This window comes from Callorhinchus milii, unplaced genomic scaffold (genome assembly GCF_018977255.1).
Source record: "Callorhinchus milii isolate IMCB2004 unplaced genomic scaffold, IMCB_Cmil_1.0 Scaffold4, whole genome shotgun sequence".
NCBI lineage: Eukaryota > Metazoa > Chordata > Chondrichthyes > Chimaeriformes > Callorhinchidae > Callorhinchus > Callorhinchus milii.
Window position 1 is genome coordinate 76412065 of NW_024704745.1, and position 120846 is coordinate 76532910.

At 43.9% G+C, this 120846-nt stretch overlaps 1 protein-coding gene across 1 annotated transcript; it reads left to right on the forward strand.

Annotated features, from left to right (window-relative positions):
• Positions 1-33307: 33307 nt before the first annotated feature.
• mgat4a (alpha-1,3-mannosyl-glycoprotein 4-beta-N-acetylglucosaminyltransferase A) lies at positions 33308-118129 on the forward strand. The gene is made up of 15 exons (XM_007891146.2): positions 33308-33465; positions 73748-73915; positions 75670-75810; positions 80207-80340; positions 82476-82522; positions 84896-85009; positions 86574-86649; positions 91111-91225; positions 94375-94505; positions 99090-99197; positions 99915-100108; positions 110001-110079; positions 114028-114103; positions 115305-115417; positions 117122-118129. The coding sequence occupies exons 1-15, from the start codon at positions 33372-33374 to the stop codon at positions 117146-117148; spliced, it is 1617 nt and encodes a 538-aa protein (XP_007889337.1). The 5' UTR covers positions 33308-33371; the 3' UTR covers positions 117149-118129.
• The last annotated feature ends 2717 nt before the right edge of the window (positions 118130-120846 follow it).

The following is a 120846-nucleotide window of genomic DNA, read 5'->3' on the forward strand; positions in this document are numbered from 1 at the left end:
AGTGTGCAACCTCCTTGCTGAGGGGGGAGATGGGGGGAATGGGGAGGGCGGAAAGAAGAACACTGACTCCTCTGACTGATTCAAACGTCCCTATTCTGATCCCTTGGATCCAAGGCCGATGCCCTTGACCGCTGCCTCTCCACACACTGTGTTGAGCTCAGCCGGTGCCACAAACATTCTCTTCCCATCAGTTCACAGGCCACTTCTGTCAACGCTGCGAGTAAGTGAAGATCTGCTTTCCCCGGACTCCCCCAATGATGGCTGGACTGGTCTGCCATTAGCGGTGCTTTGGAGCACTGCAGACCTGCCTAGCCCAGGAACCAGACAATAATAATAATAATTCTTACATTTGATTTAGCGCCTGATCACGTCGTTGAGACGTCTCAAAGCGCTTCACAGATGTAAAGTTGACTGTGTATTTATGTGGGCAAAGCTCAGGAGCCAATTGAACACAGCAGTGACCTACAAACAGTCGTGGATTGACTACTGAGATCACTACAGACCAGCGATTGAATTCTGATATTCCATTACCAAGGTACGGCATCTTGGAACCACCTCACCTCCAATGAGACCTTGTTTTACCTGAACCCTCTTTTTCTCCTCCTCCTACCTACCCCCCCCACCACCCTTTTAACTGGAGGAAAACCCCGCTCAGCAGCCTGGCAGATTATTACATCTGCCTCTCACTGACCGTAAGCCGATTGGCAGAAGGTTAGAATTCCTGTTGTGAACTCCCAGAGATGGGTAACTAGATTTGCAGAGGAAACCTCTCTGATGGAGTGACTGAAAGTGCAATACACATGGCCTGAAATTCCACCCAGCCTTCGGCTGCCAGACCATCAGCGGTTTTGGGTCATTTTAGAATCGTGCCAAATAGTGGCCAATTCTTAAAAGATTTGGGATTTTTCAGGAGGAGAGTAAAATAAAAATAGCCGCTTCCAATTTAAAGAGGGATTTAGGACTATTGCACAATTCTGTGTGATCTTAAACATTAAGACCAAGTGGTCCTGCAGGCTAAGACCAGGAGAAATTTGGGGCCACTGATGGTGACCATACAGAAACCATGTCACGTTAGTTTCTTGTGCCAGTTTATTACAAGTTTCTTTACGCTCATGTTAAGATGCAGCACTTTCTTGTTTGCTATTAACGTGCTCCTGGGGAGTCAGAGAGAGAGAGAGAGACTCAGACACACACGCATGCATGCGCATGAGATATCTCTAACGTCAGTCCCTTTAGTCAAAAACATTTCCACTTTCCGAGTACAATCCATTCACAAAACTCTTTACATGTCCTGGAATCCCATGTTTTGAATCCGTGTGTGTGTGTTTAAAAAAAATATATATTTGTATAGTTGGTATCGTTTTGCTAATTTTTTGTAATGATTCATCATTCTGTATTATACTGTAGTTCGGAGACAAAAAAACAAATTCATATACAGATTAAAGCTGGGAACTGTGTATCCATTAACTTCCTAAGAGAAATGTGCTGACCATTGATGTATCTGCCCTCTCTTTAGGTTTCACTTGGCGTTTTTTTTAACACCTCTTCCAGTACAATATACATTTATACAGTGCCTCTCCAGTTGGAAGGATGTCATAGAATCCTACAGCACAGAAGGAGGCCATTCGGCCCATCGTGCCTGTACTGGCTCTTTGAAAGAGCTGCCCGATCAGTCTCACTGCCCCGCTCTTTCCCCATAGCCGTGCGATTTTGTTTCTTTGAAGGAGTCATAAAGTGCTTGGCGTCGCTGGATAGACACCTGAGCCAGGTGGGGAGGGGAAAGTTGACTGAAGTACACAGAGGTACATTTTGAGATGTGCCTTGAACCAGGGGAATCCATGCTTAATTTGAATCTGTACAGATTGTATTCCTACTGTGGAGAATAACAGCGGGGTCTATGAAGAGCTTTGTTTTAACGAATCCTACAAGGAGAAATTGTCGGCCACTATTTTCTTGTTTATGATAGTCCATCGCCCTGTCGCCTTTTTAAGTATTTGCAGTCATTTTAATTGCGCTTCATGTTTTCTTCCGATCATTTTGCGGTGTTCACACGTAACAAGAACTTTGGTGGGTTAAACGCTCATCTGCCAAGCCAGTTTCTTGCACTATTGTGGAGGGGGAGAAAGCCCAGTGGAATCAGTCGGTCAGGGGTCTCGGGAGGAACAACTCTGAGACCTTGAGGACGTGCACTTTGTGAAAATAAAAGTGCCAATAGGTGTAGCTCGAGTTAATAAATTGTTGCCTTCTGAGGTAGTTTCATGGCAATCTTCCTAAGATTGCAACGTTTAAACATTTTGTCAGTTCCAGAGCAAACTGTGATCACCAAAACATGGTGAGATCATTGTATAGTGATTTCCCGCTGCCTTACTCATGTTCTGTATCACTTGTTGCCATCTGTATGTTGTCAATGATTTATTTCTGCGTGTGCGTGCGTGTGCGCATGCGGGTGTGTATATATGTGTATATACATGTATATCCTTAGTCATGTATGTACAGCATTCTATTAAATCATATACCATGTTGCACATGTTTACACAGATTGACTTTGTTTTGAGTAATAGAGTAACTGAGTGATGGGTCGAGTTATCTCACTGGTATTTGTTCCTCAAACAGCTGAATGACCAGTTTTATTTGGGGGAGTTGTTGGAGAGGATTCTAGGAGAAACTTTTCTTTCCGATTAGTGCCATGGGATCTTTAACATCCATCTTGACAGGCAGACGGACCTTGGATTAAAATCTTATCCGATGGGGGCAATTCCATCCTCGCAGTGCACCCCCGCTTGATTTGAGAGGCGAGAGGGACACTGCTCTTGACGAGAGGCGAGAGTGCTTCCAACTGTGCCAGGCTGACACTTTTAACTTTGCTGCAAAATATGGATCTCTGAGGAGCGTCCATCAACGCCTAATCCTCAGAGATACATTTCTTGCAGAGAAATTAAAAGTGTCAGCCCGGCTCAGAGCACTCTCACCTCTCGTCAAGAGCAGTGACTCTTTGCATTAGACAAACACAGCCGCTGGTTTGCGATGTCCCACAAACAGGCATGAGGTGAGTGTCCTGTGTATGGGATGATTTGCCAGGGATGGCTGTTGGAGCCGAGTTGTCAAACTAGAATTAGAGAAGCGTGTGTCAGGGAAAGGGTATACAAGAGCGCGGGGAAAGAGCAGAAAAGAGTGGCACTTCCTGCACCCCTACCAAGCCAGCCCTTCCCTTTGCTCACCGAGCATCAACTTGCTTCACATTCCCCGCCCTATCCACCCCACCATCAGCGGTTGGGTTTTTAGCCATTCCACTCAAAAGTTCCTCCAATTCGACCCCTTCCTCCCTTCTTTCAAGGCACGTCTCAATACTTACCTCGTTGACCTCGCTTTCAGTCATCTTTCCTCTCCCCACCCCCTTGGCTTCCACTCCCAGCTTGGGTGCCCATTGTGAGTCCCAATGTGAAAGACGCTCTTTAGAAGTGTAAGTTAAATTGTGGGGTACAATTAGGGCAGATAGCTCCTTGGAGAAACAAATGACTGATGCAATGAAATGGGCCAAATGGCTTCCTCCATACAATGTATGTGTCATACATTTCCATGGTTAATCTGGAAGATAGTTGGCCAGAACACAGGGAGAGAAGAAAACATGGAACAGGGAAAGACCATTTGGCGCATTGAACCCAAACCCTCGCCCACATTCTTTCTGGACATTGTTGTAATCGTCACCCACCCCCCCATACACACACACGCACACGCTCTTCTATTGCAGAAAAGTACTGTTCAGATGTCTTCCTGAATCCCCTTATCAACCTGACCTATATATATCTATATATGTATAATTGACTCAAAGCCTAGAATCGGTGTAAGCAAACAGAGATCATATCACATCCAATTTCATGATATGAACTGTTGATATTGCTAATGTGCACACACACAATAGAAAAGGATTTGTAGTTGGTGTCCCAAAGCGATTAAGTTTATAAACTATGATATATTCTTACAGCCTTACAGCTCTACTTGTCAAACCTGGCCTCCTCCCTATAGACAAAAAACAGTAGAGTTTTTATTCAACTTCAGCCTCAATAAGACCCGTTAAGGTAACTCCATTTTTGCACCTTTGAAGTTTCGATAAGACTTTTGTTAGGTCAGAGTATCAATGGGGATGGAGCAAAGGCGGGTAAATGAAGTTGAGGTATAGATCAGCCACAATCTAATAGAATAGCAGAGTAGGCTTGAGGGGATGAATAGCCTACTCCTGTTCCTATGTTCCACTGATGTGTTGGAGAAGGCTCAGAGAAAAATGACATGTTTCATTTAGTTGCCTGGATATTTTTTATTGTGGAATTGTAGAATTATCAGCAACCATGGTAGAGCACCCCATTAAAAGGAAGCCAGACCAGGAGCTGAGAAGCACATGGGCAGAGAAAAAATTGGGATGGACTGGCTATAGGAGAAATAGGGCAATTTCCTGAGTGCCCCTGAGCTTGGCTCCTGATAGTTACCACCCCAGCGCCCTCCGTCCAGGTGAGTGACAGCTCAGGCCAGTCAATCATCACCCAGGGCCTGCCTTCATGGAGACTGACAGCTATGGTAGCCAATCACTGCCAGGATCTTGCCCTCGGCACCCCATCCATTTTACCAGCAAATCTCGAGCCCTTTCAGGGAGTCAGTTGACTACAGGACACTAAATAAAAAGAACCAAATCTTCCGAAGAAGAGCTGAATGATAGCGGGTAGGTTCTATGACTAATAATAATAATAATCATCCTTGGATTTGATAGCGCCTTATCATGTTGTCAAGACATGTCAAAGCGCTTCTCCGAAAATTACAATAAAATACAAAATGACATTTATATACCGCCTTTCATTGTCAGGAGGACGTCCCAAGGCGTTGGACAGTCAGGGATTTGGACCTAAATATTATTAACTAGCGCCTTATCATGTCATTGAGATGTCTCAAACTGCTTCACAGAATATTCTGTCAAGTGGATTATCTGTGTATTTGCGCACAGCATGTATCCTACAAACAGCCATGAAGTGAATGACCAATTTTATTTGGGGGATTGGTGGCCAGGAGAAATTCCCTTCTCTTTTCAAATACACAGCTGCCTAGGGGTCCTTAACATTCATCTGAACATGTAGATGGAAACTTGGTTTAACATCTCATCTTGAAGATAAATGTTGTTCATGGGGTGTGACAACTCTTGCTCGGAGCTGCTGGGATCAAAGGAAGTACCACATCAGGGAAGCTCAACAGTCATGTGAGTTAAATGAAAGAACTTCACAGCAATCTGACGGACTATTTTTTCAGGAAAAAGAAGTATGTGGATGTGGGCTCTATAATGTTGAAAGGCCTTTGCTCATTCCCTGCTGTAAATGTAAATGATTGCTATACAAATGTAATTTTGGTGCTGTTGTTGTTGCTTTGCCTCTTGAGCTGATGGGAAAGAAATGGGATGGCCTTGGTATTCGGTGGAATTTGCCTGCCATACCGTTGGTGGTTCTGCTGAGCTCGGTGATTTACCAATGTCTCAACACTGACACTTGCAAGCAAGTCATGGTACTGCAGTTGTTTGCCATGGCTACAAATGTACATTAATTTACCATGATAGCTAATAGGACCAATCGTCGAGTAATGGACACTGTTTTTAACTCTTTTTTGGACTGTGTGTGCAGCTGGCATTTTTTTTGAAACAGCCAGGGGCCTGACCGACATGGAAACCCGTCACCTTGCTTAAGGGTACCCAAAACCTAAGAGTTATCATTATACAGGTTCCCCAGTCCTATGGAATCTTTCTTTGAGAACAAAATGTGCAGAGAACTACCATCGTGGAGTCCTGTAGCTCAGTGGTTAGAGCACTCGCTTTGCAAGCGAGAGACCTGAGTTCAATTCCAGGCAGAGGGCGAAACCTTGGGCAAGTTTCCTTACTCCACACAGAGCCTAATAATAATCCCTCCAAAACCAAAAACAATAATAAATTGGTCATTTTCAATCTACGACTGTTTGTGGGACATTGCTGTGTGCAATTGGCTTCCGCGTTCGCCCACAAATATACAGTCAATTCACTTTACAGTGTGTTCTGTGAAGCGCTTTGGGACGTCCTCCCGACGTGAAAAGCGCTATATCAAATGCAAGGATTATTATTATTATTATCAATAACAATTTACGTTTATATATAGTGCCTTTCGTGTCCAGAGGATATCTTAAAGTGCTTCATGAAACTAAATATTTTGCCAATAAAATACAGTCAATCCACTTCACAGTATATCCTGTGAAGCGCTTTGAGACGTCTCAACGACAGGATAAGATGCTGTATCAAATGCAAGCATTATTATTATTATAAATGGGAGCCTGAGCTGAGGGATGGGAGCTGAGGAATGGAGAGGAAAGATGACTGAAAGCAATTCAGACTGAGTTCAAGAATTTTCCACAATTCTGTTTGATTTTTAATTTTTAAGATAAAAAGGTCTTGCGGGCTCGGTGGAATTTGGATGAGACTTTAATCCAAAAGATCACATTACGAAGGATATCAGGGCCTTGGAGAGGGTGCAGATGAGATTTACAAGAATGACACCAAGAAGGAAGGACTATAATTATGTGGAGAGACTAGAGAGATTGGGATTATTCTACTTAGAGCAGAGAAAGCTGAGGAGAGATTTAGTAGAGATCTTCAAAATTATGAGGGATTTTGATCGAGTGGATAGGGAGAAACTGTTTCCTCTGGCGGGTGGATCAGTCACCAGAGGACACAGATTTAAGATAAGTGGCAAAAGAACCAGAGGGGAGATGAGAATTTTTTACCGTAGTAAAAAAAAAGACACGAGTTAATTACGGTCTGGAATGGGCTGCCTGAAAGGATGGTGGAAGCAGATTCTATAATAGCTTGCACAGTTACTTAAAAAGGAAACAATTGTAGGGAGTGGGATTAGTTGGTAGCTCTTTCAAAGAACCGGCACAGGCAAGATAGGCAGAATGGCCTTTCTCTATGCTGTAGGATTCTATGATTCTAGTCCCGTCTGACTGTCAGGTGGACGTTAAAGATCCCGTGGATTACCCGAAAAGAGAAGAGAGTTTTTCCCAGTTGTCCCGGCCAACAATCCGCCAGATAAAATTGATCATTCACATCATGGTTGACTGTGGGACATTGCTGTGAACAAATTGGTTGCCAGCTGAATATTGTTATTATTATTATGATTATCATTATTAAAATACGCTCATGGTGATATCTCCAATTCTATTCATGTTGAAGAGTAAACGTGAGGTAGATCCAAATTGAAATGAGGGGTGTTGATAAAAAGAAAATCACAGCAAGAATATAAAGGTAATGGAGTACTGATGTTCCATTCAGTGGGAAAATGTACCCTGAGCAAAGAGATCTTTTTCTTTGGTGCTTAAGAGCATCCAAACCGAGCTGAGAATTCCATGCCTCCCGCCTACACATGGGAATCCCAGAGACAGGTTGTTGGTTACGGAGTGCGCACTCTCTCTCTGGAGGAAAGCATGGCAAGGCATGATAAGCTGTGAGTTTCGTAACATCTTGCTGCAACATTCGAAATCTGAAACAAAGATATTTGTGGATCCAATTAATCGTGACAGGAGCCATCAAACTGTCAAACGTTGTAAAATCACTGGCAAGATTAGCAGTGTTCAAAATGCGTCAACAGGCATTTAACTCTTCGACTCCCGCCCCCTCCCTCACCACCACCGCTGCTTATTTTTCAAGCCACATTGAGGTGAGGAGATTGTGCTGTTGACCTCACTGGGGTGCCTTGCGTCGTATAAGCAATTTGCAGATATTCTTCCCTGTTACTTGCAAATTTTACTTCAAGCAATTTAAGTGCTAGCGAGACCTCATGTAAGACTGAGATCAATCATGGGTAATGAGTCTGTGTTTGTGTGTGTGAAAGCACGGTATATTTGTGATTCATTGTCATCTTTTATTATTTATAAATGTAAATATTTCATACATGCCGAGGCAGAAATTGGAATAATCCTAAGAGAGAGAGAGAGTGTGTGGAGAGGAGAGAGCAAAGGTCTACGTAGAATGGGAGCATTAACACAGAGCTCCAACAGGAATTAACAAGCTATATGTTATTTATTACTTATTACTTCACTGCAATCTTAGACCAGAGCCATTCTTTTTGACCCACCCCACCCGCAACTCGGAATGAATGTTCACAACATCAAAACAATGCCAGCTCTGGTGGGAATCAAAAAGCAATCGAGGTCTAATCAATCTCTGTCACGTCAGGATTTGGATCACATACAATCCAAGCAGACCCTCCAATGCAGTGCTGGGGGTGTGCTGCATTGTCAGAGGTGCCATCCTTTGATGAGACAAACTCAGGGTTCAGGTGGACGTTAAAGATCCCACAGTTCGAAAAGTGAAGGCAGTTACTCCCGGTGTCTTGGCCAAGAATCCGCCAAATAAAATTGGTCATTCACTTCATGGCCGAGCTGTTTGTGGGACATTGCTGTGCATAAATTGGCTGCCACACTCGCCCACAAAATATATACAGTCACATCACTTTACAGTAATAACAATCCTTGCATTTGATATAGCGCTTTTTATATCTTTTCGACATCTTAAAGCGCTTCACAGAATAGACTGTAAAGTGAATTGACTGTATATTTGTGGGCGAAATGCAGCAGCCAATTGCGCACAGCAATGTCCCACAAACAGTCGTGGATTGAAAGTGACCAATTTATTATTGTTTTGTTTTGGAGGGATTATTATTAGGCTCTGTGTGGAGTAAGGAAACTTGCCCAAGGTTTCGCCCTCTGCCTGGAATTGAACCCAGGTCTCTCGCTTGCAAAGCGAGTGCTCTAACCACTGAGCTACAGGTCTCCACAGTATGACCTATGAAGTGCTTTGGGATATCCTACTGACATGAAAGATGCTAATCAAATATAAGGATGATTGTTATTATTATGTTATTACAGTTTGAATCACACCGTAGAAGTGGTTTCTAAGTGGTTTTCAGTGATGGGTCAGCCAGACCAACAACACTGCCACGTTACATATGAATGGATGTTGCTTTTCCTAGTGTGTTTGAGCTTCCTAAATAACTACTTCCTGCAGGAGGTTGACATTTTATTTACCGGGTATTTTGTTAAGCCATTTCTGAATAGCCTTGTTTACAGTCCAATTTACACCAATCATTGTAGAATCATTATAGTTTTATACTGTCCGCATTTAATTCGTATATCATATTTCCTAATCTTCTCTAATTTCTAGTTTCTTTTCTTACATTGTAATCACTTGGGATAGCCACAGCAATAATACTACATAGAATCATAGAACTATACAGCACAGAAGGAGGCCATTCGGCCCACTGTGTCTTTGCCGACTCTTTGAAAAGAGCCATCCAAATCAATCCTATTCCCCGCACTCTCCCCATAGACCTGCAAATTTGTCCTCCCCAAATAATTATCTACATATACCATTTAGTTATTTTATATATGAAAATATCTGGTTTCTTACAGATTACTGTTTTATCTGTATGTACTTGTGAGTCTCAGTTTATTGTGATGTTATTTTTTGATATCACTTTTGCTGCTTGATGTTCATTACCAGTTGGCCTTTACATCAATATCAAAGGATTTACAAATTGTCCAGTGAATATATTCAGCCACATGTTATGTCATATCAGATACTCTGATTGTGTTTGGGCTGGACGTGATGATAATTATTAATATTAACATAAGGCGCTATATCAAATGCAGAGATTATTATTATTATTGCAGATGAAAGACTCCAGAACCTCTCTACACTCGCAACCATAACCTCCAAATTACTGGACAAAGCAGTGGCTAAACAACAATAAATTGCATTTATATAGCGTCTTTCACGTTGGGAGGATGTCCCAAGGCGCTGGACAGTGAAGGATTTGGACGGGCAGGTTGGTAACGTTTTAGTAGTCACAGAGATAGAGAAGAGCAAACCCTTGGAAGGCTTTAAAGATGAGGATGAGGATCTTGGACTTTGGGGGATGGAGAGCCAGTGAAGTCAGATCATTGTTATGATGATTCTTGCATTTGATACGATATCTATAACATCAACCCAACTCAACAGGTAATTGCTGTCAACTGTAGTAACAGTGTATTTGTAGGCAAATGCAGCAACAATCTGCATACTATATGCTCCCACAAGAAGCCATGAACTGAATGATTAGTTTATCTGGAAGATTGTTGCCTTGGGCACTAGGAAGCACTCCCTGAGTGCTTTGAAGAGTCTTTTGGGATTGTTAACATCCCCCTAAGCAGGCAGGTTGGACCTCAGTTAAATGTTTCATCTGAAGGATGGCAGCCCTGTCACTTCAGTGGTCTCCTCACACTGTAAAGCAGTGTCAAGTTAGATTGTGAGTTGAAAGTCTCTACATCTGCTACACAATTATATGCAACTCACTGGCACAGCGCACAGTGGAGTCTGAATGCTTCGTATAACCCAGTAACAGCCAGATGGGTTATCATTCTTCTTCTTGAAAGATACCAAACCAACAGCTGACAACTACACAGTGTCAATGTGCATCGCATGAATGGCACATCAGCTGAAGGTCATAAACAAATAAATGTCATTGTACATTTCACACCATCATAATTGGTGACATTTCTCTACATCGCTCATGTGCATCCAAGCAACTGCCAGACTCAACGTTGTGAGACATCTTGCCCTAGTTACAACTGTCACCTTTGTGCCACACAGTACAATTTATATTTATATATATTTAGCGCTTCTCACATCGAGACAACATCTCAAAGTGCTTTACCCAACTGGCTGGGTACCCAAGCTTTGTGTGTGTGTGTGTGTGTTGTGTCTTTCACCCACAAAATAACACAGTCTATCCACTTTACAGTATATTCTGCGAAGCGCTCTGAGACGTCTCGATGGCGTGATGAGACGCTCTATCAATGCAAGGATTATATTATATAAATTGCAAAAAAAGAACGATTATAGATGGCATGAAGAGAATATTGCTTTGGATTCCTGCTGCATTGCACACATTATGATGGGACTCCACAACTCACATACATTATTTGTGCTTAGGAATTAAATTAGATCATCCTATCAGATGCAAAATAATCCCATCCGAAGCATTAGAACAAAATCACTTTAGCTCGCTCACCAACCTAATGAGATTGCAGAGATTGCATGGTCTGGTCTTCTGATAGGGCAGCCGTTATTTAGCAATACAAATGTGCATCTCAATCTTGTCCTGTGTATCAGATTGGGTCAGTTGGTAGCAATCTCGCCTGTGAGACAGAAGGTTGTGGGTTCAAGACCTACGTTGGGACTTTGAACACACTGCATTGTGTCCTTCAAATCGTATGTTAAACCAATGTCCTGTCTCAGCGAGGTAGAGTGAAACATTAGGCACATTTCCTTACTCCACACGCCTCTGTTCACCTTACAGTAAGTAGGAAGCTGGTTGTTAGTCGAATGGCGGATCGCTTTTCCGCATAGTAATTATCGCTTCAAAAATGAATAAAATAAAAAATAAAAATAATTTGGTCACTCAATCCATGACTCTTTGTGTGACACTGCTGAGCGCAATTTGCTACCCACATTTCACCCACAAAATAAACAGCCAATTCATTTTACAGTATATTCTGTGAAGCGCTTTGAGGCGTCTCGAAGCCATGATGAGGCGCTATATCAAATGCAAGTATTATTATTAGGTTAATGTTAAAGATCCTATAAAGCACCATATACATTTCCAAAGATCTGCAGTCTCATTCTTCCTCTTTAGTTGAGTATGTGGTGCATCTCAACACTGAGTTGTAGCAAGATCTGCCGTCATGAATCAAGAACTAAACTGTTGCCAATTCCGGGCGGTTTATTTGCCAGAGAGAACTTTATTTTGTTGAGCTTTGCTTCCCTCACATGGTGCCAGTGCCTTAACCTTGGGGCAGTAAATATTGAGGCCAATTTAATTCACTCTGCCTAATATAGAGCAATGTTTGGGAATGGAATTGGGTCATGTAAAGAGCATCCATCTGGGACGTCAGTTGCAAGGTATGTGCTTCCTAGTCTGAACAATCCCAAGTTGAATATGAACAACAACATTTATATAATAATAATAATTTGATATAGTACTTTATCACATTGTTGAGTGAATAATAATAATAATCCTTGCATTTGATACAGCGCCTTATCACGTCTTTGAGACATTTCAAAGTGGTTCACAGGATATACTGTAAAGTGAATTGACTGTATATTTTGTTGGTGAAATGCAGCAGCCAATTGCGCACAGCAGTGTCCTACAAACAGTCGTTGATTGAAGTGACCAAAGTGGAAACACCACGTGCTCCAAATTCCTCATAATCTTATTTTTAGTCCATTGCCTTGCAATTTAACATCGTGCATATTTTGGGGGAAAACATCAGTCTTTGTATATTTAGATATGTATTTATGTGGCGCCCTTTTAAAAAGAATAATGCCCTTCATGCAGGGAGCATCTCAGAGCACTGCCGTGGAGTGGGAGGTAGTACGATTAATAAAGCTTAGAAGAAGAGAGTGGTAAGAACTGGATTGAAGCAATTTCCTGTAAGAAATAATGCGAGACAAAGCTCTTAGCACTGGGAGATGTAACCCTCTTAAACAGCAACTTTCGTGATTTTGAAAGTAGAATCCCTGACTCACAACTGTCAGCCCCATTCATCTTTATCGCATCAGATCAATATACTTCAGGTTGTGTCATGACATTGAACGAGAAGACATAGATTTAGAGTTGTAAGGGGCAATTTCAGGACAGATGTCTGGGTGTTTTTCTTCACACAGAGAATAATCAATAACTGGAACAGCTTACCAGGAAATGGGGTAAAGGCCAGGACACCAGACTCATTTGGAGTTCTGTAACTTAGTGGTTAAAGCACTCGCCTCGCAGGTGAGAGGACCCAGGTTTGATTCCTGGACAGGGCAAAACCTTAGGCACGTTTTCTTACTCCATATGCCTCTGCCTGTCTAGCACAAGTAGGAACCCAGTTGTTAGTCGATTGGCGGATCGTTTTCCGGGGGTAATAATACCTTAAAAAAATGTGGTCACTCAATCCACGACTGTTTGTGGGAAACTGCTGTGTGCAATTGACTACCATGTTTCGTCCACAAAATATACACTCAGTATGTTCTGTGAAGCGCTTTGAGTCGTCTTGAGGAGGTAATAAGGCACTATATCAAATGCAAGGATTATTATTATTTATAAAGCCCATGATGCTGCGATAGGGGGACAATTGGGTGGATGTTCTGGAGGGATGAGATCAGATGGGCTAAAGGGCCTTCTTGATCCTGACCAATCTTGTGATCTTGCACTTTATAATAATAATAATCCTTGCATTTAATATAGCGTTTTATCACTTGGGAAGATGACTGAATCGGTTCCAAGAATTTACTGTAAAGTGTAGTGACTGTAGTGTTGTTCCTGACATAAAAGGTGCTGTATAACTGTAAATTGTATTGTGATAATATAAGTCTGTGTTCCTTCCACTTTCTTAACATGTTTTTCATAACTTGTCCTCAAATCCCTTCATGCCCTGGCACCTCCCTATGTCTCCAACCTGCTTACTCTGCAACCCACTACCCGTTGCCTCTGCTCGACTGGCTCTGGCCTCTTGCTTGTCCCCTGTGCCCTCTGTTCCACCATCAGTGGCCGAGATTTCAGCCACTAAAACTCTGGAATACTCTCCCTCAATCCCTCTGCCTTGCCCCCTCCTTCCACATCTTCAGGTCACGCCTGAGACCTTTCTCTTCGCCTGGGACCTGCAAGCATAGTGTGAAGTGTTGCCTCCTGCAGCATCATAACTGTGGGTGTTAATCTTTCACACTTTTCACTCAATTTATGCGAGGTGGTAATCTGATTTACCGCATGTTTACTATGAAGCCTACATATTCTAATTCAATAACCTAAGCGGAAGATAAATAATGATTATAATGTGATGATTCCTTAATAGGATTGTTTCCTTGAGTGAGCAGTGAGTGCAATTTGCATAATTACACGTACCTTCCCCTAAGTTATTTATGTTTGTATAACCGAAGGGGACATTTTCAAGGGCAAAATCTGTGGAGGAATCGCTTCACGACCCCCAAAAAAGCCTAAAGAAAAGTACCGTAACTCAGTGCAGTGATGTACTCTACATTACAGGCATTCAATCCTGACTGTCTGTATTCCATGACAGATATTCCAAGGCAGCAAGTTAACTGCAACCTTGGAACTCCTTGGAATATTTGACCCTTTATCTTTCACCCATTCCTGCGCACAAATTGGCAGCCACTTTTGCCTCCAAAAAAACAGTCATCACGCTTTACAATATATTCTATGTAGTGCTTTGAGATATTCTTATGCCATGAAAGGTGCTACATTCAATGTAAGGATTATTACTAACATTTTCTTGAATTCTGAACAGTCTAGCTCCTCTGAAAGAAATTAATTGATCAACAACAAGTGTATTGAATGAAGGACACGAGGGAGGTGAATCTAGAGGGGTAGAGAAGAGGTGATAGGAAGGGTGGAGGCACATATGGAGTATATACAAATATACATATCGCACAGACTTGGGCCTCGAGGTCTGTTTCCATGCTGTGACATTCTGTGCAAATCATATTAATATAGTGCCTTTTATGTGAGGAGGAAGTCTCAAAAGGCATCACACAATTGGTTGGAAGGGGGATGGAGAAGAAGCTGTGAAGGGTGGGGGAAAAGTGGCTGAATTAAGGATAAAGAGGTAAATGATTGTTGCAGGAGTCTATTCTTTTAACAACTATTTTAAATCGGTGCCCTTGGGTTACCGACCCACCCGCCAGTGGAAATAGTTTCTCCTTGTTCAACCTAACGAATCCCCTCATAATTTTGAAAATTTCTATTAAGTCTCTTAATCTTGTCTGCTCCAAGGAGAATAACCTTCGCCTCTCTAACCCCTCCTGATAACTGAAGTCCCTCATTCCTGGTACCATCCTGGTAAATCTCCTTTTCACCCTCTCCAATGCCTTCTAAAGTGTGGGGCCCAAAACTGAACACAGTCTCCAGCTGAGGCCTAACCAGTGTTTTATAAAGGTTTATCATAACTTTGGGACGTCCTCCCGACGTGAAAAGCGCTATATCAAATGCAAGGATTATTATTATTATTATAACTTCCTAGAGGGGTATTCTATGCCCATATTTATAAAGCCGAGTATCCCGTATGCTTTTTAAACAGCTCTATCTACCTGTCCTGCCACTTTCAAAGATGTACTTATATGAAGCCTCAGGTCTCTTTGTCTTTGTCCCTTCAGCCCCTTTAAGATTGTACCATCAGCTAATATGGCCTCTCCTCATTCTTCCTCCCAAAATGTGTCACTTTGCATTTCTCAACATTGAACTTCATCTGCCACGTGTCGGCCCATTTACCAGTCTGTCTATGTCCATTTGCAGTCAGCTACTATCCTCCTCACTGTTTACTACTTTTCCTAACTTAGTATCATGTGCAAACTTAAAAATTGTACTCCTTATACCCAAGTCCAGGTTATTTATATAGATCAAGCACATTAGTGGTCCCAATACTGATCTCTGTACCACTGCACACTTCCTCCAGTAAGAAAAAAAACTCTTCACCACTTCTCTCTGCTTTCTGCCTCCCAGCCAGTTCTGTATCCTTGCTGCTGCTGTCCCTTTAATACCATGGGCTTCTATTTTGCTTATATGTCTCTTATGTGGCACTTTATTAAACATCTTTTGAAAATCCGTATAACTACATCAACTGCACCTCCTTCATCCACCCTTTCCGTTACTTCATCGAAAAACTCTATCAGGTTTGTTAGGCATGGTTTGCCTTTAACAAATCCGTGTTGGCTGTCCTTTATTAACCCATATTTTCTAACTGAAAAGTTATTTTGTCCCGGATTATAGCCTCTAGAAATTTCCCCACTATTGACATTAGGCTGACTGGCATCTAGTTCCTGGGTTTATCCTCCTGCCCCTTTTTGTACAGGGGAGTAATATTTGCAACCCCCCCAGTCCTTTGGCACCACCCCAGTGTCCAAGGAGGATTGAAAGATTGTGGCCATAGCCTCCGTTATTTCCACCCTTACTTCCCTCAGTAACCTTGGATGTATCCTGTCCAGCCCGGGTGACTTATCTACCTTGAGCACCAACAACCTTTTTAGTACCTCCTCTCGGTTTATTCTTATCTTATCCAATTTCTCTAACCTCTCTTCCGATACTGTAGCATTGGCTGCATCCTCTTCTTTTGTGAAGACAGATGCAAAGTACTCATTCAGTACGTCAGCCACGCCCTCTGCCTCCACAAGAAGATTTCCTCTAATTGGACCCATCCAATCTGACATTTATCATAAGCCTCCTTTTCCTGTTTTATTTCAATCTCTTTCCCTCTCTTATTTCCTTTTTCAGTTCTCCTCTGTACTTTCTATATCCTATTTGATTATCTTCTGTATTTTGGACCTGACATTCATCATAAACCTCCTTTTTCTGTTTTATTTTAATCCCATGATGGAGGAATGCTGAGAGGGGAGGGGAGGGAAAGATATGTTTGGTTGGTTGGATCACGCTGGAGGTTCTGGAAGTGGTGGAGAATTATTTGTTGGATGTTAAGGCTGGTGGGGTGGAAGGTGAGGACTAGGGGGACCCGATCACGGTTCTGGGAAGAGGGGGAGGGTGTGAGGGCAGAGCTGCGGGAAATAGGGTGGATACGGTTGAGGGGCCAGTGGATGGGAATCCTCGGTTGAGGAAAAAGGAAGACATTTCAGCATCAGCATCCAAGGCTGCACTCTCCACCTCTCAAAGCCAGTCAGGAATCTCTGTGTTCTGTTCGATCCTGAGCTGTCCTTTCTCCCTCATATCTGCGCCACAACTGGCACCGCCTTCCATCACCTCCGGAACATCGCCAGACTACGGCACTACCTCACCCCTCACGCTGCTAAAACTCTGGTCCACGCCTTTATCACCTCAAGGCTGGACTATGGGAACTCTCTCCTCGCCGGCCTTCCCGGCCCTCCCTCCACACTGCAGATCATTCAGCTCGTGTACTGTCCCGCACCAGGCTTCGGGACCACATCACTCCCACCCTCGCTCGCCTTCACTGGCTCCCCATCCCCCAGAGGATCGAATTCAAGATCCTCATCCTCACCTACAAGGCCATTCACGGCCTTGCTCCCTCCTACCTCTCTGACCTACTATCCCCCTACCTACCTGCCCATACCCTCCGTTCCTCTGGCTCCGGTCTGCTTCACATCCCCTGCCCCAACCGCCCTACCAGCGTTGGCCGGGCCTTCAGCCTCTCAGCCACTAGGCTCTGGAACTCTATCCCCCAGTGCCTTCGCCGCTTCCTCCCTTTCCTCCTTCAAAGCCGGTCTCAAGACCTTTCTCTTTGACTTGCCTTCAGCCTCTCGACTCTCTACACCCTCCTCACTCCCTCCCTCCCTTCCCTCCCCTCACCCTGACCATTTCCCCCCAATGCTCGGGTCCTGATCCAACTGTCCAGCGCCTTGGGATGTCCTCCCGACGTGAAAGGCGCTCTATAAATGGAATCTTGTTGTTGTTGTTGTTGTTGTAAGTTGGCATCATCAGAGCAGATGCGGAGGAGGAACTGGGAAAAGGGAATGGAGTCTTTACAGGAGGCGGGGTGGGAGGAGGTGTAGTTCAGGTAACTGTGGGAGTTGGTGGGCTTGTGAAAGATATCTGTTGATAATCTATGCCCCAAGATGGAAATTATGAATTTGAGGAAGGGAAGAGTCTGAGATGGATCATGTGAATGTTATGGAGGGGTGGAAGGTGGAAGCGAAATTGGTGAATTTTTCCAGCTCACTGCGAGATCAGGAAGCAGCCCCAACACAGTCATTAAAGTATCCGAGGAACAGGTCAAGGAGCAGACCTGAGTAGGCCTGGAACAAAGAGTGTTCCAGGTGTCCAACAAACAGGCAAAACCACATCACCACATTATCTGCCACATCATCTGGGTCCAAGACACACCTTTTCTGTCTCTGGTTTGTCAGTTTTGTTGCAATTCCCCCCCACCCGTTCCCACCCCCACCTCGTTTTACATTATTAACACCTCTTTAACCTATCATCCCCTGTCCTTTACCCCAATTTCTCCTTTGTCTTCCTTGTCCTGCCTCCCCCTCTCTTTTAGTCCTTAAAAACCTCTCCCTCCCAACATGCCCCGGTTCTGACGATGGGTCATGGACCCAAAACATTGACTCATTTTCCCTTCTCCATAGATACTGCCTGACCTGCTGAGTGTTCCCAACGACTTCTATTTTTGTTTCAGATTTCCAGCAACTACAATATTTTGCATTTGCTTCAATTAAGTAACCTACTTATAACCACATTATTGATGCCTTTCAGCATTCTAAAGAGCTAGATCATGGGTCCTTTGAATTCTCTTTCCCCTAATGGGAAGAAGCCCGAATCAATCAACCTGCCACCAGATATTAGTCCTATCCCACTGTATTGTGGGTCAGCCTGGTGGAGCTCTTGCCTCTGAGTCAGGAGGGTGTGTAGGTTCAAGCATCAGGACTTGGAACTTACATATTCCAGTCTGACACTCCAATGCAGGAATGAGGGTGTACTGCATTGTTAGAGATGCCACACTTTGGGTGAAATGTTTAACCGAGATTCAGTCTGTCTATCCCGGGTCTCCTGGCCAACAATCTCCCTAAATAAAGTTGCTCACTCACTTCATGGCTGTTTGTGGGACACTGTTGTGCGCAGATTGGCTGCCAGGTTTGTCCACAAGATAGACAGTTAGCTCCACTTTACAGTACAACAACAACTTGCGTTTATACAGCGCCTCTCACACAGAGTAGCATTCCAGAGCGCTTTGTTGTGAAAAGATATTGAAGCAATCTATGAGTTATTGATCCAAACTAATCTTGAGATCCTGTGAGGAAGGTGCACAGTATATCTTGGGTAGTGCCTTCTCGTGTGAAAGGCATTAAATAAATGGCAAAATATTGTATTATTCTTATTCCCTACTCGTTCATTTATGCACCATGTTTCCTCATAATAGTTTAGGTTTCTTTCATAGCTCATGCTGTCGATTGATACCATAAATTCACTCTTTACTCTCTTTGTAGACAAGATAATGAAACCGAGCTGTGACTAACTCCTGACCTTCAATCCCTTTTCACAAAAGATATTGATCCAGTTCTTCTTAGAGGCATAAATTCACCTAGAAATAATTACCTTATCCAGGAACCCATTTATTGCCCTCTGAGAAAAAAAAGATCTTCGAACCTCTAGTTTCACTCTGGGCTTGTAAACTTTACATTATATCATCCCGTCCAATATTCATGTCTTGAACTCTGGGACACAATCCGGCCTGAGGGTCGCTATATACATGCAAGTTGTTGTTGTTGTTGTTATCAATCACACAGAGGATACAGTTCAAAATCTTGGTCCTCACCTTCAAAGCCCTCCATGGTTTTGCTCCCCCCTACCTCTGCGACCTCCTAACCCCCTACCTTCCAGCCCGCTCCTTCCACTCAGCGGTCTCTAGCCTGCTTCACGTCCCCCGCCTCGCCTACCCCACCATTGGCAGGCGGGCCTTTTGCCACTCTGCCCCCACTCTCTGGAACTCCATCCCGTATTCCCTTGACTCCTTCAAGACCCATCTCAAGACCCTCCTCTTCAACTGTGCTTTCGATCACCCTGTTCCCCCCCTGCCCTCCATCCTCCCCAATCCCGATCCCCAGCTTGGGTCTGAAACACTGACTGTCTAGCAGCTTGGGATGTCCTCCTGAAGTGAAAGGTGCTATACAAATGTAATTTTGTTGTCATTGTTGTTGTTGTTGAACTCACATATAGTCTAAGCTGAGACTCCAGTGCAGTGGTGAGGGGGTGTTACACTGTTGGAGTAAGCCATATTGTCTGTTCAGGTGGATATTAAAGACAGTGGTGGTTGCTGACCTTTTTGACAAGGGAGGCAATCTATGAGTTTGCCTAACTAGGCTAACTTGTTAAAAAGACAATTTCGCCCATGCACAATGTCTTGGCCTCTCACCTACTGGTTTTGCTCCTTCATCGGTCTCACCCAATTCACTCTGCTCCTACTCGTTGCCCCTTATATCCCATCCAACTTGGGCTCCCACACCATCTCTGTATAAAGGAGGTTGGGTATCCCCAGTTCTGGACCTCTGTTTGTTCACATTCACTTCACTGTACGCACCTCAGATTTTCTACCTCTCAACCTTTATTTTTCACCTTAACCTTTCTCTCAATTCACCTACAAAGTAAAATTGGGAGCAGGGGTTCTTCCTATTTGGCTCCTGTTTACACCAATGAATTGGGTGGTCCTAGCTGGACAAGCAACGGGAAGGCTTGCCAGACAGCAATATCAATGGCAAGCTATGCAGTTTTAGCTGGTCAAACATCAGCAGTTATCCCAACGCACATTCTGGATTTCCATGCTTTTGGCTCTTGCCAGTCTGCGGCTAACACTCTCCGAAATTTGTGCCTTCTTCATCCAAACTGATCCTGTGAGGAGGGTGCAACCCTCTGGGAAGAGAGAGTGCATTCCATTCGACACACGGAAGTGTTCTTGTGTAAAAGGCCTTGTGTGTAATAATAATCCTTGCATTTGATATAGCACCTTAGCAAAGTGCTTCGCAGAATATACAGTAAAGTAACTTGACTGAGTATTTTGTGGGCGATAGGTACAATGAGTTTGGTTTGGATACTCTTAAACATGATGTTGGGTTTCCGTATTTATACGCAGTGGAACAAAAAAATAGAAAGTAAAATTTATCTCAGTATTTGTGAGTATTACAGATTCCCTGGAATGCATTCCAGCTGCTTCATCTTGGCTTTAAATAATCAGCCAAATCTAAATTTAATTGACATGCTTTATGCATGTCTCAGTCAACTGGCTTTTCAACCAGGTTTTTTGCCTAATCCGTCTGTTGAAGTCTCGTTTATTCTGATTACTTTTTACCCAAATCTCTCTGCCAATCTCTCTGCCGTGCTTCCTGCTTAACAAATTCCTCCGCTAATAACTCTGTTCAACTCCTTTCATGTTGAAATGTCGAATCCGTGTTAAATGTTAATGGTTGTCAGACCTCAATCGATTATGTGCATGTGTATTATACATTAGTGCCCCATTACATACATATATATATATTGAAATGACAAGCGTAAGTTCCTGTTTCTCTGTCATTCCACATAGATAATAATGTAAGTCTATATGCATAATAGATATCGAGATGAGGCACAACTTGTGTGCGAGTCTGGCTCAGTTGGTAGCATTCGCTTCTCGAACTCAGAAGGCTGAGGAATTAACATCAGGACTTTGATATCATTGAGGCCGACACTCCAATACAGTGCTTGGGATGCACTGCATTGTCGCTGGTGCTGTCCTTTGTATGAGATGGTAAACTAAGGTCCCATCTTCCAGTGTCCTGGCCAACAATTGCCCCAATAAAATCGATCACTTACTTCATGGCTGTTTGTGGGACATTGGTGTATGTAAACCGGCTGCTGCGTTCGCCTAAAAGTACACAGTCACTGCACTCTCAGGTCCTGATCCACACTCGGGTCCTGATCCCCGACTGTTTGGTGCCTTGGGACGTCCTCCCGACGTAAAAAGCGCCTACAAACGTAATTTTGTTGTTGTTGTTGTAACACTGTTTCCTTTTCCTGTGCCCTTCGTTCACTGAGCAAATAGAAATAAACAATATTCTGACCAAAATGCATTTGATTAATATATCCAAAGTATATTGAATATGGTGTCAACTTTAATGTTTCAGGCTTTTAATAAATGATTTGTTTTACCCAAAGTGCTGAAGATGGACTAAATGGATTTGATAAAGAGGATTCTGTAATGTAATCCTATCGGTCAAACCATGGTGCAAAACAAATAATGTCACAAAAATTAAGTCTTTCAATTTGTTTTGACTGCTGTCCTGGTGATACCTTGTGGAATAAAAATCACTTTACCTACATTATTAAGATTGAATGTTGAATCCTTGGTATCAAATACAAGGATTATTATCAATCCTGACTGTTCATGAATCAACGTTAGCCGAGCATTGACTCAACTATTTTGTTTCCATTAATCCAATACATCGCTGAATTGAATTGAAACATTGAGAGGTTATGGCTGTTACACAGCGGGGATGTGGGTGTGGTTGATTGTCTTCGGGGATGAGAAGCTATTTGCATGGGTCTTTTGGAGGTTCGCAGTGCTCTAGGTATCCTGCGCGAAGGACGCTATGTAAATGCAAGTTGTTGTTGTTGTTGTCATTGTTGTTGCCTGTGGTCAGTGGAAGGATTGCAACACAATCTCCTTCCTGTTATTCATTACGTTATTGCTTGCAGGCCACATCTTGCAGGATGTCACCCAAGTTGTTGTTGTTATCTTCTCATTAACATTAATCTAACCAGCACGAACTGCGAGCTCTGCTCAGGGGTGCCCTGGAGCCGGTAACAAACATGCAAAGTTACCTTCCTCCTGATACCTTGTTCATCTTTCTCCTTGAATGATTCCAATCCAATGGGCTGTCCACTTTGCCACTTAGCTCATTTATAGCTTACTAGCTTACTACCTATTACAGCTACGATTGCAATCAAAGGATCCAATATGGAATGTAGATTTCAGTGATACCACTGACAAACATTTAACATGCCATAAACACTGTATGTACACACACCTCAAGCAAAGCTGCCATACATGTGTGATGAGCTTGTTTAGGTCATAGCTCATCAACCATAGGAGATCCCCCCCAACAAAATATGCCCATGACACTCCCCCATGCGAGACCTTTCCAATGAGGGATAAATCATGTCTCATCGTCAATCGGTTGTTGTGTTATTGGCAGACAGACACACGTGCGATGTGTGAGCTGTGCTGGGATCTCTCTCTCTCGGCTCCTGGTGCTTAGTCCAAATGTGAAAGGTGCTAAATCAAATGCAAGTAATATTATTATTTTATTGTAACTTCTCTTTTCACCTCTTAGACATTGTTGCTCCTGTATATATCAGCTAGTGCAGGGGAAGTGCAAGCTAGGAACATTAAGTCAGATTGTAAAAGTTTTTACAAATACATTAAGAGGAATAGGCTAGTGAGGGTAAATGTAGGCCCACTTCAGTCAGAGACGGGAGAAGTTGTAATGGGGGATAAGGAAATGGCAGAGTCCCTAAATGGGTACTTTGCATCTGTCTTCACCCGAGAAGACGCAACAAGTCTGACATCAATAGGAATGCACCAAGGGGATAAGGACAGGGAGCAACTTAGGGAAATTTTCATTAGTAGAGAATTGGTGCTGGGAAACTGTTAGCACTAAAAAGTGACAAATCCCCTGGTCCGGATGGCTTGCATCCCAGGGTTTTAAAAGAGGAGCTTATGAGATAGTGGAGGCCTTATGTCTAATCTTCCAAAATTCCTTGGATTCTGGAACAGTCCCCATGGATTGGAAGATCGCAAATGTCACACCACTATTTAAAAAAGGTGGAAAGGAAAAAATGGGGAACTATAGGCAGTTAGTCTCACATCAGTGATAGGAAAAATTTTAGAATCGTTGATTAAGGATGTGCTAGTTAGGGGAGCACAATATAATTAGGCCAAGTCAACATGGCTTTACAAAAGGGAAGTCACGTTTGATAAATCTCATAGAATTGTTTGAGGATATTTCGAGTAAACTAGATAAAGGTGAATCAGTGGATGTGGTTCATTTGGACTTCCAGAAGGCATTGGATAAGGTGCCGCATAAAATGTTAGTCCAAAAGATAGGGGCCCATGGAATTGGGGGGAGCATATTAACGTGGATTGGGGAATGGTTAACGGGTAGGAAACAAAGAGTAGGGATAAACGGGTCCTTTTCAGATTGGTGGGATGTGACTAGTGGAGTGCCACAAGGATCAGTCCTTGGGCCTCAGCTATTTACCATCTACATCAACGATCTAGATGAGGACATCAAAGTTAATATATCTAAATTTGCAGATGACACAAAACTAGGAGGAAGTGTCAACACAGAGGATGACATTAAAAAAATGCAGTGCGACATAGATGGGTGATTGGGCAGGTAGGTGGCAGATGAAGTATAATGTAGGGAAGTGCGAAGTCATCCCCCTCGGTAGCAAAAACAGTAGAGCGGGTTATTTTTTAGAAGGGGAGAGATTGGAACGTGTTAGCGTCCAGAGGGACTTGGGTGTCCTTGTACACCAATCACAGAAAGTTAGTCTGCAGGTGCAGCAAACAGTTAGGAAGGCGAACGGTATGTTAGCATTCATTATGAAAGGATCAGAGTATAAGAGTAGGGAAGTCTTGCTGCAACTGTATAGGGCCCTGGTGAGACCACACCTGGAATACTGTGTGCAGTTTTGGTCTCCTTATTTAAGGAAGGATGTACTTGCCTTGGAGGGGGTGCAGCGTAGATTTACTCGGTTAGTACCAGGGATGAAGGGGGTGAGTTACGAGGATAGGCTGACCAATTTGGGCCTATATTCTCTAGAATATAGAAGAATTAGAGGGGATCTTATAGAAACCTATAAGATCATCAAAGGGCATGATAGAGTAGATAGTGGGAGATTGTTTCCCCTGGTTGGAGAAACTAAAACCAGGGGTCACAACCTTAAAATCAGAGGCAGCCCTTTGCACTGAGTTGAGGAAGAACTTCTTCACTCAAAGGGCAGTGAATATATGGCACTCACTACCCCAAAGGGCTGTTGACGCTCAGTCCTTGAACATATTCAAGACTGAGATAGATAGATTTCTTATTGCGAAAGGGATTAAGGGATATGGGGATAAGGCAGGGTCAGGTTATTAGCTGGAGTTAGATTAGAAGATCAGCCATGATTGAATGGCGGGGCAGGCTTGAAGGTCCGAATAGCGTACTCCTGCTCCTACATGTTATGTTGTTATGTTATGTTAAACTTCTAACCTAAGGGTTGGCCCAATGACTCATTTGTCTCTTTGTAACCATAAGGTTAGACACGATCAAAAAGAAAGGTCTTTAAGTGGAATTTGAAAGTAGGGATGAAGGGGGGCAAGGTGGAGGGATTGAGGGAGAGAGTTCCAAAGTTTCGGGGAAAAGTGGCTGAAGGCACGGCCAGCGATGGTGGAGCAGAGGAAACGAGGGACAAACAGCAGGCCCGAGCCAACATCAAATGAATAGCCTGCATTTGACAACAGAGCAGTAACATAAAAGAACTTTGCACTTGAATACTGTACTTTCAGAAACAACCTTCCATTCAGAGTAATTGGGGCACAAGAGGGCAGCAAACCTTCATAATTCCCAGCCCGTTATGAGATTCCCATGTGTAATTACAGTCCTAATATAATACTCTTTGGTGGGGAATTAAGCACTGTGATGTGCGCTCAGTATTGAGCATTAGGCAGCTGAGGTGTACTGTGCAATTGGCTGCCGTGTTTCACCCACAAAATATACAGTCAATTCACTTTACAGTATATTCTGTGAAGCGCTTTGAGACATCTCGAAGACGTAATAAGGCGCTATATCAAATGCAAGGATTATTATTATCATTATTATAGCATTGGCTACTATACGCATACTTTCCTTTAAAATATTCCTTAATCTAAATCCAGGAAAGACACACTGATATTTTTAGTTTCAACCCACCCTTAACACCACTTTGAGTGAAATTACCAATTTGGCATGAGTCAGTGAGATCATGGCTATGAATATCATCGAGATTAGGTGACTATTACCTGGTTTGAAATGCTAAGGAAATTTGATAATGTTGCCTTATGTGCTGAACCCATATTTCTCTATTCACTGCTTGGCTTGAAATCTTGAATGCCATTCTGAAGTTATCAGTGATAAGTTATCCATCGCAATGAAAAGGCAAAAAGGAGAAGGATTTTTGTTCCTTCCTAGGCTGTCTGCTTCTATAGCTGAGCGAAGAGACTGGCACAATAGTCTTGTGCTAGAGTTATTCTTAAACTGGTTGTTAGGAGATCACAAGAGAGATACAGAAGAAAAAATTACATTTGATGTTATCCTTCCAGAACACTAATCTTACCTACTTTCAATTGCAGCAACAATCTTAATTTGTTTCACAAATTAATCCAGTGGTCCTGCCTTAACCACCCTTTATTTTTCTAATTAAATTTATTTTTTTGTAGTTAATTAGTTTTCCCTCCTTCCCCAGATAAGGTGGCTGAAGGCCTTCCTCTTCGACGATGCCTACGGTCACCTCCTCACTCCCCCAGCTCGGCGTCATGCTCCCCTACTATCATGTGCTCTGGGATGTTACCCTGTGTGAGGGGTGCTATATAATAATAATAATAATAATGATCCTTGCATTTGATATAGCGCTTTTCACGTCGGGAGGACGTCCCAAAGCGCTTCACAGAACACACTGTAAAGTGAATTGACTGTATATTTGTGGGCGAACGCGGCAGCCAATTGCGCACAGCAATGTCCCACAAACAGTCGTAGATTGAAAATGACCAATTTATTATTGTTTTTGGTTTTGGAGGGATTATTATTAGGCTCTGTGTGGAGTAAGGAAACTTGGCCAAGGTTTCGCCCTCTGCCTGGAATTGAACTCAGGTCTCTCGCTTGCAAAGCGAGTGCTCTAACCACTGACCTACAGGACTCCACAAATATAAAGGCAAGTTGTTGTTGTGCCCTTCCAGCTGTTGATGGTGTGATGGGAAGAAGGCAAGGTGGATTTCTGGAAGCCTGAGATCAATAGTAATCCTTGTATTTGATATAGAGCCTTATCACGTCATTGAGACGTCCCAAAGACTTCACAGAATAACGCAATAGCTAATTGCGCATAATATTGCCCCACAAACAGTTATGGATTGAGTGGCCACATTATTTGGAGGGCAAAAAAAATAAGCCAAGGGGACTACGTTTGTACTATAATTATCCTTGATCACCTTGGCACATCTAAAACTTATGATACAGGTTATTCATGACTGCCTTGGCACATCTAAAACCTTTCTGGGGGTACTTTCTCCCAATACAGCACAAATTTATATTTATATAGAGCGTAGGAACAGCCAAGATGGCTAGAACTGAAAACGTATTTCTTCACACAGAGGGTTCTGAAGATATGGAATGCTTTGGTTCAGAAAGATGCAGAGGTGGTTTCCGTAGAGATATTTAAAAGAGAGACAGATAATGTGGTTCAGTATTAAAGGTTGGGCCAAAATGATGGGCTGAATGGCCTCACTCTCTTCCTGTCTTTCTACATTTCTGAGTCCTTTGTTGTTGAGGATACTGTAAATCAGCCACTTGGAATTGAATCAGCCACTCCTTGTAATGAGAAGCACTGGGTTCTTGCTTTGTGTTTTCCCTTTGGAAACGCTGATAGTATCATCATCCATGGTTGCACACTCAACCTTGCTATAATAATAATAATAATAATAATCCTTGCATTTGATATAGCGCTTTTCACGTCGGGAGGACGTCTCAAAGCGCTTCACAGAATAGACTGTAAAGTGAATTGACCGTATATTTGTGGGCGAAACGCGGCAGCCAATTGCGCACAGCAATGTCCCACAAACAGTCATGGATTGAAAATGACCAATTTATTATTGGTTTTGGTTTTGGAGGGATTATTATTAGGCTCTGTGTGGAGTAAGGAAACTTGCCCAAGGTTTCGCCCTGACAGGAATTGAACTCAGGTGTCTCGCTTGCAAAGCGAGTGCTCTAACCACTGAGCTACAGGAGCTAATCCAGTATGGAATCTTGGGGGTGTCTTGTTCGACCCTCAAATATCCTTTCTACCCCCCATTCGCACCAGGACCCGTTCTGCCTTCCCCCACCTTCGCAACGTCGCCCGGCTCTGACACTGTCTCACACCACAGACCGCCGAAACCCTCATACATGCCTTCATTACATCGAGGCTCGACTACGTAAACTCACTGCTTGTCGACCTCCCCAACTCCTCCCTCCACAGGATGCAGATCATCCAGAACTCTGCAGCCCGTGTCCTCTCCCGCACTAGGCTCCTTTACCCTATCACCCCCATCTTTGTCCAACCCCACTGGCTTCCCATCACACAGAGGATACAGTTCAAGATCCTGGTCCTCACCTTCAAAGCCCTCCACGGTCTTGCTCCCCCCTACCTCTCCAACCTCCTAATCCCCTACCATCCTGTTCGCTCCCTCCGCTCAGCGGGCTCTGGCCTGCTTCACGTCCCCCGCCTTGCTTGCCCCACTATCGGTGGGCCGGGCCTTCCGCCACTCTGCCCCCACCCTCTGGAACTCCATCCCACAGTCCCTCCACCTCGTCCCCTCCCTCACCACATTCAAGACCCACCTCAAGACCCTCCTTTTAGACCGTGCTATTGATCTCCCTGCTTCCCCCCTGCCCTCCCCACTCCACCACCCTGACCCTCAGCTCAGGTCCGTAACTCTGTCTGTCCAGCGCTTTGGAACTTCCTCCCAACATGAAAGGCGCTATACACATGTAATGTTGTTGTTATTCATTCAGGGTTATTGATAAGACATTACTATGGTCAAACTATTGAGCTTGTGAAGCACTGGGGGAGGGGGAATTGGATCTTACAGATGCCGTAACAAAAAGAAGGTTGTTGTATCTGAATCTGGGAACTCACTGGTAAGGCGGTGTAGAGGAGAGAAACCGGGTGATCCTCAGTGTTACATGAATATCTCCTTATTCCTCTGACTGCTTCTCCTCATTTGAGAACCTCACACTCTACCATCCCTCCTTTCTCTCACTCAAAATTCTCCTGGTTTACCACACCCCCCAAAAGCCCCTTCCTCTCTGATATCTCCGCTCTCCTCTTCTCCCTGTCCCTCTGTTCGGAACGCCTGCTCATAATGGGTGACTTCAACCTCCACCTAAACTTCCCTTGCACCACATCCTCAGATTTCACTGCTCTTCTCTCCTCCCTGAACCTCACCCTTCACATCAACTCTGACCCACAACCATGGCCACCCTCTCGACCTCGTCATCCCACATAGCCTCGACATTTCCGACCTGTGCATCACGGACAAGGCCATCTCGGATAATTCCTCATCTCCTTCTCCTCTCGCATCTCTCTCTCCTCCATCAAGCCCTCAACCATACTTTTCCGCCCATGGAAAAGTCTTCCCCCCCAAGACCCTCACAAAGGCCCTCTCATCCTCAGACCTCCTATCCCTCTGGCCATCCACCCACAGCGTTCCTGAAGCAGCTCTCAAGCTGCTCCATGATTGCTTCTCCTCCACCTTCAACTCCCTCATCCTCCTGAAATCCAGGACCGTCTCCAAACCCTAAAATCCCAAACTCGGCTGCTCGAGCGCAAGTGGCAGGAAACCAACCTCACAGTTGATCACCAGCTGTGGCTCGAGCGTCTTCACTCCTACCGCCGCTCCCTGTCGGAAGCAAAAACTGCGCACTACTCAAATATCATACTGGAGGCCAACAATAACTCCAAAATCCTATTCTCCACGACCCGCCACCTCCTCCGTGCGTCCCCTCAAACACCCTCAATCATCACATCTAATGCCAAGTACGAAGAGGTCATGGACCTCTTTAAATCTAAAATTGACAACATCTGCCTGGGAGCTTCATCCCTCTGCCCCATATCTCCTACCACCACCCCCATTCCATCACCCTCACTCAGCCTGCCCTCAGCTCCTACCACAGCCCCCATCCTACATTCATTTTCCCTCATCTCTCCTTCTTCCCTCTCATCCACCATCACTCATTGGCTCCCGCCAACGTCTTCAGTCCTACAGTTCTGACCTCCTCAACCTCCCCAACCTGTCCTTAAAACTCTCTTTACACCTCCATCAAGTTCGATCCCCAGTTATCCTTCCTCCCCCAGATCCGCTCCCTGACCAGCACTGATTTCTTCCACCTCTGCCACATTGCCCGTCTCTGACAATACCTCACCTTAAAAGCTGCTGAAACCCTTGTCCGTGGCCTTGTCACCTCTCGGCTCGACTTCTCTAATGCCCTCCTCGTCGGTCTCCCCTCCTCCACTATTCACAAAATTCATTCAAAACTCCGCTGCCTGCATTCTCACCCGCATCAAACTTTTAAGACGGGATGCTGGACTCATTTAAAAAGCAGCTTGATACTGTGATGGCGGGTTTGGGGGGTGGGTAAGATGGGTGTTCTGGAAGGATAAGATCGAATGCACTGAAGGCCTTCTTCATCCAGACCAAACTTGTGTTTTTTTTGATGAAAACTGTTATCGACTCCATCATATTTGAGATTTTGGGCAGACAATCTCTCTCCCCCACCAGCCCTTTCTCATCCAGAAGGTTCCAGAATGCATAATACGTCACCGCCACATCATAAAAAAGGTTTCGGGCTGCTTAACTGATTCGGCAGCAACGGCTCTCCCTAATTCCAGTCACATTTTCGTTCAAAGATTCAGTTCCCTGTCCAGCCCAGGGGAAAGCTTGCCAAAGAGTTTCCCCCACGTCCTGGCCACAATCCCGCAGATAAAATTCAGCACTGATTTCATGGCTGTTTGTGGGGCATTTGCTGTGTGCAAATTAGCTGCCATGTTCACCTACAAAGTATACAGTCACTCCACTTTATGATAATTTCTGCAAACTTTGAGACATCCTGATAAGGTTATTATATCCAATTCGAGGATTATTAATATTACTACAACAACAAATTACATTTGTATTATATTATTTAAAGGAGCCCTTGACCTCGCACAAACTAGCAAGTGAGGTACGAAAAGGGTGGTGGTGTTTGTGTATGTGAGTTGAGGGATGGGGGTGGGAGAGAGAGAAAATGACACGAACATCACAGCTGGTAAGTGAAAAGCACACTGCTTCTGCTTTGATGGCGGTAATGGAGTAGAGAGGAACTAAAAGTACTGACGTGTGAAACTTAAGAATTGTTTACCCAGTTCGCATGACAATAACAACAACTTGCATTTATTTCGCAACCTTCACACGGGGGTAGCGTCCTGGAGCGCTTGACAGAGGTGGAGTCTGGCAGCGAGCCAGGGGGAGACACCCTGTGTGGAACCTGCTGAGGGTGGCCAAGGATGTCGACATTACCCGGAACAGACAGAATCAAGTGTGGGTTCAGTCTGAGGCAGGGAATGTGTACACCTCATTGCACATCGCAGACAGTTGCAGGGAAAGGGTAGTTGAGGCCAAGAGACTGGACTCATTTGATGCTGTGAATAATAATGATAATAATCCTTGCATTTGATACAGCGCCTTTGTGGAGTCCTGTAGCTCAGTGGTTAGAGCACTCGCTTTGCAAGTGAGAGACCTGAGTTCAATTCCAGGCAGAGGGCGAAACCTTGGGCAAGTTTCCTTACTCCACACAGAGCCTAATAATAATCCCTCCAAAACCAAAACAATAATAAATTGGTCATTTTCAATCCACGACTGTCTGTGGGACATTGCTGTGCGCAATTGGCTGCCGCGTTCGCCCACAAATATACAGTCAATTCACTTTACAGTGTGTTCTGTGAAGCGCTTTGGGACGTCCTCCCGACGTGAAAAGCGCTATATCAAATGCAAGGATTATTATTATTATTATTATTATTATTTCGCTGGGAATCGAACCCAGGTCCTCTCGCTTGCGAGGCGAGTGCTCTAACTGCTGAGCTGGAGGACTCCAGTGGGAGGACTGTAGGGTGGGTATTCTGGGGGGTGAGATCAGACGGGGCAACGAAGGGCTTTCCTTGATCCCAACCGATCTTGTGACTGACAGCGACGGGTTTATAGAATCTGTTGTCTTAGGGCGAGAGGAGGGAAGGGGACGGGTAAAGGAAACATAAGAGCTGTCGGAGGGAGAGGGGCGGAGGGGAGTGAGGGAACAAGGAGGGGGGGGGAAGGGAGAGAGAGAAAGGGGGGAGCGAAGGAATTAAGGAAGAAAGAGGGGAGAGGAGAGGGAGAGGAGGAGCGAGGAAAGACGAGCGGGGAGGAGAGGGAGAAAGGAGCGAGCGGAGGAGTGATGGAAAAAAAGAGGGGGGAGGAGAGGGGGGAAGGGCGAGAAAAAAGAATGGAGAGAAGTCCGGGGGGAAAAAAGGGGGAGGGGGAGAGGAGCGAGGGGGGAAAAAGAGGGGGTTGGGGGGGGGTGGGGGGGGGGGTAAGAGGGAAGAGGGGGGAAAGGGAGTGGAAGAGAGGAATGAGGGGAGGAGTGAGGAGGAGAGGAGGAGGAGAGGAGGAGGAGGAGGGGAAAGAAGCCATAGGATTGGACGGACCGCGGACTGACCAATAGCAGCGCGGCAGGTAAGGCAGGCAGCGCTGTGATTGGCCGAGGCGCTGCTGATGGACGGCTCCGATTGGCTGAGCTCCAGATGGAGCGAAGGACATGATTTTGCGCTGTTTCTTACCCCTTTTTTGGGGCTAATTTACCCACATCCCCCCCTCCCCCCCCTCCCCCCTGTGGGGACAGGGGTCGAGCAGCTTATTTTGGACTCATTTCCCCCCCCCCCCACCCCCCCCCAGGAGGAGAGAGAGAGAGAGAGAGAAGGAGAAAGAGAGAGAGAGATATTTTTTTTCTAATGTTTTTTTGGTGCCTCGTCCTTGTCGACCACAGACGCGGCTGTTTTAGGTGATTGGTGGCTGTGGGGGGGAGTGGGGGGAGTGGTTTTTGCGAGAGGAAGCGAGAAGCGAACACACACTCTGACTGAGTCAGACACAGAGAGAGAGAGACACACACACACACAGACACACACAGAGACTGAGAGAGAGACAGAGATACACAGAGAGAGAGAGAGACCCACAGACACACACAGACGGAGAGACCCACAGACACACACAGAGAGACACAGACACAGAAGAGACAGAGAGAGAGAGAGAGAGACAGACACACAGACAGAGACACACAGACAGACACAGAGAGACACAGACACAGAAGAGAGAGAGAGAGAGACAGACACACAGACAGAGACACACAGACAGACACAGAGAGACAGAGATACAGACAGAGAGAGAGAGACAGACACACAGACAGACACAGAGAGACAGATACAGAGAGAGAGACAGACAGACACACACACACAGACACACAGACAGAGACACACACACACAGACAGAGACAGAGACACACAGACAGACAGTGAGAGAAAAGAAGCAGAAAAACAAAACCAGAAAAAAAATCCACACACCAGACAGGAGTCTTTTTTTTGGGGGGGGGTTTGGGTGAGAATCATTTCTACCCAAGTGACAGAGGGGATTTATCTTTTATTTGGCAATTTTTTTTTGTGGGGGGTAACCAAACTACATACACCCACACACACCCACACACACACACACTGAGTGGGTGAGCAAGTCAGTGAGTTGGGAAGCTTCTCCCCCCCCCCCCCCCCCCACACACACACACACCCCCACACCCCACACCCCCTCACACACATCCCCCCCATCACACACACCCCCCACACCCCACCCCCTCACACACATCCCCCCCATCACACACACCCCCCCCCCACCACCCGAAGGCTCCTTTTTTGCTATGAGAGAGACGGTGGGACTGTGGCTGTTCGGTTGGCAATGAGATGAGGCTCAGACATGGGACGGCGGCCACCGCGTTAGCCTTTGTCACCTCCTTCCTCAGCCTGTCCTGGTACACGGCCTGGCAAAATGGAAAAGGTACAGTGGCTTCGGCTCATTTTTTTTCTTCTTATGCAGTACTCGGTGATCGAGAGCGATCACAACAACCCTTGCGTTTGATCCGCCGCCCTATCGCACCGTCGGGACGCCTCGAAGCTCTTCCGCAGGCCACGCGGTCAACGTGGCGTTGACCGTATTTTAATGGTGTAATACTAATAATCCCGGCGTTTGACACAGCGCCCGATTGCATCTTCGAGACGTCTCGAAGCGCTTCGCAGGATACGCTGTAAAGTGAATGGACTGCGTATTTTGTGGGCGAAACGCAGCAGCCAATTGCGCACGGCAGTTGCGGGTGAAGTTTGTGGCAATTTTGTGGGCAAAATGATGTTGTTATTTATAAAAAAAAAGCCTTCCCTGCCAATGGATTTTTGCAGCTAAAATGGTCCAGTTTTAAAGGTGCAGTTACCAAGCTACGTTGCTCTTACCGTTTTTTTTTCACTTGTGGATGTATCAGTAGGATGTGCATTAAAAATGAAATGCACGTAGGTCTGTCATTTTCGAAGAGTAAAAAGAAAGTAGAACTAGCTGATGGATGGTCTCCTGGGTTTCCCGTTTTTACTATCGGTCAGTCTGAGTTTCAGGGACAGTCTGAACGAGTTGGGGATGGAGAGCGTTACATACAGTCTGTCACTGTACTGGTCTGGTCCTGTTTTCCGTGGTGTTCGACATTTACCCTCTAAAGGTTCCCATTTCTGATGACTGGTTTTACACCGGGACCCGAGATGAGGAACATTACCATCATTACCGCTGCTGGAAGTTCTCGTGTAAAATAAAATCTTGAAATGTAACTGTTTTAACAGATAGCACAGCAGCTTCAGGATTGAATTGCCATGTGGGCTTCGGTCCTTTATTGGAACTGTGATCTTAAACGTAATAGTGGTAACAGTGACATTTGGCGTTGACACCTCCTGGCTGTAGTTAAAGACTAACCCGGTGAACTGGACAATCTGCTCTCAATGCTGCTGCCTATAAAGGAGGTCTGATACCTGCCCTCAACGTGGTGCTGTTAGGCAGGTGTCCCTTACGCTCTCAATGGTACAGTATACCATCCTGTGGATGCAGCGGTGACAAGTGCCAGATTTCTGTAGCTGCCCTCGTTGGCTCGCTTTCCGAGTGTATTTAGTTCCAGCCTTCTGTAAGCACAACAAAGTGTCTTATTTTTTGGGAGTCAGCCAGGTGTTGACCCATGTGGAAACCCATCACCGTGCTTAACAGGATCCGAACCAAACTTCCATGCGTCCCACCTACACATGGAAATGCCAGAGACTGATTACTGGAATGGGATGCGCGCTCTCTCCCTGGAGGGACGCATCCTGTTTCCCCAATTCCGGAAAGTATTAGGCGAAGGTTGGCAAGAGCCAAGGCTTGGGGGACCCCAGAGTGTGTGTTGGGATGACTGTTGGGAGTCTCACAAGCTATAACTTTATAGCTTGCGATTAACGTTGCTGTCTGGCAAGCCATCCCGCTGCTTGTCCAGCTACATACATACAAGCACGGTGAGAAGTGGGTGGAAGGTGAACACGTCTGAGCAAGTCTTTAGAGGGTCAAACTGAACGCAACTACTTAACCCAGAAGGAAATCAATTCAGTTCACAGTATATTCTGTGAAGCGCTTTGAGACGTCTCGAAGCCGTGAAAAGCGCTACATCAAATGCAAGGATTATTATTATTGCAGTCAATACAGGCGTACATAGGTCGACATACCTGTTTCCTATCCTTGTTACATTGACAAAAAAAAGTAACCATACCTAGCGTTCAGAGTTGTCGGTACGGAATTGCAACCTTGGAAGAGGGTGAATTTTAATAAGAAATTAATTGCCTGTATAATTGCACCAACTGTTGCAAGCGGAAATCTGTTTTCCACCCTTGGTGCAAACAGGGAGCCTTGTCTAGATGACAGCACGTGTTCTGACGTTAGGGAAAAACGGTCCTGGACATAGGGATTAGGGGATATGGGGATAGGGCAGGTAATTAGAGTTAGGTCAGAAGATCAGCCATGATCTTATCGAATGGCGGGGCAGGGCTCGAGGGGCCGAATGGCCTACTCCTGCTCCTAATTCTTATGTTCTACTAATAATAATAATACGCCTTGTGTTTGGTATAGCGCCATATCATGTCGCTGAGACGTCTCAAAGCGCTTCACAGAATATATTGTAAAGCGAATTCACTGTGTATCATGTGGGCGAAATGCGGCAGCCAACTGCACACGACAGTGTCCCACAAACGGTCGCGGATTGAATTTAAACGTGAACTTAAAGCACGTGAACCGCTGCTCACGCTCAATGGTGTCTGTCCGCTGGTGGCAATTTGTTTTATTAATTGAAAACCCAACACGCTGCCCCTCATAACACCTTGTGTTCTTCTGGAGGGAATTATTGGGTTTGTCTGTTTTTGTTTTTATTGTCTGTTTGACTATGATGAGATAAGTAACTAAAAAGGAGTCAGCTACAGGGGTATGAGGGGGAAAAGGGAAGGTAAGTGGGACTGAAAGGATTGCTCTCGACTCGAGGGAGTGGGCACAGACACGGTCGGCTGAATGGCCTCCTTCTGTGCTGTAAATTTCAATGCATTTAAGCTTCTAGGATTTTACGTTGGTTGCAGTGAGATGCCAGAGCTGAGCACTGTAACATCTCGTGTGCCTGACTCCGCTCCGAAGCAATGTGCCTCAATCCCAGTAAAAAAAAAAGGTGTCTTTATTTTGATGACACATATTTCTGTGCTTGCCCAAGCAAGTGCAAAAGCAAGGAAGGATGAAGTGCAGCAGATTGGGAGGGAGGGAAATTAAAAGATCATGGCGAAGAGAGTCAAAAAAAAAAGGGTGGTATATTTGGTCTCTGTTCCTCCTGGGGCTACGGTGGGGCAAATGTAACCTCCTGATTGCACTGTAGTGATGCTCGCTGAAAAGTGCATGTATGTGGGTGTCAAGGGCATTTATATAATAATAATAATATACTTCGATAATTAATAATGTAATACACATTATAATATACTCTGTGAAGCGCTTTGAGACGCCTATAATGATGCGAAAGGCACTATATCAAAATGCAAGGATTACTATTATCATTATTATTATTAATCCTTACATTTGGTTTTAGCGCATTTTACGTCCGGACATCGTCCCAAAGCGCTTCACAGGATATCCCGTAAAGCGGAGTGACTGTCAGTTTTGAGTGAGAATGTGGCAGCCAGTTTGCGCACAGCAACATCCCACAAACAGCCACGAAGTGAGTGACCAATTTTATTTGGGGGATTTGTTGGCCAGGACACCGGGTGAAACTCCCATCTTTTTTCGAATAGCGCAACTATTTGGTGTCCACCTTGACGAGGTACGAGAGGGTGACTGGCACCCGCATCTCCCTGAGTCGCCTCCTTGAGGGGAGACCATTTACAAAAATAAAGGAACCTAAGCTAAAAACACAACATGCTTGAGACGCAAGGCCAGTTGACAAGCATCTGAAAGGCAAAGCTATGTTAACGTTTCAGATGTTGATCAGATTTGGCCCCGTTTGGGCTGAATAAACCCCTTTGATTTTGCCCACAAAATATACAGTCAATTCACTTTACAGTGCAATCCCGTGAAGCCCTGTGAGACGTCTCGAAGTCGTGATAAGGCGCTATATCAAATGCAAGGATTATTTATTATTATTGATTGGCCTATAGAGGCTGTCAAGAAAGTGCCAAAGGAAACTTCAAATAATAGGGACAAGTCACAAAAAAAATACGAGGCACAAAATGTAATTCTTGAACTGATGTGAGGAACTGTGAGGAATTTCTGGTTAATATTTTAAGGAGCTCTGTGAGTAAGAGTTAACACCACAGCCAATCGCTATTCCCTCACTATTCCTGCGCTCCCAGATGCTATCCTGTGTGACCGGCACTATATAAATGCAAGCTGTTGTTCGTTGTGTCGTCCCATTTAAATGAGGAATGTAACGTGAAGCAGATTAATTGGTCTAAACAGTCAGTGAGGAAATTGGATCTTTTAATCCGAAACCCCACCGCCCATAATAATAATCCTATAATCCTTGCATTCGATATTGCACCTTATCACGTCTGCGAGACGTCTCGAAGCGCTTCACAGAATATACCGTAAAGTGAATTGACTGTATATTTTGTGGGTGAACGAATCTCTAGGCTCCACATTCCCATTCCCGCCAGGCTCCACCGACTACCATTACACCAACAGATCGACTTCAAGACTCTCATCCTGACCTTGAAATCCCTCCATGATCTTCTGTTGCCGAGCTTGCAATACACGCATGATGAATAATAATCCTGCCATTTTGATATGACTTGGTTGATACTTCCTGAAGTAAGAATTCGTCACTCGCATTGAGGCAGCTGAGCGCAAATTGGCCGCCACATTCACCTACAAAATACACAGCCACTATACTTCAGAATAAAATTGTGCGAAGCCCTTTGAGGCATCACGATAATGTGATAAAATGCTATACCGAATACAAGGATTATTATTACTATTATTACACAGTGCTTTTGATACTGGGAGAACGTTTCAAAGCACCTCACAAGATGTGCTGTAAAATGTAGTGACTGTGCCCTTTGTCGTCAAATCATGGGTTTACAGCCCAATCACATTTTAATTTAATATTTTTGAATGACCAAAATAAAATAAGTTTTTAAGTTAAAAGCACAGTAACATTCTGTAATCAATCGTACTGCGAATCTGTGGCGCAGATTCTGTTTTCACCAGCGTACAGGAAATTGTGTAACAGAAAAAAAAACATTGCAATCTGCCGTGAACTCTGCTTTCATATCTTATGTTAAAGAATCAAGGTCATCAAATCTGGGGGGAAACATTGGATTGCTTCAGTGTTTCTGAACAGTGCTGAGCCTGGACATTAAAGTGTGTGGGTTGTAATTTGATTGGGGAGGAAAACTGAAACAGCTAAACAAGACTGTGCTTATTCCACGTTTCAAAGATTTTGTTTCATGTTTTTATAACATGTGTTGGCGAGCTTTGAAGCGAGGCTTCCTTCTGCTTAAGAAAAAACTTATTTAAGGTTTTATTTAACTTTCTTTTAAATCTTCCATTTTGGTAAATGTCTTGAATGTGTTGTGTGTAGGTCTATTTTGTTTTTTTTTGAACGATTGGTTTGAGAGGAGACGAGAGAGGAAAAACTGGTAATAAATATAATCCTTGCATTTGATATAGTGCCTTATCACGTTTTTGAGACGTCTCAAAGCTCTTCACAGAATATGATGTAAAGTGAATTGACTATATTTTTTGTGGGCAATGTGAAGCATTGTAGAGTGTTGTCTGTTAACCAGTGCTTGCCTTGCACAGGTACAAGCGAGCGTTTGCACGGGTACAAGAGTGTGAGAGAGAATGCAACAACAACAACAACAACAAGATTACATTTGTATAGCGCCTTTCATGTCGGGAGGACGTCCCAAGGCATTTCAGACCCGAGCTGGGGTCGGGGAAGGGGGGATAGGGGAGCGGAAGGGGGTGGCCGATGGCATGGTCGAAGAGGAGGGTTTTGAGGCAGGACTTGAAGGAGGCTAAGGAGGGGGTGAGGCGGAGTGATTGGGGGATGGAATTCCAGAGGTTGGGGGCAGAGTGGCTGAAGGCTCTCCCGCCAATGGTGGGGCGGGTGGGTCGGGGGACGTGGAGCAGGTCAGAGCCGGCTGAGCGGAGGGAGCGGGCGGGTTGGTAGGAGGTCGCAGAGGTAGGGTGGGGCGAGGCCACGGAGGGCTTGGTATGTGAGGACCAGGATCTTGAACTGGATCCTCTGAAGGATAGGGAGCCAATGGAGTCGGGCGAGAATGGGGGAGATGGGGTCACGGAGTTTGATGCGAGCATGTGCGTGCGTGTGTGCGTGTGTGTGTGTGTCTGTGTGTGTATGTTAGCGAGCGTCTGATACCTACTGCCGAGCCACTCAGCGCAGTATGTGTGTATATACTGTGAATACCTTTAGAATCATGCAAACAAAGTTTGTATCGATTGGATGTGGATGAGCTACGGTGTATTTTAATGAAAATTTTGCAGTTTCTGAGAGACAACGTTGTTGCAACGTTTAACTGACGTGAGGGTAGGTTAAAGCCACTAACAGTTAATAATAGCATGTGTGGCATATTTGCCTTATACATGTTTACAATAGAAAACATTTGTTTAACCTGAATGCACGGTACACAATGTTCTGTGTAAGTGTTTGTGTCTCGATAGAGTAATGCAGTTCAGAGTGTGTTACAATAGAGTAATACACTATTGGGTTAAGATGAAGGTCAGGGATATGCATATTATTGCCTGAATATAATAATCATCCTTGCATTTGGTATTGCGCCTTATTAGACAGAATATACTGTAATTTGAGCTGACTGTATGTTTTGTGGGCGAATATTGAACTGCATATTGTTTGGCTGTACTTATTTTCAAACCAAAATGTTTTTTCTTGTTTGATCTTTTGGCTGCTGCTTCTAAATTGATGTATTTCTAATACTGTTTGTTTGGCATTTATTTTACTGTTTTTATCTTAAATCTGGGAATAAAAGTTCAAATCGCTGGGGCTAGGGCCCAATTATAAACCAGTTTGCCACTCCGTTACACAGAATTAATAGCTAAAACCTATTGCTCACAACCCAGTTTGTTCTAAGCAGGCAATGCTGTACCAGGCATTAAGGTGGGAAGATCAACTCGCTCGCTCCCTTTCCCCATGTGGTACGTGCGTTACTTAGATAAGTTGAAGTCCTTCTCTCCCCCTCCCCCAGTGGTTAGAGCTCAGTGGGTAGAGCATTCGCCTCGCAACGAGAGGACCTGGGTTCGATTCCCAGCAGAATAAAACGCTGGGCAAGTTTCCTTACTCCACACGCCTCTGTTTACCGAGCAGTATGTAGGAACCCGGTTGGTAGTTGATTGGCAGATCGCTTTTCCAGGGGTAATAATCCCTTCAAAAAAAAAAAATTGGTCACTCAGTGTTTGTGGGACACTGCTGTGCGCAACTCGCTGCCCTGTTTGCCCCACAAAATATACAGCCAATTGGCTTTGCAGCACATTCTGTGGAAGCAGTCGAGACGTCTCGAAGACTTGATGAGCTGCTATATCAAATGCAACTATTACTATTACTCTTTATATAAATGCAAGTTGTTGTCGTTGTCGGAGAATATATAGACTTGTCCAGAAACAACGCAGCCAGCCAGCACTTCTCAAGCAAAATGTGAAAATAGCTCAGTCACGATTGCAGCCAGCATTTCATGGATATGATCCACAAGCAAATTGGCTCTTGGATGAAGCTCGGGAAATCATCCCTGCTCAGAGCAGCGGGGGTGATGTTAGCACATTTGACCGTCTGCACGTGGATTTTATGCTGGTTCCGCACTGATTGCTACAGCACACATTACTCCTGATACAGGACCAGTTTTTGTGTTCGATTGGCAACGCACGGAATTGCTCTCCAGCAGAGAATCTCAGTGTGACAACCTGTGTCATGGCAGCATCGGCCTTGCACCGAGCGACCAGATCCAGCTCATTCAGAACTCTGCCGCCCACATACTGAGCTGGACCAAACTCCGTACCCACATCTCACCAGTTCTGGCCCAGGCTCCACTGGCTCAACAACAACTTGGATTTATATAGTGCCCTCCACGCCGGACGGTGTCTCAGAGCACTTCATAGTAACGGATCCCGGGGCCGAGCCAGAGGGAGGGGTAGGAAGGTGACCAAAGGCGCGGTCAAAAAGAAAGGTCTTCAGCAGAGACCTGAAAAAAGGAAGGGAGGGAGCGAGGCGAAGGGAGTGAGGAAGGCAGTTCAAGAGCATCGGGGCATAGTGACTGAAGGCACGGCCGCCGAGGGTGGAGCGGAGGACTCGGGGGACGAGGAGGAGGCCAGACCCGGAGGAACAAAGGCAACGGGTACTGTTTTGAGGAGAGAGAAGGTCAGAGAAGTAGGGGGTGCAGAGGAGTGCAGGGACTTGAATACAAGGGTGAGGATCTTGAAATCGATCCTCTCTGGGATAGGCAGCATGTATGGCTTCTGTCTTGTCAACGTTCAGCTGAAGGAAATTTGAAAGATTTGAAAGAAAGATCTGACAGAACATCAGGGGACTGGGGGTCGCAAAGAGAGGTGGAAACATAGAGTTGGGTGTCGTCTGCATACATGTGCAAGTGTACCCCATGTCTGCGGATGACATCCCCAAGAGGGAGCATATGGATCAGAAAGCGGAGGGGGCCAAGGATGGATCCTTGGGGTACCCCACAGGTGACCGGGTGAGAGCGGGAGGAGAAGCCGTTTGTGCAGATGTACTGCTGGTGGTTTGTGAGGTAGGACTCGAACCGGGCGAGTGCGGTCCCACTGAGGTGGATGACGGAGGAAAGGCGGTGGAGGAGGATGGCGTGATCGACTGTGTCCGACGTGGCGGAGAGGTCCAGGAGGACAAGGAGGCAGAGGGAGCCCTGGTCACAGATAGAGAGGATGTCGTTTGTGACTTTCACTGTGGGCGGAAACCGGACTGGAGGGGTTCGAGGAGGGAGTGGGAGGAGAGGTGTGCGCGGAGTTGGTTGGCAACAACGCATTCTAGAACTTTTGAGAGGAAGGGCAGGTTAGAAATAGGACGGTAGTGGCTGGGGTTTGAGGGATCCAGGGAGGGTTTTTTCAGGAGGGGGTGATGACAGCAGTTTTGAGGGAGGCAGGGACTGATCTGGAGGAGAGGGACTGGTTGATGACGTCAGCCAGTAGTGGGCAGAGGAGGGGGAGCTGTGTGACCAGTAAGTTGGTGGGGAGGGGGTCGAGGCAGCAGGTGGTGGGTTTCATGGAGGTGATGGTGGGTGAGAGGGAGGAGGGAGAGATGGAGAGGAAGGAATGTAGAATGGGGGTGGTGGTAGGAGCAGATGATGAGGAAGGTGAGGGGGGCAGAGAGGGCGAGGTGGTGGGTGACGAGGGGCAGGTGGATGAGGCCGATGGCGGATGTTAAGTATTTTAGATGAAAAGAAGTCCATGACCTCCTCGTACTTGGCATTTGATATGAAGATTGAGGAGGCCTGAGGGGGGGCACGGAGGAGGTAGTGGGTGGTGGAAAAAAGGATTTTGGGGTTGTGTTTAGCCTCCAAGATGACGTTGGCTCCCCATCACCGAACGGATCGTCTTCAAGACCCTCAAACTCATGTTCAAATCCCTTCACTTCCTGGCCCCTCCCTACCTCTCCGACCTCCTCACTCCCCAATCCACCACCCGGCGCCTTCCCTCGACTGGCACCGGCCTCCTGCTCGTCCCCCGCACCCTCCGCCCCACCATCGGAGGTCGCGCTTTCAGCCACTACCCCCCAAACTCTGGAACACTCTCCCTCAATCCCTCCGCCTTGCCCTCCCTCTCCCCTCTTTCAAGTCCTGCATGAAAAGTTTCCTCTTCGCTTGTGCTTACGGCCACCTCGCCCCTAACCCCGGCTCAGAGTCAGGCTCCGCCACTGGTTAAGAGTTCTGAGACGTTACCCTGTGTGGAGGCCGCTATATAAGTGCATGTTGTTGCCCTGCGACGTACACGTCAGAGATGTTCAACACTTTTATTAGCTCGCTGCAAACGCCAGACTGCCAGTGGGGTAACCAACCTATCAATTATTTCTAAACCAGTGTAAACGTGGCTTTTGCATTAATACTGTGGAAACAGCAAGAACAGTAGGGAACTTGGCAGTTGCATATGAGGTGTTTAGCGACTGGTAGGTTCAAGTGAAGTTGAAAGAACAGCCACAATTGTTAAGGGAAAGTGCAATGTTTTGCAGTATTTCTTTTAATGGGTTTATCTTATACATAAGAACATTAAAAGTTTACTCTGTGAAAGTTTGCATTTTACTGACGTCAATAAAATGCAAACTTTCACAGCATAAACTTGCCCCGTTCTATCAGAGTTACTTTCCAACTCGCTAATTTATGTTTAGAAATGAACGTTAAATTGAGGTTGTCTACCTGCTTAGGTAAATGCACCCCACAATTCACACCCAGTTTCAACGCACGAGTGCACCGGTCACTGTTAACATGGCAGAGACGGGATTACTATTGAAACATAACTGATAGGTGCTCCTTGCGACCTTTTTTTCCAAGTGGAAATTGTAACTGCTTCAATCAGTCTGCGCTTGCAATCTTGCATTTCAAGATAGTCTATTCTGTGAAGCAAATTAAGATGGCAGTTGTCAAAGTAAATCAATATTAGTGTTAAGTAGAGGATAATTGGGTTGGACCGCTATTGTATAGATCTCTAAATATTCAGGTGAAGCTACTGATTTCTTTGGTCTCTGGTTAAGCTTGCAGTATTTCAGCACTCTATGTACTGAGTGTTACCCCATCTGTCACACAGTATTGATCGATACTGAACACAACGTAACCTCTTGTATACTAATTTCTCTGTATGTGCCAAATCGGCAATCTCGACGTTGAACAAGTTCCATCTAATAAGTGTAGTGTAAGTGTCGTGCGAGTGTGTGATTTCAAGATCCTCTCACTCATCTACAAATGCCTTCATGCCCTGGCACCTCCCTAGCCTTCTGACCTGCTTTCTCCCCACTCCACAACCCACTGCCTCCGCTCTAGTCGCCTGCTTGTTCGTTGTCCCCACCGTTCTACCATCGGCGACCATGCTTTCAGCTGCTGTACCCCCAAAGCTTCTCCTCCAATCCCTCCGCCTTGCCCCCTCCTTCCGCTCTTTTAGATCACAATTCGAAGACCTTCCTCTTGGACCGTGCTAATGGTCACCTCCTCCCTCTCCCCGCTCGAGGTCAGGCTCCGACACTGTTAAGCGCTCCGAGATGCTGCCATGCGTGAAGGCTGCTATATAAATTTATGTTGTTGGTGGTATAAATGTGTGTGAGTGTGCGATGGCGAACATTGTGAACACATTACAAGGCTATCAGGACCTAACTGAATGAAGGCATTCACAAGATGTAAGTGACCGAGCGACTTAATTCTCTCTCCCTGTGCATTCATTGTGTGGAAACAGCGGTGTTTTTGTGTCATAAGGACTCTCAGAGGGAATAATTCTTACAAAATGCTGGGCCTCAGAATCTCTGAGGAATCGTGGAGATGGTTTGTGGAGGAAACGTTTTAACCACTGCTGAAAGTCAAGATAAAACACCTTGCATTCCTACCTCACATCAGTCATTTACACGTTCAGGAGAATCCGAGACATTCTCATGTTCAGTACCGAAAGCAAGTAAATTTTCAATGCAATGCTCAATCACATTTTAATTCATTACAACTTATTTAATTCAAATCGGGATAAGAGTAAGTAAAAGGCAGACTAGTGGAGTATATTATATATATAATATATGTGTATATATATATACACACACACGTGCTAATAAAACAAATCTGTCTATCTGTGCTTCAAGAAGGATTTCAGTAACTGATTGGCATAGAGACATAATTTATACCTCATCAGAAAGGTCTTGCACCTGGGGGTGACATGGGCCTATTTGTTTTCGGGTATCTCCTATCGTTCATGAGTTATGATCAGCGAAACCTTTTGTTTTACTTATACACATCAAAGTGACTGATCTCAGCAAAGTGTTATTTTTATTTTAAAAAGAGCTATTTTCACCAGTTTTTGTCCAGCCTTTTTTTTTTTCGCGGGGTGAGGTTGAATTAAATGTGGGGAATATACGGAGCCAATCTGATGCTCCCTCCAATGCAATAATGATACTTACCTACAGCTCAAAGCACTTCCCATGTTACAAACATCCTGTCTGTTAGAAAGGAAGCCAATAGTGACTGCACGGTCCTCAAGGAGGTGATTCACACTTGGTGCTAAAGTTGAATCTATGTTAGCATCATAGAATCCTAGAGCGCAGAGAGAGGCCATTCGGCCCATTGTGCCTGTGCCGGCTCTTTGAAAGAGCTATCCAACTAGTCCCACTCCCTCGCTCTTTCCCCATAGCCCTGCAATGGGTTACTTTTCAAGTATATATCTAATTCCCTTTTGAAAGTTATTATTGAATCTGCTTTCACTACCTTTTCAGGCAGTACATTCTGGACTATAACAACTCACACCTCGTCAATAAAAATCTCAGTTAAAAAAAATGATTCATAATCATCATAATCTTTGCATTAGATATAGCGCCTTTCAACAACAATAACAGCAACTTGCATTTATATAACGCCCTCCACGCCGGGTGGTGTCTCAGAGCGCTTTCGTGTCACAGGGACATCCCAAGCGCTTGACTATTATAAAGTGCTGTGACTGTGCGTTGTTGTGAGCGAACTCCGCAGCAAATTTGTGGTCAGCAATGTTTCACAAGCAGCCGTGGAGTGAGTGACCAATTTTATTTGGGATATTGTTGGCCAGGACACAGGGAGAAACTCCCTTATATTTTCGAATAGTGCCGTGGGATCTTTAACATGTCTTGGACTATATGAGATCCAAGTCCCAATGTGGGATTTGAACTCACAACCTCTGACTCAGGTTGGGAGTCTGATCAGGAGTGTGTCAGCTCGGCACGGTTGTTAGCACTCCAATCTCTGAATCAAACGATTGTGGGTTCAAGCCTCACGTCGGGACTTTAAAGTCACACTCTACGTTTGAAGCTCCAAAACAATGTTGGGAGTGCGCCGCATTGTGAGAGGTGCTGTCCTTCGACTACAAATACCCAGTCGCTACACTTCACAGTGAATGCTGTGAAGCACTTTGAGATGCCTTGACATTGTGATAAGGCGCTTTATCAAACGCAATGATTATCATATTAGTGATTTCAAGGCTTTTGATCGCAAGAAAGACAGTGGCTGAATCGTTGTCCAGTTAATGGTGACATGCTATGAATTTACACTCTGTTGGCTTTGCTTCAGAGAAGTGCCTGGATGTTTTGGTTTGTTTCTAATTCTCTTCATATGCATTCATCGGTCCTAACACTGTGTGTACTGTGTTTCCTCCGGGACATTTCAGTATGTTACTCACATAACTGTTGTGGGAGGAAGTTGTATGAGACATAGTTTCCTGTTAGATGCTGCATTCGGTGACTAAGTCCAAAAGCTTCAGAAGTCGAGGTCTAAATCACAGATGGGAAGTTTAACAGCCAATTCTCACATTCGCCTCGTGACTGTATGCGGGACTTTGTGGAGTCCTTTAACTCAGTGGTTAGAGCACTTGCCTTGCAAGTGAGAGACCTGGGTTCGATTCCCGGTAGGTCAGGGCGAAACCTTGGGCAAGTTTCCTTGCTCCACACGCCTTATAATAATCCCTCAAGAAAAAAACCCAATAATAATATTGGTCACTTCAATCCACGACTGTTTGTGGGACACCGCTGTGGGCAATTGGCTGCCGCATTTCACCAATAAGCATACAGTCAATTCACTTTACAGTATATTCTGTGAAGCGCTTTGAGACGTCTCGAAGACGTGAAAAGCGCTATACCAAATGCAAGGATTATTATTATTTGTTGTACAAACGCTGAGCCTGTCTGCCTGCAGAACCTTTGACAGTAATTACTGCACCCGGGAAAGCACGTGATGTTTCGTGATGGGAAATGCACTGCTCAGTGAAACGTATACAGCACAAAATCATGGGTTTTAACTATGGTTTGCGCTGATCTCAGTTGGAACAGCAGTTGTAACGCTACAATTTTAACAATAATAATCCATGCAATTGATACAGCGCCTTATCACGTCTTTGAGACATCTCAAAGCGCTTCACAGAATATATTGTAAAATGAATTGACTAAATTTTGTGGGCGAAACGCAGCAGTCAATTACGCACAGCAGTGTCCCACAAACAGTCGTGGACTGAGTGATCAAATTATTATTTTATTTATTTTTTGAAGGGATTATTAGCCCCAGAAAGTGATCCGTTAATCGACTAACAATTGGGTTCCTGCTTACCGCTAGGTAAACAATAACAACTTGGATTTATATAGTGCCCTTCATGCTGGGCAGCATCTCGGAGAGCTTAAACAGAGGCATATGGTGTAAGGAAACTTGTCTAAGGGAATCAAACCCAGGTCCTCTCGCCTGCGTGTCAAGAGCTCTAACCAATAATAATAATCCTTGCATTTGATAGAGTGCCTCATCACGTCTTCGAGATGTCTCAAAGCACTTCACAGGTTACACTGTCAAGTGTAGTGACTGTGCATTTTGTGGGCTCAAACACAGAAAGTAAAGAGAGGGAGAAAGCACGAAACAGATAAATAAAAGAGACAATACACTTACAGGACTCCGCATTTGATTGCGGACGGAGTCGAGAGCAGTCAGAGCTCTTGGTCTTCATCACTCTCTAGTGACTCCTGCTGGAATTTGTATGTGTGGATAATGAACACTGACTAATATTGCTTTCATTTGATATGTGGAGTCCTGTAGCTCAGTGGTTACAGCACTCGCCTCACAAGCGAGAGACCTGGGTTTGATTCCCAGGCAGGGCGAAACCTTGGGCAAGTTTCCTTACTCCACATACCTGGTAATAATTGTTGACTTAATCATAATAATACACATAATAATAATAATTAATAATGGGAGGATTGTTGACGAGCAAGTAATAAGCGGTAACTCTAGCTACAGGTAAAACCTTCCAGGTTAACCTCCAGATAAAATTATTAGGAAATAATATGGTAGGATATCACTAAGCTGGTTCCAGTGATGTGATTGTGAATCGACGCTGGACACTTAAGTGCAATACTCAGAGCAAAGTCGGTGACCATTTAATCACATGCAATTTGCAAGCGATATGAATATACTGCCTGTTGGGATGGGGTTGGGGGAGAGGGAGGAAAGGAAACAAACCCTCTGTAGACCGTGGGCAGCTTTTTGATCACAATGCCACACAAAGGGCAGTTGTGCAGAAAATTTCCATGATCAAACAGCTTGTAGCCAACAGCTCTCAAAACATAACGCACTCTAGCAATGACTGGGCAAATTGTGTCCCTTTGACATTTAGGATGCGCTGTACCAGGCATTTGACTTGAGCGTTGTTACTCTACAGTTTACAGTGAAACCTTTGGGGTGACCTTGTGTTAAAAGTGACAAAACGCAATCTTCTATTTGTTCAACAGCATTGTGATTGTGATTGTTCGACTCGTTCGTGTACTCGCTCATTGTCGCTCATCGTGGTAAACACTCCAAAACGCTGTCCCGCTTGAAGGGCGGCTTATAAATACACATTCTTTTTGTTGTTGTGAAGCTGTTTTACTAAAGTTGCTGCCCATTTCTTTTACTTGCTTGCAGCATCACTGTATTTTATTTAATAATGGGTTCGTGAGCAACGAGTTTGGACTTTACACGGGAATAGTTGGGTTGAAGAAGCTCACATTTGGCACATCTTAATCTCATCAAACCCCAGCCTTTTTTGAGAAAATATAAAAAGGCCCAAAATTTCCACCGGACCCTTTCCTGTTACGTCATTTTGACTTTTAGCAATTTAAGATTGTGAAGAATTCGGTCTCAATTCCGAGGCCCGTTTGCTACAATTCTTAATGAGTATCGACCTCCCAATTAGGACTTGATTTAAGAATTTTCCACAACTCTGCACGCTTTTAAGGCAAAGTGGGCTTCCTGGGTGAAATTTCAGGCCTCTGGTTGAGCCTTTCTGAAGAGGTTGCTATCACTTGTCTTTGATTCATTTCTATACAAATATGATACAACCACAATAACTTGGCAAGGCGAAGGGATTGGGGGAGCGTTCCAAATTTTGGGGGCGTAGTGGCTGAAAGCGCGAGATAGCAATAAGGCGAGTGGGTGTGGATATCCAGTGATGGCAAGACCTTAGGCTCTGCCTTGATGCTCTGAGGTCAAACAGCCTGCAAAGACTCACTGCAATATGCACAGTGGGTACTTGGATAAGCGATGGGTATCTGTTGAATGTGCCTCTGCAAGACTCTCAGTGGAGAGTCACAAGGATACTTGTCTGTGATCTTTACATACGTTGTTATAGTTCCGGTATGCGGTAGAATGTGTTTTGAAAGCTCAAGTAGTGGACAGATGCTCCTCAGTTTAACGTCTCTTAGTTAAAGGACGGCACTTCCAATAATAATCCTTGCATTTGATATAGCGCTTTATCACGTCTTCTAGACGTCTCAAAGCGCGTCACAGAATATACTACTTGTGAATTGACTGTGTATTTTGTGGGCGAAACACAGCAAATGACTGCGTACAGCAGTGTCCCACAAGCAGTCGTGGATTGAAGTGACCAACTTATTTATTATTATTTCGTTTTTTGAAGGAATTATTACCGCCGGAAAAGCGATCCGCCAATCAACTAACAACCAGATTCCTACTTACTGCTTGGTAAGCAGAGGCGTGTGGAGTAAGGAAACTTGCCCAACATCTCGCCCTGCCGGGAATCAAACCCAGGTCTCTTGCGCTTGTACTGCACAGCCCCCTCCCACGCCCCCGCAGCTCAACACTGAGCCCATAGTCCCCAACATGGGACTTGAACCCACAACGTCCTGACCCAGACCCTAGCTGTTTTGTTTCAGATTTATTTTTACCCGTAAAGCCAGGATAAGATTGATTCTGGAAGCAGTAAAACAAGGCACTGAAAGTTCTGAAAGGCTTTGCTTGATCAGTGCAGTTTCTCTGTTCTGAAATTGGAAGATGTTGTATTGATTTCCCTCCCTCTCCTTCCCCCCCCCACCCCAGTCAATAATTTTATACCGCAATGCATAACAGATGCCAGTAAAAACCAGAAACAATATCCTGTCTTGGTTTGAAGATTAGTGGATTATCTATCTGTGTTGGTGTAAATACTGGTGTAAATAAAGTTCAATTAGCGAACGGCATTCAAACTATTCCAAATAGTTTGAAATTTGATGCTGGTGAAGTGAGTAACTCCACTCATCAAGCAAGAGAGACGGATGAGTGTTCTGCGTTAAGTCTCTTTTAGTTTTCATTGTGCAAGATGAGCCCTGAAGGGAATGGTTGTAGTTTTATGTTGTCACAGGCATAAATATCCAAGAGTGAGTTTGTCCGGAGGCGTCAAGGAGGAGACATTTTGAAAACCTTTTAACGAACAGAAAATGATGAGCAAAGGCTTTGACGGAGAAGTCCTTTCACCCCTTTAATCTCGTCCTCCCACAAAGCCGAGGCTGTCCACAGTAATCGCTGCAACAAATGCAGCTCAGCTGATGTTGAAATAATGCGTGAAATGTGATCTATCCCTGTCGCATGTAACAATTAAAATGACAGCAGCGGCTACAACTTAATAATATATTGATCCTTGCATTTGATATAGCACCTTATCACGTCATTGAGACGTCTCAAAGCACTTTATAGAATATACTGCAAAGTGTATTGACTGTATGTTTTGTGGGCCAAACGCGGCAGTCGATTGCGCACAGCAGTGTCCCACAAACAGTCGTGGATTGATAGGTGGAGCTGGGGAGACCAGCAGGGTGAGGTGGACACACCTTAGGTTTTGCTGGACGCGCATGAGAGCGATGAGGGGATGAGGGTTGCGCGTGAGGAGTGAGACCTCTCGCTTTGGTTTGCCTTTTTCTGAAATCCAGGACAGCGTCTCAACAACAACAGCAGCAGCAACAACAAATTACATTTGTACAGTGCTTTTCACGTCGGCAGGATGTCCCAAGGCACTGGACTGTCAGGGATTTGGACAGTCAGGTTCTCGATCCAAAAAAAATAGCCTGAGTGTGCTCCGTCCCAAATGGTTTTGTACCCCAAATGCAGACTGGTTTGCTTTTCCAGGTCACTGGCAGAATAGTCCACCGAGAGCTAAATACGTCAGTATCTGTGCACTTCACACTGCTTTCGTGCATTCATAAACAGCACAAACACAGGAATGTTAGTAAAACTCTGCAGCTGTTTCAACAGGAGCCACTGAAGTACACAATTTTACTGCTTAGATCTGTAATTTCACATCATGACCTGATTGAAATGGAGGGAATTACCAATGGACTTTTTCAGTGTGACGCAGCACTCTGGCTACTTTGGCCAGAATGAAGACTGTGGTTTCAAACTCCCTCTAGAACGTGAGATCGTAGAAGAGGTTCCACTCCAGTGCGCTCTGGTGGGGAGATGGGGGTACGGAGTGCTGCTTTGTCGGAGGTGTCTCTTGTTTGGTGTAATGCTTAAGTCTGTTCTGTTCTTTAAGATGGCTGTTAAAAAGAAGAGAGAGAGAGAGAGAAATTTCTCCCGGTGTTCTGGCCAGCAATTCTCCGCCCCAACCCCCCCCAAAAAATAATTCACTCACTTCATGGCTGTCTGTACTTCATTGCTGTGCACAAATTGGCTGCTGCGTTCACTCACAAAATACACGGTCACTCCACTTTGCAGTAAATCCTTTGAGATGTCCTTCCGACATGAAAGGAGTTATATTAAATGCAAGGATATTCATTATTCATTATTATTATTATAAATACTCGAAAGGGAATACTTAAATGGCACGGGGAGGGAATGAGAAGGTGGTTCCCGTGGAGAAAACACCAATGCAGGTTTGATCAGCTGAATGGTTTCTGTCACTGTACCTTCTTATGTTGATCTGTATTGTTTGTATTTCGCCTCCTGTGTTGCTTTGCACTGTACCATTAACTCTTCTTCATCAGGGAAGCCCTCATAAATTAGTCCCTTCAATCCACGACCGTTTGTGGGGCACTGCTGTGCGCCATTGGCTGCTGCGTTCTGTCCACAAAAGATAGTCATTTCACTTTACAGTGTATTCTGTGAAGCGCTTTGAGCCGTCTCGAAGATGTGATAAGGTGCTATATCAAATGCAAGAATTATTATTTTTATAAAGCAGCTATCAAGCTTAGAACATATAAACCTAATGTATTGGTTGTCCATCAGTTAAGCACTATTGTAAACATCCCTCCCACCCCACCTCGAGCTTGTGTTTTCATTGTTGATGGGAGGATTATGGTGGCCCTAAAATAAAAATATATTGGATAAACCAAGATCTTTGTTTTTAAGATGTGAAATGCAGCCTCATTTGGACGTACACTGATTGCTGTGTGTGTGTGTGTGCGTGTGCGCGTGTCCTGCTTTCAGTCGTCTGCTAATCTGTCGGAATTGGTATTTTTAAGTATTTGAGACTGGTACAGGGATATCAAACCCAGGATTTTCTTTGTCCCCTCCAGCCCTCTCTCCACAATTGTGGCTGAAATTGATCAAGAGGAATGAAGGGTTCCGAGCTGTATATTCCTCTGACACAGTATTTTCTATGACGCAGTATTTTTTTGACACAATGCCCTCTTGGCCCAGCTGGCTTCTCAACCGACAAGCTGGCTTGAGAGTGATTCTTTGGTATACTGCACTTCCAATAGTAAAATTGCCTTGTTTCCCATCCATCGTGGATAAGGTTGTGCGTGAGGAGAGAGACTGTTTCTTTTGCAAGTAATCTTTTATCAGATCAATCGCATATTACGTTACCTGTTAGGAGAACCAATGACCATGTGATCACCTATTGAAAGCTAATAATTAGCTTTGGGACGTACTTCTGACCTGAAAGGCGTTGCATAAATGTATATTGTATTGTTAAAAGCAACCAACGTAGGGGGAATATGGCCCTTGATCTGCATCATCCCATACGCAGCATTGAGATAATTGATCAATTTAATTTTTTTTTATTGATGCTTCACTTTCAAGGGGGAGGAACATTCTGGGAGGCCAGGACAAAGGGAAAACTCTCTCCTTGTGGATTTTAAAACATTAAATGGAGGCCTGAATTCACCAGAACTGGGTTTGACATGTCATTGAAAGGCCAACCCTTCCAGCAATGCAGCTGTCTCAGTACTGAACTGGAATGTCAGCCTCCATTAGGAGCTCAAGATTATGAGCTGATGTGAGGGCACAGACAAGAGAATGCAACCAACTAAGCCAGATTGCCTCTGTATGTTCACTAAACACTTGCAGGGTGGCTGTGGAATCCATAGTCTTGCCCTCCTACTAGATGAAAGAAGATGATTCTAAAACTGATCAAATATTAGGAACCGAGTAATTAAATAGTAGGTCCCACACTACTAACAATACTGTTGGTATCATCCTAAATGGACCAACTGCATCTTCAGTAATCCTCCTACTCCTATCCTCGCTGCCCTCCACCCCTTCTTATCCCAACTCCAGCTCGGGTCCAAATACCTAACTGTCCAGTGCCTTGGGACATCCTCCTGACGTGAAAGGCGCTGTACAAATGTAATATTGCTGCTGTCGTAGGTTTTGTAATGAGACGCCCAATGTGGTGCTATAAACGCTGTGTCCATTTGTTCATCTGTGGGTAGCACTTGGCTCTTGAGTCATTCCAAAGCAGTCCAACTCGCTATCTCGTGTGAAGGGTGCTATATAAATGCAAGTTGAGTGTTGTTGAGTCAGAAGGTTGTGTGCTTAAACTCACCTCGACACTTTGAACTGACAGTCTCAGTTGTTTTTTCAATGCAGTGCTGGAGATGCGCTTCATTGTTCGATCCCATGGTACTATTCAAAAAGAGAAGGGAGTTTCTCCGAGTGGTTTGGCCAACAACTCTCCGGATCAAACTGGTCATTCACTTTGCGGCTGTTTGTGGGACGTTGCTGTGCACAAATTAGCTGCCGTGCTTGCCTGCGCAAAATGCACAGACCCTTCACATTACAGCGAATCCTGCGAAGGGTTGGCCTTTCAATGAGACGTCTTCCCGACGAGAAAGACGCTATTCCAAATGCAAGGATTATTTCTCTATTTATTCGTTTGTTTGTTTATTAGCCTTTATATATTTATCCATCTCTTTGGCTCCCCCATGCACCAGTGAAGGCTCTGCAGCATGTTTTATGCGCGATTTGGAGGATGTTGAGCAGGCATAACATTGCAGGAATGGGTTAAAGCATTACTTAGACAGTAATGTTTGTAGTCTATGGCAACACAGACTGTTTCCTGGCTCTGAATTCCTGTAATGCTGTTGCTGCGGGTTGAGGGGAGCCTTTCTGCCCTGAGCAGTGCTGTACTGAGATGGAAAGCGGAGCAAAGCTCCTGTGCGATCCAATTATTTCGATCCAACACAAGTTAGCAGCATAATTTGTGCCACCTGCATATTGACCCACTCAAAGTCTTTCATTTACTCCCAGGTTACGGGGAAGGTAAAGGTGAAGATCTGAGCTGAGTTCGGGAAATGAGATTGTGAATACTGATTTCAGACCCTTACGACAACCTTATAAAAAAATAGAGTGTTAGTAATGCTGGCCTGTATGGTAAAACGGATGATTTTATCCTGTGCTCTCTGAATGAGAACAATTTTAATAATAATAATCCTTACATTTGATATAGCACCTAATCACGTCTTCGAGACGTCTCAAGGCGCAGGATACAGAGTATACTGTAAAGTGCATCTCTACATATGATGTTTCTGATCCATTTGGGTGAGGATTCCGGTCTATAAATTGCGCGAATACTACTTCAGTGGGCGAGCAGTAAACAACAACAAGATTACACTTGTATAGCGCCTTTCACGTCGGGAGGACGTCCCAAGGTGCTGGACAGTATACAGCATTCAGATATATAAACATATGCAACAGGCTCCCTTAGGGAGACGGTGGAAGCAGAAAGTGTTGATTCTTTCACAAACAAATTAGATAGATTTCTGTTGGGAAATAATATCTCGGGATACAACATATAGTTTGGGACAACAACGTCAGGTGATGATGGAAAGTGAACTGGATGGACCTTGGTCCTCTTTCACCTAGAAAATTCTTATATTCTTAACGCCCCTCCCCCAGTGTAAGTTTTGAGTTCCTCATAGTATAATAGATTGAGACTGACCAGCTGGATCTCAAATTGATATTAATACTTTATTCAATCAAAACCACATCGATAAGTTATACTGCACATACACCAGGGACGTGTAGTTAGTAATCAAATCCTCCCTTTGGGAGAGGTGCTGACCGCTTAGTGTATGTCGATTATGTGTTGACGAATGATCTTTCTCTTTCAGTGGCGACGTCTTGCTGTCCTACCAATGTATTGTGTTCACCACCTTTACATTGTATTCTCATGCAAGTCCCTGACCAGGTCTTGCTTTTTCACAGAAACTAGTTCACCTCGCTCCTTATCTCTGTTTGTTTTATCTTTGTTTTATCTTTTCGTAACCCTCTTACATTCTTTCAGACCTCATCAAGCATCCTTGTTTTTGCATCCCCCTCATCAAAGACCCCTTGGCTCATCCTGTCTCTTAAGAGACATCTGTGGCAGAATAACATTCTCTTGATTCAAGGCTGAAAAANCACACAGACTACAGAACAACTCTTGGGAAAGCTTCTCTCCCTCACTCCTTATCATTTGTTTCACACAAAAAAACAGCCTGCTCGAGGCCACCAGCTGCTTAAGATCTTTTTCTCAGGGTACGCTATGTGCAAGTTCAAAACACCATCTTACATTACTATTACGGAAGCATAAAACCTGAGATCAATCACAATGCCTGTGTGATTTAACTTCATTTCACCATCACTGGAGACATTTCTAACGTTTGCAAACTGAGAATTTGTGGCTCATTTTATAAATGCTTTCCAAATCATCTTTCCTGCTTGCCAAATCATCTGAATCCTTGTAATATTTACAGATCGTGCTGTTGAGAACTCTCGAAACACTTTACAAGATTTTATTTTAGTTATAGGTTAAACCGGAACCCAGTTTGCACAGAAGTGTCCGACAAGCAGCCATGAAGTGAATGATCAAAGTTAACTTGGGGATTGTTGGCCAGGACATGGGGAAAAATACCCTTCTCTTTTCAAGTAATGCCATGGGATCGTTAATGTCCACCTGAACAGGCAGACGGGGACTCAATTTATCGTGTCAACCATCTGACAATGCAGTGTCTCCCTCATCACTGTATTCGAGTGTCAGCCTAGACTGTCAGCTCAAAGTTCCCATGGTGGGGCTTGAACGAGCAACCTTCTGCCTCGGAGGTGACAGTGCCACCAACTGAGCCAGGCTAACACCTGCAACAATTCGGTGTTTGTGATGTTGTTTGTCGTTGTGGCATTATAAGAACATAAGAACATACAAACTAGGAGCAGGAGTAGGCCATTCGGCCCCTCAAGCCCTGCCCCGCCATTTGATAAGATCATGGCTGATCTTCAGACCTAACTCTAATTACCTGCTCTATCGCCATATCCCCTAATCCCTCTATTTTTTAAAAATCTATCAGTTTCAGCCTTGAAGATGTTCAAGGACTGAGCAGCTACAGCCTTCTGGGATAGTGAATTCCATAAATTCACTGCCCTCTGAGTGAGGAAATGTTTCCTCAACTCTGTTCTAAAAGGCTGGCCATTAATTTTCAGACTGTGACCCCTGGTTATAGATTCTCCTACCGGGGAAACAGACCCTCAGTGTCTACTTTATCAGCCCTTTAATAATCTTATATGTTTCAATAAAATCCCCCATAATTCTTCTGTACTCCAGAGAATACAGCCCCAGTTTATTCAGTCTATCCTCATAGGTCAGTCCCCTCATCCCAGGAACTAACCGAGTGAATCTACGCTGCACCCCCTCCAGGGCAAGTATGTCCTTTTTAAATAAGGAGACCAAAACTGTACACAATACTCTCGGTGCGGTCTCACCAAGGCCCTATATAGTTTTGCACCTTTTGCAATGAACGCTAACATACCGTTCGCCTTCTTAGTTGCTGCTGCACCTGCAAACTAACTTTTTGAGACTGGTTTACAAGGACACCCAAATCCCTCTGAACACTAACACTATCTAATCTCTCCCCCTCTAGAAAATAATCTGTTTTTTTTCTACCTAGATGAATAACTTCACACTTCCCCACATTAAATTCCATCTGCCACCTACTCGCCCACTCCCCTCGCCTATCTATATCACGTTGCAATCTTTTTGCATCATCCTCAGAGCTTACTCTCCCATCGAGTTTAGTGTCGTCCGCGATTTTAGATATGTTACATTCAATGTCCTCGTCTAGATCATTGATGTAAATGGTAAATAGCTGAGGCCCAAGCACTGATCCTTGTGGCACTCCACTAGTCACATCCTGCCAATTCGAGAATGACCCGTTTATCCCTACTCTCTGTTTTCTACCCATTAGCCACTCTTCAATCCATGCTAATATGTTCCCATTAATCCCGTGGGCCTTAACCTTGTGCAATAGCCTTTTGTGTGGCACTTTGTCAAATGCCTTTTTAAAATCTAAATATACTACATCTACTGGTTCCCCCCTATCTAACCTGCAGATACATCTTCAAAAAACTCTAAAAGATTAGTTAAGCATGACTTCCCTGTGTAAAGCCATGTTGACTCTGTCTAATCTTGTTATGGTCCTCCAGGAATCCCATAACGACATCTTTAATTAAGGACTCAAGAATTTTCCCTACCATTGATGTCACACTAACTGGTCTATAGTTCCCCATCTTTTCCCTCCCACCCTTCTTAAATAGTGGTGTTACGTTTGCGATCTTCCAATCAATGGGAACCGTTCCAGAATCCAGAGAACTTTGGAAGATCAAAGACAAGTCATCCACTATCTCAGTAGCCACCTCTTTTAAAACCCTAAGATGTAGGCCATCAGGTCCAGGAGATTTACCAGTTTTAAGACCTGACAATTTACCTAAAACCATTTCTGTACGAATATTAATTCCCCCAAGTTACTCGCTAACATTTTCTTCTTGGTTCCCCTCTATTCTTGGTAGGTTTTCAGTGTCTTCTAAGGTGAAGACAGTAGCAAAGTACTTGTTAACTCTGCGTTCTCAGTGTACTAATAATGATAATATAATCCTTGCATTTGAAAAAGCGCCTTATCACGTCTTTGAGACGTCTCAAAGCGCTTCACAGAATATACTGTAAAGTGTAGTGACGGTATATTTTGTGGGTGAAATATGCAATTTAAATGTACGATGTACAAATGATTAGCACAAAGGATTTCTGTGGAGTCTGGTTCTAGCTACAATAATATTTTGGATGTGTGGCTTCTAAACAGTACTAATCACCATGCTGAAAAGATTCTTTGCGAGTCTAGGGTTAATCTCTTGGATTGTGCTGTGGTTCAGTCCATCACAGTATTCTCTGAGCTGTTGCATTTAACTGTGGCTCTTAAAATGCTAGTGATCAGGAGGATTTCATTTTAATGAGCTGAACCTCTGAGGAGCTTGTTTGGGTCAAATAAAATTCAATAGGATGTGGAAGGGGTCAAAGGCCTGACAGTTCTTGTCTTAGCCTTTCCATCACTGTCTTAAAGTTTGACATTATTCATAAATTTGGAATAATAATCCTTACAATTGATATTGCGCCTTTTGGTCTGGAGGATGTCTCGAAGCGTTACGCAGGATTTACTGTGAAGCCTAGTGACTGTGTGTATATTGCAGGTGAACTCTTATTAATGATGATGATGATAATAAAAAATATATCATTTTTATAATTGTTTTGTAATTGCCAGGCCAGAGTAGGCTTGGCGAGCTCTGGCCTGCTTCTCGTTCCCCGCCCTGCCTGCCCCATCGGTGGTCTTGCCTTCAGGCTTTTGTTCCTCTACTCTTTGGGACTCCATAACAGTCCCTTTGTCTCACCCCCTCCCTTGATTCCTTCAAGACCCATCTCTTCGATCGCGCCTTCACTCCTCCTGATCCCAATCCTCAGCTCGGATGCAAACCTTGACTGTACAGCGCCTTGGGACATCTTCCTAACGTGAAAGGCGCTATACAAATGTAATTTGTTGTTGTTGAAATCCTTGCATTTGAAACGCACCTTACCACGTCATCGAGATGCCTCAAAGTGTCTCGTAGGATATAGTTTCAAGTGGTATAACTGCGTTTATTTTGTGCTCTTAATTTGGAAGGCATTTTTAAACACAGCATAAAAAGACTTCTGGAAAAGCTGATTTCCAAATTAGGGCTGAATTGAAAAATTCAAAGTTTAATTTAAGAACATGATCATCAGGCTCAAACAATTTGGGACTCGGAAGTCTTTCAGTCTTGCTCCTAAGAGGTAGAGCTGTTTTTTGGCAAGCAGCTGTGTTTTTAAAGGAATGTAACTTTCCCCACTTTCTCCTACCCTTGGAATTTCTATGTAGGTCAACAAGCTTCGACAGAAGGAAGGTTAGTATTTTGGGGTTTGATTGTGCTAAAAATAATCCTTACATTTGACGTCGGGAGGAAGTGACAAAGCTCTTGACAGGGTAATAATAATAATCCTTGCATTTGATATAGCGCCTCATATCTTCGAGATGTCTCAAAGCGCTTCACAGAATATACTGTAAAGTGAATTGACTGTATATTTTGTGGGCAAAACGCGGCAGCCAATTGCGCACAGCAGTGTTGCACAAACCATGATTAAATGAACAATTTATTATTTTTGAAGGAATTATTACCCCCGGAAAAGGGGTCTGCCAATTGACTAACAACTGTGTCTGCTTAAGGTATACTGTAAAATGCAGTGTTTTGTAAAGTGTATTTTGTAGGCGAACACAGCAGCTGATTTTGTGCACAGTAACGACCCACAAACATGGTGGATCCATTCAAAGTCTCAAGACTGAGGTGGATGGATATCTGTTAGGTCAAGGTATTATGTGATATGGGGTAAAGGCGGATAATTGGAGTTGAGGTACAGATCAGCCATGATGTAATTGAATGGCGGAACAGGCTTGAGGGGCTGAATGGCCTACTCCTGTTCCTATGTTTCTATGTTCCAATGGCATAGACCGGCGGTGGCGGTCACTGACACAAGGCTGTCCACTCTTTGGGAAGCTGTGTTTTTTTTGTGCTAGGCTGAACTATGTGCGTGATGTGCACAAGGGGCAAATGACGCTAAAAAAAATGAGCCCCAAATAATGGCAGGCCAAGGTAGAAAAATATCAACATGCCAAAGAAAAATGTGCGACTATTAAATCTCATTGTGCAAGGATGCAGTGATTTATTGCTGAGGTTTATCGATGCAGTATTAACATCATCAAAACAGTGATGCTCCCTTTTGAATGACAAGGATATTCTGAAAAGACTAGGTTTCCAGCTATTGGACTAACCTTTTTCTCAACACAATAGCACACTTGGGTAAAAGACATGTGCCTATGGTGTATCCATAGAAACCCTGGACAGCCAAAAATTGATCTGATGCAGAATTTTTTTGTTGTTTTTGCTGCTTTGAATGCTTTAGTACAGAAAGTAACATTCATCAAATGTACTTTCCCCGAGACTGAAACTGAAAATTCCTAATACTCTGTACTAAACGTCAGGTGGAAAGAAACCGCACTAAGATCTACTTCCCAATTTTACAGTATTGTGTATATTGCAATACAGTCACTACAATTCATAGTAAAATCCCGTGAAATACTTTGAGACATCTTGACGAAGTGAAAAGGCACTATATCAATTGCAAGGATTATCATTCATTATTATTCAGTGCAGTCCAGTCCAGTTATTTTGGCTTTGCTACTCCAGGGCAGCACCGTAAAACATTGGCATTGTCATTTGGATGGGATGATACACCAAGGTCCTGTCTGTCTTCTTTCAGGTGGGTTTCAAAATACCGTGGAAAGAGAAGGGAGCTTCTCCTGGTGTCCTCGTGAACAATCCTACAGATTAATTGGGCGTTCACCTGGCTGGTTGCAAATTGCTGTCACTTTTGCCGACAAAAACACTTGACCGGGTAATTTACTTTCGGGAGCAATTTTGAGCTGTGAACCTACACCATAAAAACGCGAGCTCTTTATTACGATTATTCCGTTCTTTTTCTTTGAGAACCCAATAAAACCATCTTATTGAGATCCCCACAGAGGATTGACTTGATTCTGATATTCCATTGGCAAACATGTCACCTTGGAGCCAGCTCAGCTTCAAGGAGACCCCAATTAATTCGGAGGACAGTCACCAGTTAGTAATTTGACACATGACAAGCGCGGGGTTTGAGCCCTCACTAGCGGATGGCAAGTACCAGGAACTCCCTGTGAATTTCCTGGTGGGCAACACAGCTCAGCATGAAATGTATGAGAGCATTGCCAACATCCTACTACCCACAGTTCAGACACACATCTCGATCCATTCAGCAATGGTTCCATCAGTTGGAGATGAGGAGCTTGAAAAGCAGCTGTTTACCTCTCTGCAAACCAATAAAGATGAATATAGAAAGATGTGTTCGCAAACCCGGACTCCAGGTTTCGTCTTCCAGCAGCTGTCAACATCTTGCTCGTCTCATCATCGTTCATTCCTTTAATATTGGGACTCTCCTCTGCACTGCCTCTAGACATCAGAAACCCTTCAATGTCATGGTGACAATATTCAGTACTACTACACAGTACTGGCCCAATTAGAGCCCTATAGCTTGAGTATGATTTCTGAGAAGCTGAATTCAACTGATTTGGCAATATAGCCCAGCCAAGGCAATATTTGCCTTATTTGTTGCTGCCTCTCACAGTTTTGACACGGTGAGAGATGTGTCACCTAGGATGGATAGATCTTTTTCATCTTCCTGCTTGGCAAGTTCAGTCCTATCCATGAAATACATGTGCACCCTATATTTTTTTCATTAATTTTATTTTGGTTATTCACTTCAAAGTCTGTTTTTGGCACATTATTGTCAGTCGCCTACAAAATACACAGTCGCTACACTTGGAGTCTCGTAGCGGAGTGGTAAGCACACTCACCTCGCAAGCGAGAGCACATGGGTTAAATTTGCAGGCGGGGTGAAACCTTAGGCAAATTTCTTTACTCCACACGCCTCTGTTTAACTAGCAATAAGTAGAGATCCAGTTGTTAATTGATTAGCCAATCGCTTTCCTGTGAAATAATATCTTCCCCCAAAAAACTTTGGTTACTCAATCCACGACTGTTTGTGGGACACTGCTGTACTCAATTGGCTGCCACGATTTGCCCACAAAATACACAATCAATCCACTTTACAATATATTCTGTGAAGCGCTTTGAGACGTCTCAATGACCTGCTAGGCGTTCTATCAAATACAAGGATTGTTATTACATTGGAATACAAGCAACAGTGAAAGTATTGTTTTTGTGATCCTGAGAACTATCTGCCAGGAGGACAGTGCAAGGCAAGGCGTTTAAAACAGAGGACTTAAGGCAAATAAGTGGCGACATGAAACACAGGTGAATAGACCACAGACAGCAAGCTGGAGGCAGTCTCAGGAATGCAACAGACGAGGCAGCCAAAGAAAACTAAATTACCAGTTAGCAAACGCTAACCCAAACATCATGTAGTCAATGGCCCCTTTTTTTTAAAAAACAAAATGTCAGCACAGATGTTGGTTCGAGTTCAAAAGAATTCAAAGGAGGTGGTTCCCGACCAAATAAAACAACGCTGTTCCAAAGCAATTGTGGTTAAAACAGCACGAAGACTGGGAAGTAGATGAAAGTTCTGTGAAGCAAAACTTATATTGGGGAAGGGAGGTTTAGGTTGATTATGTGTACCCTCCAGTTTGTGCACTTTTTGAAAAAAAAATGCATTTGTAATTCAAGGCCTTGGGACGTCCTCCCGACGTGAAAGGCGCTATACAAATGTAATCTTGTTGTTGTTGTAATTCAGATGTCACTATATTTTAAGACTTCAAATGGTTCACATGATAACAACTATAGTAATCAGGGTATTTGAAATAAGGTCTTGTAGATGAACACGGCAGTCAGTTTGAGCACAGCAAAGTCCTCAAAACAGCCTTGAAGTGGATGATCAATTTTATTTGGGGGATTGTTGGCCAGGATACTGGGAGAAACTCCTCTCTCTTTTCGAGTAGCGACATGGGATCTTGAACATCCATCAGAACAGATAGAAGGGACCTCAGTTTAATGACTCATCCAAAGGACGTCACCTCCAATAATGCAGTGCTCCCCCTTTCCTCGGATTCAAAGGCAAACTCACTTGAACATCTTCCATAGTCTGAATGTCTTCCAACATAATTTTCTGCGCAGCAACTTTTTATTTTAATTTAGTGATCACTGAGAATGATTTCTGATTTGAGGCACCAATTTCAGTGAACAGTGAAAGGTCATAACGTCAATCCACTTTACCGTATAACTTGTGAAGCGTTTTGAAATGTCTTGAAGATGTGATAAGGCGCTATATCAAATGCAAGGATTATTATCAGAGAGATCCCTAAACCTTGGCTCTTGCCAACCTGTGCCTTAAACCTTCCGGAATTAGATAACAACAACAAGATTTCATTTATAGAGCGCCTTTCACATCGGGAGGACGTCCCAAGGCGCTGGACAGTTGGGTCGGAACCAGAGCAGGGGGGGAGATGGTCAGGGTGAGGTGAGGGAAGAGAGGGAGCGAGGAGGGGGTAGAGAGTCGAGAGGGGAGCTGAAGGCACGGTCGAAGAGAAAGGTCTTGAGACCGGCCTTGAAGGAGGAAAGGGAGGAAGCGGCGAAGGCACTGGGAGATAGAGTTCCAGAGCCTAGTGGCTGAGAGGCTGAAGGCCCGGCCACCGATGGTAGGGCGGTTGGGGCGGGGGATGTGGAGCAGACCGGAGCCAGAGGAACGGAGGGTACGGGCAGGTAGGTAGGGGATAGTAGGTCGGAGAGGTAGGAGGGAGCGAGGCCGTGAATGGCCTTGTAGGTGAGGATGAGGATCTTGAATTCGATCCTCTGGGGGATGGGGAGCCAGTGGAGGTGAGCGAGGGTGGGAGTGATGTGGTCCCGAAGCCTGGTGCGGGACAGTACACGAGCTGCAGAGTTCTGAATGACCTGCAGCTTGTGGAGGGAGGTGCCGGGAAGGCCAGAGAGGAGAGAGATAAGCAGGGTGCGTCCCTCCAGGGAGAGAGTGCACATTCCATTCCAACAACTATCTCTGGAATTTCCATGTGTAGGTGGGATGCATGGGATTCTCAGTTTGACTTGGTTACTCTTAAGCACGGTGATGGATTTCCGCATGTATCAGACACCCGGCTGACCCCCCAAAATTATTATTATAATTGACCAACAACCATGGCCTCTCTGAAACCTGCGTTTCACCAGAAGTGTGAATGCGCTGTCTGTATTCTGGGTCTGGGACCTTGATTATGCAGCAGGTCAGCAAAGCATGGAGATAGTGATGTCTGAGGCAAACACTGTCATTCTATATTTTTAAAGAATCTTATAAACCCGAACCCCTAAGCGCATTCTGCGTGCGGATTTATTTGTGGTTTTCAGGAGGAAGCTGGAATCTTTGTGGATTTGTCAATTTTTTGGTGTTTTTTTTTAAAAAAAGGAGACTGCAGCTGATCCAGTGCTCATTTTTCAGTCAGTCTGGCGCAGTGGTATCATTCCTGCCTCTGAATCAGAAGGTTGTGGGTTCAAGCTCCAACCTCCAGACTTGGAATTGCATAAATCTAAGAGCTGACACTCCAATGCACTGCTGGCGGTGTGTTGGATTGTCGGAGATGCCGTCCAACTTGCACCTGAAGAAACTTCCCTCCCTATTCGAGTTGTGCTACGGAAACTTTAACATCCACCTGAATAGGCAGGCGGGACCTTGGTTTAACGTTCTCATTAAACCAAGTGATTCCATTACCTCCGACAATGCAGCAAACCCCTGGAATGGTTATGGTTTAACCCTTGGTAATGGAATGGTTGTCTAGACCAGTGGTGGCCAACCCAACTCTTGCCCGCCACCAAACATTTACACTAGACAGGTGAGTCTGCATTAAAATCAATGTTTTCTTCCCTTTTTTTCTTGATATGCCACAAAACAAGAAATATTCAATGAAGAAAATTGAATTTCTTGGGTGACCAAAAAGGTTGGCCACCGCTGGTCTAGACTGATAAGAGTTCCAAGTCCCGATATCAGGCTTGAACCCACAACCTTCTGTCTGACTCGGACGAGAGTGCTGTAGAGTGAGCCAGGCTGATGTGTATAGATACTCTCTACGGCATTTACTCACGGTCTAAGTGACGATCATTCCTGCTTTTCAGTGCCGCCTGTAGAATCTTAACAGGGCAAATTAGTCTTCTTTTACATTAGGATTCCAAGGAGCTTTGCAGTCCTGTAACCATGCAGAGCTAATTCAATCAGCACCTGCCACTGAGGATAATTGTCTTCAATTCTATCACCTTAGGACCTGCAGTCAGTACCTGTCTTGTGAATCAACGGCCAATAATGAGATCATTAAATCATGCTGATTTCCTTTGTATTGCAATTGCAGTTCCAATTCTACTTCACTTTAAACCTGGCATTTTCAAAGCTCTTACTTCTGTTTCTCTTGTTTGTAAGAATATCCCCTTTTGCCCCATGTGATCTCAGCTTGACCGAGATACCTGCTCCCACCCCTCCACCATATGGCCTTGCGTCACATCTATTGAACGAAAAAGCTTGCATTTATATAGGGCTTTATTGCATCAAAACCCTCGGCTGCCCATGCCCTTGAGATAGTGCAGAGACGGGCAATGAGCTAAACCTCTTCAGAGGTTTCTTCTCCAGAGAGAATACTCAGAGGGGATTTCCTAGAGGTGCATAAAATTTTAAATGGGATCATTTAAACCGTAAATGATCAATACTTTGCAATATATCAAAACAGTAAAACAAGAGTTGTTGTTCTTTTAGTTGTTAAAAGAAACAGAGGGGAGGTGAGGAGAAATTTTCTCACACAGCAAGTTGTTCGGATCTGGAATACATTGCCTGAAAGGGTGGTGAAAGCCGGTTTGATAACATCTTTTAAAAGAGTAGATGCAAATGCCCTGCTTGTCGGCCTTCCCAACTCCTCCCTCCACAGGTTGCAGATAATCCAGAACTCTGCAGCCCATGTCCTCTCCCGCACCAAACTCCGTGACCCCATCTCCCCCATTCTCACCCGACTCCACTGGCTCCCTATCCTTCAGAGGATCCAGTTCAAGATCCTGGTCCTCATCTCCAAAGCCCTCCATGGCCTCGCCCCATCCTACCTCTGCGATCTCCTAACCCCCTACCAACCCGCCCATTCCCTCCACTCCGCCGGCTCCAGCCTGCTCCACGTCTCCCGACCCACCCGCTCCACCATTGGCGGGAGAGCCTTCAGCCACTCTGCCCCCAACCTCGGGAATTCCATCCCCCAATCACTCCGCCTCACCCCCTCCTTAGCCTCCTTCAAGTCCTGCCTCAAGACCCTCCTCTTCGACCATGCCATCGGCCACCCCCCCTTCCCCTCCCCTCCCTTCTCCCACCCTGACCCCAGCTCGGGTCTGAAATGCTATACTCTGTCCAGCGCCTTGGGATGTCCTCCCGACGTGAAAAGCGCTATACAAATGTAATCTTGTAGATAATTATTTGGGGAGGACAAGTTTGCAGGGCTATGCGGAGAGCGTGGGGGAGTAGGATTGATTTGACCTCCTGTCCTGTATAATTCTATGATTCTAAGAAGATATAGTTTATATCCCTCCGTTCATCGGACTTTGTCTGCTCCATGTTTCCCACCCGACCTGCCCTACCATTGGTGGCCGGGCTTTCAGCCTCTCTGCCCCTACACTCTGGAACTCCATCCCACGGTCCCTTCGCCTCGCTTCCTCCCTTGCCTCCTTCAAGGCCGGTCTCGGGACCCTTCTCTTTGACCGTGCCTATGGTCTCCCTCCCACCTCTCTGCCTTCCCTCACCCCTACACCACCCCTCCCCCATGCTCGGTCCCCAACACCTGACTGTTCAGCGCTTTGGGATATCCTCCCGACGTGAAAGGCGCTCTATAAATGTAATTTTGTTGTTGTTGTTTAGAGTTGTAAATGGCAAGAACAGACACCAGGAAGTTTTCTTTACGCAGAGGGTAATCAATGACTGGAACAGGTTGCCAAGAAAGATGGTAGAGGTCGGGGCACTGGATTCCTTTAAAAAGCAGCTTGAGGCAGTGATGTAGTGGGAAGATAGTAGTGTGTGTGTTCTGGATGGATGAGATGGGACGACGGACTATCGAGGATTTGCTCCTGATCTGAGGGTTGGAGGTTGATAGAACGCCTTATCATGTTGTCGAGATGTCTCAAAGCACTTCACAGAATATGTTATAAAGTGGATTGACTGTATTTTGTGGGTGAAATGCTAATATTTGATACAAAGCTGTTCACATTGGGAGGAAGCCTCAAAGAGCTTCACAGGACTTGCTGTGAAGTGCAATAACTTAGGTGAACACAGCAGCCAATTTTGCGCACAACAATTTCTCCCAAAAGAGCTAGCAAGTGACTGACCAGTTTAATGCAGACCTGAATACTAATTGCTGTAATCCTCTGAACAATGTTCACATTGCACTTCTCGAGCAATTGCCTTTTCTAACTATACTGTGGAATATGATTCCAGCCACTCAAGTGGAACTGTTTCAGCCAGTTCAGTTTGCAACTCTAGTACTGGGTCATTATAAGTATAAATCATATTATAAACGTATGTCATGTCAGGGCTGGTGATCAGTTGAAGTGGCTTTGATAGTCCCATAAATCACAAGTTGTTATACAGTATCTCTAGCGCAATTGAAAGGCCCGAATGTCATGATTTATGCTTCTAAAAGTTCAGCAAATAATACTAATCCTTTTGATATTGAGTCTTGTCACAGCTTCAAAGCAACACAGCACAGGATTCACTGTAAAGTGTTAGTGACTGGGTATTTTTCAAGGCGAACGTGTTTGCTCGCAGCAATGTCCCCACAGACAGCCATGAAGCGAATGACCAGTTTTATCTGTGTGATTGTTGGCCAGGACACTGGGAGAAACTCCCTTCTCTGTTTGATTTGTGGCATGGGATCTTTCATTGTCTTATCTGAATGGACAGACTGGACCTTGGTTTAATATCTTATCCCAACGATATCACCTCTGACAATACAGCACAGCCTGCAAGACTGCACTGGAGTGTCAGTCCTGACTTGGACTGGCTGTAAAAGCCTAGAAATACAGTCACTCTATTTCACAGTAAATCCTGTGAAGAGTTTTGCGATGTCCTTCTGACGTGATAAGGAGCTATATCAAATGCAAGGATTATTATGATATTATTTTAAGTTCCCAGCCATTTGCTTGTGCTGCATTTTGAGTGCATTTTTTTTAACATTTGGAACGAAACTGGCGAGTGCACATTTGCTTTGGAAAGGGCCTTTACATTTTACTTTATGATTTTTTTTAAATGTAAAATTGTTTCTCTTTTTGCAGTCTTTTTATTTTCTAGTCCCTTGGCTCAGCAGGCCTGCTCCGTGTCCCCTGCCGAGGCTTCAGCCTCTCTGCCCCACCCTTTGGAACTCCATCCCATGGTCCCTTTGCCTCGCTCCCTCCCTTACCTCCTCCAAGGCCCATCTCAAACCCGTTCTCTTCACCCTGCCCTCCACCCCTCCTGATCCCAACCTCCAGCTCAGATCCAAATCCTTAACTGTCTAGTGCCTTGGGATGTCCTCCTGTAATGAAAAGTGCTGTTTCAATGTACTTTGTTGTTGTTGGTCCCATTTTTACTAAATCCTCCGTAGTCCTCTGTTTGCCATTTCAATCCTAAATACGTACACATCTATGTTATTTTTAGCTTTGGCCTTTTAACGGCAACCTGGCTCAGGTGGTAGCACTCCCGCTACTGAGTTAGAAAGTTGTGGGTTCAAGATCCCATGTTGGTACTTTGAGTTCCTATTGGAGTTCTTGGAGAGCAGTGCATTATCAGAGGTGCCTTCCTTCAGATAAGACGTTAAACCTAGGTCCCGTTTGCCTCTTCAGACATTAAAGATCCCATGGCAATATTCAAAAGGAGAAGGGAGTTTTCTCCTTTGCCTTGACCAAACGTCCTACAGATAAAATTGAATGCTCACTGCATAGCTGATTGTGGGACATCGCTGTGCGTAAATTGACTTCCACGTTTGCTTACAAATATGCAGTCAATGCACTTCAAAGTAAAATCCAGTGAAGCACTTTGAGATGTCTTAACCTGATAAGCTACTACATCAAATGCAGGGATTATTTATTTTTTATTATTAATGGTGTTTCAAACCTAATGCACAATGATTGCTGGAGCCTTTAATCTTTGCAAATGCCATGTAGCTTATAACTTGCACAGAGTGCCTATTGCCTCTCTTTATGGTTAAACACAACAGATAAACACTTGCAATTTGTTAGGGCTCCAACGAGCAAGACTGCATTTTGTTATTTAATGGAAGTATAATAATAATTCTGACATTTGATATAGTCTTTCACATTGGGAGGATTCTAAAGCACTTCACTGGATATACAGTAAACCTCACAAGTCGTATTTATGCAAAGTACGAGTTATGTCAACCTTGCGTAGAATAAAAACTCTTGAACAGGACTTGGACAGATGTACAACTTAGGCGATAATACGATTTATACAGATCAGACTTGTGCGAATTTTACTGTACTGTAGAGTTGAAAGGCCTGAAAGTCGCGGCGTAAGGTTTTTATGACTGAAATTGAGCAAATAATCCTAATTCTTTTGATATTGGACCTTGTCATAGCATCAAAGTGACTTAAAGCACTTCACAGGATTCACTGTATTTGTAGACGAACACGGCAGCCCAATGGCCCACAGACAGCCGTGAAGTGAATGAGCAATTTTATTTTGGGGTATTGTTGGCCAGAACAATGGGAGAAACTCCCTTTTATTTTCGAGTCGTGACATAGCGTCATTAATGTTCACCTGAAGAGGCAGATGGGACCTCAGTTTAACGTCTCATCTGAAGGGCGGCACCTCCAACAATGCACAGGCCCCCCAGCACTGCACTGGAGTGTCACCTTAGACTATATGATTCCAAGTCCTGCTGTGAGGGTGTGTCATGAAGGATGGCATCTCTGACATTGCAGAGTTCCCCCAGCGTTGCACGGGAGCGTCAACTGAGACTGTGAGTTCAAAATCCTGGCATTGATTTTTAGTCAGAGCAGAGAGAGGGAGCTGCATAAATAGTTAATCTAAACCTCGGTGAAATTTCTCATCAAATGCCTGTGGTCCAATCTTCTCAGCTATGCAATTACAAGCAGTGTTTACTTTCCACTTATCCATCCTAACAACCAGCCTGAGGTGTTCTCTCCTTGGTCACAGCAAATTTGTATGTTCGTTTCAAAGGTTTCAAATTATTTCTTGGCTGCCACCCAAGAAACCGTTTGGAGAGACGCAACCCATTGATCCTGTTCATTTCTCTGATGACTTTCCCAGCGTCATGCCATTCTTGGTTGTATGAGGCCTTTGCTGCAGTTCTTACTTGCCCCGAGGAAGCTTTCACAATGGCTATAAAGATCCTCTGCTTTCGCTTAGTGGGTCTGCTTCCCTTTGTGGTTACCCTGACAGGGTTTTGCTTCTCAGGCTGTAGTTTCAGTTCACTCCACCCGAGAAGTTCCATGACGTCCCTTGTTTCAGTTCTCAATTAACTCTTCTCTCTCCTTTCTCAGTTTACCAATTGATACCAGTAAAGAATTTAAACCGTGAAGCTTTAACCTGTTTCGCCTTTACTTGCTTTTTTTTCTTTTAGCTCACCGAAAATCCTACTTCAAGTCTCATTAGGAGCATCACTCATTAGGAGCCTCCTGAAATAGCTGCTCATGGTTAGGGAACCTTTTTGTTTACATAGAGCTTTATTAGCTATAATAAGCACACCGGACAACAACAGCAAAAAGATTACATTTGTATAGCGTCTTTCACGTCGGGAGGACGTCCCAAGGCGCTGGACAGAGTACAGCATTTCAGACCCGAGCTGGGGTCAGGGTGGGAGAAGGGAGGGGAGGGGAAGGGGGTTGGCCGATGGCATGGTCGAAGAGGAGGGTCTTGAGGTGGAACTTGAAGGAGGCTAAGGAGGGGGTGAGGCGGAGTGATTGGGGGATGGAATTCCCGAGGTTGGGGGCAGAGTGGCTGAAGGCCAACGGTGGGGCGGGTAGGTCGGGGGACCTGGAGCAGCCAGAGCCGGCTGAGCAGGCAGGTTGGTAGGGGGTTAGGAGATCGCAGAAGTAAGGTGGGGCGAGGTCACGGGAGGCTTTGTATGTGAGGACCAAGATCTTGAACTGGATCCTCTAAAGGATAGAGAGCCAATGGAGTCGGGCGAGAGTGGGAGAGATGGGGTCACGGAGTTTGGTGTGGGAGAGGACACAGGCTGCAGAGTTCTGGATTATCTGCAGCCTGCGGAGGTCAGTACTTCAATTGTACCAAACGTGACTGGTCAACTTAAACAAATACTTAATTCCTGAACGATATTCAAAAAAAATTGTAGTTGTGCAACTTCAACACATCAGGGTACCTGTTCGGGCGCCAATTGTATGGGTTCGATTAAATTTGTGACCCTATGAAGAAGTATGAACTGACACAAACTCACAATTTTCTTCAATTAGTAATTTTTTAATAAAGATTAGCAGGGTTATTCATATCAAAGTTATATGTTTGATCAAATCAAATTAATGTTTACGACGGGTTAGTAAAGTTCACTGCAATGGGGTGATCGGATCGATACAGTGGCTTTGATGGAGGAATCGACTTGTTAACATGTACCAATCCATGTTGATTGTAGTATATCTCTCTTTCCTCGAGATTCTTTGCACTTGGCTTCTTTGTTCCCAAACTCAGCTCTTTTTATTTTATCCCCAAACCTCTGTTCCTTTATACCTCGTAAAGACATACACATTGACCTTGCAAAGATATCTGGATTTAGCTTTACTAAAAGCATCTTTGATCAGACAGCCTCATCCCATCACTGATATCCAGTTATCAATGGCCTTTCTTTTTTTATCAAACTCCCAACAGCTTGTCTAGAATAAGTCTTACTACCACAGATTGAACATTTATTTTTAACGTCCATTATGTAGCTAAAAACAGTGTCAATGATGATGAAGAAAACTTTGTTGTGTAAACATTCTTTCACTCATCCACCATTGTTCTGGACAGCCATGCATTTGTATCATATAGTGAGCCTCTATGAAGTAAATAGTTCAATGAGTCTTTGCAATTTTCTTTGGTCAGTTTAAGACAACTCAGAATTCTGGGATCACTTACACTACTCAGTGGTCAGAGGTTTCCCAGTGACATCAAGTGCTCCAAGACACTGTCCAGCGTGAAGGGTGCTACGTAAATGCATATTGTTGTTGATGTCGAACAATGCAACTATTTTAAAAAAAAGTGCTTGTGGCTGAAGGTTTTAATCAATACTCAGATCTTGCGTTAAGAATGACATTTGCATATTTCAGTCTATTCTCACTACATTTGGGACTGCTTTACAAATGTGTTTTTCCAAACCTTAGCTCTGTGGACATTTCACAAGTGAGGCATGCCTTGTATGTGGAAGCAATTTTTGTCCTTTCTGTCTCACTGGAGGGGCGGGGGGAGGGGATTAAAAAAAAGGGCAATAGTTTATATGAAAGGTGTTTTTCTATAGAAAGATGTTTGCCTATAAATTGTATATGTAATATGTATGATATAATTTAATATATATGCAAAATAGTGCACAGATCTATACAAGCATTCAGAATTCCAATTCATATAACAACAACAAGATTACATTTGTATAGCGCCTTTCACATCGGGAGGACGTCCCAAAGTCATAAAAGGCTTATTCTTTATTGGAAATGGAGTCGGGGCGATCGCTGAAATATTTCCATCCTTATTTTGTGGAGACTGCAGAGCTATTTGCCAGTGTTGTATTGTTGGCTCGGTTAGTCTGTGCTTGATGGTTCATTCTACATAATAGGTGCTCGCCACAGAATGAGTGAGCTTGGAAAGAGCAGGCGCAGCTGAAATTTACAACAACTTAGAAAGGGGCTACTGAAAGGTCAATTGAAGAAGAGAATTCTAAATTTGGTGACTGTGTGTGGTGTGTGTGTATGTGGGTTTAAAAGAAAGATGTTTAATTCTAGCGTGTATCTGGCTTAGTTGATCGTACTTTTGCTTCTGTTGTTGTGGAGTCAGAAGATTGTGGATTCAAGCCCTACATCAGGACTCGGCACCACGTGGCTGATGTTCCAATGCAGCGCTGGGGAGGTGGGGTGGGGGCGGTAGGGGTGGGTGTTGTCTTGTTGGAAGGGCCATCCTTCGGATGAGATGTTAAACTGAGGTTCCTTCTACCTCTTCAGGTGGACATTAAAGATCCCATAATGCTATTACATACACAGTGTCAGTCCACTTTACAACACATTCTGTGAAGCACTTTGAGACATCTCAACGATGTGATAAGGCGACATATCAAATGCAAGGATTATTATTATTATTTGAAAAGAGAAGGGAGTTTCTCCCATTGCGCTGGTCAACAACCCCCCAAATTAAAATTGATCATTCACTTCATGACTGTTTGTGGGACATTGCTGTGTGCAAATTGGCTGCCACATTCGCCCACACACAAAAGAAAAGATCACTGCACTTTACACTAAATCCTGTGAAACGCCTTATGATATCCTACCGACATGAAATGCGCTACACCAAATGCAAGGATGAAATAATGATCCTTGATCCAATGATCCTGATGACATTGCTTATATTTTTGCTTCATGAGAATGATTGTCTTTCATTTGTCTTAACAATCAAAAAAAATTTGCTTTGAAATTCTCAGAAAAGTTGGTGGCCTATCAGCACGAATTCCACGCCCTGAAGGAGCGCCTTCGAGTGGCCGAACACCGAACTTTGCAACGTTCCTCTGAACTGAACACCATTCTGGAGCAGTTCAGACGGGCAGTGGCTATGTCTAATGGCAGCCGAGAGGCCCTGAGCAACTTTTCAGGTAATAACTTAAAAGAGCTCAATAACAGCCAGATGCCACTCATTTGGAGGAATGTTTGATTGTTTGCCCAGGTTAGCTGGGAGACGCTCCTTTCTCTTAAGCCATGTACTTTAGTAAGTAGCAATTTGGACTGAGGGCTCAAAGTGCTAATGGGGTCCTGCAGCTCAGCTGTTAGGGCACCCAGAGACCTGGGTTCGATTCCCAGCTGGGCAAATTGACTCACTCACTCATGGCGGATCGCATTTCTGGGGATAATTAATAATTCCTTCAAAAACTAATAATTGGTTAATTCAAATCCACAACTGTTTGTGGGACGCTGCTGTGCACAATTGGCTGCCGCGTTTCGCCCATAAAATATACGGTCAATTCACTTTACAGTATATTCTGTGAAACGCTCCGAGGCGTCTAAAAGACGTAATAAGGCGCTATATCAATTGCAAGGATTATTATTATTATTGAACCCATAATCTTTTGGCCCAGGGTTGAGAATCCTACCAACTGAGCCAGACTGATGTGCTATTTTGCTCTAATGAATGCTCTAAACCGGTTAAGTCACCTATTGTAATAAACTGCACAATGTTATACTGACGACACACCCAGCTCAGCTTGGTATGATTTGTACATATTTGAGTTTGTATATTGTTATAGCTGTGTAACGTTATACAAAGTTGCAGTTCCAATTAACAAGAGATTGAATAATGTTATGCCCGGGGTGTAGTCTAGAAAATTGCTCTGGCACCTGAAACATGGAACAAAGAGATACGCCAGTGAGAGGGTGGGTTGGGTTGATGGAAAGACAGATGATCCCATGGGAGCATGGTAGAGGAGGTGGATGGTCCAATAAGAAGAGACTGCTGCGTTATAGTATTTTAGTGCTTATTTTTTGTGATTCAATTTTAAAGATATAACAGTCAAAAATAACTTGTTTTTGTTAAAATCTCTTACCAGTGAAATTAAAGTAAAACATTGGATTTTTTAAAAAGAAAATTCTCATCCTTTAAATTGTAAATGCCTCTGGAACATTCTGCAAGTATTTGCAAGCGTTTATAAGGGAAGTTATAACTTGTTGTAACAAGTTATGACATAATGACATAATTTTGTCTGATCCAACATTAAGCAGACTCAATTATAAAATAATTGTTTCATTTGACTAACCTCAAATTGATAGCATGACTGTCAACAAATGATGTCTAGACCAAGGTTCCAAGGATTCAATATGTATGGTTTCTAGACCAAAGTAGTTTTTTTTAATGTTTTGGGGCTTTGGTTTGCAAGGTCAATGGGAACTGAGTGGGAAGAAAATCCCAACGACTAGTCTGTCTCTCCGAGTCCAGCTGATGAGCCACGTCTGTTATCAGCAATGTGCTGGAGTACCGCAGACCCGCCTGCCTCAGGAACCGTTTCTTCACTTGTAATCAAGGTCGTGAGTTTTATCCCCCATCCTTCAAACTGGGATTCAGCCCTCAGTGAAATGTTTTCTTTTTGATCCATTATTGGTATTGCATAACCTTTTAATCGTATATTGTATTAGAACTTATGGTTTTATATTGGAAACAAAAGGATCACTCCGGTGACAGGTCAGCTTTATAGAATTTTTATGCCTTTACATTGGGATTGTATGACCACAGCTGCAAGCACGTAGATTGTACAGCACGGAAATGGACCATCCAGCCCAGCGGTCTATGTATCAATGTTAATACTTCACATGAGTCGAATGAGATGTGTTCTATCAATCTCATTTGTTGTGTTTTCAGATGACACCAAAAAGCTGCTGAAAGATCTGACTAACAAAAATGTCCTACAAGTGCCAAATATCTACCACCACTTACCCCACTTACTTAACAGTGAGGAAAGCCTTCAGCCCGCTGTGCAGGTCGGCCTTGGTCGGACTGGGGGTGAGTATAAAAAAAAAGCTGGTAACACAACAACAACTTGAATTTATATAGTGCACTTCACACGGTGCAGGATCCCGGAGGGCTTGAAGAATGCTATAAGTAGGTTTGATTGGGCTCCTGCGATGGCATAGTATCTAAAGATACAATACAAAATTACATTTGTATGTCGGGAAGATGTTCCAAGGCGCTGAACAATCAAGTAGCACTAGCTTACTGCTTAACTATTATTTTTTTACTGTTTAGAGTTCAGAGCAAATCATTAGCTCAGAACAATTGACCTCACATGAGAAAAAGCAGTGAAAATAATACTCAAAGTGACAACACGCAAACTAGTTTCATCTGGCGTCTTGACCTACTATAAACTCAAACTTTAAAAACAAAATATTTGACATTCTTCCTTCCTCCACCTCCACCCCCATAAAATGGATTAATCACTTCATTACGGGGAGTGGGATTGATTTGGATAGCACTTTTCAAAGAGCTGGCAGAGACACGATGGGCCGAATGGTCTCCTTCTGTGTTATATAATTCTATGATTGCTGTGGGTGACATATTGTGTGTAAATTGCCTGCTGCATTTGTCTGCAAAATACAGATACTACACTTTACAGTAAATCAAATCCTGTGAAAGGCACTTTATCAAATGCATGGATTATTAGTATTACTATTTGCTCTGGGTTGTGTAGGTGGATATGATAGCTGGTAAATAGATGTGACTCACTTACACATTAGGTGGCATTGTTTAGTATGGGATAAACCCATGAGATAATGATTTTTTACTATTTCAGCTATTTGTCATTCATTGAATCACTACAGGAAAATACTGTTAAATGCCAAAATCCTCTGTCTCCAATACGATATGCAGTTTACATAAGGCCTGCTGTGATGACGATCAAGACAATAGCATTTTCACAAGATCACAAGAGTGGTATCATCCTTCCAGAACACCCACCCTACCACCCGCTCTTCACAACATCAAGCTGTCCAGCATCTTGGTCTCAACCGCCGTTCCTGGCAACTTATTCATTCATCACTTAGCCTCTGTGTAGAGATAGTTGTGGGTGTCTCCCCTGAAAATGCCCTTGGCAAACATAGAGACATAGGAACAGGAGTGGGCCATTCAGCCCTTCGAGTCTGTTCCACCATTTAATTAGATCATGGCTGATCTGTACCTCAACTAATCCTTTCAATTCCAATTTCCCGCTTTTTCCCCATATCCCTTGATATCCTGACCTATCAAAAATCTATCAACCTCTCTCTTGAAGGTGGGGATGGATCCAGACCTAAAGCTGGGTCCTTTTGTTCTGCTTTCTCAGTGCATCAGAAAGTATTGTTCTGGGATTCCATTCTCAATTCCTTTTAATCTCTGTAAGATCCCCTCTGAGACATCTCTATTGAAGACTGCGCCCGAGCTCATCTAATTGTTGCTACATTGAAAGTCCTTCATCTGACATATTGCCTTTTGTGTTACCTGAACCTGAATTGTCTGAGTCTGTGTTAAATCCGCTTTATATTTATTATTGATCCTTAATAAATTGAAGGATCAACAACAAATTGCATTTATATAGTGCCTTTCGAGAGAATGTCCCAAGGCACTGGACAATGAGGGGTTCCCACCCGAGCTGGGGTTTGGGGTCAGAGAGGGATGGAGGGCAAGCAAGGTGGAGGAGGGAAGATGACTGAAGGCACAGTCGAAAAGGAAGATTTTGAGATAGGCCTTGAAGGAGGCAAGGGAATGGGCTCTGGGATGGAGTTCCAGAGGGATAAATAAGCATGTTTGTGCCAAATTCCATATCAGCTGGTCAGAGAAGTGTAATTATTAATAATGATCCTGATATATAATTATCACATCGTCCAAACATCTCAAAGCGCTTCACAGGATTTTTACTGTAAAGTGTAGTGACTGCATATTGGTAGGTGAATGCAACAGCTAAGTTGCTCCCAGCAACGTCCCACCAACAGCTAAGAGGTGAATGTCCAATTTTATTTATTTTGGGGCTTGTTGGCCAGGACACCAGGAAAAACTCTTTGCCAATCGTGCCATGGGATCTTTAACGTCCACCTGAACAGGTAGACTTGACCTAGGTTTAACCTCTCTCCAAAGGACAGCACCTCCAGTCATGCTATTCTCTCCCCCTCGCCCCCCTCCCAAACACTGCATTGAACCGTGAGGTGCAAAGAAGCATTCCTGAAAATTCAGACTGTTTTTTAAAGAAGAAAACGATTTAAAATTAGTTGTTAAATGATTTTTTTTCCTTAAGTTTCCCTCGTGCAGTGATTTTCCAAATCAAATTGATGATGATGGAAGATCCCAAGATTACAACATTTTCTGTTTGTTGCAGCCATGAATACCACCTTGATTACCTTGACTACCTACTAATTTTATTTGGGGGAATGTTGGCTGGGACACCAGGAGAAGTGGAAAGAAGTGACTGGTCTGCTCCTTCAGTTCCTGGTGAAGAGCCAGAGTGTCTCCTCCATCACCAGCAGTGCCCTGGGGCTCTCTGACCTGCACATACCTCACTCATAACAATAATAATAATCCTTACATTTGATATAGCGCTTTTCACGTCGGGAGGACGTCCCAAAGCGCTTCACAGAACACACTGTAAAGTGAATTGACTGTTTATTTGTGGGCGGACGCGGCAGCCAATTGCGCACAGCAATGTCCCACAAACAGTCATGGATTGAAAATGACCAATTTATTATTTTTTTTTGGAGGGATTATTATTAGGCTCTGTGTGGAGTAAGGAAACTTGCCCGAGGTTTCGCCCTCTGCCTGGAATTGAACTCAGGTCTCCCACTTGCAAAGCGAGTGCTCTAACCACTGAGCTACAGGACTGAGCTCATCTGCCCATGCCCTTCTCTCAGCTAATCTGGGACTTCTGCGTGTCCCCTGAATCCTCTGCTTCACATCTCATGGCCATGCTTCAGCGACTATGCCCCTAAACCTTTGGAATTCTCCTCCTCAATCCTTCCATCTCACCCCTTCCCTCTCTCTTTAAATCCTGCCTTAAGACCTCCCCTTCTCCCCTTGTTTGGAGTTCAAACTATTATCCGTGAAGGGTGATATATTAAATGCAAGTTGTTGCTGTTTTATTTGGGTTCAGATTCAGGCATTTCTTTTCACTTCCACCCACTCAGCTCCTCTTTACCCTGCAAACCAAGTCTGGATTGTTAAGTCCTTCCTTCCAGCAATTCCGTTGAGTTGTGATAATTGCCTCCATACATTCCCCTTGGATTTCTGTGTAATAATTCCCTCAAAAAAAATAATAAAATAATGTTTTGGTCACTCAATCCATGACTGTTTGTGGGACAATGATGTGCGCAATTGGCTGCTGCATTTCGCCCACAAATATACTGTCAATTCACTCTACAGTATATTCTGTGAAGCACTTGTTTTGAAGATGTGATAAGGCGCTATATCAAATTCAAGGATTATTATTATTAACCATTATTTATTGAAAAGTCCACTCATTTGTTAGATCAAGACAGGTGTGCCTTGAAGATGGGGATGGAGGAGGCACAGCAGAGGGACACTAGGAAAGAGTTTCAGAGAGCCTAATCGCATTCCTTGTTTTTTCTGTATATACCTTAACAATAGTCACAATAAATAATCCTTGCATTCGATATAGCACTTTATTTATCTCAAAATAATTCCAAAGGTGCCTCGCAGGTTTTTTTTCTGTCATGTATAGTGACTGTGCATTTGTAGCTGAACGCTGTAGTAAATTTGTACCCAACGATGTCCCACAAACAGCCATGAAGTGAATGACCATTTTTCTTCTGGGGAATTGTTGGCCAGGATACGGGAGAAACTCTTTTCTTTTTTCCATCGTTGCCATGTCCATCTACACAGCTGACTGGGAGGGGGTTGGGGGGTGGAGAGAGAAGAGTGCAGGTGGGTGGGGAAGAGGGTGCAGGTGGGGGTGGTTAGGGTGGGGCAGAAGGGTGCCAGAAGCACTGTTGAAAGGATGGGTCTTCAGGTGTGGCTTGAAGATGGGGAGGTAGGGGGCAAGGTAGAGAGACTCCAGGTTAACGTTCCAGAGAGCTGGTAGAGAATGGCTGAAAGCTCACCTGCTGATGGTGTAAAGCTTTATCCTCCATGTTTGATGGTCAAGGGGCATCACTTTGGTAGTGATTCGTTCGCAAAAATGTGGAGTAAAAAGTACATCTCGGAAAGAACAACTCCTTTTGGGGGAGATGTGTTGCAGTTCATAAAAACGACACTGAAGGGCATCTCAGTGTATCCTTAGGAATCTAATAGACTGTAGTGAAGACTCAAATGTAGCACATATTTCAGCATAAATTGTTTTGCTTAACATACATTATAAATGGTTGCACTAGTATTCATACAATTTTTGTAATTTTTTCTTCCCACACCCCACTCTTTCCAGTCTCTCTAGTGATGGGGATTCCCACTGTGAAGAGGAAAGTTAAGTCTTACCTTGGAGAGACGCTTCACTCATTAATTGATAAACTATCTCCTGAAGAGATGCTGGATTCTGTAATAGTAATATTCGTAGGAGAGGTAAGGATATTATACATCTGCTTTCTTAACCAAAATGTCTTTCTTTTCAGCAAAACCAACAGGCTTGATGAGCTGAATGGGCTCCTGTAGTTTGATTGATTGAGCCCTGGATTTGAGAAGTTTTGGGGGTTCATATTCCTGGTCGGTTGGTTACAAAGGAACAGGAGGAGGACATTCAGCCCATCCAGCCTGTTCCACCAGTTTGTTAGATCATACCAAACCTCGTAATCCCATTTTCCTGTGTTTTCTGCATATCCTTTAACAATTCTATGAGGAACCTAATGCTTCAACCAGCATCTGTTAGCCACCCTTAAACGTATTCCAATTGATTCTGCCCTAGTCTTCTGGCTACGTTCTCGGTTCCCTCTGTGTGAACAAGCATCTCACTTCTAACTATCCCAGCTCTAGTTTTAACATTACCCCATGTTTTGGATCCCTCTATTGAGGCAGGGTGTGGGGGGGTGGGGGAGGATGGAGGGGAGAAGGGTCATCCACTATCCAGCTTGTCATATCCCTTCCATAATTCAATCACCCTAATCAGATCATCCTGACTTCCTCAGCTCTGTTGAGTAGATTCCCAGTCTCCATGGCCTCTCATTGTAGCTAAACCCCTTTTATATCAGGTTAATTGTCAAGTGAATTATTGTTGGGTGCTCTCCAAGACTGGTGTGTCTGTTTCACTTAACCCTCACCCTTCTAAAGTCAATGAGTACCTCAATGAGTGTCTACAAACATCCTCACAGTAAGGGTTGTCTCCCTGGGGATGAACAAGCTCTGAGGAAACATGCTTGGCAAGGCCTGACACGCCCTGGGTAATCTAAGCTTCTCAATTTTTTGGGGGTCATCCAGGTGTCTTGACACTTGCGGAAAATCACTACTACGCTTAAGAGAATCAAACCCAAACGGAGTTCCATACATGCCACCTACACATGGAAATTACTGTGATTTGGAATGGGATGCGCACACTCTCCCTGGAGGGATGCATTCCTGCTTACCTGATCCCGGAGAGTTTTAGGCAGACATTGACAAGAGTTATGGCTTGCAGGCCCCTAATTGTGGAGTTTAACTGCCTAGGTTGCTGTTATCTAACAAGCTTTCCCGCTGCTTGTCCAGCTAGGACCACCCTACCCGTGAGGGCCCTGACTTGCAGGGTTAACAGGAGCTGATTGGTAAGAATCCCTTGCTCCCTGTGAGAGTCTACTCAACAGTAAGACTTGGGGTCACCCAAGAGTGTTCCCACTCGGGTTAATACTGATTTCCATTATTCCTTTTGCATTATTTTTAAATTAAAATTGTTCTTGAAAAGTTTTTTCGTAGTCTTGTGCGTTCCTCACAGTGTGGCAGTGCCACTGGGATTGGAACCAGTTCCGTTAGATTTTTTTTTAAAAAAACTTTTTTTATATAATGAGTCCAATTATTTTTCCTCACTGATACGTGAGCCTCTGCTCCTGGTTCCCAGCCTCCACAAGTCAGCTCGTGGATCCACAGGTCCTGATTGCTGCTCCAAGTCTCCACCCAAAGCTCACCAAGTGAGTGTCGATAGGCCATTCGACTGTAGAGGGCAACACGTCTGAACCTGACCTCTCCTCACCCGGCTGACACACACACCCACGCACACAACCAGTCGAGTGTGCTGAGCAGGAGCAGCAACCCTTGTTGTTTTCCTCTCTCCCTGAGCCTGAAAACGTGGGAACATAGGACCCAATGGAACAGGTGTAGGCCATTCAGCCCCTCGAGCCTGTTCCATCATTCTTTTGGAGCATGGCTGATCTGTACCTCTTTAGCTTAAATTCAGGTTAACTGTTGGCAACGCTAACCATTTGGTGCATTGATTTTTCTGTACTGTTTGCATGCACAAGAGAGAAAGGATTAGAGGGGTGTACGAGAGGACATTAGAAAGGCTTGTGTGGAGAATAAGCATCGGCATGGACTAATTGGGTTGAAATGCCTGTTTTTGTGCTACAATGTAATACGTAAATAAAACAGGATATCCTGCAAATATGAAGCAGGTCAGCGGATAACTTTAGAAAGAAAGGTTAAAGCCTTGAATAAAACCGTTATCAGCATACAACAAAGGCTTGACAACCTCATGCATTTATATCCAAAAATAATTTATTTTTCCTTTGTTTCAACAGACCGATCTCGATCATGTCCAGCACGTGGTGGGTGACCTGGAAAAAGAGTAAGTGATGGTTTGCCAATGTACCATAATGGAGATTGTGCTGACTTTTGTTGTAGTGATAATAACAACAATAACCCTAGCATTTGCCAAACCAGCTCAGTTGGAAGCCCTCTCGCCTCTTGAGTCAGAAAGAAATGGATTCAAGAGCTACCTAACTCGGAAGTTTGAGCTCACAGTCTAGGCTGATGCTCCTGTGCAGTGCTGGGGTGCACTGGATTGTCAGAGGTATCGTCGTACAGTGGGCGAGATAATAAACCAAGATGATCGGGTGGATGTTCAAATCTCACGGCACACTATTGAAAAAGAGAAGGGAGTTTCTACTGGTATTCTGGCAACAATGCCCTGATAAATAATAATAATCCATGCATTTGTTTTAGCCCCGTATCATGTCTTCGAGATGGCTCGAAGCCCTTCACAGTAAAGTGAATTCACTGTATATTTTGTGGGTGAAATGTAGCAGCTAATTGCGCAAAGCAATGTCCTACAAACAGTCATGGACTGAGTGACCAAATTATTATTTATTTGTTTATTTGAAGGCATTATTACTCCAGAAAAGCAATCCGCCAAACGACTAACAACCAGATTCCTAATTCCTGCTAGGTAAACCGAGCCGTGTGGAGTAAGGAAACTTGCCCAATGTTTCGCCTTGCTGGGAATCGAACCTAGATCTCTCACTTGCGAGGCGAGTGCTCTAACCACTGAGCTACAAGACTCTACAAGAAAATGTAGTGACTGTTTAATGGTTGTCAACTTAGTTTGCGTAAAGGAATGTCCCACAAGCAGCGATGGAGTGCATGACTGTATTCTAGCCTAATTTTCTTACCGACTGATTAAGAGTTTTCAGTTCCTGCCTGAACACAAGAGAAAGTTAGGGAAATGTTCAGCTCAGTGAGGTTCTCCCCCCCCCCCCCCCCCAAACTCTCTCTCTTGCTCTACTTTACAGTAAAATGGGAAGTAATTGTTAATGAGGGCTGCTCAGCCCTTTTAAATGACTGTGAAAACAGGGTCATTTCCTGAAATGTGCACATCCTGTAGCCTGACCAAAAAGGACTTATATATAGTTTGCAAAACAATTGGCTGGGGTTTCAGTTTTTTTTAAAAAAAGTCCAATTGAGACCGTAGGGAATATAATATTATTGGAGCAAAAGGAGCTATTCTGCAGTGAGGGGGAACAATCTGAAGCCTGGATTTTAACGATCTCTTCTCTGAGCTTTGTCTGCCTGCATTAGCAGGGAACGATGTGACACTACTGGACTGTGCTCCAGAAACTCCTCATTGCCCTCAATTAAGAAGGAGCAGTGTGTGACATAGCAGAACGTCCAGAAATTGCAGCACGGAAGTAGGACGTTAAGTATGCTGTTGCCAAGAAGTACAATAACAATAATAATAATAATCCGGAGGAAGGGGGTGATTGGGGAGAGGGCGGCGGGGGACACATCCGAGGAGGGAGGGTTGTGGGGCAGATCTCTCAGTAAGTTTTATTTGAAAAATTCCAAAGAATTCACACAATAGTACGTCCGTGAATTACTGGTATATGTTTTATTCACAAAGAACTTCTGCTGCTGGAATTGGAATTTTGATTTGAGGATACTATTCTGTAACAACAAACCTTGCATTTTGAGAAAGCATCTTATCAGGTCCTCAGGCATCTCAATTTTGCCAGGAGCGATGTCCCACAAACAGCTCTAAAGTCAGTGACCAATTTTATCTGGGGGATGGTTGGCCAGGACACCAGGAGAAACATCCTTCTCTTATCCAATAGCACCATGGGACCTTTAATGTTCACCTAAACAGTCAGACGGGATGTCGGTTTAACAGCTCCGAAGGACGGCACCTCCGACAATGCAATGTTCCCCCAGCACTTGCACTGGGAGTGTCAGCCTATGAGTCTCGACATGGGGCTTGAGCACACAACATTCTGACTGAGGCGAGAGAGCTACCAACTGAGCCAGTCTGACACCATTATTCAGTAAAACCTGATGCAAGTTCTTTTGTCTAGCAATTCTTTTGATCTTATATACAGTATATAGTTCAGCGCACAGCATGTACAAGCGATTGCCAGGAGGCTGGAAGGCGAATTGGATGAACCTTGGTCTTCTTTCGTCCAGCAATCCTTATTTTCTTACACATTTTGCACTTCATGCAGATGCTGACTTTGCTGGATAGTGTGTAAATCTCCTTCGTAACACCTACAATTAATCTTGTGAAAATTGGCTGAGATTTGTGATTTTTTTTTATTTTTAGCCCTCCCTCCCCCCATTATATACAACCAGAATAAATCCTACTTACTTTTATTACCAAAACAATTAGCAGGAGGCATTTGGGCAGGAATATTTCCATAATAACCTTGGTTTTTTTTCTTTTTCTTGGCAGATTTTACACAGATATTAATTCAGGGTTAATAGAAATTATATCTCCTCCTGTCGCTTACTACCCTGACCTGACAAACCTGAAGGAGACATTCGGAGATTCAAAAGAGCGAGTCAGGTAAGCACTGGACTGGAGTATCAGACTCAATTATGAGCTCAAAGCCCCGATTTGGGCTTGAACCGACGAGCTTCTGACTTGGTGATGAGAATGCTACCTGTTCCAAGCCTCACAATCACAACACCCTACATATAAGCGTAAATTGTATTGCGTTTACAGTAATTCCTGGCAAGTGCATTGAGATGCCTCTACGATGTATTAAGGCGCTATTGCCAAATCAAAGATTATTATTGTCGAATTGCATACCATAACAACACTTGCATTGATATAGCACCCTTCAGGCAGGTAGTGTCTCAGAATGCTTAACGGTGACGGAGTTTGACACCGAGCTGGAGAGAGGGGAGATGATTGTAGGAACAGTCAAAGAGGAAGGTCTTGAGGTATGACCTGAAGAAGGGCAAGGAAGACAGAGAGCTCCAGAGGTTCAGGCCATAGTGGCTGAAAGCATGGCCACCATTGGTGGAGTGGACGAGGGATGTGTACAGTGCTGGAGCCAGATGAGTGAAGGGGGTGGGTAGTGGAATGGGTGTAATAACAACTACTACTGCTTACATTTATATAGTGCCTCTCACACAGGGTAGCATCCTTGAGCACTTAAGGGTGTAAGCAGGTCGGAGAGATAGAAAGGTACCGGGGCATGAATTGATTCACAAGTAAGTGTGAGAGTCTTGAAATCGACCTGTTTGCAATAGGGAGCCAGTGGAGCCTGGCAAGGACAGGGATCTGCAAGGCAGGGCGAAACCTTGGGCAAGTTTCCTTACTCCACACAGAGCCTAATAATAATCCCTCCAAAACCAAAAATAATAATAAATTGGTCATTTTCAATCTACGACTGTTTGTGGGACATTGCTGTGCGCAATTGGCTGCCGCGTTCGCCCACAAATATACAGTCAATTCACTTTGCAGTGTGTTCTGTGAAGCGCTTTGGGACGTCCTCCCGACGTGAAAAGCGCTATATCGAATGCAAGGATTATTATATTATTATTATTATTATCTTAAGATACGTTACAATACACGTTACAATAATAATAATAGTCCTTGCATTTGATATAGCGCCTTATTATGTATTTGAGATGTTTCAAAGCGCTTCACAGGATATACTGTAAAGTGAATTGACTATATTTTGTGGGCAAAAATTTACAACACAGAAACAGACCATTCGGCCCAATTAATCTGCGCTACTAAATACTCCACATGAGCCCCCAACCCTCATGTCCTGCAGCCAATTTTGTGGTAACTCATTCCAAGTGTTAACTAATATTAATCACGGCATTTGATCCTTGCATTTGATATTAGCTCCTTATCATGTTGTCAGACTATCTCGCAGCGCTTCACAGGATTTTACTGTGAAGTGATTGCAATAACTGTAATTGTAGAGCTTGCAGAACCACAAAGGTTCTGTAAAGAAATACTTCCTGATGTCTGGGGTAAATTAGCATTTCACAACTCTGACCCTTTCTTGATAGACCGTATATTTTGTGGCTGAACATGTCAGCCAACTTCACGCACAGCAATGTTATCAACCCATCTGAGTTACTAAGATGTTTTGCATGTTACATTTCAGGTGGCGAACAAAACAGAATTTGGATTATTGCTTCCTTATGATGTACGCACAAAGAAAGGGGGTTTATTACGTTCAGGTATGTCTTAATTTGTAATATTCCTATTTTTAATATGTAATTGTCCATTTGATATAATAATACAATAATAATCCTTGCATTTTTATATTTAAGCGCCTTGGGACGTCCTCCCGACGTGAAAGGCGCTCTTTAAATGGAATCTTGTTATTGTTGATATAGTGCTTTTCACGCCTTCAAGACGTCTCAAAGCGCTTCACAGAATATACTGTAAAGGGAATTGACTGTATATTTGTGGGCGAAACGCAGCAGACAATTGCACACAACAGTGTCCCACAAACAGTCTTGGATTGAAATGACCAAATTATTATTGTTTCTTTTCTTGAGGGATTATTATCAGGTGAGTGGAGTAAGGAAACTTGCCCAAGGTTTCGCCCTCTGCCGGGAATCAAACCCAAGTCTCTCGCTTGTGAGGCGAGTGCTCTAACCGCTGATCCACAGGACTCAAATACGGTGCTTTATCACAAGCAGTATGCCTCAAAAGTGCTTCACTGGTCATTACTGTCGAGTGCAGTAACTGATTATGTAGGAAACCTAGCAATTTGCGTCAGCAAAGGAATATACAGCAAACTCCTGATAACTCGACTGTGATTTAACTAGTCACTACAATTTAAGTCATCATGCTGTAAATATCCCGACCGCAGTTATTTATATATTTATACATATGTCTAACTAGACACTCCGGATAACTTGTCACTTTTCCCTTGGAGTGTAGAGTTATCAGGAGTTTACTGTAATGATAATAATAATCCTCGGATTTCATATAGTGCCTTTCACATCGAGAAGATGTCTCAAAGCTCTTCACAGGATTTTACTGTAGAGTCTAGTGACTGTGTTTTATAACAACGGGGCAGCCAACTTGTGCAAGGACTTGAAGTGCTTCAATCAGCCAATAATATGAATGACCAATTTTTCTGGATGATTATTGACTGGTACACACAGAGACAACATTCTATTCTCTTTAGTGTTGTGGGATCTTAAATATCTCATTGAGTAGGTACTTAGGATCCCTTTTGTTTCAACATCTCACCCAAAAAGACAGCCGTCACCAAACCCCTGTACTGCACTGGAGAGTCAACCTAGACATGGGGCTTATCCTCACAACCTTCTGACTCAGAGGTTGGCCTGAGCCGTCCACTATAGTAATTTATTAACGTGAGTGGCCCGTTTTTGTTTTAAGAAACAAAAACTTTTATTGTAAACTTTCAACATATAGAGTAACGAAGAACAGTGACAGAATGAGCCTCAGAACTATATGAACCATCAATTAATTCTAACAATAAAACCTTATCAAAAAGAAGAGATGGCAAAAGTCCTGAGTTATTTACAGTTTAAACATTTTATGGAAGAACACAGTTGCCAGCCCAGTGTGCCAGCCCAGTGTGTCTTGACTGGTACAGTACATAGGTGGAGTCCTGTAGCTCAGTGGTTAGAGCACTCGCTTTGCAAGTGAGACACCTGGGTTCAATTCCAGGCAGAGGGCGAAACCTTGGGCAAGTTTCCTTACTCCACACACCTGATAATAATCCCTCCAAAAAAAAACAATAATAAATTGGTCATTTTCAATCTACAACTGTTTGTGGGACATTGCTGTGCGCAATTGGCTGCCGCGTTCGCCCACAAATATACAGTCCATTCACTTTACAGTCTATTCTGTGAGGCGCTTTGGGACGTCTAGAAGACGTGAAAAGCGCCATATCAAATGCAAGGATTATTATTATTATATTATGAGGGTTACACCTTGATATAGCACCATTAACATTGGGGGGAATGTCTCAAAAGTTCTTGATACATTGTAAAGTGTAGTGACTGTATTTTGTACATAAATGTGGTAGCCAATTTGCGCACAGCAATGTCCCAGCCAACCAGCCATGAAGTGAATAACCAGTTTTATCCAGGGGCCAGGACACTGGGAGAAACTCACTTCTGTTTTCCAATGGTGCCATAGGATCTTTAACGTCCACCTGAACAAGCAAACGGGACCTTGGTTTAATATCTCATCTAAAGAACGTCACCTCCGACAATGCAGCAAACCTCCGTCGCTGTATTGGTTTGCCAACCTAGACAATAGAAATTCAAAGTCCCAATGTGGAATGTGAACCCATAATCTTTTGACTCAAGATGTTTGAGCGTAACCAACTGAGCCAGGCTGAAAGTTTGAGGACTTTCATGTGATGATCAGTATGAATAGGAATGGCTAGGCTTTCATGTAATGATCATTCCCCCTCCTTTGTTGTAAATGTAATGAAGCATTTGATTGTATATTATTAGGATGAAAAGTCTGGTTGGCCTTATATATAGTGTCTTTGATTATGTTGGATGCTGGTGGGGTTTCCCTCTATTACAATCGCGCCTCATCACAATTTCTACATGTAAGGGTGAAACCTTAAGCCTCTGTTTACCTAGCAGTAAGTAGGAACCCGGTAGTTAGTCAATTGGAGGATTGCTTTCTGGTGGTAATAGTTCTTTAGAAAAAAATCTTTTTCAATTGGGTCACTCAATTCACGACTGTTTGTGCTGTGCGTAATTGGCTTCCGTGTTTCTCCCACAAAATATAGTCAGTTCACTTTACAGTATATAGTGTAATGCACTTTCTAAGACATCTCAATGATGTGTTAAGGTGCTATATCCAAATGCAAGGATTAACTATTGGGATTAAATTTGAATAGCACCCCTACCCGTGCCCCCCAATGGAATCGTGTCTTGGAGCTCTTAAAGACATTCTTTAAGTGTCAAATCAAAGATTGCAAATTGCTCGTCATGTCACAATTTCCTGACTGCAAAATCAAGGGATGTGCGCTGTTAATGCACCAGTTAAAATATCACCAATTGATATGAAAAAAATGAATTAATCTCAACATCCAGCATTGAAAATGACAATAACTGGCCCTGTCAGTGATATTCCAACCATCTAAAGAGCTAGAAATTACTTGTTTCAATAGGTTTACATAAAATTATACAAAATTATGCTGCAGGTGTTTCATGACTATCAAAAGCTGGATTTTCAATCAGCCCTTCAGATCCTCAATAAGCCTTTCAGATCTTCGAGTACAGAAATAAACTGTGCAGAAATAAGAAAGTACTTGAGCTTCCATGTGACCCAGTGTTTAAAAGTATGAATTCAACAAGAGTGGCAAATTGCAATGGGCACATGTGTTCAGCCCTACTTTGTTCAATCCTTCAAGAGCGACTAATGTTAATTTACTTCTGAATGTACCTAGTTAATCACTCTCTCTTAATTCGCACACACCACACACACACACCATACATACATCAATATTAGTCAGACAGACAGGAAAGAAAACCTGTTTGTACAATGCTTTCATGTCAGGAGGATGTCTATAATAATAATAATAATAATAATAATAATAATAATAATAATAATAATAATCCTTGCATTTGTTATGGCTCTTTTCATGTCTTCTAGACGTCTCGAAGCGCTTCACAGAATAGACTGTAAAATGAATTGATCGTATATTTGTGGGCGAAACTCGGCAGCCAATTGCACACAACAGTGTCCCACAAACAGTCATGGATTGAAAATGATCAATTTCTTTTTTTTGTTTTGGAGGGATTATTAAAGCACTTCACATTTTGTGGGCAAACGTGGCAGCCAATTTGCACACAGCGATGTCCCACAAATAGCCATGAAGTGAACAACCAATTTTATTTGGGGGATTGTTGGCCAGGATACTGAGAGAAACTGCCTTCTCTTTTCGAATAGCATTATGGATCTTTAACATCTACCTGAACTGGCAGATGCAAGGATTATGATTGTTAATAATAATAATCATAATCCTAGCATTTGATGCAGCATGTAGACCATCAATATATCTCGATGTGCTTTGCCTGTAATTTCTGGCATCAATAAGAATAATGGTTAAAATCCCTGCACTTGGTAAAGTGCTTTATTTTGTCATGAAAATGCCACAGGATGTTATTGTAAAGTACAGTAATTGTGTATGCAAACGTGGAGGCCAATTTGCACATGGCAATGTCCCACAAACAGCCATCAAGTGAATGATCAATTTTATTTGGGGGGAATTGTTGACCTGGACACCAGGAGAAACCCCTTTTCTTTTCGAACAGTGATATGGGATCTTTAACATCCACCTGAGCCCTGTGGATAAAACATTGGAGCTTTATTCATTGTAATCTTGGTGTGCACTAATCCAACAGCAACTTGCATTTATGTAGCGCCCTTCACCAAGGGTAACAACTCAGAGTATTTTACAAAAGAGTCACACACCAAGCAAACAACGGGTAGGGTAGGAATGAAGGGGTGGGAGGTGATAATAAGTGCATTTGAATAGCTTTGCCCAGTGGAGGGGGCAAGCAGAGCAATGGGAGCTCGGCTCATAGCCTAATGCATCCGTTGCCTCGCTTCATTTCCAGTTTGACTGTAAATCCACTTTGCAGGATTGATCCGTTTAGTGGCAGGTTTTTATTTGTGCTTCTCTTCAGCTAGAAGACGACATTGTTGCCAAACAAAACTACTTCAGCACAATGAAAAATTTTGCACTTCAGCTGTCCTCCGAAGACTGGATGGTCCTGGAATTCTCTCAGTTGGGATTTATAGGTAACAAGTAAAGATTTTGTGACAGAAAATGTAAATTTCTGATGCCTCCATTGGTAAAACTCAGGCACTTGTGCTGCTATAATAATAAAATAATAATGCATTTGCATTTGATATAGTGCCTTATCACGTCTTTCAGATGACTCAAAGCGGTTCACAGAATATACTGTAAAGTGAGTCACTGGGTATTTTGTGGGCGAAACAACACAGTCCTTATGATGTTAATAAGAATCCTTACATTTGATACAGTGCCTTTCAAGTCCGGAGGATGCCTCAACGCACTTTGCAGGTTGACACTTGTATAAATAGAACATCAAATAATAATAATAATAATCCTTGCATTTGATATAGCGCTTTTCACGTCAGGAGGACGTCCCAAAGCGCTTCACAGAACACACTGTAAAGTGAATTGACTGTACATTTGTGGGCGAACGCGGCAGCCAATTGCGCACAGCAATGTCCCACAAACAGTCGTAGATTGAAAATGACCAATTTATTATTGTTTTTGGTTTTGGAGGGATTATTATTAGGCTCTGTGTGGAGTAAGGAAACTTGCCCAAGGTTTCGCCCTCTGCCTGGAATTGAACTCAGGTCTCTCACCTGCAAAGCGAGTGCTCTAACCACTGAGCTACAGGACATCAGCTCCTTAAGTGAATGATAAATGTAACTGAATAACAACAATTAGCATTTATACAGCGCTTTCGCATTGGGAGGATCATAGAATCATAGAACCACAGAATTATACAGCACAGAAAGGCATCGCTTCACATTTCTCCACATTAAACGTCATCTGCCATGGATGTCCTAAGGTGTTGTCAGAAGATGTTGTGGATATCCGATCCTTTCTGATGATTGTTAACCATTTCCAATGCTGCATATATAACTGGCGATGAACTGGAGTGAACCCGGCAACTCTGAGAGCAGATCCGCTCTTGTATCCCTGCAGGCTGTCACCTTCCACACCTTCCATCCTAATTAGTTTCTTGCAGGGCAGGGATGGCCTTTTTCCTTTGGATTTGCGTCATCCCAACTCCCTTTGCCAGCTGTTGCCAGCTGTGTAATCTCATAGCAGTAGTTTGCACTCCGTACAATAGTTTCAGCTACCTCTTCTCACAAAATAGTAGGATTACAACAATAGCAACAACAACTTTCATTTATATAGTGACCCGATGCGAGGGGTAGAAAGGGGAGTTGACTGTAGCCAGGATCACTTTGAGCCATGGGTGTCCCAAGGTGTTGGACAGTCGAGAGTTTGCACCTGAGCTGGGGGTTAGATTCGGGAGGGGTGGGTAAAAGGGGACGGGAGAGGGGGGGAAGATGACCAAAAGCGCAATTAGAGAGGAAGATCTTGAGACAGACCTTGAAGGAGGAAGGGAAGGGAAGGGACAAAGTGAAGGAACTCCAGGATGGAGTTTCAGAGAGTGGGGCAGATAGACTAAAGCAGACTAGACTGAGGTAGGGGATGTAAAGCAGACCAGTGTCTGCTGAGTGGAGGGAGGGGCCAGGTTGGTATGGTTTAAGAAGGTCACAGAAGTAGGGTTGGGAAAGACCGTGGAGGGATTTAAAAGCGAGGACGGGGACCTTGAACTCAGTCCTCTAGGGGATGAGGAACCTTGTGAGGATGGAGGTGATGAGTGGAGTCTAGATGGAAGGGGCATAAGCTGCAGAATTCAGGATGGTCTACAGCTTGTGGAGGGGAGGGCTGCAAGTGTAGCGAGATGAGTTGGCCCAGTCTAGGCTGGAAGTGACGAAATGGCCCAAGGAGAGAGGTAGTGGCGGAGGTGGCATTGTTGGAGAGGTGCGGAAATGTTGAACGGGTCAAGGCATGGATGTGGCACTTAAAGGATAGTTGAGAGTCAAACATGACACTCTGTGAGGTGCTTTGTGCATCCATGTAGATAGATGCTGTCAGGTCTGAGGTGAAAAGGCGCTGACAGGAGCCAAGCTGGAGGGGCTCAGTCTTGTCGACATTCAACTGAAGAAAGTGAGCTCTCATCCAGGACAGGCAATCGGTCAGGACAGCAGTGGTCCGTCCTGGAGTCGAGGGTGGAGGCAGAGAGATAGAGTTGGGTGTCACCTGCACACGTGTGGAAGTTACCCCCATGCCTGCGGATGACATCACTGAGTGGGAGCATGTAGGTATTGAAAGAGCAGAGGACCGAGGATAGAGCCTTGAAAAACACCGCATGTGTGACAGTTAGAGCCATTGGTAGAGTCAGCAGAAAATATAAAATATGAACAAACTGAATAGAGCTGTGTAGATTTCTCCCCGAAAGATCCCTCAGTTTTCATTTGCGTTAAAATAAAGGATGTCTGTATAGTAGGCTCCTCACTCTTCCACCTCTCGGTTTGGAGCAGTGTTTCTGAAATCGAGTAGGAAACTTGTCGGAAGGTGTTGCGCACGTCCAATCCTTTCTGATGATTGTTAAACATGTCCAGTGCTGCGTATATAACTGGCGATGAACTGGAGTGAACCCGGCAACTCTGAGAGCAGATCCGCTCTTGTATCCCCGCAGGTTGTCACCTTCCATACCTTCCATCCTAATTAGTTTCTTGCAGGGCAGGGATTGCCTTTTTCCTTTGGATTTGCGTCATCCCAACTCCGTTTGCCAGTTGTTCCCAACTGTGCAACCTCACAGCAGCGCTTTGCACTCCGTACAGTAGTTTCAGCTACCTCTTCTCACAAAATAGTAGGATTACAACAGCAGCAACAACAACTTGCATTTATTTAGTGTCCCGATGCTGCATGGGTTAGAAAGGGGAGTTGATTGTAGGCAGGATCACTTTGAGACATTAATAATAATAATAATCCTTACAGTTAGTGTAGGGAGGACATCTCAAACACTTCCCAGTACACATTATAAAATGTAGTGAAACGGTTCCCACCCTATCCAGTGATCTCTGTTAACACTCACAGAAACTCGAGAAGTTATTGGGTCAATGTTAATGTTGTCTCGTCTTAACCCCAGCAGTTCCGCACGAACAAATCGTAACAAACCTCGCAATACTAACTGCAAAAGACACGAACCTTATCAATGCAAGGGTTGTTAGTCTTCTAACTCATGAGGATTTAATCTTACTCTATGTCAAGTTACGATTTGTTTTGTGTCAAGTTACTTTGCATTAAATTTGAATATGATCCATCCCATTAGGTAAAATGTTTCAGTCACCTGATCTGAACCTGATTGTGGAATTTATACTGATGTTCTACCAGGAGAAACCAATTGACTGGCTTTTAGATCATATCCTCTGGGTGAAAGTCTGCAATCCCGAGAAAGATGCAGTAAGTATTTAATCGTTACAACAGCTTGTGTTTATACTGCGCCTCACCATTTGATGACCAAATTTTAATTAAAAATTTATGCTGCTAAACATCTTCTGCTTTTGTAAAAATAAGCATACGGCTTTTTTACTGAACTGCATTTTCTTTTGCAAGGTTGGCAGGTATTCTGTTACCCAAATCTCTTATCTTTTAGTCGAGCATGCATACCCTTGACTGTCCCAATGCCCTGAGCCGTTCTCCTGACATAAAAGGCGCTATATAAATACAAGTTGTTGTTGTTGGTGTTGTTTAAACATCCCTATTGATGTTTTTTGATGGATGTGTAACTGGCTTCTTTTGATTCACTTGGAGGTTCTTCAGCGATCTGGTGAACTGTTTCTGAGACACCCCTAAACTGTTGTGCACCCTCTGTCCGAGCTAAAACCTCACTACGCAGAGTGGTTTCAGGAGACTGTCTCAGTACAGCTCACATTGGGGTCATGCAGAGAAGGTTGTGGGTTCAAGCCCCATGTCAGGACTTTGAGCTGGGGGTTACGCAGCATTGTTGGATGTGCCATCCTGCAGATGAGACATTAAACCGAGGTCTCATCTACCCATTCAGGTGGACGTTAAAAATCCCATGGCACTATTTGAAAGGAGAAGGAAATTTCTCTTGGTGTCTTGGCCAACAAATTCCCCAGATAAAATTGTCTGTTCACTTCCTGCCTATTTGTGGGACATTGCTAGATGTAAATTGTCTACCACATTCATGCAAAATACAAAGCCACTACACTTTACAGTAAATCCTGTGAAGCGTTTTGAGACGTCTCATCATGTTAAGCCTCTGTATCAAATACAAGGATTATTATATATTATTACAAATCTTTAGGTTTCCACAAAGTTTCTTCACGTTATTCCTGCGCTCTCAGCAACCTAAAAGTCTAATTGTGGGAAGTCATTTCTATGTATAAAGAGAGTGTGTGGAGAGAGCAAAATAGGAGTTAAACATCAATACTGTTATTTTAATACATTTTACACCATTGGAAGAGTTACACATTTTTCTTCAAATATTTATTAGAAATATTTTCTTTTTCTTTGAATATAACAACATGTTGCAGAAAATGTTTTATTTAGAAGAAGACCATCACGTCTGTGCACTGAAAAGATCTTGCTGCTGTCCTTTTGCCCTCTAGAAGTCAACTACAGGAGACGGGGAGAAAAGGGCAGGTAAATGGGACTGAAAGGATTGCTCTTAAAAAAGCCGGCACAGAGCTACTGGGACGAATGGCCTTATTCTGTGCTGTCCTCAAATCCTTTCAAGCCCTAGCACCTCCCTACTTGTCCGACCTGCTTGCTCCCCAATCTACCCTGCGTGAGGGGCGCTTTATAAATGCAAATCATTGTTCTAAATTGTTATAGGTCTATGATTTAGCTTGCTCGGTTACTAACAATATGGGATGGTGCTTTATTTTCTTTCCCTCCTCCCCCATTCACCATTCTGTTTTATTTATAGAGATACAACAACAGCAACAACTTGCGTTTTTATAGCGCCAGTCACCCAGAGAACTTGGTTGAATCGGGGCCAGAGTTAGGGGACCGAGGTCTTGTGCTGCTTGCGGCTTTGTGTGGGTGTGTGTGCGAACTGAACTCCCATCGGTCAATTGGCAGGAGGCCAGAGCAAGAGACCATGTTCTGTGTGATAGTTGCAGCTGAATGAGCCGACAGCAGAGCTGACAAAGATACAGAGGAGTATTACCAGGCTGTACACATCGTCTGAAATAACTGGGGCAAAGTCTGACATTGTGGCAAACTGAGTCAATATGAAACCCCTCATCCTCTGACTCGATCCACGGTGAATCTGTGCTACAGTAGTTTAAACACAGCCTTGATGTTTGATATTTGCGATTTGCAACTACAATTGTAGTTGTTACTGCAGTGTCACAGCCGCTTGAAAATGCCCTGGATTCCATAGCGTTTATAGGTTCAAGGCATTTTGCTTCCTGCCCCTCGGATTCTGAGTGCCCACCTCTAGTCTGATAATTATTAAACCTCTTCTATTCCAGCACCCTTGGTTTGAGCACACCTTTCTCTGGATTAGAAGGTTTCTGTGGCTGTAGTCACAGCAATTGCATTTAATACGACACCTTTCATGTCAAGATTAACTGTAAAGTGTGAAGTGCACTGGCTGTGCATTTTATAGGCATTCCCAGCAGCCAATTTGTGCACAACAATGTCCTACAAAGAGCCGCAAAGCAGCTAATAATAATAATAATAATCCTTGCACGTTGAATAACCATTTTTACCTAGAAGATTGTTGGCCAAGACACTGGGAGAAACTCCCTTCACTTTTCGGACAGTGCCATGGGATCTTTAATGTCCACCTGAACAGGCAGACGGTACTCAGTTTAACGTCTCACCTGAAGGGCAGCGCTTCCAACATTGCAGTGCTTCTCCAGCTCTGTACTGGAGCGTCAGCTAAGATGGTGAGTTCAGAGTCCCGATGTGTGGCTCGTACCCTCGCCTGACACCTAGCCCGCCACAACTGAACCAGTTACAGTGAACCCTCTCACTGCAGTGCACTACAGTGCATGGACCGTAACCAAAAACATAGATTGGAAATACTACAAAGTGCAATAGAGTTTTTTTGGTCAGCCGGGTGTCTGACACATGTGGAAACCCATCACCATGCTTAAAAGTATCCAAACCAAACTGAGAACTCCATGTATTCCAGCCAGTTCAGCTCCAAGGAGACTCTGCTTAAACTTTCTCCCCCCCTCCACTCTCCCAAAAGTGGATGAGGGTAGACACTAGTTGGTAGAGATGGAAGTGAATTGTGTCGCCTAACACTGTGTTTAATTTACAAAGTACTGGATTTTCCTACTCCAAGACAGGATCGATGTAAATTGCATTCGTCGGGCCTGTCATATATTTGTGAAGAACGTGGTACAAGACTTTAATCATGAAAGTACTTTCAAAGGTTAAAGCACTTTCGTGATCATTTTTCTTAATAATGAGTACTCGGATGGTCTCTGAAAGAGTGCACATTTTCTGTCTTGAGCAAAGATCTCGTTTGATGCTGATTTTTTAAAAAATATAAATGATATAATTTTTTTTGTAGTTTGAGACCTGGGGCGAGTGCTGCATTACCAGAGGTGCTATTCTTTGGATGAAACTTTAAACCGAGTTCTTGTCTGCCTGTTGGAGTGGACTTTAAAGATCCTGTGGCAGTACTTGAAAAGAGAAGATTTTTTTNCCCGGTGTCCTGGTCAATAGTTCCCCCAGTTAAAATTGGTCACTCACTTCATGGCTGGTTGTGAGACCTTGCTGTGCGCAGATGGGCTGCCGCATTCGCCTACAAATCAGCAATCACTACATTTCACAGTGTATCCTGTGAAACGCTCCTCTGGTCGTGAAAGGCGCCACATCAGATGTCAGGATGATGATTATTATTATTTTCATTGTTAACAAGTAATAATAAAAAAAATAATCCTTGCATTTGATATAGCGCTTTCTCAATTCATCGAGACGTCTCAAAGCGCTTCGCAGAATATACTGTAAAGTAAATTGACCGTGTATTTTGTGGGCAAGTGTTTTGGGGACAGTTAGAAATTTCAAAATAGGTTTGATTTGCTTGAGGTTAATAATTGCAGTGTTTTGCAACAGTGACTGAAAGTGGCAGCTCAGACAGCTGACGGTGACTGGCTATAATGAAGTTGGCTGTTGAGAAAATATTGTGTCGGTCCCAGAAAGAGATTAAGTGTCAGGTCTGCTTTAGTGCGGAGAAGGATGTGTCTGATGATTTACCATATATCAATAGCTATCTGATTTGCTTGCTGGCTTCCTGTTCTATGAGCAATAATTGTCCTATTTAAATGTCATTGTTTGAAGATACATCTCATTTTGAAGGATCTCAAGGCAGCAAGGGCCACATTTGCCTTTTTAAATAATTGCCATTTGTCAGTCTGGCTCAGTTGGCAGCACTCTTGCCTCCGAGCCTGAAGGTTATGGACTCAAGCCCCCATGTCGGGACTTTGAGCTCACACAGTCTAATCTGACACTCCAGTGCAGTGATCGGGAAGCAGCGCATTGTTGGAAGTATTGTCCTTTGAGTGAGATATTAAATCGAGGCCCCTTCTGCCTGTTCATGCGAATGTTAAAGATTCCATAGCACTATTCCTGATGTCCTGGCCAACAATCCTTCCTGATAAACTCGGTCATTCACTTTACCATTGTTTGTGGGATATTGATGTGCGCAAATTGGCTGCCGCGTTTGCCTATAAAATACACCTGTTCAGTTAAAACATTGAGGGAATATTGTAAAGATGTAAGGGAATGAAGGGCACCTCCTCCCACAGTGTTTCCTGTCACTGGTATTTAACCCCAGCTGCTAAATATAATAATAATCCTTACATTTGATGTTGTGCCTTATTACATAATTGTGATGTCTCAAAGCGTTTCACAAAATATACTGCAAAGTGAATTGACTGTGTATTTTGTGGGCGAAACGCGGCAGCCAATTGCGCACAGCAGGTTTACACGTAGTGCGGGACAGGTCTGAAATGGTTTAAATGGTTAACGTTCCCTCTTTTTATCGGTGTCGTTTAGAAGCATTGTGATCGTCAGAAAGCCAATCTGCGCATCCGTTTCAGACCCTCGCTGTTCCAGCATGTCGGGCTGCATTCTTCTCTGGCTGGCAAGATCCAAAAGCTGACGGTGAGTAGCATTTCGGTTTCCGCTCAAACCACGTCACTCATCTTTATGGCTGACGAGTGCCTTCATCCAAATCCATCTGATCCTTGTGCTTTGTACGGTAGTGTCTCAGAGCGCATAACAGTGGCGGAGCTTGACTCCGAGCCTGGTGGTGGCGGGGGTGGATGGGGGAGGTGGCTGTAAGCACGGTCAAAAAAGGAAAGTTGTCAAGGACTTGAAGAAGGGGAGAGAGGGGGCAAGGCGGAGGGATTGAGGGAGAGTGCTCCAGAGCTTTGGGGCGTAGTGGCTGAATGCGGAGGGTGCGAGGGACGAGCAGGAGATTAGTGCCAGTCGAGCGAAGGCGCTGGTGGTGGATTGGGGAGTGAGGAGGTTGGAGAGATAGGGAGGTGCCAGAGAGTGAAGCGATTTGAAAAATGACAATGGAGGCTGCTGTTTCCAGTCCTGATCTCACTCAAAATACTGTAGCCCCCGCCCCGCGACACACACACATACACACATATACTCTGAACCCCCCCTCGCCCATTCACACATACACATATACTCTGCTCCCCCCCACACACATATACCCTGTCCCCCCACACTCACACACTCGCGCACACACACAACCTCATGCATATACATTTCCATCCCCATGTATTCCAAGACAGTTTATTGATTAATTCAGTTTCAAAGTGTACAATTTGTTTTATTCCACTCCCCTGTCTGTCTGCCTTCCCGAAGGATAAAGACTTCATGAAGCCGTTACTTCACAAGATGCATGTTAACCCGCCTGCAGAGGTGTCCACCTCTCTCAGAGTTTATCAGGACCATTCGCTGGACAAGGTGTACCTAGGAGAGGACTTCTTCTGGGCAATTACACCTCTCGCCGGTGACTACATCCTCTTCAAATTTGACAAGCCTTTGATTATAGAGAGGTACGAATGCTGACTTAAAAACTCTGATAAAAATAATAATAATAATCATGCCTGCATTTGATATAGCACCTTATCTGTCAAGTCCTGTAGGGTTGTGGTTAAAGCATGTACCTCGCAAGCAAGAGGATCCGGGTTTGATTCCTAGGTGGGTCGAAAACCTTAGGCAAGTTACCTTACTCCCTAAGCTTCTGCTTATCTAGTAGTAAGTAGGTACTCAATTGATCGTCGATTGATGGATCGCTTTCGGGGGTAACAATCCCTCTTTAAAAAAAATTGTAATTTGGTCAATCAATCCATGACTATTTGGGGGACACTGCTGTGGCTGCTGCGTTTTGTTCACAAAAAATATAAAGTCAGTTCACTTTACAGTATATTCTGTGAAGCCCTTTGAGCCATCTGAAGGCTCTATATCAAATGCAAGGATTATTATTATCATCATGGCGTCAAGACATCTCAAAGGCTTTTTTTGGCAAACGTTGACTTGTGATTTTGGAGCAGCAGGGTGGGGGAAGAAGGAAATGAACGATAAAGCTGTCAGTGCGTGTGAGGTGTGAGAGGAGCCAATTCCACATTCCTGTGGGCAACAGTTTGATGAACATGTCATTTGCGCCAAGTTTGCACTTGTAACAGTGTAAGTGTAGAACAAACGTCATAGATTCAACAGCACTGGCCTTGGAGACACCCACCAGGAGTAGGTAGCTTTGCTGGTGGACAAACAGCAGCCTGTTGACTTTATTATGATTAAAACCTCTCCCTGTACTCCTTAATTCACACAGGAACGCATCTCTTTGACCACTCAGCGACCTGTGGCCTTCTACACATCCCTCATCCCCTCCGTTCCGCCATTGGTAGCCATGCTTTCAGCCACCATGCTCTGAAACTCTGGAACTCTCTGCCTCAATCCCACCCTTACCCACCCCTTGCCCTTCTTCAGATTGCATCGGAAAACCTTCCTCTTTGACAGTGCCTCCAGTCACTTCCTTCTCTCTGGCTCTGTGTCTGGCTCAGTCATTGTTAAGAGCTCCGAGGCTCTACCCTGTGTGAAGGGCACTATAAAAATGCAACTTGGTGTTTTTGTTGATGGGAGGACGGTTGGGTAGGTGTTTTGGAAGGATATCAGATGAGCTGAAGAGCTTTCTTCAGCAGCCTCCTTCTTGTGATGTTGTGATGTGGGTTAAATAAACGTCACAGTTCTCCTGTATTGGTCAGTTCCTTCTTGAACTCCCAACAACAGGAATCGAGGCCCAGGCTTTGACTGGCACCCCCTGAACAAGCAAGCCGAGATCTCGAATTCCTCATGTGTGGAGGCATTGTCACAAGTCCACACTTAACAACACTACTGGGTTGGCACTTAAAATGACCTTTTCATTTATAATTTCCAAACAACGATCAACAAAAGGCTTGTAAATGATCAGAAGCTTGCCCAAGTTATAGGTTGTTAATATTTTAAGCTTTTGTTACCAGGTATTTCTAGTCTTATGCCCACCCTTTCCATCGTAGATTTTTTTTCCTGCTCAACCATCTGGGTCTGTTTTTCTTTCAAACCGTGTCGGTGTGTTTTTTTCCTGGAATGTGTTGCTTGTTTTCGATGGTGTCTGCAGAGTGGAAATCTTCTCAAGAATAGGCTTGGCATTGATTTTACAAGTGACCGTGAGTTCAAAGTCCAGACAAGGGGCTTGAACCCACAACCTTCTGACTCAGAGACGAAAGTACCAACTGAGCCAGGCCCAGGTTGCCAAGCATCAGGGCTTCAGGACCCCGATAGTACAGCGTGCATTGGGGTAACTGCTGGAGTTGAACCAGGTGAAGCCATATAGTGTGCCATTCGGGAACGCTATCTGGCAAGCATCCCATTGCTTGTCCAGCTAGGACTACCCTACCCATTAGGGCTTTGACTTGCAGGGTTAACGGTTTGTTGTGTTGAGGCTGTTTTCTGGCTTTGCTAGATATGGAGGCGGATGCTTTGATATTTCCGTTCTCACACAGCAGTAGTAATTATTCAGATAGCAATGTAGTGTTTCTGGTCACTGGTGCTGTTTCTATAGAGACAAAATATGATGGTTCCTGTTGCTCTGGACCTTGCGGCAAGAATAATAAATACCTTCCTAGAATCATAGAATTATACAGCACAGAAGGAGGCCATTCGGCCCATCGTGTCTGTGCCAACTCTTTGAAAAAAGCTATCCAATTCAATCCCACTCCCCCACTCTCTCCCCATAGCCCTGCAAACTTGTCCTCTCCAAATAATTATCTACATCTCTCTTAAAAGTTGTTATCGAATCGGCTTCCACCACTCTTTCAGGCAATGCATTACAGATCCGAACAACTCGCTGTGTGAAAAAATTTCTCCTTTCCTCCCCTCTGTTTCTTTTAATAACTATTTTAAATCGGTGTCCTCGGGTTTCCGACCCACCGCCAGTGGAAATGTTTTTGTTTTGTTTCCCCTTTTCCAGAAAAGATAGTCTTCCTCTTCTCCTACCTCACACTTCTCACCCCTCTCCCTTTTCTTCCTCTTTCCTTCTCCCTTTCCCTCTCTCTCCCCCTTCACCCCATCTCCCTCCTCTTCCCTCCCCTCTCCTCTGCTGAAAGTAATAATAATCCTTGCATTTGATATAGCGCCTTATCACGATGTTCAAAGCGCTTCACGGAATATACTGTAAAGTGAATTGACTGTATATTTTGTGGGCAAAACAAGTAGTCACTTGTTATGTATTATCTCCACTCCAGAATCCCTCTGCCTCACCCCCTCACTTGCCTTCTTCAAAGCCCGTCTCAAGACCTTCCTCTTTGATGTGCCTTTGGCCACACTCCCTCCTCCACACACCCTCACCCTCGACCCCCACTTGATTCTAACCCCCAGGTCGAGTGAAAATCCTTAACTATCCAGTGCCTCGGGACATCCTTCCAATGTGAAAGGCGCTATATAAATGTAACTTGTTGTTGTAGTATGGTTTCAATGGCTACTCACCATCACCATGTTTTATGAATGAGTTTACACAGTGTTGATGAGTTAACCTGCGTTTTTTTTTCTGAGCTAAACTGTTTTGTTAATAATGAAACCTTTAGCATTTTGGGACGTTCTCTCGCTGCAAAAGGCGCTACATCAATACAATTTGTTGTTCTTGTATTTCATTTTCCAAATGCAATGCAAAAGATTCAAAAACAGCACTCAAATTTGGGTTGGGGTGGGGGAAAGAGGCTGTGTTCTGAGTTCAGAATAATATAAAGCCAGCTACTAACTGTAGACAGAAAATGATACCACGTAAGATTCTACATAACAAAAAGGGGTGAAGTCTGACGGAGTTTCCTTAGTGTTGAAGGAAAATGCAAAATAACATGCTTGATTAAATGGGTGTTTCTCCCTCTGTTCCTGGTCAACAATTCCCCATATAAAATCATTCGCCTCGTTTGTGGGACGTTGCTGTGTGTAAACTGGCTCCGCTCTCCCCTGCAAATTACACAGTCACTACACTCTACTGTAAACCCCGTGAAGCACTTTCAGACATCCTTCCGAGGGGAAAGCCGCTTTCTCAAAGGCAAGGAGTTTTTACTCATTCTTGTATGTATTTGTTTTGTTTATTTTGTTACCACTCATGATAAGTAAGACATCAACCAAAGATGTGCTCAAAAGCAATCTATTAACATCCGCTGCCCTTACGGTGAACCTTCCCCCGGGCCTGTAATAACTATTGACCACTTATTACAAAATTAATCTTTTTATGCAAAAAAAACACACAAAAACCTGCTTTGTGTACTGGACTACTCAGTGCACATCACATGCATCTCACAAGTTTCTTAATACTTTAATCCATGCTTTAATGCTGGAGGTTTATGAAAGTGAGGGGAGCACTTTTCATAGCACTTCTCAGAAAGATGGTGTAATAATTTTGCAAAGACATGACTATCCAGTGAAACATTCAAAACATTCCCGTCAAGCGGGGGATCATACAACGCCCTATTGCTGCAGTTCCGTGAATACGTGTGTCTAAAGCTATTTTTTGGCATTGATGTAAGAGTTCATACTGCGAAAAGCTCAGGTGGAAACGCCACATAAAAGGACCCTTGTAAATGTGGGGGTAAAACGGACATAGTTGCTAAATTGAATTAAAAATATTGCAGAGCTGCAGTATTTTGCAGCTTTATAGCTAGCATCCCTCCTAGCTATACACACACACACGTGTACGCTCACGCATAAATTGGTCACTCACTTCATGGCTGTTCGTGGGATGTTGCTGAGCACAAATTGGTTGCTGCATTCTCCTACAATACACAGTCCCAACACTACGCAGTAAATCCTGTGAAGCGCTTCAAGATGATTCAGTGATGTGATAAGGCACTGTATCAAATGCAAGGATTATTATTATTATTTTTATTAGCCGCAGAGTTCCATTCCAGTTTGGGTGTTTTAAAAAGTCTCTTAAAAAGAGTTTGTTGAAAGCTAAAAGCTCTGAAATCGTAAACTGTTCAGTGAGATGTTACCAACAGAATAATTTGGTGGCGGGGGGGGGGGAAGAACGCTGGGGCCAAGGTAGACACTTGATTGTCATCCTTCAGATGGGACGTTAAATCAAGGCCCCATCTGCCTGTTTGGATAGTTGTTAAAGATCCTATGGTAGTATTCAAAAAGAGAAGGGAGTTTCTCTCTCCTGGTGTCCTGGCCAACAATCCTCCAAATAAAAAATTGGTCACTCACTCCACCGCTGTTTGTAAGACATTGCTGTGTGTAACTGACTGCCAAGTTTTACTCACAAAATACACAGCCAATCCACTTTACAGTATGTAAATAATAATAATCCTTGCATTTAATATAGTGCCTTATCACATCAGTGAGACGTCTCAAAGCACTTCACACATTATATTGCAAAGTGAATTGACTGTATTTTGTGGGCGGCAGCCAATTGTGCACAGCAGCGTCCCACAAACAGTCGTGGAATGAATGACCAATTCTTTTTTTTTACTTCAGAGAGATTATTACCTCCGGAAAGTGATCTTCCAATCGACCAACAACCGGGTTCCTACTTACTGTTAAGTAAGCAGAGGCGTGTGGGTTGTGCCTAAGGTTTCACTACGCCTGTTATATCCTGTGGAGTGTTTCTTATCATTGTTGATTCAGTAAATGCCATCCAACATGTGATGGTTTGGCTCAGTTGGTAGCACTCTTGCTCACATCCAGGATAGAAGGTTGTGGTCTGTGAGCATCATATTGACCTGTGAGCTCACAGTTTATGGTGACACTCTAGTACAGTTCTGGGGTGCACTGCATTGTCAGGGGTGCAGTTCATCAGATGAGACATTATTTAAACTGAGGTCCTCCTGCCTGTTCGGGTGGAAGTAAAGATCCCATGGTACTAATTCAAGGAAAGTTCCTCCTGGTATGCAGGATGACAGGTTGCCAGGAACGGTGGTAGAGGCCAGGAAACGGGTTTCTGACTTGATGATGTGATGAGGGGAGGGTAGGGTGGGTGTTCTTGAAGGATGCAATCGGATGGCCTAGATGGGGGTGAAACTGTTTCCACTGCCAGGTGGGTTAGTAATCAGGGCACATAGATTCAAGATAATTGACCAAAGAACCAGAGGGAAGATATGGGGAACTTTTCTTTACACAGAGAGTTGTTACGGTTTCAAATGCACTGCCTGAAAGGATGGTGGAAACAGATTCAATAACAACTTTCAAAATGGAATTAGATAGGGACTTGAAAAATTTACAATGATTTGGGGAAAGAGCAGGGGAGTGGGACTGATTGGGTACCTCTACCAAACAGCAGGCACGATGGGTCGAAATAGGCTCCTTCCTTGCTGTAAGATCCTATGATTCATCCGAACCAATTTTGTGAGCAGTTCCCCACATATAGGGTTTCGTGGCTGGCTGTGGGACATTGCTGGGCGCAAATTGGCTGCTACATTCTCCTGGAGATACAGTCACTGTATGTTGCAGAAGAACTTTGTGAAGGGCTTTGAGACGTGATAAGTCGCCATATCAAACTGGAGGATTATTTCACGTCCGACAAACTTTGTCTGAGCTCCAGGACTGACATTGCTGTGTCTGAGGCTCAAGGGACCGATGGCAACAAATCCCTCATGATGGGTGAGCTGCACTCCAAGGTACTCAGAGCTGAGACAGGAGATTTGTAAATGACTGTTAGACGCTATAAGGGAGTCAGTCACCAATAGGGAGGTTCTAACAGACTGAAAGCCACTGTGCTTGTCTTATGCAAGAGCCTCATTTAGAAACTACACACAGACCCATTAGCCTGACCTCGATAATGTTGGAAGAAATTGCCTGTCCTGGTTGCTGTTTATTTTCCGACCTAATGCTCTCCGTGGGTAAACGTAACGGTGAGAACCTTGTTACACAAGTCTGTTTTCCGCAAGTCTTTTCAAGATCTGTGGGAAACTGTCTTCCAGTCATGTGGGATTGCCTCTCCAGGGTATTTTTTTCCCCCTTCCTAATATGTTCTGTGAAGCGCTTTGAGACGTCTGAACGACGTGATAAGGCGCTGTATCAAATGCGAGGATTATTATTACTTTGATTATTACTTGTAACAATAAAAATAATAACGATAATCATCCTGACATCAGGAGGAGCGTTTCACAGGATATACTGTAAAGTGCAGTGACTGTATTTATAGGCGAATGCGACGTGATAAGGTGCTATATCAAATACAAGGATTATTATTATTTTCTTATCAATTTTGTCAGGCCTGCGACCTCTAAAAGGATTCTTTCCCTGCTATAATGCACTACTTGATTTGTTTTACAAGCTCCTGCTGTTGCACAGCTTGCATTAGCAAGTCACTGAATACCATGAATGAGCATTGAGCCACTAAGCACTGTCTGTGACCTTGTTGCTATTTGTGTTGACTTTTGTTTTCACGAAACTGCTCTCTCCTCCGTCTCCCCGTGTGTTATTTATTTATATTTTATTCAGTGGCTTGGAGCGGAACCTATTAGGCTCTCATGAGCTCTTGATGAAAAGATTTGTCCTTGCGAAGGGAAATGTACCCGTTAAGTGCAAATGCACCTTGTACACAAATCTTCCTGCTGTGGATGCCTAATCAGATGGATTAAGGGAGCCATTCTTGCACAGTGCAAGTTACTCAGAAACCGGACCCAAAGGACACCAACAAGCCTTTAACGCTCCTTAAACCAAAGTGCCGCGGAGAGCAATGATCTTTACTGTTGTCTGAAGTCAGAGAGCTCCCCACTGTGCTGTACTTCCAAGATCAGTGGTGCTTTTGTTTTTGCTGCCAGATACCACTTGACTGTGTTTGACATTGGCCATCACCCAGGCCTCGCCAGCCTCCACTGGCATCTCTGTCTCCCAGCGCATCAATTTCAAGGTCCTCACTATAAATCCTTTCTTATTCTCTCCGATCTCCTTATACCCTGAGTTCAATTCCAGGCAGAGGGCGAAACCTTGGGCAAGTCTCCTTACTCCACACAGAGCCTAATAATAATCCCTCCAAAACCAAAAACAATAATAAATTGGTCATTTTCAATCCATGACTGTTTGTGGGACATTGCTGTGTGCAATTGGCTGCCGCGTTCGCCCACAAATATACAGTCAATTCACTTTACAGTGTGTTCTGTAAAGTGCTTTGGGACGTCCTCCCGACGTGAAAAGCGCTATATCAAATGCAAGGATTATTATTATTATACTCTGCTCTCCCATCTGCTAACTCGGGGTTCCGCCATGTCCCCTGCCCTCTATGTGCCTGAGCTTTCAATTGCTACTCCCCTAATATATATCAAATGCAAGGATTATTTAATATCTGGAACTCCCTCCATCTACCACTCCATCTCACCCCATCTCTTTCTGTCTTTAAATCCTGGCTCAAATCCTACCTCTTTGAACACGCCACTCCCCCACCCCCTTCTTTTCCTCCTCTGCTTTTTCAAATGATAATTTATATCCTCTCGTTACTGATCAGTGCTCTACCACACAGTGATTACTCTTTTTTATTTCATTACAATGTGACCTAGCTGCTGATTCCTCCTTCATGTCTCTTATTAACCTTGTTTTTGTTTCCTTAATTTTTCTCCTTTCTCCTCCTCCCCCCACCTCCAAATCTGATTGTACTCTCAGTTCCACCCCTCCACCCCTTCTTATTTAGCTTTTGTTTGACTTTATGATAGAAAAGCAAGAGAGATAAAAAAAATCTCTTCTATCCTCCTCTTCTCAAGTCTTATCTCTTTAACTGCATTTTTTTCATCCCTACTCCCTGGCCCCTGTCAGTCACCACCCTTAGCTACCCACCCCCAGCTCGGGTGCCCAGTCATTAGTGTCCCGCTCTTTGAGTATATCCTCCCGACATGAAAAGAGCTTTCTACACTAAACCCCGGCTAGCCAGACTAACGGTGAGGGGGGGNAAGAGATACTGTGCGGCGAGCCAGAATTTCTGGCTAAGTGAAATTACAATGCTTTACTGGCATGTACTGGCATTATTCAGTGCCGAAAAATGATGGTAACTGCTTGTACCGGTGTTATAATTGTTTCCATCCCGAGAGCAGAAGACAGAGTAATTGGCTGCTGCGTTTCGCCCACAAAATATACAGTCAATTCACTTTCTAGTATATTCTGTGAAGCGCTTTGAGACGTATCAACGACTTGATGAGGCGCTATATCAAATACCAGGATTATTATTATTAATTAGTCATCTTCTGCCCATAGGATTCAAACACTACGAGTCCTTGTCAATATCCCTGACCAGCAAGCACAGTGAGTCCTATCAACTCCCAGCTCTCCTGGAGTGTACCGTGGTATTGTTATACGCTATGGGATTTGGGAGTCTGTCTACATGTGCGCGGAGCCCTTGGAAAAATTTTGAAATTAAAAAAAAATGTACTTAGATTGGAGAGAGATGGAGGTTCTAAGTATGAATGAACAAACGTATGGGTGACAAAAGGGTGTGTGTTTTTGGTTTCGGGCGCAGTTCAGCTAAGTGGAATTCAGGAGTCCATTAAGTCAGGGATTTACTGTAAATGTATTGTACTTCAGATCATAAAACAACTTGCATTTATGCAGCACCCTTCACACTGGGTAGCGTCTCGGAGCGCTGAACAATGGTGCAGTTTGACACCGAGCTGGGGAGAAAGGAGAGGTGACCCTAGGCACAGTCGGTCGAAGAGGAAACTCTAATAATAATAATAATAATAATAATCCTTGCATTTGATATAGCGCTTTTCACGTCGGGAGGACGTCCCAAAGCGCTTCACAGAATACACTGTAAAGTGAATTGACTGTATATTTGTGGGCGAACGCGGCAGCCAATTGCGCACAGCAATGTCCCACAAACAGTCGTAGATTGAAAATGACCAATTTATTATTGTTTTTGGTTTTGGACGGATTATTATTAGGCTCTGTGTGGAGTAAGGAAACTTGCCCAAGGTTTCGCCCTCTGCCTGGAATTGAACTCAGGTCTCTCGCTTGCAAAGCGAGTGCTCTAACCACTGAGCTACAGGACTCCACGTGTCATCTGGACTGTAGGACTGTAGGTGTCATCTGGAGACGAGCAAAGAGAGGGCAAAGCAGAGACTGAGGCAGAGTTATACAAAATAATGATAATAACCCTTGCATTTGATATAGTGTGTTATCACGTCATTGCGATGCCTCGAAGCGCTTCACAGGATATACTGTAAAGTGCAGTGACTGTGTATTTTGTGGGTGAGTTGCAGAGGCTTGGGAGGGGTAGTTGCTGAAAGCATGGCCGCTGATGATGGAGCAGAGGGGTGAAGGAAAGCACAAACCCAAGCCAGGTGAGCGAAGGTGGTGGCTGGAGGAGTGGGGTGTGAGCAGGTTGGAGAGGTAGGGAGGTTCTTCGGGCATAAGGAATTAATTTGTCACAAAAGGCTGTGTGTTAACATTTGGCTATATTTACTGTCACGGTTTCAGATACTTGTTCCGCACTGGGAACCCAGAGCATCCAGGTGATGTGCTGTTGAATACCAGCGTGGAGATTTTTTCTGCCAAGGTAAGGACGTTTCTTTCAGTGTTTATCAAATGCAAGGATTCTTATTATGTGCTCCCTCCCTCCTTCCCTCCCTCCCTCCCCTCATTGTTTCTCTCCCTCCCACCCCTCATAAATTCCTACCTCATCTCATTCAAGGCCCGTACCTGTTGGAACGTGTTTTCAGATGTTTCCAGTCGATCTTTCCCCTCCCCACCCGCAGTTTGAGGAGCCCAGCCAGCAGTGTAAAGTGCTTTGAGAAGTCCTCGTGAGATGATAGGTGCCATATAAATGTAAATTGTATTATATTGAGATTACTTCTTTCCCTCCCCAGACCATTTGGATAATTAGAGAGGGGGTAGGAGGGGATTATTTTCTATAAAGCTGAATTCATATTTTTTTTTCTGGAACCTTTTGAAACGTCTATCTCTTCCCCACCCCTCTGCCTCCTCATCTTTCCCTTTTTAAATATGCTTAGCATTAAATCCATGTACTGGATTGAGCTGGTAACCTGAGTTGGCTGGTACACTGCTCGAATAATCCTGTGTGCAGTGCCGTGAGCCAAAACCGTGGTTTATTCTTTGAACTTGCTTTCTGTACATAACTCAATCTCGTCGGGTTTGCACTTGTTTGTGGGGTCCTGTAGCTTTGGTGGTTAGCTTGTTCACCTCACAACGGAGAAGTCCTGGGTTTGATTCCCGGTCAGGGTGAAACCCTGGGCAAGTTTCCTTACTCCGCACGCCTCTGTTCACTGAACAGTAAGTAGGAAACCGGTTGTTAGTCAATTTGCAGCTCGTTTTTCCGTGGGTAATAATCCCTCCAAAAAAATATTATTCACTCAATCCATGACTGTTTGTACGCAATTAGGTGTTGTGTTTCACCCAAAAATACACTGTCAACCCACTTTATAATATATTCTGTGAAGCACTGCGACATCTCAATGACGTGATAAGGCGCTATATCAAAAGCTTGAAATTACTATTTTATTATTATTGTTGTTGTTTATTAACTTCATGTCAAAAGCTGGTATTCTCCTTAGACTTTTAAATGCACAGGGAGAGGGGGAGGGGGAAAGAGTTCAATAATTAACCATCTGTTTTGCCTATTTTTGTAACGTCTCTGGTAATCATTCACAGCCACACATTGAGCTATAATATCACAGTTAACCTGTTTGTGAAACCTATTCCTGAGCTCAGAAATAATGTAGAACAATACAGCACTTTAAATAATAATAATAATATAATAATCCTTACATTTTCATGTCAAAATACTTCACATGGTTTTATTGACTGTGTATTTTATAGGCAAATTTGCACACAGCACTGTCCCACAAACAGTCATGAGTGAGTGACCAATTTGTGGGATTGTCGGCCAGGACACCGGGAGAGAAAAACTCCCTTCTCTTTTCGAATAAAACCACGAGATCTTTAACATCCACCTGAAAAGAGATGGGACTTCAGTGCTGTACATAAATCGAGTTTGGATAGTAGGGTGGGTGTTCTGTATCATAGAATTATACAGCACAGAAGGAGGCCGTTCAGCCCATCGCTTTGCAAGTGAGAGACCTGAGTTCAATCCAGGCAGAGGGCGAAACCTTGGCAAGTTTCCTTACTCCACACAGAGCCTAATAATAATCCCTCCAAAACCAAAAACAATAATAAATTGGCCATTTTCAATCTACGACGGTTTGTGGGACATTGCTGTGCGCAATTGGCTGCCGCGGTCGCCCACAAATATACAGTCAATTCACTTCACAGTGTGTTCTGTGAAGCGCTTTGGGACGTCCTCCCGACGTGAAAAGCGCTATATCAAATGCAAGGATTATTATTATTATTATTGTGTCTGTACCAGCTCTTTGAAAAGAGCTTCCAAATCAATCCCACTTCCCCGCTCTCTCCCCATATCCCTGCAAACTTGTCCTCCCCAAATAATTATCTACTTCTCTCTTAAAAACTGTTATCGAATAGGCTTCCAATACCCTTTCAAGCAATGCATTCCATATCCGAACAACTCGCTGTGTGAAAACATTTCTCCTCACCTCCCCTCTGTTTATTTTAACAACTATTTTAAATTGGTGTCCTCGGGTTACCGACCCACCCGCCAGTGGAAATAGTTTCTCCTTGTTCATCCTATTGAATGCCCTCATAATTTTGAAAACTTCTGTTAAGTCTCCTCTTAACCTTCTCCGCTCCAAGGAGAATAATCCTCGCCTCTCTCGCCTCTCCTGATAACTGAAGCCCCTCATTCCTGGTACCATCCTGGTCAATCTCCTTCGCACCCTCTCCAAAGCCTTGACATCCTTCCTAAAGTGTGGGGCCCAGAACTGAACACAGTCTCTCGCTGAGGCCTAACCAGTGTTTGATAAAGGTTCATCATAACCTCCTGACTTTTGTATTCTATGCCCCTATTATAAACTGTTTATAGTTTGGGGAGAGTTCTGGTCTCCCCAGCTCCACTATCCAAAAGATCAGCTCATTCAGAACTCTGCTGCCTGCAAACTGATCCAGACCAAACTCCATCCCCACATCTCCCCAGTTCTGGCTCAGGCTCCACTGGCTCCTCATCACCGAACGGATCGACTTCAAGATCCTCACACTCGTGTTCAAATCCCTTCACTCCCTGGCACCTCCCTACCTCTCCGACCTCCTCACTCCCCAATCCATCACCAGCGCCTTGCTGTGCAAGGTTACTCCTGCCAATTTAGCCTTTCTCCTGAATGTGATGACACTTTGGTTTTGGTTGCTTAGACCTCAGCTCCCTCTGGTGTACAATTAACCATTGTACACGTGAGCCCAGACACTGAGTGTTGGCAGGCAGCTCAGCTGTATTCAGATTTGCAGCCAGACTAAATCCTTGCATTGCTTGCCATCCACCCTTGGAGGGCTGAGCAGGAGTTGATGTGAGGCCATAACAGATGTCACCACAGAGCAGTTGGATGCAAGAATCCAAGCTCATTCTTCTCCTAGCCCGGGAGGTGCTGAGACTTCTATCCACGGGCGCTGCTCATTGCGCAATTGGCTGCTGCATTTCGCTCACAAGATATACAGTCAATTCACTTTACAGTATATTCTGTGAAGCGCTTTGAGACTTCTCGAAGATGTGATAGGGCGCTGTATTATTATTATCATTGCTAATCAGAGTGTCACACTGAACAACCGACATCCCGTTCCTACTGATGTCTGCCCTCGCCAGCCAGCCAGTCTTTCTCTTACCACCTCCCTCTCCCCTTCCAGGATTTTGCTAGTTTAATTGGTTCAAACTCCATATTATCAGAGATGCTTTTGAACTAAGGTGGGAAAAATTCTGCTGCATTGATTGATTAAATAACACATTGCAGATTATTATAATTCAATTTTACATTTACACGGCCTTTCATGTCACAAAGACTTCCCAATGTGCTTGACATTGTTGGCTGGGCACCTGAGCTGGGGAAGGGAGGCAAGTGTGTAGAGATGGGAAAAATGATCAAGAACGTGGTCGAAGAGTGACTTGAATCGCTCGGCGATTTAGTCGATTGGCAGATCGCCTTTCCAGGGGTAATAATTCCTTCAAAAAAAAAAAAGATCGGTCACTTCAATCCATGTCTGTTTGTGTGCAATTGGCTGCTGCATTTCACCCACAAAATATACAATCAATTCACTTTACGGTATATTCTGTGAAGCGCTTTGAGACGTCTCGAAGATGTGATAAGGCACTATACAAATGTAATCTTGTTGTTGTTGTATACCAAATGCAAGGATTATTATTGGATCATAGGAGGCCAAGACTGTTTATAAGCGTCAGCCCAGATATGATACATTACAAATTACATTTGTATATAGCGCCTTTTGTTCCTGTTTCCCCATTCTCTTCAAATAGTATCATTGACTTGTGACTTGTGCGAGCTGTGTGACGTTTGGCTGGTAAAAGGTTCTCTCTATAAACATGAGACTTGCTGCTCCAGTGACCAGTTTGCTTTGTGTTCTCGTGTAGGTTTCAGGATTCAAATTGCCGCAGGAGACCATGGAATCCAGATATCAGCGCACGGATGATGGATTTTTCAAAATAGGTACTGTCAAGCCAAGCTAAATCAACCAGCCTCTCTACTTCAGCCAACTTAATGGGTGTCAGCCTGGCTCAGTCAGTAGCACTCTCACCTCTGAATCAGAAAGGTGCAGATTCAAGCTCCACTTTGTGACTTTTAAGCTCATAACACTGCAGTATATTGGTGGGAGAGCATTGAATCGTCAAAGCTTCTACTCTGAATGCCCTCTTTCTATCTGCAAGATCTGGGCCTTGACACGTTTCATTCGGATATTATGTGTTCCCCAACCCCTGGCTCGGGTGCCAACTCTGTAATGGGCTTTGAGATGCCCTCCCGACCTGAAAGGTGCTACAGTAAAATTTGTATAGGTCCGAACCGTATAAATCATATAATTGCTTGTCTAAGTTGTACATCTGCCCCAGTCCTGTTGAATTTCCTATTACTTATAAGTTTCACATAACTAATACTTTGCATAAGTCTTAAGAAATGTATGGTCCCAACTGACACGATTTGTGTGAGGCTTACTATATATATTATATATATATTGTATTGTATCTGCTTGCATTTGGAGTCACCTACAAAATATATACAGTCATTTCACTTTACAGTATCTCTTAGGAAGCACTTTGAGATGTCTCGAAGACGTGATAAGGCGCTATATTAAATGCAAGGATTATTATTGTATTAAAATTATAATAGAAAATTATCATTATAGCCCTGTGTTACCTAAAAAAATGGCTTAACTGGGCTGAGAGCTTCCCAACCCCTCATCCCAACTCACCAATTTGGAAGGTTCTACTGTCGGGAACCATCCCATCGAGTGACTTCTTGACCTGCAGCAGACACAACTCAACAACAAGAAGCTTTAATCGCGCTTGTGTTTGACGCTACTCAGCAATTCTTTGAGTGGCTGTTATCGTAGACCTTACAGCACAGAAGGAGGGTTTTTAAACTCACCCAGCCTACAACTGGTGCTCACTCCTCCACCGGAGCTTCAGTTGCAATTCTCTGCTCTTTCACTGAACCCTTCTATGTTGTTTCCCCACAACGACAAACACTTGGGTTTGTACAAACACGGGGTTGGAACCCGAGCATCTCAAAGAGATAACACAATAAGATCTAATCCTCCCAGTCTGCAGGTTACTGTGGCTAATGTTCTTTTCAGCAAAGCTGATTACAGCTACTTTTTCTTTCTCTTCCCCCACCCCCTCCCTGTGTATTTTAGGTGAATTTGAGAACGGAATAGCTGAAGGAGCCATTGATCCGAGCTGCAATCCTATCAGTGCCATCAGACTGTCAGTTGTGCGAGATTCCGCGGTGTGGGTTATTGTTAATGAGGTAAGATCTCGCACAGAGAAGGGGGTGGGCTTTGTCTCTCCAAACATCTAAAACATTTTTCACTCTCTAACAACTACAACAACTTGCACTTATGTAGCGTCCCTCACGTAGGGTCCCAGAGCGCTTGACAGTGGCGGAGCATGGCACTGAGATGGGGTGAGGGGGAGGTAACCGTAAGCACGGTCAAAGAGGACTGTGACAGGCACCACCTGATGATAGAGAAGGAAGGAGCTAGGCGGAGGGATAGAGGAAGAGTGTTCCACAGTTTCGGGGCGTAGTGGCCGAAAGAGTGGCCACCGATGGTGGAACGGAGGGCACGGGGGACAAGGAGGAGGTCAGTCGAAGTATGTCCTGGTGCATTATTAATAATAACCCTTGCATTTGATGTAGCACATTATCACATCTTCCAGACGTCTCAAATCGCTTCACAGAAGATAGTGTAAAGTGAATTGACTGTATATTTTGCGGGCGAAACATGGCAGCCAATTGCGCACAGCAGTGTCCCACAAACAGTCGTGGATTGAGTGACCTCCTTCTCAATTTTTTTTTTAAAATGAAAGAAAAAGTGCTCCAAGATGCTACCTCTCGTGAAGGGCGTTGTTGTTGTTGTTGTTGTTGAGCAGCTTGCCGTGCTGGCAGGTGCAGTGTTCCTTAGCCTACAGATCCTGGCTGCGAGAGGCACATCTGGTCAGACACAGTGTTAAACCTCAGAGTCAGCCTATCATGTTTGATGCCAAGTTAATTGCCTAGAAAAGTGGGTCAGCAGCAGGGGGCTGGTAGGGAGAGCATAAAATGCTGCGTATAAATCAGCATCTTGCTGCACGGAGTCTGTCTGTGCTTCTGTGTTGCCCAGTAGGAAGTGTACACCTCCTGTTGGGTCAACTTGGGACATCATTGGTTCCGGAGCTGTCGGTGGCATCTTCGTCTGGTATTCCCCTGAGCCAAGCCAAAGAAACCCGGACATTTGTCCTGCCTTTTCACATCCCGGAATGCTTCGCAGGACACAACACGATACAGATTTACATTTGTACAGGGCCTTACCTGTTGGTGGGACGTCTCAAGACGCTTATCAATCCTGGCCTGCCACCCAAGCTGGGAGTGGGAGGGAGAAAAGGGAGGGATGGGGTGGATGCGAATGTGGTTATCCAGGCAAAAATCCCGCAAACAACAATGAGATCTTTTAATTGTTTTAATAATTGAAGTTGAGCTATAGATCAGCCATGATCTAACAGAATGATAGGACCGGCTCGAGGGGCTGAATGGCCTACTCCTGTTCTTATGAGCAGACAATCAATGAGGGGCTTTTAGATGGTCTGGGATGATATGGGGATATAAACCAGAATAGCGGGGAGGGAAGTGGGGAAAACTCCTAGTTTCTTTATGCAAAAGAGACGATGGATTCCCCTGTACGCCCACAGCTAAATTGCAAGTGAGATGGTATCTAAATTAAGGCCTCATACCACCAGAGCAGTAGAGGAAATCCAAGGGCACAATTATAAGCTACTTAATGTTTAATGGGCCCTGCAATCTTTTCAAATGGTCTCTGTCAAGTTGCAGTTGAAATGTGTTCCAATTCTTTGAACAAATCTTGTATTGTACTGTAAATTTACATGACCGTTTGCTGCAGTGCATTTACATTTTTTCCCCCCCCTCTTTTCCCCTCTCTCTTTCTCTCCTCTGTTTCCCCCCCCTTCCCTGTTTCAGGTTCACCTTAAAAAAGCTGCCAGCTAATCAGGATTTAAGACATTCGTTCGAGAATCAGTTTTCAAACGGAGAGAAAGAAATCTCCACTCCAGTCTAATATTTTAATCGTTCGATTTTAACAAGGAAGAGAAGTGTGGATATTAATTGACGAAGTCGTGGACATAACTACTTCACTGTCTGATCACCTTGAGTAAATGCTCATCGTTCCTGAACTCGACCTCCTACCTCCTGTGAAATCTACTGCAATTTTCTATGTAACTATTTTAATTTTAAGATTGACCACCTGAACTTTTTTTTTAGGGTAGCGATGCTGAAAATGATTAACGGACTGTTCGATTAATTGTAGGTTTGACCAAGGTGTATATATGCATTAGTTTTCTTACCTGTTCTTTATCTGAACAGCGTTGCAAAGTATCAAGTCAAATCAGGCGACAAAGAAGGCTTCTGCGAAAGTGCAGGGTTTATTTTTTGGGGTTAATCATGTTAGAAACTCTCTTGATATAAGTTGTGCATCAGGGACAGAATCTGTACAAAATGTGTGTGTGGTGGAGGGGGAGTTATCTTTAATTTATTATCAGTGTTCTTCGGGCAGTGTTGTGCGTTCATGTTTTTGTAGGATATGCGGATAGACGCACATTTTATTCTCGAACGGAGGACGGATATCATTTTAATTTACCGTCGAAACGCACTCCTTTTATCTTGTGATGGTGTCACTTCACTTCACGAAGGAAACTGTTGTTGCCTTTTAAAAGCGTTGACTTGTGAATGTCGAAACTTGCCAACTTCCTTGCGATGCAGTTTGCACCGCAATGTAAAGACAGGTTTCCAGCAGCATCGAAAAGGCATGTGTTACGATGGGTGCCTTATATTATATGCTACTGCAGCAGGTTATTTGTGGTAACAATGACCCAAATAGAGGTATTTGGAAGAATCATTCTGTGACCCCTTTATTATAAATTAGAATTATAGAATCTTACAGCACAGAAGGAGGCCATTCAGCCCATCGTGCCTGTGCTGGCTCTTTGAAAGAGCTGCCTAACTAGTCCCACTCCCCACCCTTTCAGGCAGTGCTTCCAGATCATAACAACTCTCTGGGTCAATTTTTTTTTAATCTTTATCTCCCCTCTGGTTTTTGCCAATTATCTTAAATCTGTGTTCTTTGGTTACCGCCCCTCCCGCCAGAGGAAACAGTTTCTCCTTATTTACACTTTAAAACCCCCTTAAAATTTTGAACCCTTCTATTAAATCTCCCCTTAACCTTAAGATAACGGCAAGAAACAAGGCAGTGGGGGAGGGCAAGAGACTGTTTTGCTACTTAGCATTTTAAGTTGTAATTGAAATATTTTTCGTAAGGTTTTTTTTAAATTGAAAGAAAATAAATATATATGTGCAGATCGCTTCAGTGACAGAGATGCGTTGTCAAGAGGCAAACTTAAAGATTATTGTCAAAGCAACACATAAATAGGTTCAGATGTATTTCTTTTGTTGCTAAGAAAATAACGCATTGAAGATTCTCTACCGGTGTGGTTTTACTTTGCGAGCAAGAATTTCTAATTCAAAGTGTATTGTATTTTCCTGAGAAAAACAGGATGATTGAATCGAATACGGATTCACATGCTACTCTCTCTCATCTCTCTCTCTCATCGCCGCCCTCTATCACCGCTCCCAGTAATATTTTATCGATGTTCTCTCGGAGGCTCTCTCGTATCCATTTTATGCAAGAGAGGAAATAGCATTGACTTGATGCAGTGCATCAGCAAAAGAGTAGCTCATCTAGACGATGTGTATGGATGAACCCATATTTAATTAGGGTCTTTCTCAATCACGTTAGCTAAAGCATTAAACGGGCAGCCAACAAATGCCCCAGTTTGTATTTGACCATTTTACGTCAGGATCCCCCAAGATTCGATCATCATTAAAAACGCTCAAGGTTGCGTCAAAGTTCCTGAGATGTTTAATCGGAAAAGTTTCCGCAACTCTGAGTGTTTTCAATGATCGGACTATCCATTCCAAATCACATCAAAGTAACAATACAATATGACTTGCATTTATACAACGCCTTTCACGTCAGGAGGACGGCTGAAAGGGCTTCCCAGCGCTGGATGGGCACCCAAGCTGGGGGTGGGAGCCGAGGAGGGTGGGGTGGGAGGAGGGATAAGACGACCGAAAGCACGGTGTGAGAGGCACGTTTTGAGACGTGCCTTGAAAGAGCGGAGTCGGGGGTAACGGTGGTTGAAGTTTACAGCCTTGCAAACCAGAACATCCTAATGGTGCCCTAAAAAAACGGGATGATGTACATCGAGAATTTAAAAATATAAGCATCAGCTTCTACGAACCGAATTAGTAACAGAGTCCGTCACGTAGTAAGCTATTTTCCTGCAGAGTACGCGTTAGAATTGCCAACGTCAGTACTTAATGTTCCTACTATTGCACTGAAGTTGACTCCCTCTGCCCTGGAGAGACTCATTGTGAGTCATGGGAAAACTTAAGAGGTTTTACAAAGGATTTTACAAAGTGAACATTGATTTTTAAATAATCTTCTGCAATACCTCAATCCCTATTATGTCTCTCCTTCAGGCTAGGGTAAATGCGGGAAATTGAAAGTTTTTTTTCTGTGCGGTTCCATATTAAGTGCTACAAGAAAGCCCATACTTTTTTTTCCCCACCATATCATTTTTTTTTAATAAATCTCTATTCAGAATGATTTGTCATTCACCCTCCGCTTAAACCGAGAAAAGTGTTAGATCATTTTATTACTCTTAAAATCAAAACTGAAGACCACTGGCAAAGTAAAATCAAATTGCTGTTCTTTTTGCGAGTTGTTCGGGATGGGACCTTCCCTGTGGCAAATGGGGAAAAAACTCAAGCTTCTGAATAGCGCTTGGAATTCTGTAAAAAAAAAATCTCTATAAAAACCTGGTTTTACATTTTGTCAAATATATATATATCTTTCAATTTTTTTATTTTTAAAGCGTTCGACCACGAAAAATTAAAATAATATAAAAATAATCCTTGTATTTGCTATATCAAATGCAAGGATTATTACATTATTATTTGGGGGTCTCCATAGAGGAGGGAAGAGAAGGAAGAATGGAGTAATGTGATGCGATAGTTTTCACCGATCATTAATGACAAGCACGGAAAATAGGATTGTGTTATTTCTGCCCTATTCATAATGATAGATTGGGGTGAGAGGTTGAGCACTCCTTCCTTCCTTCCTTCCTTCCTTCCTTCCTTCCTTCCTTCCTTCCTTCCTTCCTTCCTTCCTTCCTTCCTTCCTTCCTTCCTTCCTTCCTTCCTTCCTTCCTTCCTTCCTTCCTTCCTTCCTTCTCTGGAGAAGGGTTGAATGGTTCCCCCTTGGCCTTGCAAGATAGAATCGATGTTATCTTTGACTTTAGCTCAGCGAGGAGAATGTATTGCTTTGATCCTCAAGCACCCGCCACTGAGTTTTTAAAAATTATTATTTTGGGCGAGGGAGGTGTGAAATATGTCCCAATTTAAGGCTTGCCCTACACCGACTTTTTTTCTGGCCTTGTGATCGTGATCACATTAAACTTTCTATCCAGCGCATCTCTTCAGTTAAAAGCCTTCACTCTTATTTGGCCTCTCGCTTGTTCAGGAATGAATGGGACGATGGGGCAATATTTTGGCTCTTTCGCTCATTTAGTGCAGCACAACTGCTTTGTGTAGGCTATTGCAGCAGCAACAACAACATATTGCCAATT

Bases quoted from the DNA above. Each gene is read 5' to 3' on its own strand.
- mgat4a (XM_007891146.2), top strand. From the start codon at position 33,372: ATGAGGCTCAGACATGGGACGGCGGCCACCGCGTTAGCCTTTGTCACC. The intron at 82,523-84,895 runs GTAAGTGATGGT...TTTTCTTGGCAG, and splicing joins GTGGGTGACCTGGAAAAAGA to ATTTTACACAGATATTAATT. The intron at 86,650-91,110 runs GTATGTCTTAAT...GCTTCTCTTCAG, and splicing joins AGGGGGTTTATTACGTTCAG to CTAGAAGACGACATTGTTGC.